Genomic DNA, 144,179 nt, shown 5'->3' with positions numbered 1-144,179 from the left:
AGAATCATAGTAAGCAGTTAGTTATAGCTATAACATTCCATTCAATCTCATATTTATTCACACATTCATTCATACAAACACACACACACAGGTTCTGCAAGGTTGTTATCACAGTTACCAGCCTTAGAGTTGCTCATGCCAAGCCACTGGGCAGGTGGCCTGGACATGAGGAGGGAGCAGGGCCTTGTCAAATGCACATCTGATGCTCCTGGAAGTTGGTTTGCAGAATCAGACCCCAAAGTTCTCACTTTCCAGAGTCCATTTTTATAGGAATTTCTTCCTATGTCAGTCTATGGGAATTGCTTCATCCTGCTGTTGCTGAATCAATCAGCAGATAGCACATTCCTGCCAGCTCCGTGCTGCCAGATGTTATCTTGTTCTTTGGTTCTCCCATTCTTGAGGCTGTTGGGTGAATTCCAGTCTGCCCTCTGGGGGTCCTCTGGTTATTTCCACTTGACGCTGTCTTCAGCCGATGGACACTGGATTCTTAGGCTGGCACCTCCCTGATCATTCAGTTATTATCCACAACAAGCATCCATCCACATACATCTTCTGTCTCTATTTTAATCACAATTGTTAACAAAGCGAGATGAATACAACAAAAGGGCGGGGAGTCTCTGGGTGCTGTTTCTGTTGTTATAGAGTATTGCTTTGAGTCTCTCTCTGTGTGAGTAGTTGTTGTTACAAAGAATTGCTTTGAGAACAGACTCTGTCTTAGAATGTACTAACACAATTAGCAGCTTGCAAGTTTCACACATAGAGGGAGAGAAACAGTACCAAAAACCAAGAGACCTCTTAATTAGTAATACACTGGAATTTAAACTATGGGGAATCAAACTCATTTGTGATTTTAATACAGAACTTCTTTAATATGATCCAACACTGTCAATGGCAGAAGAGGGTCTTCAGCACTTCTCAGCTGGTCAGAAAAATTAGAACTGGTCAGAAAAATTCCAGGGTTTTTTTTGTCAGAATTTGCCAATTTGTCAAAACCTGTCTGCTTTCCTGCCAGCTCGCCTGCCCAGCTCCTCATCAGCCTGTCTGGTGGACTAATGACGAGCCGAGAACCTGGAAGCCCTTGGAAGCTTCTGGTTTCCCCAGCAGCCCAGACATCTAGCTCCTCAGAGGCCTGGGCTTCCAGGGATCACAGCAGCTCACTATACAGACTGCCCCAGAGTCAGGGTCTCCAAGCTTCTGGGGTCCGTTGCTGAGGGCAGCCTGCCAGGTAGACTGCTGTGGAGTTGGAGCTCTGTTCCCTTTCTGAATCCCCTGTTCCAGATCAGACTAAAACAATATATCAAAATCTTCTGCAAAATGAAGTTACCATTCTCTGCCCAGCTCTAGGAAATGCAGTGGTAAATACATCACTCATGGCATATCCCTTTAGCCATGTTAATTTGCCTTCCCTCAAATGCTTATCTTCTTCAGCCTCTTCTTCTGTTTTCAGAGTTTTTATGAAAAAAATGAAAATTAAAAGCACCCCAGCTTCAACACACATTGCCAATTTCAGTTTTGGCTTAGAGACCAATTTAAGCTTTTATTATAAGTCCTTTAATATGCGGTTGTTTTTATCTTAACAGAATTGCTGATAGACCCTGAGGATCAAGTTGCAAACAGTGCTGTATAATGTTTACTACTTTGCAACTGGGTTTGACAAATGTACAAAATGTTAAAATGTTGCCATGGAATATATTTCCAAGAAGTATTGTTAGAGCCTATTGGAAAACACGTGTTGTTCTAATAGGAGGGGAAAACATGATAAAATATGGATTAACACAAGATAAAATTCCTATAATAATACACCTGACAAGAGCAATAACCATGAATTTTCTGAGAAAAAGGATACATATTGAGCCACTTCCAAGAAAGAGTTTTAATCTGTTTCCCTGGAACAGCAACTTACGCCAGAGCTGACTGTTCAAAGATTGGGCTATTTTTCCACTGACTGTGTCTGGAGAAGAAGGCTGTTTCAGTGGAATGATAACCTGTGACTCAATTAAATTCCTTGCTCCGCCCTAGACGTCTTGTGTAACATTGGGCAAGTCACAGTCTCTTTGTGGCTCAATTTTCCATCTTTAAAATGGGGATGAGTACATTCAAGATTGTGACTTGTTCAGAAATTATATTGATGGAGGCCATATAGGTAACTAGAACTGAGCAAAAAGTTTTCCACACAACAGTGCAAGGAGTGGAAGTCCATTGGCTGGGGTGTTCTCAGCTGTCTGGTATTCTCTAAAAATAACTGACATGTGCGTATATGTTCATACAGAATTCTGAGTTAAAATAATGTTAAGGTCTGTGTGCCTTAACGTTCCCTGCTAAACAACACAGGGCAGAAAATAGGTGATTTCATATACTGAACTGTATTGATGCTATGTATACACTCAAAGTTTAAATACATAAAATTGAGCTCAGATTAGGACTACTGATATTAAACCTTGTGGCCAAGATATAGTCTTACTGGAACATGATTTTATAATGTGAAGTCCGACATAACCTTAACTATTATTATGGTGTCACTGGACACAAGCATAGTCTGAAGGGAAATGATAGAACATGTCCTCTGTAACCCATGAAGGTCTGGTTCTAGATTTGGCAGGTTCAGGATCCTTTGTGAAGCATAATAGCTGGCATCCATAACTTACATTGTACATTTGGTCATGGGAGGGTTGGACAGCTCAGCGAGTCACAGACAATTGCTTAGCCCCTCAGAAGAAGAATCAAGGTGGTTTTCAATAGTGGGGAGGAGGTTTTCATTATCTAGAAGGAGGTTGAAACATTTTCAGCAACCCAGATAATAAAGCTTGGGCTCCATCGGTCCAACATACAAGGTGCACAGAGTGTGGGAGAGGAGGTAGAGTCCATTGGCTGGGGTGTACTCAGCTGCATTCTGAGAGCATGTGTTGACAAAGCAAAGTCCTGTGCAGTTGCATACTTGGCATATATTGCCCCTATCACCTGGATCGATCGGTCTTCAGCTGTCATTAAGACTGTGCCGATCACAATACGTCTGCCATTCTTCTCGCATGCTTGCCTTTCTTCTCCACGTTCGTCAGAAACATTTAACAATGTCATCTTCCCATCTTCTTGGAGGCCAACCGGGTGGTCTTTTCTGTTCTCATGGGTTCCACTCAGCAATGATTGTGGTCCACCTATTGTCCATGAGCCATGCTGTGTGGCCTGCCCATCGCATCTTGTGATGTCTGCTTTCTACGACAATATTTTTCACACTGCTGGGTTTTCTGATCATTTCATTTGGGATGCGATACAGAAGGGAAATTCCCAACATAGCTCATTCCATTGCCCTTTCAGCTACCAACAGCCGCTGTTCTTCTCTCTTCGTCAGTGCCCACGTTTCACTGCCATACAGCATGACTGGCAGCACGGTTGAATTGAAGCTATTTGTACGTGTGGTCTTGTCGATTTTTCCTTTGAGGACGTCCTTGATGGAATTAAATGCACACCATCCTGCCCGAATCCTTCACGAGAGTTCTCCATTCAGGTCTTGGTGCATATTAACTTCTTGGTCCAAATATATGTACTGTTCCACTTCTTCAATTTCTTCTCCTGTTACTGTTATTTTGTTTTGCAGCGGTTCATTTTCAGGCCGACCTGACTGCTTTTCTTGTTGAGTCTTCAGAGCATACTCTACAGTTGGTTGGTGCTTTCGGCAATTAGTACAATGTCGTCCGCGAATCTGAGATGGGATAATTGTTCTCCATTTTTGTTGACACCACTCCTCTAATTGATCTTGTTCATAACCATTTTGAGGCAGGCGGTGAATAGTTTCGGTGAAATCGTATGTCCAATAGCCATCAGTATATTGGTTCCTCTTACACATGTTCCAGACATTGTTTTATATTCATATAATAAAAATAATTTTACAAGTTAACAAGCCTTGCTAGAGCCTGACTGTGATGGCTGGCATTTGTATGGAAAGAGAGCTTGTTTAAATTTTTATCTTATAAACAAAAGTTAGCATTGGAAAAGGCCAAATATAGCATAGATAGGTGCTTTGCAAGGCACCATTAAAATATACCATTAAGCATCCAAAGGTATGTCTTCATTAGAAATGTTGTCCTGTGTGACTACTACTGTGAAAAGTTGAGTCAGCTGACACCACGGTGACCATGACTTTGTGGTCAGTGTGGACAAGTCATGCTCAGCATCACGACAATTAGTTCTGCTTACACCCTGTTCCCTAAAAAAAGAAAAGGAGTACTTGTGGCGCCTTAGAGATTTATTTGAGCATAAGCTTTCATGAGCTACAGCTCACTTCATCGGATGCATTCAGTGGAAAATACAGTGGGGAGATTTTATATACACAGAGAACATGAAACAATGGGTGTTACCATACACTCTGTAACGAGAGTGATCAGGTAAGGTGAGCTATTACCAGCAGGAGAGGTGCGGGGGGGGGGGGGGGACCATTTTGTAGTGATAATCAAGGTGGGCTATTTCCAGCAGTTGACAAGACCCTGTTCCCTGTTAGGTTAGGCCATGACTATCTGACACAATGCTGAACACAGCCAGCCCTTTTCTAAACTGACTGCAAAGTCATACTCAGCATTGTATCAGCTTATTTGACACTTCTCCCACTGAGTTCGAACAGGGTAACATTTCCTCACCTATCCAAAGACACAGTGTCAGATATAGCTGCCTTGTCTCTCATATTGCAAGGAAGTACGTATTTTAAAGTCTGGAAAACTTTTTAAGAGCGGGATAAATTGTGTCAAATGTTGTGATGTGTTCTAAAAAGTGGATTCATGTCCCACCAGGGACTAGAGTGAGGCTACCTGTCACGAAGTGTGATCCTCCAGTTACAGACCATGACAACACCAGATGACTGAGACTACCGCTGTCTTTGCAGAAAAAAACTTCCGTATCTGGCATGAATGCCTTAGGAACTGAACCTGACATGATGTGACTAAACCCATTACTCCACCTCCCAGGTTGTCAAGTCCAAGAGAGGTTCTGCCACAGCATCCCAGGCTCTATTCTTCCTGGGCCCTTCCCTGCTTAAGAAGGTAAAAGTGCCCTTCGGAGACACTGGGTACATCTACACCAGTGGTTCCCAAACTTGTTCCGCCGCTTGTTCAGCGGCGAGTCGCTGAACAAACCTGGCGAGTCGGGCCGGTTTGTTTACCTGCCGTGTCTGCAGGTTCAGCCAATCGCAACTCCCAGTGGCCACAGTTCGCTGCTCCAGGCCAATGGGAGCCGCTGGAAGCGGCAGCCAGTACATCCCTCAGCCCGCGCCGCTTCCAGCGGCTCCCATTGGCTTGGAGCAGTGAACCGCGGCCACTGGGAGCCGCGATCGGCTGAACCTGCGGACGCGGCAGGCAAACAAACCGGCTCAGCCCGGCAGGGGCTTTCCCTGCACAAGCAGCGGAACAAGTTTGGGAACCACTGATCTACACCATAAAATGATGAGTGACTGTAGCATGGGCAGGGATATATACCCACACTAGCTCTAATTGAGCTAGCATAGATAACCATAGTGAAGACATGGCAGCATGGATTTCAGCACCAGCTAGCAGCCCGAATACATACACAGGATCCCTCGCAGGCTTCTAATGGGGCACACAGCCCATGCTGAAGTGTGTGCTGCTGCACCTTCACTCCTGTTATTAGCCATACTGGCTAGATTAATGCTAGCATGGGCATGCCTCCCATGCTACAATCACACCTTAATTTGTGATGTGGATGTATCCTGTGGTGTCAGAAGCCTACAGCTAAAGAGGATATAGCTTCCTGTGGGCCTCATTCTCAATCCAGCACTCAGAGGCTAATCTGGTTTAGAATTGAGTCCAGTCTGGATGACTGGTACTTAGTAGAGAAATGCCTTGACATGGACCTGAAGTCAAAACCAGACATATCTATGTGAAAGGACAGCTATTCTAGCTGGAAGCATCCTACTCTCCTATCAGAAACCTAAGATGCTCAGCTCTTCAGCAGATCACCTGACTTTCTCAGTAGCCCCTAATTCTTCATGGATAATCACAATATTGTGCCTGATTCTCTTTTCGCTTCCAGTTGTTTCACACCGCTGTGAGTTAATGGAGTTATTCCTGACTTACACTGCTTTAAGTAGGAGCACAATCAGCCCCTGTGGAGGAAACTGAAAGTGAATCAAGCATCCAGAGATGAAAGACTAGACCGTATTATATCAAATTGCCACTTAATCAACTAAAAATCTTCCTTGACACAGCATTTAACCACTCTGCAAAGGAAATTTCTAGACTCAGGATGACAACTCAGGCAGATATTTTTGCATCAAATATTATCTTGTTTTGTATACCCCCTCTCATCTACCCCTCCTAAAAGAAAATCCAGAGAAATATTTTAAATACCTGCTTACTTACACTTATAAACAGGGGAATATTGAGTAGGATTACCAAGGTTATATATCACCTCTGGATTTGTCAATGGCGTAGCCGGTACTAGAGTACTGTGCCCTTGTTCTGGTGTCCACAATGCAAGAAGGATGTTGAAAAATTAGAGACGATTCAGAGAAGAGCCACAAAAATGATTAAATAATTGGAAAAAATATCCATTATAGTGATAGACTGAAGAAGTTCAATCTGTTTAAGGTTATCAAAGAGATGGTTAAGTCGTGGCTTCCTCAATCTATAAGAAGCTACATAGAGAACAGGAATTAGATAACAGAGGGCTCTTCAATCTAGCAGACAAAGACATAGCAACATTCAGTGTCTCGAATTTGGAGCTGGACAATTTTAGTCTAGACATAAGCTACAAATGTTTAACAGTGAGGGCAGAGGCAGATTGAGATTATTGTGGCCCTGGGCACAAAGAACTGTGGGGGGAGGCAAAGAGGGGCCATGCCCTCCCAGTTTTTAACATGGGCAGAGTAGCCTTGAGCAGGCACAGAGCAGCAGTGATAGGTGTTGTGCTTCATGGTGGTGGAACTGATACGGTGATCAGATCCCACACCGCAAAGCACAGCCCCTGCTAGAGGTGCTTGCCGCTTCCAAGTAGAGGGCTCAGGGGGCCCTGAGCCCACCTTGCAATGGGGCTCTGTCCCCTGTTCTTCCCCTTCCCTCCAGGCCCCCACTTGCTGGCCAGGCCAGAAGCCGGAGCTGGGCCATGATAAGAGCCGCTCAGGGAGACTGGGCTGCTGTGGGAAGCCCAGTTCCTCCACTCACTCTGGCTGGTGCACCCCAGGGGGCAGGGAAATGGGCTGGCGGCTGCCTGTGGGCACCCTGCCAAGGGCAGGTGGAGGGTACGGGGCTCCCCACAGCAACCTGGGCTTCTTGGGCGGCTCTTACCACTGCCTAGTTATGGCTTCTGGCTTCGCCAGGGGGGCGGGGCCTTGGGGGTATAAGAGGAGGACGGGTGGGGTCCGGGGGGGAAGAGGAAGAGCACCAGTCCCCCCCACACTTCTACACAAGTTTTGGTGCCCCTGTGGGGGCCCCCAAATTGGCCAGGGCCCCTGGGCATGGGTTCTGTGGCCCCATGCATTAATCCACCACTGAGTGGGGGTAAATAATCTTTGGAACAATTTACCAAGGACTGTGGTGGATTTTCCATCTGGCAATTTGAAAATCAAGATTGGATGTTTTTCTAAAAGATATAGTCTAGTTTAACAGAAAATGATTCAAGGAATTGCTATGGCCTGTGTTATGCTAGAGGTCAGACTAGATGATCACATTGTACAACTGTCTGCCCTCCGCAGAAAGATCTGGCAGCTGCTGATCTTACAGCTGACTTGAGATTGCTGTTGCCTTGGCACTTCACCTCAGCCTTCTGCCATGGTCAGGACACAAGGGTGGGGCTTAGGGACACAAAAGATCCTGTAGGACTGAGTGTAGGTGGCACATTGGAAATATGTGTGGATGTACGTTTTGAATGTTGCTTTATTCTTTCCAGTCTTCTTTCCACAAGCAAAACTTGCCGAAGATGGATGCTATAGTATCTTCCAATGAAGTTTTGACTGAGCAGTGTTACAAAATTTAGAACTAAAAGGAGCATTTTGCAAACCAATCTGTGGAACATTCTTGAGGGCATAAAGTTTCATGTCAAGCAAAATTCAGAGGGCTCAAAAGTGGGTGGGATTTTTCAAGTTTTTCCCACCATCTCACTCAGTCCTAATATTATTATCCCCCTTGCGGAAACCAAGCCAGAGAGGTTAAAGCTACCATTTTAAAAAATGATCTCTGAGTTTGGGTGCCTAAAGACACCTTGGCCCAGAGCCTCAAATGTATTTAGGCACCTAACTCCCAGTGGGCTTTATTTTCTGAAGTATCACAACTCCAACTGAAGTCAAGGGGAGCTCCAGGTGCTCAACATCTCTGAAAATCAGGCCCTTGAGATGTTTCAAGTTGTGCACCCAAAAGCAGGCTATCAAAAGATAGAAAATCAGACACAAATCCCTTATTTATTGCAAGTTAAAGAATATCTAAACTGCAATAGCGTAAAGTTTAAATGATTCTAAGCAGTGTGATTTGCTACCGATGGCCAAATCGCTGACAGCAGTTCTTAACTTATACATTATGTTTTACATAGGAAAATTACCGTTAACAAACCCATACACATACTCATACTATACTAAAACTGTACTATGCTATAATATAACTATACAGTACGTATAATTTAACATTATTTGATAAACTCACTCTTTCCACTGGCTATGTTAGTGATACTGTCTCTTTCTGTGTTTGCTCCTTCTGCTGTGTCTGCTGCTGCTTTTTCATTCTGTTACTGTTGTAGCTTTGGGTCTGTTCTCTTTTCTCCAGCAGCTCTTCCTGCTGGCTCCTAACCGTCTAACTGCCTGTCAGCACACTGCCTTTTATACTGTCAGACCTTCATTGAGCATTTTCACTATTAAACATTACCTCATCCCTGTTTACTGGGCATGCTTACTACTACCAAAAAAAGCAGCCCCAAACCAGCCCAGGCTGGAACTGTCTGACCTATCCCTACCCTTCTAAGCATTATCTCAATTCTGCACATGCTCACATATACCTAGGACCAACATTCAATTTGGGCATCCCTGGATATGTCCAGACATGCTCAGACTTATTCAATACTAATAACCCAGAAACACTCTGTGGCCCTTCCTTATGTTACTCTACATTCTACTGGGCATGCTCAGTCCAGAAATCTCTCAGCTCTGGTTATGTGACCCACGTTGTCCAATGGTAAGCGACCTGCAGTTTTCTGTTGTTGCAGTGACTTGTGCTTATTCAAAAGGGAAGTCAGAGCAGTGGCGGATTAGCCACTGGGTTGAGATGGCCCTTGTTCAGGGGCCCCAACCAATTGGGGGCCCCCAGAAAAATGGGCACTCCCATGCCCCAACCCCGCTCCCCAACAGAAGTGCCAGGCAGCAGGGGAAGCCCCTGGGCCCAAGACTGGAGGAGGTCTAGCACCCTGACACAGCCTCAGGGCTGGGGGAGCTCTCACTCCCTGCTGCGGCCATGGGGCTATGGTGGGGAGGGGGCACAGAGCTTCTCCAGACTTGGGGCCACAGTGGGGGAAGCAGAAAGGAGCAAATAGGGTGCAGGCCGCAGTGGGGGTGGGGAGAGGTGTCAGAATGGGGCAAAAGCATGGGTGGAATGGGGTGGGGCTATGGGGGAAGGGGCAGAATGGGGTTGGATTGTGGGTGGGGCCACAGGCGGAAGGGGTTGAGAGGGGGCCCCCCTTGCTCTGACCCAGGGCCTCACAAAACCTTAATCTGCCTCTGAGCCAAAATGGAGGTTATGAACACAAAATGGAATTAGAGTAATTTCTTCCGTTTCGCAGAGATTTTTCCTCACTAAGTATGCAATGGCACTTCTAACAGAACCATTCACTGTTCTCTTAAGTCCATTCATGCTGATGAAGCAGCAAACTCATAGTCAGAATGGAATAAGCTTTCATGTGGAAACCAGTTGAAGGAAACGTCATTTTAGGGGATGAGCCCTCTGCAGCCTTCTCAGCATAGGCTGATCTCAAGGGATAGTGACCTCACATAAGCACTGACACTATTATCTTCAGAGTCACTTCTCAGGTCTATTGCTATAGTTCATCTTCCCTCTTCATCAAACTTGCAAACAGTCATATGTCTAGAGCAGCACAGCCTAATCAGGAAGTGCCACTGACTCTTACTGGCTCTTCCGTGGAAGTTATAAATCATAAAAATGTAGAGCTAGAAGGGACCTCAAGAGGTCACTTAGTCCAGCTGCCTGAGCTGAGGTAGATCCAAGTATATTTAGACCTTCCCTGACTGGTGTTTGTTTAACCTGTTCTTAAAAACCTCCAATGATGGGAATTCCACAACCTCCCTTGGAAACCTATTCCAGTGCTTAACTATCCTTATAGTTAGAAATCTTTTCCTAATAACCTCTCTGCAGATTATCAGACATAGTATAGTGAAACATACTACTGCAGTGTAATATTTCAGCACTGATCATAGGGCGACTTAAAGGTTGCATTCCTTTAGTTATTCCATAATTTTTTTTTTGTACAGCTCTGTTAGCGAATGTAAAATGAAGTAGGGTAATTTACTTCTGTGCTGTGGAGTGAAATTTATAGAGATCCAAATGTTAACAGCATTGTCTAATGACTATACCTTTTGGTCTGTCTTTTGAACAGTGTTAAAATACAGAAGTAGTGTTAATTATTTGATAGTGGTGTCTCCCACTGTAAATGCTATTGAATGTTTCATTTCAAATGCAAACATACTTTTACAAAATTAACCCATTTCTAATCAACTTTCTTTGAAAATCTGAGATTATGAAAGACTTTATAATTTTTGGTTCAAACAAGCAGAAAATTAATCTGCAGCCACATCATCTTTTCAATCTTGGCTTGTAGCTTAAAGGGAAACACACATGAGGGGTTGGGATCAGGTTTGCAGGTCAAGTATGAGCATTCCCAGGGACATATATTCAACTGATCTTTGTCTTCTAGACCATAGCTAAATATTTATTTTCTTCTTGTGAATTTGTATTTACTGATTTTCACTGAGGTCTACGGTTAACTACAATACAACCATTAAAAGAGAAGGTTATGAACAATCTCTCCTTTGACCTGATCCAACCATAGGCTAAACATGCCCAACTCCCATGAAAGTCATGGGAGTTGTGTGTCTTCCCTGGAATAGCCTCCCTCTCTTGTACATTAAAAACAACCCCTTTCTCTTCCTTTATAGCCATACCCTTATGCAGTAGCACTTTACTCCTGGTGTAGGCCCACTGACCTATGCTATCATAGGGGTTGACAGGGCTGTAAGGGAGAGTAAGGTCTCCCAAGTTCTGGCTGCAGTGGGGATAGCTGTCCAATTCCTTCCTGCATGCAAATTGAAGGAAGTAGAGAGAAGTGGGACTACCACAGACTCTGTCCCTTGCCCCTGATAGCCAGAATAGCTGGCCAGCTGCACAACGAGACGTAAGTTTTTCCATGAAAAGGAAGAATTATCTTACTCCCTCCTTAGAGCGACAGTGAGCAGTAAAGGAATAGCACGTGATTCACAGTCTGATTTATTTTGGGGGCAGTGCGACCCCCTATTCCAGGCAGATTGTAAAGTTACAACCTCCAACCCAGCTGAATGGGACTATTCATGGAGTATGGTACTATTCAAGGTAAGTAATGGCAACAAAGTCTGGCCCTTAATTATTACTATTCAACCTTTATATTATGGCAGTGCCCAAATGCCCCAAATCAATATCGAGGCCACCAAGCCTTCCTGCGATCATCAGCACCTCGCTAACAGCAACTCCACACTTCCACCGTTGTCCCATGGGTTGTATTTGCCCAGTTTTCTCTACATGCTCTTCAGGATAGGGACTTTGCCTTATAAAAGCTCAATTACAGCCCTACTGTCTGTAAGCAATTAAATTAGAGTAAAACCACTCATGACAAAAAGACCAGAAGATATTGGGGAAAGAAATTCAGATTAATTATTTACGAGTAACATTACAGTTATATTGCATTTAGTCAGTTGTCAGTTCAGTCCATTTACAGTACTTAGTTCAAACTGTCCTCAATAATGATGTCTTTCCTCTTAGCTGATACAGAACATGCTTTGGTGGGATGCAAATTGTGTTTCTCCTCTACTCCCGGTGTGTTTTATTATTTAAACTTAGCGGGAACTCTGACACACAGTTTCTTTCCCCAGATTTTAGAGCATTAACATAACATTTTATATGGTCTTGCCTCTAGGGAAAGGTCTTTGTCCTGGAGTGTTTGTATTCAAACAAATAGTTAACAAAGAGCAAAACTAATTTATTTTGAGAACCAAGTCTAATTGCAAACAAGTTAATTCTACAAAATTGGGACTCAAAACACATTACCATCACTGAGCAGGACTAAGTGATCTAGCCAGTCTAGGAAATAGGACAGACTATTTGGAAGTATTTAATCAAATGTGTCTAAAGAGTAAATGAGACTTTGTTTGATAAAACCATAGTTTGCTGATTCCGTTTCTCTCGACTCTAAACGTGTGTTGCATACACACACATACACCCTACATAGACACATATATGCTGTCCCAGTTGTTCTGTCATGTTCTTTCCTGTGTGTCACTCAGCCTTATTAAAAAAAAAAAATCACTTGGGGCCAAATTTTGCCAGCCTTACTCATGTTGAGCTGTATCTTACTCCATGATTAGTTTAGTTAAAATCAATGAATGTTCATAAAGCATTTTGAGATCAAAGGCTCTATTTAAATACAACGCATTGGGTATGTTTTCACTTCACAATTAATCTGGGTGATTGGCACCTACCTCTGAGCACCTGGATTAGTCTAGCCTAGGTGTGAGAGTCCCCACAGCAAAGCCCTCCTTGCATTACTATGTTCTCTCTGTTTCTTCACTCACCTGTAGTGTAGACATGGCCTATGCTATGCTGGTATAAGAACATTCATACCAGGATAGCTGCATCCACACTAAGGGGTTGTACTTCTTTAACTATACTGGTGTATTTAAAGCTGTACAGCTCTTGCATGTAGACAAGCCCTTCCAAATGTGTTTGATCAATATTTTACCCTAATTTATGTCCCTCTCTCCATCTTCCTGTGGAATAATGGGTATGTCTTCACTGCAGAGATAACCCCACTTTACCCAGATTTTAGCCTAACCCCCCCACCACCATCTGATCTGGATTTGGAGGTGCTTTAAGCCTGGGCTAGCTGGGAGCATGGGTTTAAGTCCAGGCTCCATTTTAATTTAGGTTGGAACACACCCACTTTGCAGTGAGGAGGCAGGTAAAATCACTTGAGTGCTGATAGTCCTCTAATGCCTTTCCCACAAGTCCCCCTGAAGGACAGACAAGTTCTCCCTCAGCTTACTGGGAAAGAATCCTAAAGTGTCTCAGCATGAAGAATCATGGGCTATGCCCCCAGACACGCACAGGTGAGCATTTTTGCCAGCGTAGCTGATTCCATCCTTGCCCCCAGGCAAAATAAGCTATACCAGCAAAGGCACAGTTTTGCCAGTATAACTGCATCTACACTAGGGACTTTTCCTAGCACATCAGCCATCAGTGCTGTCCCTTATTAGTGGTTTTCAAAAGTCTTTTAAAACTTTGGCCCAGATTCAATATATGAATTTAGAAAGGTCTATTCAAGTAAAACTTGTGCAACTCATTGCAATATATATTTCAATTTTCTAGAGGTAATCAAAAGCAGAAATAACCAGCACTTTAAGTAAAAATTCACAGAACATGGTTCAAAGGAAGTCCCATCTAAAGTGAATCCTCTCTTTTCTCTCTTAGGAATACTGACCGTGTTAAATGAAAATAGGTGTGTACGGAGAATATGCATCTGGATTCAAAAAGAAACACTGCCTACATTCTTCACATGGGTATGCAATATGTATATAGTTAACTATTTTAGGTATTTAAAAGTTATGTATTTTCTTCAACTCTATTAAAAACAATAAAGAATGGGGCAGCGTGGTCCAATGGATTGGGAACTAGAGTGGGAGTCAGGGGACCTAGGTTGTATTCCTAGCTCTGCCAGTGATTCATTTTTACCTTAGGCACCTTTGTCACCTCTGTTTCCCCATCTGTGAAGCAAGGAGAATGATAATTACCTTGAAAAACCATTTTGATGTCTACAGATTATCATTGCTTAATTATGTATAGATTGCTGTTGGAAATATAAGTGTCTGATATGAGACTCGATTCATAAAAAATTAAAGAAGGAAAATACAATTAATGCCACTCCACATGGGTCTATGGCAAATATAACCTATCGGACTAATTGGATATCTTTTTTTTTTAAATGAGATTACACATTTTTTGATACAAGTAATCATGTTGAGTAATATACTTACACTTTCCTAAGGTGTTTGACTTGGTACCACATGACATTTTGATTAAAAAATCTAGAAAGATATAAAATTAACATGCCACACATTATGTGGATTAAAAGTTGGCTAACTGATAGGTCTAAAAATGTAATTGTAAACAGGGAATGATTACTGAGCAGGTGTATTTCTAGTAGAATCCCAGAGGGATTGGTTCTTGGCTCTACAATTCAACATTTTTATCGGTGACTAGGAATAAAACACAGAATTATCACTGAAAAAGTTTGCAGATGACACAATAATTGGAGGAGTGATAAATAATTTGGAGGACAGGTCACTGGTACAGAGCAATCAGGATCTCTCGGTAAGATGGGCTCAAGAAAACAATGTGTGTTTTAATACAGCTAAATGTAAATGTACACATCTGGGACAAAGAATGTAGGCCATACTTACATAATGGGGGACTCTACCCGGCAAGCAGTGACTTAAAAAAAGATATGGGGGTTGTGGTGAATATTCAGCTGAACATGAGCTCCCAGTGTGATGCTGTGGCCAAAAGGACTAATGCTATCCTTGGATGCATGAACTGGGGAATCTCAAGTAAGAGTAGGGAGGTTATTTTACCTCTGTATTTGGCATTGGTGCAACTACGGCTGGAATATTGGGTCCAGTACTCCTGCCCACAATTCAAGAAGGTTGTTGATAAATTGGAGATGGTTCAGAGAAGAGCCACAAGGTTGCCGTTTTAGTCTGTATCCACAAAAACAACGAGGAGTCTGGTGGCACCTTCAAGACTAACAGATTTATTTGGGCATAAGCTTTTGTGGGTGAAAAACCCACTTCTTCAGATGCATGGAGTGAAAATTACAGAGGCAGGCATAAATATATATTGGCACAAGAAGAGAAGGGAGTTACCTTATAAGTGGAGAATCAATGTTGAAGGCCAGTTTAGTCAGGGTGGATGTAGTTCACTCACAATAATTGATGAGGAAGTGTCAATACCAAGAGGGAGAATTGCTTTTGTAGTGAGCCAAGCACTCCCAGTCCCTATTCAAGCCCAAACTGATGGTGTTAAGTTTGCAAATGAATTGTAGCTCAGCAGTTTCTCTTTGAAGTCTGTTTTTGAAGTTTTTTTGTTGAAAGATGGCTACTTTTAAATCTGTTATTGAGTGTCCAGGGAGATTGAAGTGTTCTCCTGCTGGCTTTTGTATGTTACCATTCCTGATGTCTGATTTGTGTCCATTTATCCTTTTACGTAGAGACTGTCCAGTTTGGCCAGTGAACATGGCAGAGGGCATTGCTGGCACATGATGGCATATATTACACTGTTAAGCTTATAAGCACACAGGATATTTATAGGGAAGAAGGCAGCACGCCGCATTTATTGAGGATACAACAGTTAGCATATGTTTTTCAATCTCTCTCTCTCTCTCTCACACACACACACACACACACACACACACACACACACACACAGAGTCCTGCCAGTTGATATTTATAGTTACCGGTCCAGAGTCTGGATCAATCTAGTGGCCAGCCAGATTGGTCGCAGAGGGGAGCAGGGCTCTGTCGGTCGCGATCCGATGCTCCTGGAGTGTGGCAAGACGAACCCAAAGTCCCATGGCCAAGCACCCTGTTCTTATAGTCTTTTTTCTCTGTTGAAGTCTATGGATTTTGCGGTGTCAGTTTGTGACCGGTTACTTCTTAATTGGTGTATCTTTTGATGTAAACATTCCAGTACACCTCTGAGAGGGTTATCCTGTCCTGGTTCCGATTTAACCAATCGTCCTGTCTTTAGGGGTGCCAGCCTTCACCTCAGGGTCGTCAGTTTGCCCTTCCTTCATTATTGATGCGCATGGATGATTTTCTGATGTCGTTAAGTCTCTTTACTCCTTTTTCCTTGACCATCTGGCTATAACAATGGCCTTCACACCTTATCTTTTCCTGATGCATAAATTCCTCATTCACACAGTCTTTTTACAGAGATCTTTGAGAATACAAACAGTGTCCGTTTATTTTGAATCTCCTTAACATAGACACAATACAAGATCCTGTCTTTTACTTACTAAACCTTAAAACAAAGAAATTTATAATTAACTAGAGTGCCTAATTTGTAATACATATAGGAAATCATACTAGACGTTATAATTTATCCTAAAACAAAAGGGTGACCATAATCAGCTATAATGATTGTTCTGGTCTGTCCCTGCCTTAAAATCAGTCCAGACACGGGCAGCCTGTCAGATGCATTCCTACCAATGTCCCAGAGGGTCATTCCTTTCTGCTGTTCAAAAAGGGTGGCTGGTAAAATGAAATCAAGACTTACATTAATACCTCTATTATTATAGTACAATTATAAAATCCTGCTCCTACAACATTAGTAGATGTGCAAGTGAATGAGCCTCTGATTATGTGGCTGGATCCTATGATGGTGTTGCTAGAGTAGATATGGGGACAGAGAAGGCAACGGGGTTTGTTACAGGGATTGGTTCCTGGGTTAGTGTTTCTGTGGTGTGGTGTGTAGTTGCTGGTGAGTATTTGCTTCAGGTTAGGAGGCTGTCTGTAAGCGAGGACTGGCCTGTCTCCCAAGGCTTGTGAGAGTGGGGGATTGTTTTCCAGGATAGCTTGTAGATCATTGATGATGCGCTGGAGAGGTTTTAGCCGGGGACTGTATGTGGTGGCCAGTGGTGTTCTGTTATTTTCCTTGTTGGTCCTGTCCTGTAGTAGGTGACTTCTGGGTACCCATCTTGCTCTGTCAATTTGTTTCCTCACTTCCCCAGCTAGGTATTATAGTTTTAAGAATGCTTACTAGAGATCTTGTAGGTGTTTGTCTCTGTCTGAGGGATTGGAGCAAAAGGATAAATGGACACAAATCAGACATCAGGAATGGTAACATACAAAAGCCAGTAGGAGAACACTTCAAACTCCCTGGACACTAAACAACAAATTTAAAAGTAGCCATACTTCAACACAAAATCCTTCAAAAACAGACTTCAAAGAGAAACTGCCGAGCTACAATTCATTTGCAAACTTAACACCATCAATTTGGGCTTGAATAGGGACTGGGAGTGGCTGGCTCACTACAAAAGCAATTTTCCCTCTCTTGGTATTGACACCTCCTCATCAATTATTGGGAGTGAACTACATCCACCATGACTAAATTGGCCTTCAACATTGGTTCTCCACTTGTAAGGTAACTCCATTCACTTCTTGTGCCAATATATATTTGTGCCTGCCTCTGTAATTTTCACTCCATGCATCTGAAGAAATGTTTTTTTTACCCATGAAAGCTTATGCCCAAATAAGAATGATCAAAGGATTAGAAAGCATGCCTCATGGTGATATGTTCAAGGAGCTTTGTTCTAGTTAGGTTAAAGAAAAGATTAAGGGGTGGCTTGATTACAGTCTGTAAGTACCTTTATGGGGAACAAATGTTTAATAATGGACTCTTTAGTCTAGCAGAGAAAGGAATAATACTATCCAATGGCTGGAAGTTGAAGCTAGACAAATTCAAACTGGAAATTGAGGCAAAAACTTTTAATGGAGAGAATAATTAAGCATTGGAACAATTTACCAAGGGTTATAGTAGATTCGCCAACAGTGACAATTTTTAAATCAAGAAGGGAAGTTTTTTTTCTAAAAGATCTGCTCTCAGAATTATTTTGGGGAAGTTCTATGGCTTGTGTTATACAGGAGGTCAGACAAGATAATCACAATGGTCCCCTCTGCCCTTAGAGTCTATACTACTATTATTACCTATGCCAGGTAGATTAAAATTAGCAGGGGTATGCCAACCTGTCCTACAAGCACACCTTTACTTGAGTGTAGACATACCCTGACAGCTTCAGGCAACCATGGTGTTTGCCAACACACACATGCGCACATTACTGATTGTGGGTTTAGTGACCCTGCAGGTAATGGGAAGTGACATGGCTTTTTCCTCATCATGTGAATATGGTAAAGTCTCACAAAAACTTGAGACTTCTAACATTGGACAAGAAACACCATTAGGATAATCAACCAGTATTTTTTCTAAAGCTTCTCTCTCTCTCTGCTTCATTAGAATCTCTCCTCATTTGCGTCACCGGCACAAATCATCCTGGATTTTGTCCCTTTTGCCCCTCTAAATGAAGGCAAGTGACATCAAATGTGAGGAGCCAGAAAAGTGCAATAACTAGAAGAACTGTAAGAGCCACTAACACAGAATCTAGAAAATAATATTATCCTGTTAATGATTAAAAGCCGTGTACTTTTATTTAGGACTGTAATAAGCTGGGGAGATTTTCAGTGGGAGTTGGGTGCCTAACTAGCTGTGGTGCCTTTACAAATCTGTCCCGTGGAGATATTAAATATAGAGCAACAATAATTTATCACAAGATCTGTCTTGCAATAAATATGTTCTTTCATATGTAAATTATTGAACAAGATTTGTAAAATCTAGTTATTGCTGTTTATCAACCTTGCACACACTTTAAATGTTATACATTAAATTCATTTTAAAATAAATCCGGCGCTGAATATAAATTGAAATCACCTTCTAACTTTATTTCCACAAATTGAAAATTAATAGTGTATTTTCTTTAATTGAAAAATCATCCTGGATAATACTTTTTATTTAATCACAAAGCCCTTAAATGTTAGATGCGAGCATTCTCTTGTTTCAATTCGGTAGCAGCCACACATTTTAATTAGAATAGCTGTACTTTCATTTTAATCTATATAGAATATCCTGCAATACATTTTACTGGGTTGTTTCCTATTAAACTTTTATGCAATGTAATACAATATTTATCGGTCCAAATTGCTGAGTAAATTTTGGCTTGTGTTTTTATGATTATGTTTTCCTGGGTAGAGGCACCATAAAATCCCAAAATACTTTTCACTTTTGTTCTGTTTTTAATCTATTGCTTTACAAAAGAATTGCCATCCTGGAACAGACTAGTGGTCACTCTGACTGTGGCCAAAGGCACATGCTTCCCTGAAAGGCACTGAAACAAATGTGTTTCTGTGAACTCATCTGTTAACCATCTTAGGACCTGAACAGGGGTATCACTGGGCGGGAGGGAGGGCTCTGGAGGCTATAGCCACCCCAAAATTTGCCTTAGACCCCTGTAGCAATGGCCGGACTCTGGCCGCCCAGATCTGAAGGCAGAGTGGAGAGCAGCAACTGCTGGTTGGGTGCCCAGTTCTAAAGGCAGCTCCACAGCAAGCAGCAATGCAGGAGTACGCTCAGGGCAGGTGGGGGGTCCCCACATCAGCCCAGACTGACCCGCTCTAAGCTGGGTTCCTGGCCCTGCCGCCCCCCGTGGTCACAGCTCCCTGAGGGCTTTGCTGGCCCAGTTCCCCCTGCCCAAGTGGCTGTTACCAGCTGTGAACAGTTGAAGGGCGGCAGGGAGTTGAGGAGGAGCCACAGCCCTGGGGCCCCAGCCCCAGCAGGAGGAGATCGGGAGCACCGCTGCTGCCTGCACCGTGGCACCAGCCAGTGCAGCAGTCACCCCTCCAACCTGGCCAGGCACTTAAGGGGGAGGAAGAGGAGGTGACAGGGCCAGCACTTACCAGAGGAGAAGCAGAGGGCAGCCCCCCAGTTTTCTGTTGAGAACATCACAGCGCCCCCCTCCCAACAAGAGGCTAGTGAAGCCGCTGATCCTGAATGTGTTCAGCATAAAGCCTATTTGTATTTATGGAACCAGACAACATTCAGTTTCTACAAAAAATGAGGATTACTCAGCTGTAACCAGAGTTTTTCCAAGTGTTTGCTGCACCTGAAAGGAATGTAAAGTTTCATCAGTCTTTTCTCAATACAAAAAGTGACAGTCAAAAGGTAAGTCCTCTGTCCTGCTGACCATCAGGGGCTATGCCAAAATTCTGCAGCCACGAGGCCCTCCTTATGGTCACAGCTGATGCCATCACTCTGGATGAAGCATCCACCATGTCCAGACTGCAATAAAGTCTTGGGTACCAGATGGCCTGCTGCAATGAAAGCTGTAAACTCCATGGAAGCTTCTGGCATCTCTTTGTGAATTTGGACACTGCATCCCAATTCACAAAGTCATATTTGGATAATAACACCTGCTGATTTGCAGTGTGCATCTGCCATGATGAAGTCAGATAAATTTTCCTCTTCATCAAGTCCAGTGCTGGACTCTTTGTCCTTAGGGGTGGACTTATATCTCCCCTGTCAAGACCTGTCATTTACTGCAGTCACCACAAGCGAGTTAGGAGCTGGATGGGAGTAAAAACACTCCAAGTCCTGCATGGGGACATACTATGGCTTTTCAGAACACTTATCTGTAGGCGGTAATGAATTTGGAGTATTGCAAAGAGATTCAAGCAGGCTCCAAAAGGGATTCATTTATCAGGGGAGCTGCTCTCCCTGGAGGTCAGGACAGGAGGCTATCCAGCAACTTATGAACGTTCTCCTTCACGATTTCAGCCTGAATTCCCAAGGAGGAAGGTATATGCCTAAGATCCCAGTATAACCTAAAGTCCTCAGGCACTGGAGAGGAAGAGTCTGCTATAGCACAGTCATCTGGAGAGGAAGAATAAGGGTGAGGGGCCAATGGAGGCTGCTGGGAGGGAAGGCGGGGGGAACATGTTCTTGTAGGAGACAGTCTGTCTGGACTGGCTCAGGAAGAATAACCTCAGACCACACCTGTAATAGAGGTGGCTCAGGAATAGAGACCACATTGGGAATCTGTGATTTTGCCCCAGACTGCATCAAAGAATGGGATTTCCAAGACTGAGGCACATCCCAAGGATTCAAGGAAGCCACTGCAAATAGGAGTAAGGCATTTGTGGCCAGAGGCCCCTATCCCTACTGCAGGAATGGTGCTAATCCCAGTACCAATGGTAACCTGAGGATCAATAATAGTACTTCAAAGGCCAGGGGAAAAAGGGGAAATCCCTGAACCAGATCTCCAGGAGCCCTAGAAGTCATCTAGTGGGAATGGAGGAGTCACCCCAAAGGAGCAAACAAATGGTCAGCCTCATCCAGAACCCAATATGAAGAAGGCATCAGTGCTGAGGCTGAATGGGAGGTCAACACCACCCGTACCAGAAGATGCATCGCACGTCTAATCGTCATCTAAGCAAATGACTGAGGCAAGACTGATGTCGGTGCCTGTCAAGGTTCCTCCCCCACTTTGAACTCTAGGGTACAGACGTGGGGACCTGCATGAAAACCTTCTAAGCTTACTTTTACCAGCTTAGGTTAAAACTTCCCCAAGGTACAAATTAATTTTATCTTTCGTCCTTGGAATAACCACTGCCACCACCAAACTCTAACTGGGTTTACTGGGAAACATAGTTTGGACACGTCTTTCCCCCCAAAATCCTCCCAACCCTTGCACCCCACTTCCTGGGAAAGGTTTGGTAAAAATCCTCACCAATTTGCATAGGTGACCACAGACCCAAACCCTTGGATCTGAGAACAATGAAAAAGCATTCAGTTTTCTTACAAGAAGACTTTTAATAGAAATAGAAGTAAACAGGAGTAAAGGAATCACCCCTGTAAAATCAGGATGGTAGGTACCTTACAGAGTAATTAGATTCAAAACATAGAGAACCCCTCTAGGCAAAACCTTAAGTTACAAAAAAAGACACACAGACAGAAATAGTCATTCTATTCAGCACAATTCTTTTCTCAGCCATTTAAAGAAATCATAATCTAACACATATCTAGCTAGATTACTTACTAAAAGTTCTAAGACTCCATTCCTGTTCTATCCCCGGCAAAGCAGCATATAGACAGACACACAGACCCTTTGTTTCTCTCCCTCCTCCCAGCTTTTGAAAGTATCTTGTCTCCTCATTGGTCATTTTGGTCACGTGCCAGCAAGGTTACTTTTAGCTTCTTAACCCTTTACAGGTGAGAGGAGTTTTCCTCTGGCCAGGAGGGATTTTAAAGGGGTTTCCCTTCCCTTTATATTTATGACAGTGCCAAACCTGATGAATGTGTCTATAGTAAGGACATAGTGACAAAGATTGCAGTACCAAGGAGTTCACTGACACAGATGCTAAGGAGGTCGACTGTGACTCTGCCCAAGATGGTGAGGAATGTAGTGCCGACAAGCGAGACAGCTCAGCAACCCAGTCAGACAGCACCAGTGCCACAGCAGAAGAAGATGAGGTAGAAGCCACAGCAGCTGACAGCCCCTGAACTACCAGGGAATCTTGATCAGAATGGCAAAGCAGGTCTGACATCATCCTAGTGGTGTGGAGAGAATCCATGCCAATGCTATAGTCATTGGTACTGGACTCTACGGACAGCCCATGGCCAGTACTGGAGTTGACAATAGAGTCCAATTGATCTCAGCATAGTACCGTGGAGTGATTAGATGGGCCTGCTCCATCGTCTATACTGAAGGACTCAGTGCCACTCAGCAGTCCTCTTAGAGGATGAAGAAAAGTCCCTCTGAGTCCTGGAACAGTCCCAGTGGGTCTTATAGGAGGCTCTTCCTTGGAGGACCTCTAAGGATGAAGATTCCACCACTTCCCTAGGTAACCCTTCCAGTGCTTCACCACCCTCCTAGTGAAATAGTTTTTCCTAATATCCAACCTAGACCTCCTGCACTGCAACTTAAGACCATTGCTCCCTGTTCAGTCATCTGCCACCACTGAGAACAGCCGAGCTCCATCCTCTTTGGAACCCCCCTTGAGATAGTTGAAGATTGCTATCAAATCCCCCCCTCACTCTTCTCTTCTGCAGACTAAATAAACACAGTTCCCTCAGCCTCTCCTCATAAGTCATGTGCCCCAGCCCTCTAATCATTTCCTTTGCCCTCCGCTGGACTCTCCAATTTGTCCCCATCCTTTCTGTAGTGGGGGGCCTAAAACTGGATGCAGTACTCCAGATGTGGCCTCACCAGTGCCAAATAGAGGGGAATAATCACTTCCCTCAATCTGCTGGCAATGCTCCTACTAATGCAACCCAATATGCCATTAGCCTTCTTGGCAACAAGGGCACACTGTTGACTCATATCCAGCTTCTCGTCCACTGTAATCCCCAGGTCCTTTTCTGCAGAACTGCCACTTAGCCAGTCGGTCCCCAGCCTGTAGCAGAGCATGGGATTCTTCCGTCTTAAGTGCAGGACTCTGCATTTGTCCTATTGAACCTGATCAGGTTTCTTTTGGCCCAATCCTCCAATTTGTCTTGGTCACTCTGGACCCTATCCCTACCCTCCAGTGTTTCTACCTCTCCCCCCATGTTAGTGTCATCCACAAACTTGCTGAGGGTGCAATTAATCCCATCATCCAGATCATTAATGAAGATGTTGAACAAAACTGGCCCCGGACAGCCCCCTGGGACACTCCACTTGATACTGGCTGCCAACTTGACATCGAGCCATTGATCACTACCCGTTGAGTCCGACAATCTAGCTAGCTTTCTATCCACTTTATAATCCATTCATCCAATCTATACTTGTTTAACTTGTTGGCAAAAATACTGTGGGAGACCATATCAAAAGCTATGCTAAAGTCAAGATATGTCACATCCACTGCTTTCCCCTATCCCAGGGCCAGTTATCTCATCATAGAAGGCAACCAAGTTGGTCACGCATTACTTGCCCTTGGTGAATCCATGTTGACTGTTCCTGATCACATTCCTCTCCTCCAAGTTCCTCAAAATGGATTCCTTGAGAACCTGCTACATGATTTTTCCAGGGACTGAGGTGAGGCTGACTGGTCTGTAGCTCCCCAGATTCTCCTTCTTCCCTTTTTTTAAAGATGGGCACTATATTTGCCTTTTTCCAATCATCTGGGACCTCTCCTGATCACCACGAGTTTTCAAAGATAATGGCCAATGGCTCTACAATCACATCAGCCAACTCCCTCAGCACCCTCAGATTCATTAGATCTGGCCCCGTGGGCTCGTGCATGTCCAGCTTTTCTAAATAGTCCTTAAGCTGTTCTTTCACCACTGAGGGCTACTCACTTTCTCCCCATACTGTGCTGACTAGTGCAGCAGTCTGGGAGCTGACCTTGTCTGTGAAGACTGAGGCAAAAGAAGCATTGAGTACTTCGGCTTTTTCCACATCATCTGTCCCTAGGTTGCCTTTCCCATTCAGTAAGGGTCCCACACTTTTGCTGACCTTCTTGTTGCTAACATACCTCTAGAAACCCTTCTTCTTACCCTTTATATCCCTTGCTAGCTGCAACTCAGGTCTTCCTGATTACACCCCTGCATGCTTGAGCAATATTTTTATACTCCTCCCTAGTCATCTGTCCAAGTTTCCACTTCTTGTAAGCTTCCTTTTTGTGTTTAAGCTCACCGAAGATTTCTCTGTTAAGCCAAGCTGGTCGCCTGCCGTATTTGCTATTCTTTCTTCACGTTGGGATGGTTTGTTCCTGCACCCTCAATGAGGCTTCTTTAAAATACAGCCAGCTCTCCTGGACTCCTTTGCCCCTCATATTAGCCTCCCAGGGGATCCTGCCTATCACTTCCCTGAAGGAGTCAAAGTCTGCTTTTCTGAAGTCCAGGGTCCATATTCTGCTGCTCTCCTTTCTTCCTTTTGCCAGGATCCTGAACTTGACCCATAGGCGCCGATTCTGTGGGTGCTCCAGGGCTGGAGCACCCACAGGGAAAAATTAGTGGATGCTCTGCACCCACCGGCAGCCAAGCTCCTCTCCCTGCCCCACCTCACCTCCACCTCCTCTCCTGACTGCGCCGTGGCCCCGCTCCTCTGCCTACCTCCCAGCACTTGCTGCTGCCAAACAGCTCTTTGGCTTCATAGCAAGCTCCGTGAGGGAGGTGGGAGGAGCAGGAACGAGGCACGCTGAGGGGAGGCAGTAGGGCTGGAGTGGGGATTTGGGGAAGGAGTCGGAATAGGGGCAGGGCAGTGATGGGAGGGGCAGGGCCAGGGCCAGAAGGGGGTCGATCACCCACCGGCACGAGTAGAAGTCAGCGCCTATGACTCAACCATCTCATGGTCACTGCTTCCCAGGTTGCCACCCACTTCTACTTCCCCTACCAATTCTTCCCTGTTTGTGAGCAGCAGGTCAAGAGGAGCATGGTCCCTAGTTGGTTCCTCCAGCACTTGCACTAGGAAGTTGTCCCCAACACTCTCCAAAAACTTCCTGGATTGTCTGTGCACCGCTGTATTGCTCTCCCAGCAGATGTCAGGGTGATTGAAGTCCCCCATGAGAACCAGGGCCTGTGATCTGGAAATTTCTGTTAGTTGTCCAAAGAAAGCCTCGTCTACCTCATCCTCCTGGTCTGGTGGTCTATAGCAGAAGCCCACCAGGACATCGCCCTTGTTGCTCTGACCTCTAAACTTAACCCAAAGACTCTCAACAACTTTTCTCCAGATCCATACTGGAGCTCTGAGCAGTCATACTGCTCCCTGACACACAGTGCAACTCCTCCACTTTTCTCCCCCGCGTGTCCTTCCTGAACAGTTTATACCCATACATGACAGCGCTCCAGTCATGTGAGTTACCCCACCAAGTCTGTTATTCCAGTCACATCATAGTTCCTTGACTGTGCCAGAGCTTCTAATTCTTCCTGCTTGTTTCCCAGGCTTCTTAAGTTCGTGTAAGATAATTAGCCGATTGCCCTACTTTCTCAGGCCTCCCCTGTTGCACCTCCTCCTTGTGTTTCCTTCCTGTATCCCTCTTCCTGTTAGGGAAAGCACTGGATATCGAGCCAGGAGCCACACTGTGTTAGCTCCAAAAGACAGCGCAGGACTAGACAACCTGAAGAGGTCTCCAGTGCTGAAATAGGCTTTGTGACCTGCTCGAAGAGGTGCTGTTTCAGACACAAAAATCTCTCACCACCTGTATCCTCCTCTTAAATGACTTTTTTTAATGTGCCCTTCTTCCAGGTACAACAAACACTGTGTATGGGTCACTACTGGGTTTAGCCACCCCACACAACAGACAATATTTAAACCCTAATGAGGGCGTCACCCAGGCCAACTAACTATCCATCCTAACTACTGTAACTAAACTAAGGGTTCTACTAAGCTACACTAACCATGAACTATATACAACAAATTTCCAGAGAAATTGAGAAAAACAGCATGAGGTAAATCATCACACAAAGAAAGCTCCAACTCTAGCCACGGGCAGTGAGGAGAGTCGGGGTGGCACTGCCTTTAAATAGCCAGGGAAGGGGCTAGAGCCACGGGATGCGAGTGCTGCCCCTATGGTACTACCAGGCAAAAGTCTCCAGTTTTGATGCACAGGATGTGCACACACAGGACTGTAACACACATCTGCACCCACTCAAAGAACACGACATACAGGATTCCTAAAGTTATGGGATTGCAACTTGGTTTTTTGCAGTGTAAATTTTGCAGTGCAAAAGCCTGTCTAAACTTGAAGCAATATAAATCAAAGAAACCATCGAGTGATAAGATGTCCACAATGCAAGGTGCACTCCTTTTTGCAAGTCATCTTAATTAGCTAATCACTTCCAGATGAAGACCTCTTCCAGAAAGCACTATTTCTGAAAGTGATATTTTAGCATAGGTGAATCGAAGTAGCTGTCTTGAAACAGCATTGCTACTTTAGTGGGAGTACTGCCCTTTCAAATTGCCAGCACTATACTTTTAAAGTCACAGGTGATGGAAAATGCTGGCTATGTTCTATCTACATAGTAACTGCCTGCACTAGAAACACTGTATCAAAGAAATCAGTGTCATCACTACAACAGAAAGACTTTGGGTGTGTCTACACAGCAGCTGGGAGGTGTGATTCTCAGCTCAAGTAGAGATACACACACTAGATCTGCTTCCGCTAGTGTGTTAAAAATAGCAGTGTGGCTGCAGTGGCATGGGTGCAGCACAGGCTAGACATCCCAAAATTGTATTCGAGCGGCTGGCCTGAGCCACTGCCACCACACTGATATCTCTAACACTAGCTCATGCAGAGCTAGTACATACATGTCTGCACATGCTGGCAAGCACAACTCCCAGCTGCTCTGCAGACATACCCTTAATATTCAGCCTCTTAGAAGAAGAGTTGTTGAGACATACAAGCAAATATAAGTGGCAACATGCATTTAAAAGTCCAAAACAATCTAGCAAGGTACAGTCTTCGTTCAAGATGAAGGGATGATGTGGATGAAGGGAAAGCGGCGGACGTGTTATTCCTTGACTTTAGCAAAGCTTTTGACACGGTCTCCCATAGTATTCGTGTCAGCAAGTTAAAGAAGTATGGGCGGGATGGGTGCACTACAAAGGTGGGTAGAAAGTTGGCTAGATTGTCGGGCTCAACAGGTAGTGATCAATGGCTCCATGTCTAGTTGGCAGCTGATATCTAGCGGAGTGCCCCAAGGGTCGGTCCTGGGGCCAGTTTTGTTCAATATCTTCATAAATGATCTGGAGGATGGTGTGGATTGCACCCTCAGCAAGTTTGCAGATGACACTAAACTGGGAGGAGTGGTAGATACGCTAGAGGATAGGGATAGGATACAGAGGGACCTAGACAAATTGGAGGATTGGGCCAAAAGAAATCTGATGAGGTTCAACAAGGACAAGTGCAGAATCCTGCACTTAGGACGGAAGAATCCAATGCATCGCTACAGACTAGGGACTGAATGGCTAGGCAGCAGTTCTGCAGAGAAGGACCTAGGGGTGACAGTGGACGAGAAGCTGGATATGAGTCAACAGTGTGCCGTTGTTGCCAAGAAGGCCAAAGACATTTTGGGGTGTATAAGTAGGGGCATTGCCAGCAGATCTCGAGGGATGTGATCGTTCCCCTCTATTCGACATTGGTGAGGCCTCATCTGGAGTACTGTGTCCAGTTTTGGGCCCCACACTACAAGAAGGATGTGGAGAAATTGGAGAGAGTCCAGCGAAGGGCAACAAAAATGATTAGGGGTCTGGAACACATGACTTATGAGGAGAGGCTGAGGGAACTGGGATTGTTTAGTCTACGGAAGAGGAGAATGAGGGGGGATTTGATAGCTCCTTTTAACTACCTGAAAGGTGGATCCAAAGAGGATGGATCTAGACTATTCTCAGTGATAGCAGATGACAGGACAAGGAGTAATGGTCTCAAGTTACAGTGGGGGAGATTTAGGTTGGATATTAGGAAAAACTTTTTCACTAGGAGGGTGGTGAAACACTGGAATGTGTTACCTAGGGAGGTGGTGGAATCCCCTTCCTTAGAAGTTTTTAAGGTCAGGCTTGACAAAGCCCTGGCTAGGATGATTTAGTTGGGGATTGGTCCTGCTCTGGGCAGGGGGTTGGACTAGATGACCTCCAGAGGTCCTTCCAACTCTGATATTCTATGATTCTAAGATGGTTTCTCACAGTCTCCTTGCGAGCCTTTTACTGGCTGGTCTGGCCAGGACCCATCACAGAGATCAAATCGCTTGGTTTCTTTGTCTCCTGAGGTGAAGGCTGAAAACAGAGCCCCTCTCTGTTCCTTATATTCCCAAAAAGGTTGTTTTTTTCTTACAAGTCTCCTTTGTCTCTCTGGGGTGAAGGAGCCTTGTTAATTCACTGTTTCTCAAGTTAAGGATCAGGATAACCCCCACTGGTTTAGCTTGATGGCTTTGTTTACCGCTAATATGTAAAATGGGGAAAACCCACATTCCTTTGTCCAGCACAGACCTGTTTCTTACTTTTACCTGGACAAGTCTGTCTTGTCTTAAACATGTTCTAGTAACATCATGCAAAGGGAAGTCGTAACTTCACATACAAGGTCAATACATGCATTTTACAATATTAATAACCAGTGTGTTTTTAGCTTTCACATGATACCTCATAAGGCATATTTGATACAAATCTTATTACAGTAATATGTAGGGTGTGAATACAGAGGTGCCTAGGGTCACAACAACATTAAAGGTTTTGTTCAGAGGGGGATGCAGATTGAAAAAAGAAGGCCCAGCCCATAGATTATGGATAAAAAAGGCACATTCAACTTTCACTTTCAATTTTGTCTCAACTTTATTTAATACCACCTGTTCCCACACTTCGTTCTAGTTGTGTCACTGTATTTGGACTAACGCATTTGTTCTCCATACTTCAGTGTATTGGTCTGAATTCATATTTTTCAACTTAGTGTGAAGCTTTACAGTCCTGTTACAATATCTAGGGGGAGGGAGAAAATGGGCTGATATAATACAACAAATGAATGTTTTAATGCAAGCTATTTTAATAAGGAAAAGATTAAATATTTAAATCATACTACTGGCATGCACTGTGCTTCACAGGGAAAAATGGATTCCTATTCCACACTGTTTACAATCTAAGGGTTGAATTTTATTTTTATCATACATCCTAAGTATGGGTCAGGACATAATTGCTCTGCCGCAAGAGTGGACCAGGCAACAAGACTCATCTACATGGGAAAACTGACCAGAATTGTTATTGCGGAATAAGCTATTCTGGAATAGTTCCCTGTATGGACACACTAAAGGCTTGTCTACACTGGCACTTTACAGTACTGCAACTTTCTCGCTCAGGGGTGTGAAAAACACCCCCCTGAGTGCAGCAAGTTTCAGCGCTGTAAAGCGCCAGTGTAGACAGTGCCCCAGCGCCAGGAGCCGTGCTCCCAGCGCCAGTAGCTATGCCCCTCGTGGAGGTGGGTTTTTTAGAGCGCTGGGAGAGCTCTCTCCCAGAGCTCTGCTGAGGCTACACAGGCCATGTTAAAGCGCTGCCATGGCAGCGCTTTAACATTGCCAATGTAGACAAGCCCTGATTCTGGAAAAAGAATATCCACAGAGAGCTATTGCAGAATAACTTATCCCGCAATAGCTATTCCAGTCAATTTCCCTATGTAGAACAAGCCCTAAATCACAATCTGGTGTCTGGTCACTTTTTGCATTTGGGAAAATAACTTATACCAGTCCTACACCTTGTGCAGATTACTTTCCTCTCTGCATTGGTTCAAATGTGCTGACCGCCACATCTTTGTAGGGAAGGTAGGGCAGAAGCCCTTTACAGGCTGCTCTCCACCCTGAACCGTGACATGGGTATAGACCACACAGAGAATTAAATTAGTGACTTACACATTTTTACTCCTCTGTGTTGGCACATCATGTGGGCCACAACTGTGCCCTAAATTAGGTAGATACACTTATGTGTCTGGTACAAGAGTGCATACTAAATGTTGTACATTTAAAATTAAGTTTCTAGTAAAAAAGAAATATGGTGGGAGAATGGAAGGGGGAAACAGGTAAACATTTGTGGTCCAAAGTCTGTGATCCAAATTTGTCTTCTCAAAAAACTTGATCCATTTCTACTCCTGGGACAAATTCTCTGTACCATCCATCTCAAAGGCAAGAGTACATTCCCAGCATGAACAAATATTAGAGGCCAATTCAAGACACTGCAGAAACAAATTCAGCAACTGAGTTGAATCTTAATCTACTGCAGGTTATCAGTGCACAGCTATTAACTTTTTTTTGTTTTCTGAATGATCTCAACATGACACCAAATTCTTGCAACATTTATACTGTGGGTACAAGTAAACAACCTGCAGAATGTGCTCCCATGATAACTTGAAAAGTGTCATGGCACTCAGTGGGTTTAAAGAAATAAACAAACCTGTACAGACATAGTTCAAGAACAATAATGCACAGAAGTGATTCTAAAATACTACTGTGTCAGAACAGGAAGAGAGAAGTATGTGGAACATTAGGAAAATGGTTCATGTCATTACACACATCAGGAATTCAGAATACACAGATTGTCAAGGAAGTTTTTCTGCTTAATTTGTTGACCTTTTCTATAGTTACAGATACAAATAATCCATATTAAATATCCATATTGAAAGACGGCAGGTCAATCTCTCTAATGAGCAAAGATATGTGGTTTGGTCTGTTCCAACCTGACAGATTACTTAATTTACAGGAACATTCTTTGAGATACGATCTTAACCTGGGTCCCACTGTAGAAGTGTGCACACCATGCACATAAGACCAAAATATTTTAACCAGCAGGGTCCTTTGGGGCTATGCATGTGCTCTTCACATCCTTGTGCCCCGGTCCTCAGTGAAGTTATAAAGGGCAGAGCAGCCCCACTGCCCCTCAGTTTCTTTACTAACATATAATCCAAGTAAAGGGCTCCATATCAGTAGAGGAGGAGCACAGGTTGTGGGATTGGTGCGATTTCAAAAGAATCTTGAAGAATTCCAGTTACTATAAGGTAAGTAACCTCACTTTCTTCTTTGAGCATTTGTCCACATCGATCCCACTATAAGTGACTAGCAGTTACTACTTTAGGTGAGTGATAGGAGTCCTATCTAAATGACTTTAGGACAGCCCTTCCAAACTGGGTATCTGATCTAAAAGCTGCCACAATGGAGTAGAGATTTATAAATGTATGAACTGAACTGCAAGTAGCTGTCCTGCAGATCTCAGAAATAGGGACTCTCCTAATGCAAGCTAATGATGTCATCTGACTGCTCTAACTCAAAAGAGAAGAGGTAGTTTACTAAGTAGAAAATTTTAATGCAGTCTAACTCATTTAGAGAGTGAGAGGAAACAGTCTGCCCATCAGACTTATCACCAAAACCCACAAAGACTGGATGATTTATGAAATGGTTTTGTTCTGGTATGATAAACAGATGTAACCATGAGACATATAGTGTGTGGAATTTAGCCTCTACAGGAGAGTTGAGCTTTAGGGGGGAAAAAAAGATACCTGTAAGTGGATAAGTTGATTTATATGAAAATCCCAAACCATTTTTGGTAAATACTTCAGATGTGGCCTGAGAGTAATCCTGTCTTTATGGGGTGAGGGGGGAACAAAACAAAACATTGTTTAGAGTGGCTGCCATCAAACCCTAAAAACAGTGCTGGGTGGGACAAAATTGAATGATTTTTTCACAGGTGGGTAATATGCAGATATAGCAGCAACATGAAGTCTAGCACAGCTAAACAGATCCCTGAGTGTTTCAAAGACAAATATTCCAAAACACTCCAAGAGCTGAATAGTATCAGGGGGCAGCCATGTTAGTCTGTATCCACGAAAAGAACAAGAAGTCTTGTGGCACCTTAAAGACTAACAGATTTATTTGGGCATAAGCTTTCGTGGGTAAAACACCACTTTTTTCTTCAGATGCGTGGAGTGAAAATTACAGATGCAGGCATTATATAATGACACCACGCATCTGAAGAAGTGGTGGTTTACCCACAAAAGCTTATGCCCAAATAAATCTGTTAGCCTTTAAGGTGCCACCAGACTCCTTGTTGTTTTCAAGAGCTGAATGTGTCTCTAAATGAACAAAAGATATTCCACTTAGCATGGTATGCCCTTATAGTAGAGCCTTTTCTGCTCTGGGCCAAAACATCCTGAAAGCTTCTGTCCACAGAACTAAGACAATGAGCCTCCAAGCTGTCAGATGTAGTCATGCTGGGTCCAGGTGGAGACCCAATGGTCGATGGTAATCGCAGCCCATGCAGCCATAAAATAAGGAGACTACCAGAGAAAGGAAAGAAGGCGTAAAGATTCTCTACAACAAATCCAAGTTTCTTTGAACTCAGCATAAAACATGCCACCTCTGGTCTTATAAAAAGCATGCTGTCCTAGTAGTAGAGTCTCTTCCCTTTCAGAAGAGAGGCCTTTTTCTAGAAAAATTAGGATCCTTTTGTTGGTACTGAAATAAGAAAGACGGAGGCCTCTACCTGGAGAATAAGAGAGATCTGCTTTGCTTCCTCTTCTGCAATTGTAAAGACCAAGAGACTCAAAATCCTTCAGAAAGTGAAGCACTTTGTCAGTTCTTGACTTAAAAAAACCCTCAAAAGGAAGATCCACAATTGTGGCTTAAACCTCTTTTGGAATGCCTGACAACCGCAGCCATGGTGTTCTCTGCATAGAATGGTCTGCAGTGACCATTGACCATGCTCTAGCACCAGAGGCAACCAGGGAGACCTGCAAATCTATCTTCGTCACTAACTGGCCTTCCATAGCCACTGCCTTTAGTTAGTCTCTGGTCTCTTGAGGAAGCTTACCCATTTACTGTAACACTTTGTCTCACTGCAGGAAGTTGTACTTCACCCACATGACTTGATAGTTAGCTATAGAATCTGAAAACTTGCAGAGGAGTAAACTCTTCTCCCCAGAATCTCCATCTTCTTGGGCTCTTCAGAGCACACTGAAGCACGGGATCTGTGATGAGATGGGCTCCTTCCAAGGCTACACTCAGGCATCAACCTAGGCAAAGGAGATCTCATAGGTGAAGGGCTCCTGCTGCCATGTGAAGATGATGCAGTTTAACAGAATCCTTCTAGAGAAGGAACTAGTCCCTGAGGCGTAGGAACAGAAAGAGACTCATAGCATGAGAAAGAGGCATTGGTATTTGTCACGAGGCAAGTCTACCCAGTCACCCTCGGGGTGGGGCAAGGGCGATAGCCCCACGGTTAAGTCAATATGGCTGCGCTCAGCCTCAGGGCTCCATGGCCCAATGACGGGCACCAATAGGGCTCGCCTTGGTGGCAGGTAAAGAGCAGCCCTATGGCCAGTCAATGGGACTCCCCTTGGCTGCAAGGAAGCACGGCTTAATGGCCAGAGTCAATATAAGGGGGTTTGGTGGGCCGCCCCCCAAAGGGGGGGGTGGCCGGTTAGGGGGACCCAGACCCTCCCATCTCCATCAGGTACCAGCCCAGGGCCCTGGTAGAGGCAAAGAGGTTCGTCACAAAGTTGGTGGGGAATCCGCCTGCAACCCGCTGACTGCTGCACGGACACTGGCTAATCCCTCCTTGGGCTACTTTCTACCTTGACTCCTGCAGTTGAAGTCTGGGTGTGGTCAGAGTCTCCAAGCCACTTGGGCAGCACGGCCCTCGGCAGCTGCAATCTCCCTGGGACATCTGCCAGTACCTGGGTACCTGTCCAGGTCTCAGCACTCTTGTGGCCTGGACTTCCAGCTGCTCCTCGGCTGGAGCCGAAGAGGTGCATCCTTCCTCCTCAGCAGTCAGCCCAGACTGTGCTGAGTTGTTCCCTTTTATACTGCAGCAGTTGGAGCATGCCCAGCAGGGGTGAGGGAGTGTGGCTTCCGCTGCCAAGTACTGGTTTAACCCCTTCGTCTCCCATGTAGGGCAAGTATACCCCCTCACAGTACTGTAGAGGTTGGATGCAGAGAAATTTTCATCTCTGGTACTCAGGGCTCTGGTATCAGTACACATACAGGAGAGACATCCATAAAAGTGGATTCTGGTTCCAGAGTGATGGTATATAAAAGGAGCTATGGTGGACATAGGAAGCAGTACTGATGGTGATGGAATTGTGACAGATGGTACCAATGCTGAGGTCTCAGAATTCTTATCAGGATGCGGTACCAATGCCAATGATGCCAAGGGAGTAATGTCAGTCACCGAAGATAGAAGACACTTTGAACCGTTTTTTGAAGCAGGAGCAGACTGCTTTTGAGGGGGAGCCTCAGAATCTATACTACAAAATGTACTTTCCATTAGAAACAGTTAATTGGCATGAGGAGCCCTTTGTGGGAGCTCAGAAAAAATTACAAATGGCACACTCAGAGATATGAGACTCACCTAAACAAAACATTTTCTATGTGCATCATTGGGAAGCATAGGGATCCTGCAAGCAGGGCATATTTTAAAGCCCTGAAACCTATTTTCAGCCATCAGACCTACTCTCCAGTACCAAGGTGATACTCAAAAGAAAAATAAAAGAAAAAACTTATCAAAACTAATTCTAAATGTAAGAACTATGGGGAAGCTGGGGGACAACATGGGCTCTGACTCACTACCATGGGCAATGAAAAGGACCTGTGTGGTGGTTGAGGCTGCTCTCTCCTTTTTACCCTTGCTGTAGGGCGTGTGAAGGTAAGCAGGATGCATGCGTAGCCCCAATAGACACTTCTGGCTAAAAGATTCTTGGCTAACACACCTACAGTGATAGCTGTGTGGACAAACGCTCAAAAAGATACTTCCAAGTCATATACAATAGGTTTTTACCTGGCTGTGGAGCCTAACAGATTCACACCTTGCAAGTTTCTCCATGATAGTTTGTACTCTTATCAAAAGACTCTGAACATTTCAAAAATACAAAGATCTTATTTTAGTATTCTTGTAGATTTTAAATTGGCTAGATTAATTCATTTCTAGGCGCTATAGCCATAACTGATAAATCATACACAGGCAAACTCTGAACATGCTCACATAAGAGGTAGTTAATGTTGGGATAGAGTACCCCAAAGTATCACTAGGTTTAAGCATGTCTCTGGTTCCATTAAAAATCTTAATAAATTGGTCATTTATGGTGAAATGTAAAACACACACAAGATGGAGGGAAGGTGTGCTGTTTCTTTAAAACTGTTGCAGGGAGCTGGACAAGAGGTGGACTGAGGAAGATTCTAGACTGTAGCGTTACAGTGAAGCAGAGAGAAAAAGGAAGACAGATCCAGTAACTTCAGGGGTACCACTTTTCTGATCTAATCAAGTTCTTTGTTCCATGTTAGAGGGAAACTACAATTTCAGTTGTCAAAGGTGTTGGCGTCACAAGCTGATGTCATTTTGGTGGCTCACACACATTTTGGTATCGTTTTGACTCTATTCTGGAAAGCAGCAACTCTGAAAGTGTCCCTAGCCTCTGTTTGCCAGAAGCTAGGAATGGGCCACTTGATGATTACCTGTTCTGTTCATTCCCTCTGGGGTACCTGGCATTGGCCACTGTTGGAAGACAGGATACTGGGCTAGATGGACTTTTGATCTGACCCAGTATGGCTGTTTTTATGTTCTTATAAAGTGACAGATGTCACGATAGTTATCTGCATACACGCTTCCTGCAGGATGCTATTGCTACGAGGGCTAACACTGTCTTTGGATGCATGAGTAGGGAAATACCAAGAAGTGAGGTGACATTACCTGTGTATACAGCATTAACGAGATTATTATTGGAATACTATGCCCAGTTATGGTATCTACAATTCAGAATGGATGTTGGAAAACTGGAAGAGGACTCAGAAGAGCTGTAAGAGTGATTTCAAGATCTGGAAAACCTGTCTTACAGTGAGAACCCTTAGACATGCATTTAGCGTATGGAAGAGAAGGTTAAGAGATAATTTGATTATGGTCCATCAGTATCTACATACAGGGAGACAATTTGTTAGCAGATATGTCTTTGTCAGATATAAAGAACTAACACCCTCCAATAGGCTGAAGATAAAGCTCAAGGGATGGTGGGATTCTCCATCATTTGAAGTCTTTCCGATTGGATGACTTTCTAAAAGATATGCTCTAGATCAACCAGAAGTTATGGACTTGATGCAGTAATTAGTGGGTGAAATACCATGGCTTGTGTTATACAGATCAGGCTAGATCGTCATAATAGCCCCTTTAGGCCTTAAGATGCATGAAAAAGAACAGCTTATTTTGTATACACCATTCCATAAATGTAAGACACAGACTTGTGAGATTCCCACCACAGAACCAGTATCAGTTCCGTGGGGGAGATGGGGGGGGCGCGGAGAGGAGGAGAAGTCTTCATGGAAATTTGTCCAGCTGCCAACCCAGCAAGTCAAAAGAGGAAAGTCCATCTGTCTGGAGTTGAAAAACTCATGAGGAGATATATTTTCAATGCACTTGTTTAGTATAGGACAAAAAATTGTGTACATATTTCAGGAAAGAATTATACTTTTTTTTTTTTAAAAAAAATCTCAATTTTATTAGGATGTTAGTAAATTATACAGGATAAAGTTCAGGTCATCAATGTGTGCTCATTTTTATTTTACTTACATACACTGTGATGTGAATTTACTCACAATTTCATTTCTTTTCATTTGTATTCACTATCTTCACAAAGTGGATGCAGCAGGTCTTCCATCAGTAAATTTAATGAAAAACATTTCTCTTAGGCAAGGCACAAAGAATTTAGACAAATTTTCAGTAATTTTTGATTAATCCAATTTTTTTTTTACATTAAGTACAAAGACAACAAGTTAAATAGTCACAAAATATTTCAGTGATACAGAAAATCAGTTGTGAATGCAGCATGATAATGCACAATTCAAAGCAGTCCAAGATGTAAACCGTTTACCATAATTACTTACTAAAAGAGCTTGTTCTGTGTGAACATTTTCAACACCTCCATTAATAAATTAACATTACTGCTCCTTTGTTTTACTCTCATTTGAAAACATTTAGAAATTCCATAGCAAATAATGAAAAATTACAAGAATGAAAAGAGCTGAGATAAGAACTATTTCAAGGCCATTTCACAGCCTTAAAGAATACACAATAAAAAATGAGTTAATGCTTTAAATAACTCTAGTTAGACATTTAGAATGAACACTTCTAAGCATATGCATCTGTAAGAAAAAATGGAAAACTAGCAACAGTTTCAGAGGTGTTCTTGTCTTGGACAAAGTAATATGGTATATGGTAGTTACATACAATGTTCTAACAAGTGTAGAAAGTAATATTTCTAAATTTGTTGTGATTACAATTCTTAGGTGACCAAAATGCTCAGGACAACCATCTAAGAACTTATTTACAAAATAAAAGCTTATTTCAGTTTCAAATGTATAAAAATCAGTTTTGGCACTACCCATAAGGCAATGCATAATATACCCCTTACATAGTAAATGATACAATGAAAAGTAAAGTTAACTGAAAAGAAATTCTATGTAATATTATTTAAAGGGACACTGTCAGTTTAAAAATCACACAAGTGCACATCATTAAAAGTCAACATTAGCAAATAATTACCTCATATGGATATCGGAGATACTGAAGATTTTCTTTATATTTGAAACAGAAAATATCTGTACTATATTTGATACCACTGTGCATTGTTTTTGGTAGTGTCTGATATTTTCATGACTACCAATAATTTGTAGAACTAGTTTCCTTACCTACAATTAATAGCAACACCTTAGGAGCCTGATTCTAATTCCACGGAATGAAAAGAAAAAAAGGCTTCTTCCTCTCAAGTTTTGCCACTGGCTTTTACGAGAGCAAGGAAAGTTTTGCCACTCACAGGAGAAAGAAGATAAATAGACAAGATACATTTTAAAAAATGTAATCTCTGTTACTGATCCTAATAATTTCTTTTTACATTTCCATCAGCTTGGGCAATGAAAATTAACTAATCCGGTTTCAGTTTCTCAGTGTTGTAATGTTTGTGCTGAAAAGACTGCAAGAAAAGTTTATTTGTAATCAGTTGTTTCCACTAGAATTTTAATAAATCAAAGAAACCTTTCATTAGCCTTGAAATTTTTAAGAGCTTTTTCAAAACCTAAGGTTAGGGACAAATTTGAATTCACAGTGTCCCTTTAAATCTGAGCAAGTGTAAGATTATTTTAGACTACCAAGAAACCTGTAACACTTGGTTTTGCAAACAAAACCTAGTAAGTCAGCATGCATATTTAAGATGAAACAAAAATTAACTTTTACAAGATGTTTAAATAATCCAAAGGCGGGGGAAAAAGAAAAAGAAAAAAAAAGAAGGTTTACCCACCTTAAGAGCATTCTCATAAAACGTGGAAACTTTGGAACGCAAATCAAGTTATTAAAATATTCTGTTCAATGGTCATACAAATAACATTCCTACAATTACAAGTATACATACAATTCAGATACTTTTCATTGTTACCTAATATTTAATTAATTAAATTTACAAGACAAACATAAATAAAGCTGTTAAAACAGGCAAGTACAGTACTGGTCTGTCATTCAGCACAAATTGTTTTATATTTCTTTCTTCTTAAAACCCCATCAGGTTAGAAGTTTGTGAAGTCATTCTTCAAATCTAAAAATAAAGATCAAAAGAATTAGATTCCTATGTACATGTACAAATGCTCTATATTGCTGAGGCATATACAAATTGATGAAAAGTCCTATTACTCATTCTGGTCAAGGAACACAATTACCATTGAATGCAAAGTCTTAGAAGAGGCCACAGTCTTTTAGATTATTTTTTATGATGACGTCAGTTACAGCATCAAAAACAAACTGCACATTCTTGGTATCTGTGGCACATGTGAAGTGAGTATAGATTTCCTTTGTGTCCTTTCTCTTGTTCAGATCTTCAAATTGACACTGGATGTATGCAGCTGCCTCTTCATAAGTGTTGGATCCTGAAGGAAGGGAAAAAGTTGTTCAATAAACACTAAATTTCAGGCTAAGTGTCTACACTTACCGGGGATTCAACGCACGGCGATCAACGCATCGGCAATCAATTTAGCAGGTCTAATGAAGAGCCACTAAATCGACTGTCGATTGCTCTCCCATCAACTCCTGTACTCCACCAGAACAAGACGTGTAAGGGGAGTCGACAGGAAAGTGTCTCCAGTCGACATGGCGTAGTGTGGACCCCATGGTAACTACATTATTCACATAGCTGAAGTTGCGTAACTTAGATCGATCTCCCCCCGTAGCGTAGATAAGGCCTAAGCAGCAATGAATATTATACACTTTGAAGGAAGTCATGAACTGTTTTTTAAAAACTGCTGGACAGTTTCTTTAAAAATGGAAGAATGGTGTGCAGTTTTAAGTAACTTCACAACTACTGTTTTAAGTTACAGTATAAAACTCTTGCTGGTGGTAAAACATACTGGATTATTAATGTTTTAAGTTATATATACAGACGGCTAAGGACTCAAATGAACTCCCACTTACATGGGAGTTTTACCCTGGACTTCAATGGGAAGTTGATCAGGTTATTAAAGAGCTCTAACTGCTCTGCAAATAGAAGTGATGTTTTGTTTCCATGGAACTGTTTGTTCATGTTTTCAGATTAAACACTAAGGAAATTAAATACTGAGGGAACAAAAACAAAAAAAACTTCCCTCATTCCATTTATTTTTGTTTCCACTCACTTTTCTTTTTCATGTAGCTTTCTTCCATCCCCACCTGCCCAAATTTGTATTTGGCCTATTCCCTCTTTTCTCCCAGTTTTAATTATATTTTTTCAAGTAAGTATTCTCTGCACAAGAGAATGATAGAATTTTATATAATTATGAAAATAAAATAAATCTACCAATAGGTAGTAGAAAACTAAATGCAGACCACTGCTGAATTACATCATCGTCTCTTCCTAAAGAATTCTTGCATACCATATTTTCCCTTCCAATGTGTTTAAAAAAAACCTAAATGCCCTAAACCTATTTAGGAGAAAATCCTATGATTGTAAGGGTTTTGGAGCAAAATGGAGTACAGGAAGAGCCTAATCAGAATAAATTGGAAAGAATCTCATCACGAAGAATGTTTAAACACTTTAAATACTGAACGAACCAAATATTTGTGTGGATTCTCCCCCAATGTTTCCAAATATTCCATGTATTTGAAAAGATGTTTGACATCAGCTTTCAATAAACTATGAAAGTAACAATACTTCTGATTACAGTTAAATATTTTAAATTGTTGTTTAAAGTTAGTAATGATCCTACTATGCTCTCAAACCACCACCTTAGAATACATCTCTGTTGGGAAGACTATCATCATTGGCATCGAGAGTTGCCATTTTGTAAGCTGTTACAAGTTTGGGACAGTTTTCTCACCTTATATGTACAGTTTTTCATATCTCTGAGCTGCAGTTAACTGTATTTTGGGATACTTTTAGACCTGGTTGTGGCTTTTCAGGCGGTCAATGCTCGCAGCCCAGAGATAGTGAATACTGGTCTATCAGGAACATTCCTGCTCTACAATGAGCAGTTATAAGGCTAAATTCTCTTAGCCTTACCCATATTCATAGTTCTATTGACTCTGCTGGGACTACTCATGTAAGTAAGAAGAGCAGGATTTGGCACATACTTTAAAGTGACTAAAAGTGGCACAGTGAAGTTTCATGTTTATGTTACTCAACTTTCATATCAAATTGGCTCAGTTTACAACTAAAGAACCGTCTCCCCTAACTACTAGCGGAGGACACAACTTTGATTCCAGATTAAACTGTTTCTTACTGGTGGTTCATGCATCATAAAACCAGGAATAAGATTCCATAACTGGAAGTGACTTGACTTCTCACACAAGTAGCAGAATACCTGCATATTCAGGGTAGCAAATAGTGAGGGGACTCCTTTTGATTTTTTCTTCAAAGAGATCCTTCTTGTTTAGGAAAAGAATAATAGAAGTGTCTGTAAACCATTTATTGTTGCAGATGCTGTCAAACAATTTCATGCTTTCATGCATCCGATTCTGCAATTGAAAAGAAGATATTTCAGCCTACCCTCCATTATCCTTTTCAATAGCAATGAAATCAGGAAATGTATACCTGTTTGATACAGTGAAACTCTACCAATGGAGTAATAAAATCTCCTTTAAAAGTGTTTTTGTATACTGAATCCCAGAATCCTACCCCATGATGTATAAAACGGAGAACAAGATCATCAAAGCACGATTTCCTGTAATAATTTTGGTGGCGTTCAGGTGAGTAAATTCTTTATTTTTGTTTTATTTTTCATTTACTTATGACTGTAGTTTTGAATGTCTAACAATTGCTCAGTTTAGTGTCTCTTTTCCGTACATAACTGCAAATGTTATAAAGAAAAAAGAGTCCAGGGAAGACAGCGACCTTTACGTGGAAATTGATTACTGCACAAATCCTCTAAAAGAAGTTAGAAAATCAAATATGGCAGCCCTGCCTGATAGTCAACTACTCCAGTGTTACCAGGAGACCAAATGAATAGTGTTTTTCCCCAAAAGCGATTTACTCAAACATTTTCCAGTCATGCGAATAGCCTCTGCCATGCTTCTAACTGTTTATGCCAGTAGACTACTACCCACCCGGGACACAATTTGCCTAAGCTTGATTTGAAGGCTACTTCCTTACTCCTCAAATTACAGTCTACAGGAAAGTCAGCACACAGAAAGTTCTTCACTTATTAAGCCAGCTAGAGAGCAACACAGACTAGGATCACTCTTGTCAGCTCCATGAATAAAGAGTGGTGCTAGTTTGTGTCTGTTTCCGTTAGGGGAGTCTGATCCTGAAAGAAGAGAAAAGAAGAGTAGCCGGAAAGAAAAACCAAAGAAACGAAGAAATAGCTAGAGAAGACCAGCAAATGCAGGGAAAATGATCAGAGAAAGAGACATATAGAAAGGAAGACTGAAGGACTGGAAACTAGGTAAAAAAAAAAAAAAAAAAAGAAAAAGAAAACACACGCAGGGAAAAGAAAGTTGTGGCTAAATAAGCCATATGGTTTTCCACTAAAAATTGTTTGAACCACCAAAATTTGTCATCGTAACCCCCTACTATGCAATTAAAAAAAAGTGTTCACCCCATTACCTAATTTAAAAATAGAACGTCTTTTGGAACATGGAAAAGAGCTACCTGTAAACAAAAGTATCTAGTAAAAATTTCTTTCTAGATATTTTCTTATGCCAGTAATATTCAAAGAGATGGCATTTTCTTCACCATTTCTACTGTCCACTGGGACATTTGTAAGTGGAAATTATTTTCTTGTGAAAACAGAAGACACTTTTCATAAAGGGTTTAACTTCCTTCAAGATCATTTAGTTTCTACTTTCTCTTCTCCCCCTTCCTTCAAGATTAGTTTACTTGCCATTTCCTCATCTTCTGCTAGGACCAAATCATAATCACTGAGCGCTACACAAAAGATTATTGCTGTAACTCCCTCAAAGCAATGAATCCACTTCTTCCGTTCTGATCTCTGGCCTCCCACATCAAACATTCTGCAAAACAGAAAAATAAGGTAGTGTTGAAATTCCAGCCTTCTGAATACTATACAAAAATTTGGGAGCAGACTGTACTAGTCTGATCACACAATTTTATGGCAAAAGAGTATTCAAGTTTTAGAGTAACACCCTAGTGTTGAAAATTAATTTTAATAAAGCCTTAAAAATCTCTTCAATACAATAATTTGCATTACTTCCTAGCAAAAATTACTTTGAAACTAAAGCAAATAAAATGCCCTGCAGAAGTAAATGTGATCTGTACTACACAGTTTATCTGCAACTGTTTATGGCTGCAAGATATCAAAACCCACTGCAAAATATGTACCTGGATTTAGTTTTACTACACACGTACTTGAATAAAGAGCTTTTCAACTTCTTTGGCTTATTGAAAAAAAAATGCTAGCACTAAAAATACAATGGACCATGAAAACATTTCTTTTCTTACACAAATGCTCTGAGCTAGGGTGCAAAATCCTGTACATTCAGAAGCACAGAATAATTATGTGTTTCACTGCTTTGGGGGAAGTTTTGTAAAAACACTTGGATTAGACTCTGAAAATTGAGTAAAAGTTACATTTCCAGTTTTTATTTTCACTGTTTCAACATTTCTAAATCAAATTTACACTGTCTATCACTCAAACTATAATTTTTCTAACTTTCAGCTTTTCAAATTCAGCCTAGAAGTTAAGTTGGGTTTTGACTGGTGTACAGACATACAGCTGGGGTTTGGTAAACACATCTGTTGCTAATGTTTAAAACAGAAAAATCCAGTTCGCTTTCCTATAGCTGATCAGGTTTATCTTTAAAGACCTCTAGTATATAAGCTGAAGTAAGCAGTTCAGTACCCAAGAGATGTTCTTCAAGATGTTTTAGTCAACATGGATCCCTCTGTTGGTGCGCATGCTCGTTATGGGTGTGAGATCTGAGTCTTTTGAATAGCACTGTCCTTTGAGGTCATGAATTGAGGCCTAGTGCCTCCTGATACCACTGTACAAGGCATAAAGGGCAAAGTGGTCACAACTCTCCCTCAGTTTTCTCACAATTCAAAGCTTGTGTTAGCTGAGGACTCCTAAAAGCAATTGAAGTTGCAGCTCAGGCTGGAGCTTGGGCTCTGAAGCCTAGTGAGTGGAGTGGACTTCAAAGCCCAAGCTGCAACTTCAAAGCGCTATCTACATAGCTATTTTTAGACCACTAGTGCAAGCCCCATTACCTAAGTCTATTGACCTAGTATGGAAGGCTCTCTACGCTGCGGGCTGTGTAAACATGCTCTAAAGCAGAGGTTCTCAACCTTTTTCTTTCCGAGGCCCACCAACATGCTATAAAAACTCCACGGCCCACCTTTCCCACAATATCTGGTTTTTTGCATATAAAAGCCAGGGCAGGAATTAGGGGGTAGCAAGCAGGGCAATTGCCTGGGGCTCCATGCCACAGGGGGCCCACAAAGCTACATTGCTCAGGCTTCAGCTTCAGCCCTGGGTGGCAGGGCTCAGGGACTTGGGCTTCAGCCCCATGCAGTGGGGCTTTGGCTTTTTGCCCTGGGCCCCAGCGAGTCTAATGCTGGCCCTTCTTAGAGGCCCCCCTGAAACTGGCTTGTGGGCCCCTACGGGGCCCCGGTCCCGTGGTCAAGAACCACTGCTCTAAAGGTCCTGAAAGTATTCAACACTGCAATTTAAATATTTATCATCACAATTTAATCCTTACTTTGAAAATTGTCTTTGCCATGTTTGATATACATGGAGTTATTTGCACCAAAAACAAAGCTTTACAATCAAGTTTGTTGATAAATTATAAAAGACCTATCAAAAACTCCATAGAAAGAAAATTGCTTTGATGTATTTCTGCAAAACTAAAAGGTAAGGTTTTAAACAGATAGGATAAGTAATAACCAAAAAGGACCATCTTAACTTCTGAGATACAGCTTATCAAAATGGGATAAAAAACTTGCTGCTATTACTTTAGATTTATTCAGTGCTCAGAAGCATGTTAGGTACTTTACAGACAACAAAGAAATGTTGCCTTATCTCAGAGAACTTTTTTTTAAATGTAGACATGACAAAACCAGGATGGATGGAAGGATAGATAAAGTTTACGATAAGCTAGAAGTCTACAATGTTATGTGGTTATTTAAATTACTTATGTATCCTGATATATTAAAATTTGTCTCTTCAAAACTTGTCCCTGTCCATTTGCATCTAAAAAGATTCTGCTCAGAAGCGAGTTATTTTTAGTACTGATTCAACAAATCTATAAAACCGCTACTGCTTCCTTTAAAACAAAACTAAACAAAAAAAACTAAAATCCTCATGACTTTCCACACTCCTGTTTAACTACTACTGTTTAACCCTTGTGATGCTCCACCCAAAAACTCTAAATTTTATAAAAACAACAAGGAGTCTGGTGGTACCCTAAAGACTAACAGATTTATTTGGGCATAAGCTTTCGTGGGTAAAACACCACTTTTTCAGATGTATCTTATGGAGTTCTGCTTCCTTTTTAAAAAAAGGCTAATCAGGCAACCAATTAGGCACAGCCTAGCTGCATGAGACATTTACATCCAAAGTAAAGGTCAAGAAGAGGAAAAACAAGTTAAAAAAAATCTACAAAAAGTATGAATAAGTAATCTAACAAGATGTCAGAAATTTGATAGCCAGATCTTCAGCCTCCTGAGGAACAAACAAAACTGATAATTAGGGGTCAATAACTCACAATTTGTACTACTGTCACTCCCAGAGGTTTCAAATTCCCTGGCTTTGCTAATCAGTTTGCAGATCACTCTACACCTGAGGCTAGATATTCAATAGTGTGGCTTTTTAAATGTTACTGCTGGAAATGTAATTTTCACAGAGTTCGGAAGACAGAGTGGGGAGGATTCATTTCCACCTGCCACAACAGCTACATTTTTTCATGGTTGAACAAAAACAATTCAGTATACTTATAACCTTCTAAAGTATAGAAATTAAATACATTTCCAATGTAGTAAAAGTCTTAAAACTTGGATTTGTCAAATCATACCATGCATTTCCATCAATACAAATACTGAAGGTTTTTTTAAAATGTGGGAACAGACACAATGGACTAGATATTTAGAACAGAAGTGCAGCTGCTGCACAAGAATCACAATTATCCAGTAAATATATTTATGTAACGAATGCTACTTTATAGTGAATTAATACTAAGTTTGTTGCTCTTCTCATTACAAGCCATTTCAGTGTACATAAAGCAAGAAAAACACTTATCACCAGTTCCAAAACAACTTATAAGCTTTAAAGCAAACTTAAAGAACTAATCTATGATTTCTTTTTCAAAGTTCAAAAAAATGGAAACTAAATAGAACATATTATTTTAAGAGGAAAGTCAACTTAGAAACAAAACTCCCACACTTCTGCCAACATATTGTATCTACGATTGCTTCAATTAACACCTAAGATCACATAGCAGATTTATTTATTTCATTACACTTTATTGTGTGCTTTTGACAGTAGTCTAGTTAGTTTGTTTCCTCTGCAGAGTCAGTTAGCTAGTCATATTTCCCCCTTGTTTGTGTGAGCCTTTAATATAGCAACAGAGGAGAAAAACACTTTAAAAAAAGGGTGACTGTAAAACCACAAGAGTTTACAGGCTGGAATTAGGGGCAAGGTTAGTAATCTACTTGTAAAACACATTTTAAAAATAGTTTAGATTTTAAGTTAAAATTGATCTAAGAACTCTCCCACGGACTTTAAATGAAAAGTTACAATGCTTTGGTAAGCCATCCAATGAATAAGATTTGCATGTGACCTTAGCAAAGTCACAATCATCCAGACCAATTAAAAATTGATGTTCAAGGTCTATTTCTATGTTCAGATACACATAGAATAACTTCACTGAATTCAATGGAGGTTGCAATCATTTATCCAAGGGCAAATGTGGTCCATAATTGTTAGTGATCCTCATTTTCAAAAGATTGGCCGGCCTAGCAGGGATTAAAAAAATGTTGGTTAAGGTATTAAGTTAAAGTACAGCTGGACTCCATTCTTTTAAAAATATTTTTTACTAACTCATCAAGAGTGAATAAGAGCCCAATTTTGGTCTTTAAAACTGTAATTCTGGATGGCTAAAGGCCTCTGATTTGACCATTTCTTTCCCCCTGCATTTATACTGGAAGGAAGCCACATATTCCTACTAAGGTATATTTGTATGTCATCAGGGAATGAAGCAGATGGAGCGGCCAAAGTGCCTATTTATTTGTATTACCATAGGAGCCTTAGCGCAGCAAAAGCAGCAGCTATTTCTTCAAAGAGCAGCAGAAGCTTCACGAGACCTAGGATTGGGAAGAGAGAAAGTAGGCAGGGAGAAGGGAGGGGGAAGAAAAAAAAAAGTGCATGTGGCCCTTCCCTCAATCCACCTAAAGAATATAGGAGGGAAAAGGAAAGAAGGGAAAGAGAAACCACATAAAGCACCTCAAAGCCAGGTGAGAAAACTGAAGAAGCAACTGTGTCCCCTCATAAGAACAGATTCATTAAAACAAGAAGCAACCATTATAACCATCTAATCTGACCAAGCCAAGAATTTCATCCAGAAATTCCTCCACGTTAATACCCTGTGCTTGAGCTGAAGTATATTATTTTACAAAGACATCTAGTCCTGATTTAAGACTTCAGGTGATGGAAAAGCCACAACCCTTGATAAGCTGTTCCAATTGTTAAGTACCCAAAGTTAAAAATGTGTGGTTTATCTCCAGCCTGAATTAATCTATTTTAGGATTCTTAGGAAGCCTCTGGTCTTGTCTGCTAGAATAAATAGCCCTTTACAGGTATTAACAAGTGATCAAGTCACCTCTTAACCTTCCCTTTGATAAATTAAATAGATTGAGCTTCCTAAATCTTTCACTGTAAGGTGAGTTTTCCAGACCTTGACTCATTTTTGCAGCTCTCTTCTGAACCCTTTCCAATTTTTCAACATCCTTTTTGAAGTGTGGACACCAGAACTGGACAGACATTCCAATAATGATTTCACCGGTGCTGTTTAGAGGTAATATTAGCTCTCTATTCCTGCTCAATGTTTCCCGGCTTATACATCCAGGTACCCACCAGTGCCCTTAAATCCTCTTCAGAATCACTGCTTTTGAGGATACAGTTTGCCAGTATGCAACAGTCTGGGTTGCAAATTCACCAAGCAATGGGAGAGGAAGCAAGGGAATAAAGCAGGGGTAGCAGACACCCTTACCCAAGAAATGGCAGTCCGGAAAGAAGTGCCAGAGAATTGCAAGGAAAAACGGCCCGAGTAAAATTCTCTGCTCCATTCATTGGTGACTGAAATTCTGCCAACAAGCCCAGCTGGTACTTCCTTCCCACTGGCACCTTTTATCTGCTGCTTCAGTGCAGGGTGCACAAAAGGCCCATTTCAGAGAAGGCAAGGGGGACACAGGTCACTTGTCTTGTCCTTCCTCCAAACAGACTAAGGCCATGTCTACACTAGAGAGCCTACAGCAGCACAAATGTACCGTTGCAGCTGTGCTGCTGTAAGATCTCCCATGTAACTGCTCTATGCCAACGGGAGAGAGCTCTCCCGTCAACATAAACAAACCACACCCAACGAGTGACAGTCTCCCACTGACAAAGCACTGTCCACATCAGCACTTCTGTCGGTGCAACTTATGTCATTCAGAGGTATGCTTTTTTCACACCCCTGAGAAACATAAGTTATACCAACAAAAGTGCTAGTGTAGACATAGCCTAAAAAGACACCAAGAGGAAAATACCAAGACTTTTACTGAGAGAGATAAGGTGGGTAAGGTAATATCTTTTATTGGACCTACTTCTGTTGGTGAAAGAGAAGCTTTAAAGCTACACAGAGCTCTTCTTCAGGTCTGGGAAAGGTAATCAGAGTATCTCAGCTAAATACAAGGTGGAACAAATTGCTAAGCAAAAAGAGCTAACACATGTTGCAAAGGATCATTCAAGTTAAGTAGGCAATTAACACCTCTGCAGTCATAAGACAAAGGAGGGTTAGTAGGTTAGACTGTTGTAATGAGATCTAAAACCAGTGTCCCTACTGAATCCATGATTTACTGTCTAGCAAAGTTATGAATTTAAGCTGTGAGGCTTTGCAAGAAGCCTAGTGGCAGATCTCCAGACAACAGTGGGCAGAACTGAAGATCAGGGCTGAATTTCTCAGCAATGGGTCTGCTGAAACCTTGTCTAATACATCCCATATCACTTCTACCCGCAAAGTTCAGTGCTAACTCAGAGCAGGCGGTTCCATCTTGCCATCCCTTGCCTGCCATATTCTTGTGTGAATAAGGGTGCTTCTTCCCTCAAAAAATTGGAGAGGTAGCAAGGTGGGAAAGAGTGGATGGTTCTCTCACTCCACTCTGCCACATAATCTTGTGAGAACTTGAGATCAGTCTTCTCAATCTTAGAACTTTTTTTTTTTTTGTTAAACACACACGCCCACCAGCTGCCACCTCCTATACAAACAATTCTGAAGTGTGGTTCAGGTGGTCTTTTCTCCTTACTCTCACCTCAGAGTCTCTTTGACTGCTGCTCATTGAAGTAACAGCTGCAGCATCTCCTGCCACAAAAGCTGCTGCTGCAGCTGGCTCCTGTCTAATGGGAATGTATGAACTTACATATCCAAAAAACCTTTCATGTCAAAGATATATGCTGGCCATATGTTCACAATGATCTTCACTGTTATAAGTGATATCTGTGAACAGATTTATGATTAAAAAATTAAATTACTTGTGGAATTTCCTGTAAAGATTGCATCCTAGTCACACTTCATTCTGGTGGACTCTTGAGTAGCATAAGGAATGCTCAGAATATTTTAAAATTTCTGCAACTCTGTTGGGAGTTACTCATACAAGTACCAAGAGAAGCAAGAATGTTACAGCCTTCCATTCACCAAACCCTCTAAAGTACAGTTCTATTTTAAAAGATAACTATAAGTAAATAAAGTTGCACTTACTCAACAAACCTGATCTGTGTGCACATGCATGCGCAATCATAACTGCTGAGTGACAAAAAATAAGATTTTACTACTATTTATTCCTGCTTTGTTTTGCAGAACAAGCCCAGGTCTTGGAGAGCTAACTAGAGTTTTTTCCAGCTCATGTGTCAACAGCATGTGTAACCAAGATCCCTTTGCAGCGCCATCAGAGCCTCCCCATTGACTTCAAATTATGTGCTCAGTTACATTGGTGAAAGTCATTGATAGCCCCCAAATATATAAACAACTGACTGAATTATCATATTCCTTTCCTGCATGGGTGCAGAAGAGAAATTTGGGGATGGGGGTCCAAAAGTGGCAATAATAAAGGAAGGTTACTTACCCTTAACTGGAGCTGTTTCAGATATGTGGTCGCTATGGGCATTCACTGTGAGTGCCCACATGTGCCAGGGAGCAAAAAATTTTCAATAGTCTGCATTGGTCTGTGCCTGTACCCGTGCCCTTCGTCTCCTCATGCTCTCAACTGACGGCATAAGGGGCAGTGTCGACTGATTGCCTCTGTAGCGTCTACTCTACTTCAAATCAGAAGATAATGCAAACTAAGGGGAAGAAGGGAGGACATGAATACCCATAGGGACCATACATCTCAAAGAAGAAACAGTTACTAACCTTTCGGTAACTACTGTTCTTCGATATGTGTTGCTCATGTCCATTCCAATGTAGATATGTACATGCGCCATGTGCAGTGTTGCTGGAAGTTTTCCCCCAGTGTTATCTGTCGGGTCAACTCTGGCGCCATCAGGGTGCGGTATATAGGCACTCAACAACATGCTGCCCCTTCAGTTTCTTCTTGCTGGCAATTCCGACAGAGGGATAGGTGGGCAGGTTTTGGAATGGACACGAGTAATACATCGCGAAGAACAACAGACACAGAAAGGTTAGTAACAGTTTTTTCTTCAAGTGCTTGCTCATGTTTATTCCCATATAGGTGATTCCCAATCAATCAATTAGGTGCTGGGATCGGAGTTTTGCTGAGACAGACTGGAGGACCACTTGACCGAAGGCTGCATCATCTCTGGATTGTTGAGTGATAGAAGAGTGCGTGATGAATGTGTGAATGTATGAGATCGCTGCCTTGCAAGCATCCAGGATTGGGACCTGTGCCACAAATACCGCTGAAGCAGCTTGCGATCTTGTGGAGTATGCTGTCAAGCAAGGAGGTGGCACCTCTGCCAAGTCGTAGTGTGTGTGGATGCAGGATGTGATCCCCAGGATAGATTCAGCCGATGGCAACATGCCCCTTGCTCTAATGGGGCCCCCCCGTCTTGACAACAGCAGATTGAGGTCCCAAAACTTTAAGCAGTTCCTTGATGTGTTGATGGGGAAGTCTTTCAGAACGTTTATGATTGACATGATGACTCTGAAATGGTCTTCCAGAAGGGAGGTTCTGGCCTAGTTCAAGTTGAGAACTGCTCCTATGAATTCTATCTTCTGAACCAGCAAGAGAGTTGACCTTTTTGCATTTATCAGAAGACCCAGATCCTGGAAGGTGGACAGTATGAGTTCTGTGTGTGCTTTAACCAGGTCCCTGGACCAGCCTTTGCCCAGCCAGCCGTCCAGGTATGGGTAAACCTGCACACCTCCTCCGGAGGAAGGCCACCACGACTACCAGGCACTTCTTGAATACTCGTGGGTTTTAGACAGTCCAACAAGTAACACCATGAACTGATAATCATAGTTATTTACCATGAATCGGAGGTAAGCCCTTTTTCAAGGAAACAGGAAAATGTGGAAATATGCGTCCTTCAAGTCGAGGGCAGCATACCAATCCCCTGGATCTAGAGAGTGGATGATAAAGACCAGGGAGACCACGCGGAACTTCAGCTTCTTCATAAACTTGTTCAGGCTTCCGAGATCCCCATTGGCCTTCGGGATCAGGAAGTGATGTGAGTAAAACCCTTTGCCTCTTAATTTCATAGGAACCTCCTCCATGGCTCCTGTCCTGAGGAGCGATTGCACCTCCTGGGCCAGAAGTCTCTTGTGAGAAGGGTCCCTGAAGGTTGGGGAGGGAGGGTGGGACGGAGTGGAAAAAATTAATTGCAGGGTGTATCCCACTTCCACTGGGCAAACGGTTCACAAACATAGGGGCAAGATCCAGACTTTGGTCTGGTACGCCGTCCTCTGGTGTACCCTCAAAAGATCTGCTTAGAACCCGTCAATTGTTTCCCAGGCGCAGACGTAGAGGCTGCTGAGGTGTGCGGCGTATGCCTCCTCCGGAAGCCCTTGCTCCTCCACTGGCTGATGTCCTGCCTCTGCTGGTGTTGCAGCGGGTAAAATTGGACCACAGGTTGGGACTTGTACTGTTTGCGCATTGGGGCTGAGGTGTGAAGGCCCAACAACTCTAGAGCGGCCCTTGAATTTTTTAGACAGTGAAGCCAAGTGTCTGTCTGTTTGGAAAAGAGGGAATTCCCCTCGAATGGAAGGTCCTGAATTGTTTGTTGTACCTCGTGGGGCAGTGCAGAGAACTGAAGCCAAGAGCTCCACCTCATGACCATCTGTGTGGCCCTGGTTCTAGCTGCAGCATCCTAGGCCTCCTGAAGGGATGCTTTGGCCACAGTCTTACTCTCCTCTACTAGGGCCACAAATTCAGATAAGAGTTCCTTAAATGTTATCGCTAACCAGGAATTAAAATCATAGCAGCCTAGGCCCTGGTGGTTTGATATCCTAAGCTGGAGGCCCCCTGTCAAGAAGGCTCCTCACCACCTCATTTGCCTCTGGTGTCGATGGCAGGGCCAGGGCTGTATCCCCTCTGTGGCTCACCCTAGGCTGGTACTCCATGAGCACCAGACTTGAAGACCCCTCTCTGGGGCCAGAGTCACTGGTACCGATTGTTCTGTAGATGTTTGGAGAGTGGCCCAGCACAGGTCTCAGTCGCTCCATGGCCCCCTGTCGAGTATAACTTCCTGCCCAATAAATCCAGTTTCCTGGCCTCTCGCTTTCAGCGATGGGCCTTGCTGCCCTGGTCTCTCCCATTCGTTCGCAGCAGCAACGACTAGAGATCCTGGAGGGGGATGAGTGTATAGATACTCACCCCTTGGAGGATTACAAAGTACTTTCTTTCCACATACTTTGCTGTGAGCTGGAGGGCTGCGGGGGGTTGCCACAGAGCCCTCATAGATTGCAAGATGGCTTCATTTGAGGGCAGGGCCACTCTTGCCGGTCACAACAGTGCTAATATGTCCACCAGGGCAGGAGCTGACTCTGCGATCTCTACCTGTATGTCCAGGTTCTGGGCCACATGATGCAAAAGCTCTTGGTGAGCCTTATAATCATCTTGAATGGGTGCTATGGTCATCCCTGCCACTGCCTTATCCAGGGAAGACGACAATGAGGCTTGGACTGACACCAGGTCTTGCATGTCCTCTGTTGTTGGTGAGTCCCCCACAGGGTATACTGTGCTTCAGCCACCTCGGCACCCAGAACCGAACCCCTTTCTGAAGGGAATAGCAGGGGAGCTCTCACTTTTGGGGGCACTGAGTGAGAACCTTGGAATGGTTGAACCGTCCAAGGGGTCCACATCAGCCACAGGAGTGGCATTTGCCATTGGGTCGGTGGCCATGCTGATGGGATGAGCCCTTGTGCCATGGCTGTGGAATGCCCATAGTCGACTCAATGTGTGCTCCCTCAGGAGGCGTACAATTCAGCCTCTGACTTGGAGCTAGAGGACCCACTCCTGGGTGACTATGGCAGCGCGGTGCCCATCAGTGCCAGGTAGCGGTGCTGCAATGTGAGCAGTCGAGCCCTGCGAGGAGGGACGTGATGGCAGGGTGTCGCGCCATCATTGCTGGCTTGCCCAGTACTAGCACTTGTCTCTGAGGCACTGGGTCCTGCAGTGCTAGGACTGTTCCTGGTAGTGCCTGACTAGGGGGAGATGGCAGTGCTGGGAGGGCAAGAAGGCTCCTCACCACCTCACTTGAAGACCCCTCTCTGGGGCCAGAGTCATTGGTACCGATTGTTCTGTAGAGAGTGCCCCAGCACCGGTCTCAGTCGCTCCATGGCCTTAAGGCTTTGTTGAGAGCGCCCCCAGTCCGACTTATTCAGCTTCTTTTTAGGCACCAGTGATGGGGAGCAGTACTGCACAGCTGGTGCTGCCTTCTTACTAGCCAGAGAGGTATGTCAGTACCAGGTAGTAGAAGGTGACAGGGAACCCATACCATGCTGAGTCCTCTTAAAGAGGTCAGGGCACTCCCAACCGAGGAAGTACTCGCTGTCAAATTGGGCTGCCCTAACCCTCCCTCTTAAGTCACGAAGAACCTCCTCCCTGGCTTCCACTCAGAGAAAGGCTTGCATCTCCTGAGCCAGAAGTTGCTCATGAGAAGGAAAGCATGGGGGAGGGGGGTGGAAATAAACAGAAGCATATAACCCCTTTCCACAGAGTTCATCACAAAGTGGTCTGTGGTGATAAGAGACCATGCCATGTTAATGAGGGGCAAGTGGCCCAAAAACTAAAGAGGGACATGATCTAATGACATGGGAATTGGTATAATGCCCAAGGAATCCCATCGAAAGATCTGTTTGGCTGGCCCCGACCTGGGCAGCCCCCGTAGGGATAATGAGGCAGATGGGGGCAGCTGCCTACATCTAAAATCCGTTTCATTTCTTTTGCAGTGACGGAGTGATGTTTCTGGAGTGACGGAACTAAGAAACAGGTGGAGTGCTGGGGCCTGAAGTGTTTCCTCAAAGACCCAGGGACTTGAGGGTGGCTGTGGAGTCTTTCAGACCATGGAGCTTTGCATTTGTTTGCTCTGAGAAGTGCCAAGTGCCTTCGAACAGAAGGTCCTGAATGGACTGCTGGACCTCCACTGGCACTCCTGAAGAGTGGAGCCAAGAACATTTGCGCATGACCACCGCAGAAGCCACAGATCTAGTCGCCAAGTCTTTTGCGTCCAGGGCAACCTGCAGGGAAGTCCTTGCGACAGACTTACACTCTTCTACCAGAGCAGAGAACTCCTGCCTGGACTCCTGGGGAATTGAGTCCTTGAATTTTAACATCGAGTCCCAGACGTTAAAGTCACACCTCCCCAGCAACACCTGCTGGTTGGAACTGCGGAGCTGCAGACCCTATAGAATAAACACCTTTGTCCTGAAAAGGTCTAGTCTCTGAGTCTTTCACTTTGGGGGTTGTTGCTTGTTGCCCTTGTCTCTCTCTCTCGTTGGCCGCCGAGACCACCAGAGGCCTGAGAGAGGAATGGGAGTACAAATAATCATACCCTGGAGTGGGAACAAAATACTTCTTTTCAGCTCTGAGGTGGGAGGCAGGGAGGATGGGGTTTGCCACGGGGCTTTAAAACCGTCTCTGATGGCCTCACTGAGAGAAAGAGCCTCCTTCGATGGGGCTGCTGCGCTCAAAATATCAGCCAGGTTGTGGGAGGACCTCTAGCTATCTGCACTTTCAGTGCAAGATCCAAGGCCACTCTTTTCAACAGCTCCTGGTGAGCTTTGAAGTCATCGTGGGGAGGTGACACGCTCACCCGACACTACCTCATCCAGGGAGGACGATGAGGACGCCTGCACTGGCAGGTGGTCCTCCTCTTCTCCTTCTGCACCGATCCAATCCTGAGGGTCTAGGTTCTGAGGATCGGTACTAAACTTGATATCAGAGTCCAGATTGGGTGTTGCTCGATGGGATGGAAATGCTTTCTCTCTCAGACCACCGAGCATGAGCGCCTGGAATCAGGGGAAAATCCCCTGGGTTCGAAAATGGCCATTGCATCTGCATAGGCCAGTGCCCACTGCGCCAAGGACTTCGGGGTAGCCCTACATCTGGATCCACAACCTGATAAGCTGACTGGGGTGGTACTGGGAACAGTTCCTTGGCTGGGAATACAATTCCACTCTGAGTCAAATGACTAGCCTTCCTTCAGGGCCCACGGAGGGGCAGTACTATTTGGTGCCTGGGAACGGTGCTGAGGCGAGGAGACCTGCGCTGATACCAGCAGGGACGGTTTCCCTCTTGATGGTACCAAACGGGAGCTTGGGGCAACTTGCTGCCTTCTGCTCACTGGCACCAACGTCACCAATTCTTGTACTGCCAGCGACAGTGGTACCGAAAGTACCAACAAGTCCCTGGCTGCAACAAATGCCTCCGGGGTTGACAGCAACACGACCCTGCTGGTGCCACAATGTCCCTCTGGTGCAGAAGGTTGATCCGGGACTGGACTCAACAGAGAGGACTGGCCAGACTCAAGTCACACTCCACTGTGCTCCCCGTGGTTGGCTTTCTTCAGAGTCGGGGAACACCCCCTCTCAGCCACCTGCTTATGTTTTTTCTTCAGCATCGGCGATGGGAAATGGTGTCGAGAGACTCCCACAGTGGGAGAAGCACTCCACACCAACACCGAAATACTCAGTGCTGAGTCGACTAGCTCGGCTCCAATGAGGGTCGGCACACCGCCTCCACCAAGATCTTTTGGCCACAGCATCACACTGGGAGCTCATGTTCAGCTGATTGTCCATCACCAGCAACAAATCTTTTTCAGAGAGTCTCTGCTTTCCAGGAAAGAGTCCTCCATCCTGTAATTGAGGCCTTTATTCTGTGTTTACATTCAACCACATTAAAATGCATATTGTTTGCTTATGCCCAGTTTACCAAATGATTCCAATTGCTCTGAGTGACATGTCTTCTTCATTATTTAACACTCCTCCTATTTTTGTGTCATCTGCAAGCTTCATCAGTTATGAGTTTATGTTTTCTTCCAGGTCATTGATAAAAATGGTAAATAGTGTAGGAACAAGAACCGATTCCTGTAGGACCCCATTAGAGAGACCCACTCGAGGCAATTCCCCATTTACAACTACAGTTTGAGACCTATCAGTTAGCCCATTTTAAATCCATTTAATGTGTGCCATGTTAATTTGACATTGCTCTAGTTTTTAAATCAAAATATAGCGCGGTACCAAATTAAACACTTCACAAAGCCTAAGCATATTACATCAACACTATTCCTTTCATCAACCAAACTTATAATCGCATCGAAAAATAAAGATCTATTTTCCATAAACCCATGTTGATTTACATACTACACAGACAGTACATGTAACTCTTCCCCGGTATCCTTTTCATGCATTTGCTTGCTGAGAGAAGTAGAAGAGATTCCAAAATGTTTAGTTGCAAAACACCTAATGCACAGAGAGATAACATCTCTTAATAAGACGATGCAGAAACGTCTGCTCCTTAGAAGTTTCCTGAACTCTCTTTACAAAGTCTCATTTTTAATTCATGAAGAAAAAAAATAGATTTGCAAAATTAGTCAGTAAACAAAGCATCATGTTGCAAACTGGGATAGAAATCAGCATTTAGATGTACTATAAAAGATATTTTGGTGGTTTCACTTCACAAATAGTGAATGTTCATAGTCCGTCAGCTCTTCAACTGATTTTCAAGTAGAAGAAAAGCTGATTTTTCAATCACTAGTTCTTCAACATTACACAAAAAGGATTATTTGAAACAAGTTTATATATGCACATTATTCATGTAAACATGTAAGTTTACATGGGAATTAAATAGGCTTTTCTGGTGCTACATTTTCAATGCTAAATATGCCTCCAAGTAGTTTGTGTTATTTCATTGTACTTGGTCTCTCACTATGAAAGTCATTCCCCCAAGCCCTTCCCTCCGCGTGGACACCCCATCTTCTCTGAAAATAGTTCCAAATGCCAAGAAATAAGTTGTGATCAAAGTAAGTCACAGTTGTTAACGAATATTTAAAACTTTGAATAAAACATATCACAGGGTTATGTGTACAGCTTGAATACTCACTTAAAATGAAGATCTTTGAAAGTAAAATGAGTTTCCACTATTCCTGTAGTTTTCACTCTAGTCCTGAGAACATCCTGTTGAGTCGGGATGTAACTGGTTTGTGCTATCCTGTCCAGATCATTCAAGTAACTAAAGATAAAATAAACCGCTTTTAATTATTTTAAAAAAGATAAGAGATTTGCACAGATAACTTTTATAACAGATAAAATATCTTTAACATATCTAAAAATCCTCACAACTATTCAGCACACTCAGTTTAGCTTTCATCATAGACATACGCACGGACAGTATTCTTTGGAGTAAAACAGAGAACCTGCACACTACATTTAAGTCTTACAGGTTATTTACTTCTTTCCTGGATATCTGGCTGGTGAATCTTGCCCATATGCTCAGGGTTTAGCTGATCGCCATATTTGGGGTTTGGAAGGAATTTTCCTCCAGGGCAGATTGGAAGAGGCCCTGGAGGTTTTTCGCCTTCCTCTGTAGCATGGGGCACGGGTCACTTGCTGGAGGATTCTCTGCTCCTTGAAGTCTTTAAACCATGGTTTGCGGACTTCAATAGCTCAGACATAGGTGAAAGGTTTATCGCAGGAGTAGGTGGGTGAGATTCTGTGGCCTGCGTTGTGCAGGAGGTCAGACTAGATGATCATGATGGTCCCTTCTGACCTTAATATCTATGAATCTATGAATTTACAAGTTTAAAAATAGAATTTTAAAAAAGTTTGGCAAGCCTTTGCTAGTTAAAAAAATGCATACTGGAAAATATTATTCTAGAAAGAAGAAAATTTAAGCAATTCATTCCATCTTAAATAATTCTTCCTTCTAAGTCTCAGAACGCATATGTGGTTTTCTTCCAATTGGTGCAAGCAATTATAAAGTAGGAAAACATGTAAACAGATAATACATTTCATTATCTTTACACCTGTCTACAGAATTAAAATATTTTAATATGCTGTCCCTTAATGGGAATTAATAAATGTATGAAGAATGTTCCAGCCAAAATACTGAATCAACAGATGTTCATGTGACTTAATGCTCTGTGATTCTGTTTATTGACTAGGTGGCTGGTTTGGCGCACTGTACCACAGTAACTCTCTTTCTAGTCAGATAGTCTTGAAAATAAAGCCTTGTGTTTTACTTTGTGAAATTCTTGAGATGCATGCCATCAATTCAGTGCTTTTAATATAGTACATATGGGATTTTTATTCACATTCACTTTGAAAAGGAACAGAAAAAAGGAACGGCTGCCTATGTGATCAGAAATTATCAACTTCAGGGATATAATTAGGGGTGTTAAGTAAACTGTGCTGTCATTATGAAATTGCAGGAAAGAGAAGAGGAAGTTACTTACCCGTAACTGGAGGTTCTTCGAGATGTGTGCTCCCTATATGTATTCCACTGAGGGTTATGTACATGCGCCAGAGCTTTTCAAAGTAATATTGCTTGGTGGTCCGCACAGGCACCTTTGTATTGCCTTGTGGTTTCGCCCGATTGTGTTCCACTGAGGGTGATTGACAAGAGGGTGCAAGGAAGATGGTGGAACCATAGAACAGAGGACTACTGCACCGAATGAGGCATCTGGCACCAAATGCACATACTAGAGCATAGTGAGAGGAAAAGGTGTGTACTGAACTCCACGTGGCTGCTACATATACCTGCAAGGGATCTATCATACAGCATGGCTGTGGTTGATGCCTGTGCTCTCGTGGAATGGGCTTGTATGCCATCTGGTGGGGAGTTCCCTGACAATTGATAGCAACAGTTAATGCACCCTGAGACCCACAGACATTTTCTGGGTGGAAATGGCATGTCATCCTTTAATTCTCTCAGCTATGTAGACAAATGGGAATGGCTTCATCCTTTGTAGGTAAAAGGCCAGGGCCCTACACACATGGAGGGAATGAAGTCACTGTTGCTCATTAGAGGCATGTGGTTTTGGAAAGGGGGTAGGCGGAGTATGGCTTGGTTGAGATGGAATTGGGAAACCACTTTTGGCAGAAACTTGGGAAGCAGTCACAGTGAGACCTTGTCCTTATCTAATGTGGTGAAAGCAGGGTTTGCCAGCACGGCTCCCAGTTCACCAACCCTCCTCGCTGAGGTAATGCCAACAAGGAACATGACCTTTGTGGAGAGGAGAGAGAAAGAGAGCGAGGGCAGGAGGCCAGCGGTTCAAAGGAGAGTTCATTAAAGAGGTAAAGACTAGGTTGAGGTCCAATCAGGGAGTGATAGGCTGAATTGGCAGATATTTACATAAAAGGCCCTTCCAGAATCGCACGGTCTAGGGGTGGGTAAAAATCAAATACCCTTCTACTGGAGGGTGGAAAGCACTAATGGTGACTGCATGCACTCTGACAGAGCTGAGATCGAGTCCTGAGGTTTTCAGGTAGAGGAAATAGTCAAAGCATAGGGATGTCCACAGCTTTGGGGGTAAGATCTTGCTGTTGGGCCCTGGAGGTGAAGCATGTCCATTTGGCCTAGCAGGATTGCCTTGTGGAGTCCTTCTGGCTATTGGAGAAGAGGTCTTGCACTGCCAATGAGCATTCTTGTGCTAATGGAGGTGTCCATTCAAAATCTATGCTGTCAAGTGTAGCTTCCGTGGATCTGGATGCCTGAGTCTGCCATTGTGTTGCCAGCAGTTCAGGAAATGTCTGGAGTTGGAGTGGAGGTTGTTTCGACATGTGGAGAAAAAGAAGGAACCAGAACTGACGACACCAGAATGGAGAGATCAGAATGGCTGTCCTGCTGGAGTTTATGGAGGACGCGGGGGAGGGAGGGGTCATAGTTTGTCCGGTCTGATCAGTCGACGACCGGAGCGTTGCTCAGTGAGCGAACACAGGGTCCTTTCCTAGAGGAATACTGGGTGCACTTGGTGTTGGTGTGTTATGCAAAAAGATCTCTGATTTGTGTGCCCCAGCGACCAAGGTTGTCTGTGATTATCGTTTTGTGCAACTCCCATTTGTGGTCGGTTGCAAAGGTCTTGCTGAGAGAATCTATGATCGCATTCTGGGTACCAGGCAGGTAGGCTGCTGACAAAAGGATATGATGTGCAATGCACCATTCCCAGAGGAATTGCCTTCATACACAGCGCTGGGGACCTTGTGCCACTTTGTTTATGTAGTATACTGTTGTGGTGTTGTCTGACATGACGAGGATGTGGCAATAACAGATAACTGGTAAGAACACGTGACATGCTTTGTGTACTGCTCAAAGTTTGAGTATGTTTATGTGCATTCTGGACTCTCGCATGGATCCAGGTGCCTTGTGATCTCCAATGTAAGTGCCCCAGCCCAGCAGTTCTCAACCAGGGATACAAGTACCTCTGGGGGTATGCAGAGGTCTTACAGGGGGTACATCAACTCCTCTAGGTATTTGCCTATTTTTACAACAGGCTACATAGAAAGCACTAGCGAAGTCAGTACAAACTAAAATTTCATACAATGACTTGTTTATACTGCTCTATATACAAAACACTGAAATGTAAGTACAATATTTATATTCCAGTAGATTTATTTTATAATTATATGGTAAAAATGAGAAAGTAAGCAATTTTTCAGTAACAGTGTGCTGCCACACTTGTATTTTTATGTCTGACTTTGCAAGCAAGTAGTTTTTAAGTGAGGTGAAACCTGGGGTACATAAGACAAATCAGACTCCTGAAAAGGATACAGTAGTCTGGAAAGGTTGAGACACTCTACCCCAGCCTGTGAGCAACGCGCCCATTATGAATATCACAGTTGGCAAGGATGGGAGGAAGGCATCCCGGAGCAGACTTGTAGCGAGTCTGTCCACCACCGAAGAGAAGAGATGACATTGGGTGGAACATTAAATAGGGTGTGCATAGATTGGTGCATAGGAGAATAGATTCTTTGCAGCCATAGCTGTAGACAGTGAAGATGCAGGCGGGTGAAGGGTGTGATGTATGTGCACACCGCCATGTGCCCTAGAATGGAAAGGCAGGTCTTGGCAGAGACCAGGCCGTTGAAGGTTATCAGGACTATTTGGTTCAGTAGGCTCTGGAATCTGTCCTGTGGTATATAAGCTCGTGCAGACATCACATCAATGTGAGATCCTACGAATTCCAGGGACTAAGGGTGGCACAAAGTTGATTTTTCGACGTTGATGCTCTCTCTTAGGGAGGAGAGAAGTAGAAGAAGCTGGGACATCAATGCTTGAGCTTCCTCTTTGGACCACACTGCCAAAAGACAGTTATCGAGGTTGGGGAAGACAAGGATTCCCTGACATCATAGGTGAGAAGCTACAACAGAGAAAACCTTTGTAAAAACTTGTGGGGCAGCAGCAAATCTGCATGGGACCCTGTATTGGAAGTGTCGATGCCCCACTTTGAACCTTAGGAACCTTCTGTAGGTCATATGTATGTTGAGAGCCACATGCCTTTTTCCAGTGAGGGAATGATGGCCACAAGTGTGACCATATGGAATTTCGACTTGCAAATCGAATGGTTGAAGGGTCGGAGATCAAAGATTGGTCTCCATCCCGCTATCTTCTTAGTTACCAGGAAATAGTTGGAATAGAACCCTGTGCCACAAAAGGCTGCCGAGACTGGCTCTCCTGCTCCTCTCTGCAGGAGGAAGTCCATCTGTAGGGTAAGAATACTGTCATGAAAGGGATCTCTGGGGCGGGAGGGGGATGTGGAGGAGGCCTCATCATAAACTCTGTGCTGTAGTCATGTCGAATGATGTCCAAGACCCACTTGCCCATTGTTATATAACTCTCAAGCTGGTAGAAAGAGTTTGAGATGACCCTCGAAAGGGGTGGAGGGTAAGAGCACTGGTGTGCAGAGTGACTGATGGCTCTCCAGGTGCACTAAAAGACCACTTTTGTGATGACAGTGTGTTGTGCAGAGGTCTGCATTACTGGAACAGGCAGACATGCTTGGAGTACCTTAGGGCAGTTCTGATGAGCAGTTCGTATGTCCACTGGTGGCAGAAGTGTGGAGTTCTATATTATTGCGCTGATGGTGGGCGATAAAATTTTCTCTTTGGTTCCAGTGTATATATGCCCAAGGATCATAAGGTGACTCTAGAGCAGTGGTGGGCCACCTGCGGCCCGTGGACTGCATACGGCCCATCAGTATAATCTGATTGCGGGCCGCGAGACATTTTGCTGACATTGATTGTCCGCAGGCACGGCCCCCCACAGCTCACAGTGGCTGCAGTTCACCACTCCGAGACAATGGGAGCTGCAAGAAGCGGTGGCCCGTCCCACCAGGCCACACATTGCCCACCACTGCCCTAGAGTCTTTTAGTCAGTGTAAGGAATCATCAGTTTTCTGATAGAAGAGGTGTGATTCATTGAAGGAAAGGTCCCCAATAGTGTTTAGCACCTCTCTAGGGAAACCTAAGGATTGTAACCAGGATTCCTTCCTCATGACAATTCCAGTCACCAATACATGCAAGGACGAGTCCGCTGAACCAACTGCAGCCTGAAGTATGGACTTGGTGACAAACTTGTCTTCCTGTACAATTGCTTGGAATCAAGTACAATCCTGATGAGGTAACCTATCTGCAAATTCCTCCATCCAGTCATAGTTTATAAAGCCATTCTTGGCCATCAGTGCCAAGTAGTTAGAGATCTGGAACTGCAGTATAGTTGAGGAGAAGACCGTTCGACCCATGAGGTCAGGTCTCTTACCCTCCCTGTCTGCCGTGATGGAGTGTGGGTATTGTTGTTTGGTCTGCTCCAATACAGCCTGTATTACCAAGAAGTTACGTGGAGGGTGTGAAAATAAAAGTTCTGGTTGGGGGTGGGGGAGAAGAGGTGTAGTACCTTTTTGCAGCTCCCTTTGGGGTTGGTGCACAAGTGTCCAGGATGTGCCACACAGTGTGTGCTGGTTGAAGAACAGCATCGATTGGTAAGACCACCCTTACCAGTACCAATCTGTGCAGAATGTCTAGTAACCAGTGCTGACAGTCCCATACCTCTTCCAGTTGATCTCAAAGACAATGGCTATCTCCATAGCAGTTCTTGAAACTGACGATAGTCATCTGGTGGAGAGGAAGGTGTTGATGACACAGCTGCGCCTGGAGATGACGAAAGGAATCTCTTCCGATCCGCCAGTACCGTTGGAGCCGGCCTGATCGGTGCCTCGTCTAACCTCATTTCTGAACCTCTGCCGGACAAGGTGGGACGGTGAAACAGGGGAGTTCTCCTGAGCCAAATGAGACTATTCTGGAGGCATATAATGGGGCCATGAGCTCCAATATGGCCAACCCGGTTGATCCTGCTGCTGTTATACTTGTGCCCAAGGAGACAGATACCAGCTTCTTGGGTAAGGCAAAGGGGTAAACTGCCATGGAGCTGTTGGAACCCTCTGGTAGTTCTGTTTCCTGAATGGAAGCAGCAGACCATGCTGAACATCCAGATTGTCAGATTCAGGAGTCATAGTCTTGCATGAATGCCAGTGTCAATAGAACAGGATGTGTTAGAGGGGTACGGCTAGCAGGTGGTAGATGTAACGCATGAGATGGAGCCCTCTACAGAGGTGAGTGCATCAAAACACGTGGTGACCTCGCTCCCTCCAGGGTGAACAGTTCTTGAGGACTGAGAGTGCTTCCGAGTTTCCCCAGAGTCAATAGCATCTGGTCCATTGATGGGACCAGAACCAGTAAAAGCATCTGGGACGCCACCGACAAAAGCAGGAGGGGTATGCAAATCTGGCGCTGGGACCGGCAGATCCGGCAAGTGGTGCAGCCTTTTATCAGTCAGGCGAAACCACAAGGCAATACAAGGGCACATACGCGGACCACTGAGCAAAACCACTCTGAAAAGCTTTGGCTTAGGGCACATGTGGAATATAATAGGGACCATCACTCGAAAAGGAATGACTACTTCCCCAATAAAGCTAGTTACCTAAAATACTGAAGGCATAGAGACTTTGAGGGATCTTATTAAAAGTAAGAAAATGACCCACAAAAGTGACTTTCCAGTTCTTTTTGTCATGGATGTGCTTTCTTCAGACTTATTTGCTACCTTAAGTTCATCCTGTTTGTCCCTATTCTCGATGACTTGAAGACTCTAGAAAGTTCAAGCTGTCCTCCAGGTTCAGAGCAGATAAAAGCAGGCTGGAGATATGTACAGCAGTGTTTTTCAACAACTGATCCGTAGACCAATGCCGGTCCCCAAGATCTCCCTGACACAGTTTAGGAAGGCAGCAAGCCAGTCCCTGGTATCAAAAAGTTTGAGAAATACTGATCTATAGTATCTCAATGCACTAACGGCATCATGTTTTAGTTCATTATATATGGATTTGAATCGGTCATTTTGTTATATTTTTTAAATTTAAACCAATCATTTAGCCTGTTGTCAAGGTTCCTTCCCCACTCTGAACTCTAGGGTACAGATGTGGGGACCTGCATAAAAGACCTCCTAAGCTTATTTTTACCAGCTTAGGTTAAAAACTTCCCCAAGGTATAAACTTTGCCTTGTCCTTGAAACGTATATTGCCACCACCAAGCGTGTTAAACAAAGAACAGGGAAAGAGCCCACTTGGAGACGTCTTCCCGCAAAATAAACCCCCAAGCCCTACACCCCCTTTCCTGGGGAAGGCTTGATAAAAATCCTCACCAATTTGTACAGGTGAACACAGACCCAAATCCTTGGATCTTAAGAACAATGAAAAATCAATCAGGTTCTGAAAAGAAGAATTTTTAATTAAAGAAAAGATAAAAGAATCACCTCTGTAAAATCAGGATGGTAAATACCTTACAGGGTAATCAGAGTCAAAACATAGAGAATCCCTCTAGGCAAAACCCTAAGTTACAAAGAGACACAAAAACAGGAATATACATTCCATTCAGCACAGCGTATTTTACCAGCCATTAAACAAAAGGAAATCTAACACATTTCTAGCTAGATTACTTACTAACTTAACAGAAGTTTCTAAGGCTGCATTCCTGATCTGTTCCCGGCAAAAGCATCACAGACAGACAGACCGACCGACCCTTTGTTCCCCCCCCCGACTCCAGCTTTGAAAGTATCTTGTCTCCTCATTGGTCATTTTGGTCAGGTGCCAGCAAGGTTATCTTAGCTTCTTAACCCTTTACAGGTGAAAGGGTTCTGCCTCTGGCCAGGAGGGATTTTATAGCACTGTATACAGAAAGGTGGTTACCCTTCCCTTTATTTTTATGACACTTGTGTACTGCTCAGTGTTGGTAATTCATGCTTTAGATATGCTAAAGCCACTCTGCGCCGATCCCTTTCCTTTGTACTGCAAAAAAACTAGTAGCAGCATATTTGAAGATCAATCAGGAACAGAAGATTTATTAAACTTAGAATACGTTCAGATGATTCAGAATCATGATTTACACATCACAAGCCTATAATTACATGATCTTATTACTATTATCCTCCTTCTACCCTATTTTCCATCTGTTTATCCTCTGTTGCTGCATCTAGTCTTAATTAGTTTTAAACTCATTAGGGCAAGAATTATCTCTATCTATGCATCTGTACAGTGCCTAGCACAACAAAGACAAATCCTGATTGGTATTTTTGGGTGCTACCACAATATTAATGTAATGGAACAGAAGCAAAATTCAATCGACAATGCTGATTCAGGGCCAACGGTCATGGAAGGTTTCAATGTACAGAACAAGTAGCTTTGAGACCACAACTCCTCCCTCAACCCCACCCCCCAATATATGGGCAGAAATATAACAACTGGCCAAATAAAGCAATTGAGAGTACCTGTTAGTTTTTATTTCTCCCATTAACTGCTCTGGGCACTGCTCACAGATTTGACCTGTTAATTCCAGCACAACATTTGGGTTCCCCACCCAATTCCTTTTCTTCGAGTTCAGACTTCTACTTCAGGACTGCTGCAGCTGTCTGATCCCAGAAAAGGGCAACTCTATCTAGGTACTTCTAAGACTCCCATCAGCATAGTATCAGACTGCCTCAAAGAATTTCATCTTACAATCTTTACCATTTTACAGGAGAGGGACAGGCTTGGTTACAGTTCTACACTTACTATGCTGCAGAGTCATTAAGCTGGTATTCTCTGGATCTATTGAAACAGGCTTGAACTCCACTATCTTTCCACAATCTCTTGATAACTCCTGCTAGTTCCGTGGTCATAAATCCTTCCTCTGCTGCTCCAGCTAGTACAAAGAGTTGTCGGGCATCATCCTGTAAGAAACAGGGAAACAGAAAATTTTAAAGGGAAAAAACTAGAGCAGAAATCCATACCATTCCTTTAAGTCAACAGAAGGACGTAAAAGCAACAGCCCAGTCCACAGCAAATGTATGAATTAGTGGAGTAAGGAAATGAGTATGTCTACACCGCCCATCACAGTGACCTCCTGACCCAGGCTGGCAGACTATGTCTCACGGAACTCATGCTACGGTAACCCTCGTGCCTAATAGGGAGATCTCTTTAAAGAGGTCTATGGGGGTGGGGTAGGAATAAGTTGTGTCTGGGTCCTTTTTATTTATTTATTTGTTTTGTAAAGTTGAATTTTCATTTATTAGGCAGACAATACAAAGAGATTCACTTAGATTTCTGACTCTGTTGTGGAGGTGTTGAAGACACAAAGCACAATATTCTGCTCCTCAATAAGGAAAGCTCATTTGATTCTCTCACGGACACATGTAGCACACGTGGAACTGCCATAGGCTCTACTAACATGCTTCTTTGTTTTTGACAACCTCATAAGGACTTTAGGGTGCATAGCACGAACACCACAAAGTCTTCCTGGACACATACTACATGCAGACTTTGGTGCCTTGCCAACTTTCTTAGTGTAAAGGTAAACAATCCTGTTACCTAGTGTCCAGGACATCCTGGTCTTGTTAGAGGCTGTGTTGTAGGACAACCTAAGACGGTATGTCAGATGCTGAACCATTTTTTATATCTGGTCTGGGCAGATGCAGTCAGATCTCCACACTCAGAAGTTTCTGGAATAGGGTGTGGCAGTTTTGGGAATGCTAAATAGGTTCCCTGTTGCTGAACTCAGACTTCATAAGGGCAAGTAGTCAGGGCAGCTATTTTGCAAAAGGCCATGCGCACTGTATGGTTTGGGAGAAGCTGAGCTCCTGGAGCAGAAAGCAGACTGTTTTCCCTAATTCTAAAGCATTTTGCCGCAGTTTTTTTTTTTTTTTTTTTAATTCTATATACTGAACTAAGTGGTTGATTAATTGTGTAGCTAACTAGTTAACTGAGTTGATTTCAGCAGAGCAGGAGGAAGAGTCTTCATGGATTCCAACTAAAGATTTCTACAAGCAAGTGGTGGGAAGATGTTGCTTTTAACTCAGCAGACTATATAAATTTCGTGATCAAAGACTAATAGAGACTCAAATAAACTAAACCTAAGCATTTGGGAGCTCAGTTTCTTTTAACTGGGTTTCTGTGGGGACTGACCTGTTTAGATTTAATTTGTTTTCTTTATTTATGCTTATGAATAAACTGTGAAGATAATGTATGTGGATTATAAAGTAGCCATGTTATGCTATAAATATAAATTTTAACTATGTTTCTTTATCATAAGATTTTATAAAATTGGTACTTAATTAAGTTCATTCCTTTTGTTCTTTTTGAGACTTGAATGTGTGGAGGTTGACCCCGTGCAATCCTTGCTGAAAATCTTTAGAGACTGAATTCTGAGTCTCTTGCTGCTTTTCTATGGGAGCTCGGTTTTTTTAAGGCACTGGTAAAGGGCAATGAAGTGAACTCTAGCCCACCCACAGGTTACACTTCCACACTAAAAATAGCAGTGTAGACAGCACTTTGAAGTTGCAACTTAGGCTGGAGCTTGGGCTCTAAACCCCACCCCCGTGCCTAGGCTTCAAAGCCCAAGCTGCAACAGCTACACATCTATTTTTAGTGCAGTAGCACAAGTCTGAGTCTGTCCATCCGACTGTAGAAAATAAAAGCCTATTGTTAATTTAAGTTTTTATATATTGACACACTGGTAGTAAACCAAATATTTGCATGAAGACACTAAATTTTATTGATAAAGAAATTTTATTTCTCCTTCCATTTCTAGATATGGTGATAATGAAGAGCAGTTCTTGTTTTGAGGGGGTTAACCATTACTTTATCATATTAGAACACCGTGGAATTCATAAGTCATATCATAGTATCACCGGTTAAAAATTTCTTATCTTACACTTATACGGCTCTGACCTTCAATGCACAAAAGTTTAATCGCAAGAAAAAAAACAAAACCCCTCCTTACATCTTAATTTTCAGATCTGTTTGAAATGACAGTACAGGAATGGCATGTCCCAACATCACAAGAATTGTATGTCCTTGTCTTTTTGCTCTGATTCTCTCACAGGCAAGGCTTGCTTGTTTGCCAGAAACTCAAATATGGGTCCCAGTTCTCCAGGAAACAGGTTGCAGTTCAAATTTTGCCTTCATTTACAAGAGCGAAACTTTCACCAAAGGACAATTAGACTGACAGGTGTAACTGAGGGCAGAATTTGACCACAGCTGTTCTACATTTACCAGTAAATACCAAGATGAAAAAACCCTGCCCCAAGGAGCAGACAATTTCAACAGTGGATTACATAAACAACTGAAATAGTAACAGACACCAAGAAAAGGGAGAAGCAAGAAAGGACATTTGTTAAATACACAGATATTCTCTTCTTTATGAATATATACATCTGAGTAGTTGAAATATTTGTTTTGTTTTGAAGTATAAGCACATTTTTTTAAGAGTGGCAGAGGTGATTTCTCTGGAATGATCTGAATAAAACAGTGGAGCCTTGACAACAGAACTGAGAAAGGTACTATAAGCAAAGGGGAGCATGGCAAGAGACAAAGAGACTGCTTCTGCAACAGAAGATGGAAAGTAGGTCTCAATTAGACTGGTATCTTTGATGGAATAGAAAGGGATAGGAGACCTTGGATTCAAAAGGTGACCAGGTTAGAAACAAGAAAAGGAGTACTTGTGGCGCCTTAGAGGCTAACCAATTTATTTGAGCATGAGCTTTCGTGAGCTCATGCTCAAATAAACTGGTTAATCTCTAAGGTGCCACAAGTACTCCTTTTCTTTTTGCGAATACAGACTAACACGGCTGTTACTCTGAAACCAGGTTAGAAACGTAGGCAGGGGCTGCATGATGCAGGGAACAATTTATGGAGCACGGAACTATTTATGAAGGTAGCAATCACATGCATCTCTTCATCCCACCTCCAATTCCATCAACAAATCTACTTTTTGTTTTATGACTTACCATGACTTATCCTTCAGTGCCACGTTTCCCTTTAGAGAACAGTAGACACACCAAGTGTGGCTTTATTATGGGACATTAGGATCAACTCTTCTTTTTATGAAGTTAGGTAATGTGGGGTATCTTCCCTCCCATCCTTAAACAGTCTGAAATAGAGGGGCTTCCCTTCAGGAAAAAAAAGTGGTTACTAACTTTTCCATAAATACTGTTCTTTGTGATGTGTTGCTCATGTCCATTCCACATTAGGTGTGCGTGCACCATCACAGGAAATTTTTCCCTCAGTCGTACCAAAGGGCGCTAGAGCCAGCCTGACAGATACCGTGCGCTCACGTGCTGGTATAAAGAGTCTGGCTGGCCCCTAACCCTCTCAGTTCCTTCTTGCTGACTAACTCTGACAGAGGGGTAGGAGGGCGGGTCGTGGAATGGACATGAACCACACATTTTGGAGAACAATAGTTACAGAAACGTTAATAACTATTTTATCTTCTTCAAGAACTTGGTCATGTCCATTCCACTTTAGGTGACTTACAAGCGGTACCCAAGGAAGTGGGTTTGGAGTTCATAGACATGCAGATTGCAACAGTATTCTTCCGAACTTGGCATCATCTCTGGCCTGCTGGGTGATGGTGCAGTGGGGTGAGAGGGTATGTACTGACAACCAGATTGCAGCTCTGCAGATGTCTTGCATCAGGACCTGAGCCAGAAATGCCATTGATAAAGCCTGAGCTCTCGTTGAATGAGCAGTCAAGATGGCAGGAGGTGCAACACCTGCCTGCTTGTAACACATACGAATGCAGGAGGTGATCTAGGATGAAATTATCTGGGCTGAAACCGGGAGGCCTTTCATCTTGTCTGCAACTGCGACAAAGAGCTCTGTAAATTTACGGATCGGCTTGGTCTTCTAAATATAGACGGCCAGGGCGCATCTAACATCCAGGGAGTGGAGACACTGCTCCTCTGAATTCCTGCATGGCTTGAGAAAGAAAACAGTCAGGAAAATAGCCTGGTTACTATGAAACTGCGAGACCACCTTTGGAAGGAACACTAGGTGGGGGTTCAGTTGTACCTTGTCCTTAAAGAACATCAGATATGGGGGTTCTGATATAAGAGCCATAATTGCTGAGACCCTCCTGGCCGAGGTAATTGCTACCAGGAAGGTGACCTTCCAGGAAAGATATGACAGACAGCATGATGCCAGCGGCTCAAAGGGAGGGCCCATGAGTCTTGACAAGAACAGGTTTAAGTCCCACAGTGGAATCATTTTGAAAATTTGAGGGTAAAGTCTCTCTAATCCCTTGAGGAAGTGGATGGATAATTCATGAGACAAGACCGACTTACTGTCCACCACAGGGTGGAAGGCTGATTGCCACAAATTGCAGATTAATTGATGAAAAGGCCAGACCCTTTGTTTCAGGTGAAGCAGGTATTCCAGCACAGACTGGAGGGGTGACGGAGTCGGAGAGAGACATCATAGGGAAGACCACACCAAGAAACTCTTTCATGTGGCTAGGTAACTTGCTCTAGTACACGGTTTCCTACTACCTAGCAAGACCTGGCAGACTTGTTCAACCATGGAGCTTCCCTGATGGTCAGGTGGAGGACCCTGAGGTTCAGGTAGAGTAAACAGACATGATTTTGTGAGATCAGGTCTGGGCGGGGCAGAAGCAGTAATACTATTGACAGGTCCAGCAGTGTGCTGAACCAGCATTGTCGCGGCCATGCAGGGGCTACAAGGATAACCCTTGTCTTTTCTCACTTGACTTTCAGAAGGACCTTGTGTATCACAGGAACAGGAGGTAATGCATAGAATAGGAGCTCTGTCTGTGGAAGTAGGAAGGCGCCAGCAAGAGCCTGGGCTGTGACTGCATAGCAAGCAGAACTGCTGACATTTCCTTTTCAACCTGGTTGCAAACAGGTCTATCTGGGGAGATCCCCATCTCCAGAAGATGGATCTGATCACCTCTGGGTGAAGGGACCACTTACGGTGAGAAGAAGAGAAAGACCTGCTGAGGTGATCTACCACAGCGTTCCAGGCTCCCAGAAGATGGGAAACTTCAAGGTGGATGCAGCGTTTCACACAGAAGTCCCACATGCAGATGGCCTCCTGGCACAGGGTAGAGGAACACACTCGTCCTGGTCTATTGATGTAAAACATGGCTGCTGTGTTGTCCATAAGCACTTGTACAACTTTGCCCATGATCTGGGGAAGGAACACTTGGCAAGTTAAGCAGACTGCTCTGAGCTCTCTGACATTTATATGCAGGGAAAGCTCTTCCTGGGACCACAGGCTGAGTTCTGAGGTGCTCGAGACGAGCCCCCCAACCTAGATAAGATGCATCCAAAATTAGGGATACTAAAGACTGGTAGTGACAAAGGGAACATGCTCATGACCACTAATCGGGGAATCCTTCTACCAGTCGAGGGAGGCAAGGACTGGGGCAGGAACTGTAATCACCGAGTCCAAAGGGTGTGGTTCAGTGAATACACAGAGGCCAGCCAAACTTGTAAGTGCACACAGCCATGTGGCTCAAAAGTCTGAGGCTGTCATGGTGGGGTGGGCATTGACCTTGGATATCAGAGCTGACGTTGTCTGGAATCAAGCCCCTGGGAGGAAGGCTCTGGCCCAGGTCAAGTCAAGCACTGCCCTGATACACGCTATTTGCTGGACAGGAACGAGAGTCAACTTTTGCTCATTTATCAACTGACCCAGAGCATGGAAGGTGGCTTGGACCAGGTGCAGTTTTTCACTTGAGCCTCTGGATTGGCCACTGATCACCCAGTTGTTCTAGGTACAGACAGACTTGAACGCCTCGCCTTCTGAGGAAAGCAGCTACCACCGCCAAGCATTTTGTGAAGTTCTGTTTGGGGCCTCGCAGTACCTGTGTGACCCTGGTAGCGAAGCTGAGATGGAGGGGGGCAGTTGCCTGTGCTTGTAACCCCTGCTCCATTTTTTAAACAGGTCCTGGTAAGGCAGCAGAGCTGAGAAGCGGGCCTGCGCCTGAGGCTTGAAATGCTTCCTTGAAGGTTCCAAAGAGTAGAGATCCAGAGATCTGAGGGTAGTCCTGGAGTCATTCAGACCATGGAGCTTTGAGTTGATCTATTCTGTACCTTCAAAGGGAATATCCTGGACTGACTAGTGGCCTCAGGTGGTAGCCCTGAGGATTGGAGCCAGGAGCACCTTCTCATGAGAACAGCCGAAGCCATTGTTCTGGCCACTGCATCAGCTGTGTCTAGGGCTGCTTGGAGGAAGGCTCTGACTATGGTCTTCCATTCCTCCGTCAGCGTGGAAAACTCTTGCCTGCAGTCATGTGGCATCAAGCCTTCAAAATTTGCCATAGAGTCCCAAATACTGTAATTGTACTTCCCAAGCAAAGGTTTGTTGGTTGGAAATGCAAAGCTGTAACCCACCCATCAAATAAATCTTCTTATGAAACAACACTAGCTTCTTTAAGTCCTTTTGCTTGGGATTTGCACCTAACTGTTCTTGTCTGTCCCTCTCATTGGGCACATAGTACCTTTTCTCTGCCCAAATTGAGGTGGGGGAGAGAGAGAGAGGATAGGGGTCTGCCACAGGGACCTGACTGGACCCATAACAGCCTCATTGAGGGGTAGAGCCACCTTTGATGGGACTGCCGTGGCCAAAATATCAATGAGGCTATGTGAGGACTCTAAGAACCTCCATCTCTAGCCCCAGGTTAGAAGCCTTTTTAGAAGCTCCTGGTGAGGTCCAAAGTCATCCTGTGGCATCAAGCCACTTGGTCCTCAGACAGCTTTGTCTGGGGAGGAGGAAGAGGCCTGTACAGGTGTGTGTGTGGGGTCTTCCTCCTCTTCTTCAACCCCAACCACATCATCCAGGCCTAAGTCCTGCGTGTTGGTCCTGGGCTTGGTACTGGATTCCAACTTGGGTGCTGGATGGTGCAGTGGAGGAGCCCTCCTCTCAGACACCAGCAAGTAGGAATGGCTGGGCAGAGGCCCCGATACCAGGAGAAAACTGCAGGGATTCTAGAATGGCCACTAGACTTGCTTCAGAGTAACAGCCGTGTTAGTCTGTATTCGCAAAAAGAAAAGGAGTACTTGTGGCACCTTAGAGACTAACCAATTTATTTGAGCATAAGCTTTCGTGAGCTACAGCTCACTTCATCGGATGCATACTATGGAAAGTGTAGAAGATCTTTTTATACACACAAAGCATGAAAAAAATACTTCCCCCTACCCCACTCTCCTGCTGGTAATAGCTTATCTAAAGTGATCACTCTCCTCACAATGTGTATGATAATCAAGTTGGGCCATTTCCAGCACAAATCCAGGTTTTCTCACCCCCCCCCCCCACAAACCTGTAAAAAAAACTTCTACACTTTCCACAGTATGCATCCGATGAAGTGAGCTGTAGCTCACGAAAGCTTATGCTCAAATAAATTGGTTAGTCTCTAAGGTGCCACAAGTACTCCTTTTCTTTTCACTAGACTTGCATTATCCATTGTCCTTTGGGCCAGGTGCTGAGGACTGGGGAAGGAGGGAGCGCACCGAGATTTGGTGGAACGTAGGACTAGTATTGGTGGCAGCTCCTTGGTTGAGTGCAAGGCTTCACCTCAACTCTGAGGAAGAGTCCTCTTGAGACCATGTGGGAGCGGTACCCTTCTTTTCTGTTGACCGGTGCCAAGGGTCTGGGGATCGGTGCTGGCGCGGAGAAGTCTTCGCCAATGACAGAAAGGCCAGTTTTCCTCTGGTCGGTACTGAAGAACCCAGCACTGGGTACGAGTTCAGAGCAACATGCTCCCTTCTTCTCGACACACTCGCCAGAGCCAACAATTGTCCCATTGGGCTCAACAGAACCGGGAGTGTCATCAGGTCCCTGGCCGCTGCAAAGACCTCCAGGGTGGAAGACATTGAAATCCCGCTGGTGCCACAATGTCCCTCCGGTGTTGGTGAATGGTCCCGTACCAGGCTCAACAGCACCTGCAAGCAGGGCAGAGTCAACGCTATGGTAAAACAGGGGTGAAGAAGAGACATGACACAGGTCGCGCTCCGCTGCACACTCCTTGTTTGTCTTTTCTTTGTACCAGGGAGCGTCCCCTCTTGGACCATTGTTTCTTCTGCCTCTTTCTTGGTACCAGAGAGGGGGAATGGTGCCAAGAAACATGCAGTGCCAGAGGAGCGCTTTGCACTGAAGCCGAGGTGCTCGGTGCTGAGTCAGACTGGCTTGCCTCCAACGCCAGTCTAAGCGTGGCTTCCATTAGGATAGTTTAGCCTCCCTATTCTTTTTTGTACAAGGCTTGAAGTTGCAGCAGATTTGACAACACTCGTCAGTGAGCTTCTCCCAGACACTTCAGACAGCTAGAGTGTGGGTCGCTCATTGGCATAGCACCTAGAGTGTGGGTCGCTCATAGGCTTGTCACAGGACGTGCAAGGTTTGAAGCCCAGAGACCAGGGCATGCCAGGCCCCAGAGACAAAAGAAGCCTCTTTAAACTAAGAGAGGGGAGTCTAACTATCTATACAATAATACTATTTACACTACTATTAGAAATTAAAATGAAGATAACTAGAGAATAACATGAAAAAACCCCAACCCTGAATGCAAGAGAAGCTGTTCCAGTGACTGTCACGGGAGGTAAGAGGGAACTGAGAGGGTGCGGGGCCAACTGAGCCCCTTATATCAGTGCATGAGTGCATGGCACCAAAGGATTCTAGAGCCGGCCTGGCGGGCACCACCGAGGGAAAAAATCTCCGGTGACAGTGCACGCAGCACTCACGTACCTAACGTGGAATGGACCTGAGCAAGCACTTGAAGAAGAACGTGCCATTTCTATCTCAGATTTCCTGAATAAGATGGCGTGCAAGAAGTATTTCAGCCATCCTTATTGAACTGGTTACAACGAATCTCGTATCTTGGAGCCAGTCTAAAACCTTTTAACTTAAATGAAAAGGCCATTTGCCAGGTTACAGCCCCTCTCTTAAAAAGTGTTCTATCCAGTCTAGTATCACTTTGTCCTCCACGGATGATCAATAAAATCGAATAGATATTTAAATATATGCCAGTCTCCAAACTGAAGAATTTTAAGGCAAGATCACCTGATCGTCAGCTGCTCACACATTGAGTCAAATTAACACAGTTCTACTATAATCACTTCAAAGGGCTTATTCCAGTTAATGACTAGCCCTTGGTCTAGTCCCAGAAGTGACTGCATAGGACACATGCCCAAGTTCCATTTAAAATAAGTTTCTTTAAAATACCTTTCAGACCCATAGGGAAGAATGTCTGTGAATGAAGCTGCTTTCCCCCAGAGACCATTAGGATTCTACTCCACTTCTAAATTTTCTGAATTTTCCTTCATACACTTAAGAAGAAAGGTCTGAAAAAAGTCAATAAAGCAGAAAGAAAAAGCCTCAAAACACACTTCCCCCGATTTCTTATTTTCCATACCATGACTACACTGACCAATTTAGCTGGACCAAAGTCAAGTCATTTTCAGGAAATTATATATCTATATACAAAAATAAAAACACACACAGTCCTTCTCTGCTTTCTGAAGGGTTTAAACAAAGTGAATGTTGATACTACAGAGCTATATATGCTGAAGGTTTTGTCCTCCATCAAGCACGCCAATTAGTGAGAAGTCAAGTCCACAGAACTACTTAAATGACCTATTTTCTCAGAGAGTCAAAATACCAAAATGTAAATTTACACTGCAGCAAGAATTCAGAGCAATAGTATCAACTTAATTTCCATATATATAATTATATAGTGAAATTGTATATATTCACCCAGAACTCTGTACTTTTTTGTAATTTTTTACAAAACAAACAGCATTGGGTTTGTCCTGTTCCTACAGACAGGAAACAAGTGACCTGACTGTAAATTTATGCATTACACAAAGAAAAAAATGTCACAAAACTTAATCATCTCCTCCTGATGAGTCACAAATTTATCTCTTCATCGCCTTCTTGTTACCGATATTAATATAGTAATTACTTTTGAATGTCATCACAATAGAGAGTCTCCACAACTCAAAAGCTGGCAGTTCAATATTTACACCTGGGGGAATTCTCCGCCACTGCAAAATTCATGTCTGGAGCATAGTTTTTTTTCCCTCTGCAGGAAATACATTCTTCTCAAGAATTGCTGCAGTTACACCTTTCACCCACCAGAGGACGCTGTGGTGCCAGAACAGCCAGCAACATGAACACAGCCTGCTGTTCTGGTGCCACGGAGGCCTCTGTTGGGCAAAAGGCAGAACTGCAGGATTACTGGGGCAGAATGGTTTTCGTTTGGGAAAAAAAAATTCTGTGCAGAATTCCCCCAGGAGTAGAAGTTAATCACAGCACCCTGCCCACGGAGCCAGGTTAACTCAGAGTGGGGCACATGGTGTTGCTGGGGGGGTGGGGGGTCACAGACTGGAGTTCAGAATGGCTAGTGGGAGGTATGGGGGGTAGAGTGGGGCGTGGGCTCAGGAGCTAGTGGGGTGACAGCATTGAGCCAGGGACTGAATGGGAGTGGGGGGTTGCAAGGCCACATGGGGATGGGGGGTGCCTGGACAGAGGCAGATGTGTGACTGAATGGGAGAGGCTTCAGGTCAGCCAGGGTCTCCATGGGGGAGGCTCCCCAACTGCCTAACAATCCCGCCCCCGAGACCCAGTTCCATACTTCTCCCACCCACACCCAACAACTCTCCAGGTTCACGCCAGGCTCTTTCCCTCTCCCTCAGCTCCTCCGTTACCCCTGACTCCTCCAAGCCTTTGCCCTGCTTCAGATGGGTGCAGGAAATACAGTTCTGTAGTGTAATTTAAATGAATTACTCAAAGTTCTGTATTAATATGCCTAGTAAGGAATCTATTTATCAAAAAAATTACCAGAAATTTTTTTTTGGGGAGGGAGGGTGTCTATATTGTTAGATACATACTTTCTGACAGGTATTTTGAAATAAAATACCAAAATAATTGAAACTGGCACGATTATATTTTGTTATTTTGACATATAAAATATGCAGAATATTAAAATATTGTGCCCAGAATTTTTAATTTTTTGGTGCAGAATTCCCCCAGGATTAAACACTGGTCTCTCTCTAATATTACCGAATTATTCTTTTTACTATATTACCACCTAGAAGCTCCAATCAAGCACACAATATGAGACAATCCCTGTCCTAGAGAGATTACAAAAAGGTAAGCCACAACCAGTTGGAGAACAAACTAAGCAACAGGTGAGGTAAATGAGGGTAACAGTGAGAGAAACAAGGCCATATAGATTAGTTGTGTGCATAATTAGCAGTTCTGAGCACATTATAATATATACACATTTTCTCGTTTCATATATAACAAGAAAATTAGTGATCTAGTAACCCCTATTAGCCAAATCATTATAATTTCTGTCTTACCCATCACCATAAACTCAATGTCAAAAGCAAAGCAGCATAATCTAGTAATCTGAACATAGGCCTGGAATCTGAAGATCTGGGTTTTACTCCCAGCTTTGCCACTGACTTGGTGGCCTTAGACAGCTGAAAATCTCTGTTCACACTCTTCCCTGAAAAATGATAATGGCTACTTCATAGGGTCATTGTGGCTATAGTCATTAATGTTAGTAAAAAGTGTTTTTGAGAAGTTCATATAAAAGAGGTATGCAAGTGCAAAGCGTCAACATATAAAATGGAGCTCCTTTCCTGATAAAACCATTTTTCTTCCCCTTGTTCTTTGTTCCCACCCACCCCCTTTCTGTCATTCAAGCTTGTAATCTTGACGTGTGAGGAAAAAGTAAATATGGCACAAGACCCTAAAGTACAAAATAATAAATGTCTGAATACTTGACAAATTTCTTTCAGTACATGATCTACAGAATCTCTCCCCTTCCTCTATGTGCTTCTGAGAAGACTAGCCCGTACTGGGACTATTTCCTGCTTCAGCTCTTGCAACCAATGAATACTCCACACACTGACCTTGACCTCCATTGAGTGCAATAACTTTTTATGCATTCCAGGGTAGGGACTGCCACTTTAGGTGCTAAATCCAACATCTGAGTGTTACTGAGATCCTCAAAACCCCTTCTCTAGTGTCTACAGAATTAGACAGGTGAAATCCCTGGGTGCTCAAGTATCCTCTGTTAAAAGTCTCTAGACGCCCACATTTCTTCAAGTATGTATGTACACAGATGCCTCAGATGCATGGGTACCTCTTTTATGCCTTAGTCTTCAAACTAGGCATTTCCCCACCAAACTCACCTGCAGGGCCTGATTGGGCAGGTGTGCTATGCCTAAACACACGCAAAAGGGCTGGGGAGGCCCGCCTTATAAGCTGTAGCCCAGTGGTCAGAGCACTCACCTAAGATGTGGGAGATGTGGGTACAATTCTGATGTGTAGAAGCAATCTGAACACAAACTTCCCATCTCTCAGGTGAGTGCCCAAAGCACTGTGGTATGGGATATCCTGGTGCAGAGTCTCAATTTTTCCTGTCGAAACTGTTCCTGTCAAGGTTCCTTCCCCACTCTGAACTCTAGGGTACAGATGTGGGGGCCTGCATGAAAAATCCCCTAAGCTTATTTTTACCAGCTTAGGTTAAAATTTCCCCAAGGTACAAACTATTTTACCTTTTGCCCTTGGACTTTATTGCTGCCACCACCAAGCGTTTAACAAATATAACGGGGAAAGAGCCCACTTGGAAACGTCTTTCCCCCAATAATCCCCCCAAGCCCTACACCCCCTTTCCTGGGGAAGGCTTGATAAAAATCCTCACCAATTTGCATAGGTGAACACAGACCCAAACTCTTGGATCTTAAGAACAATGAAAAATCAATCAGGTTCTTAAAAGAAGAATTTTAATTAAAGAAAAGTAAAAGAATCACTTCTGTAAAATCAGGGTGGTAAATACCTTACAGGGTAATCAGATATAAAACATAGAGAATCCCTCTAGGCTAAACCTTAAGTTACAAAAATACACAAAAAACAGTAATATACATTCCATTCGGCACAACTTATTTTATCAGCCATTTAAACAAAACAGAATCTAACGCATATCTAACTAGATTGCTTATTAACCCTTTACAGGAGTTCTGACCTGCATTCCTGCTCTGGTCCCGGCAAAAGCAGCACACAGACCGAGAGAACCCTTTGTTTCTCCCCCCTCCAGCTTTGAAAGTATCTTGTCTCCTCATTGGTCATTTTGGTCAGGTGCCAGCAAGGTTATCTTTAGCTTCTTAACCCTTTACAGGTGAAAGGGTTTTTCCTCTGGCCAGGAGGGATTTAAAGGTGGTTAGCCTTCCCTTTATATTTATGACAGTTCCAATGTCTATAAATGAATAAATAATTATGCATGCGGACAGAGGAGCAGAATGACTGCAGAGTAGCAGTTAGAGCATTCACTTGGAAGGTAGGAAATAAGTTCAAATCCCTTCTCCACATGAAGCAGAAGGCAGCCATATACCATGTAAAGTGCAAATGCCATTTATGGTGCTCTATAAATCAAGCCTCCTGCAAAGGAAAATTGTCAGTCATTTATTTGAAATGTTAAAAGTGAACTATTAATATTTTTGTTTGTCTGCACCCATTAGGTAAGACAAGGTAGGTTTGTATAAATGTTGCCAAAGTTCTTTAGATTCTGTATTATTCTGAAAAGTATTTTTCTCACTCTAAGGAGTTTTGTTTTTTTATTCTCTTCTTTCTTGGAGTGTGGATGGGGGAAAAAGTTCTATTACCTTTACCATGCAACAACAATGGACAGGAAAAAATTTTTATTATCTTTACCATGCAACAACAATGGACAGGAAATTATGCTTGAACGACATATGGCATGTTAGCTGCACATCTACATTTGTATGTACTTCAATACTCACAGCCCTGGTTGGGTCACAAAAGTCTATCTTCAATCTCCCCATTGCTCTAATGATAGCAATAATGGATTGAATGGTATTACTGTAGACAACAGCTTTGTACTGTTTACATTCTTCTTCTGAATAACCAGCTTCATGGATAATCCTATGGAGGAAAATAATATTAAGTCTTCTATTCAAACGCAAGCAAGTAAATAATTTCAGTTATATCTTTTAACCATACTTACTTCATTTGTTTTACAATTGTGCTTTTCCCTGATTCACCAGCTCCTGAAAAATAGAAGTGTAAAGATTATTAAAATACATCCTTCTTGAGTTCCCTTCGTTTCCAAAGCTAACAGTTAAAAAGTCAGTTTTCACATTTCAAGAATTCCTTAACTGATATATTACTGAAGGATTTTAAAACACAATTGTTACAAGTTACCTTTTAACATCAGGCAGAATTCTTGCTTTTGACACTTACAACAGGAGGAGATTTAACTCTGAAATGCCTTTATATTCATAGCTATACTCCTTCAATCCACACAATCTTCTCATTTAAAAAAACTGCAGGAATGTCTAATGCAAACAAATGGTCAAATACATACCTGCAGAATCAACTAACTAAACCAGGGATGGGCAAACTATTGCCCGGGGGCCACCTCCGGCCCTCCAGACATTTTAATCCAGCCCTCGAGGTCCCATCAGGGAGCAGGGTCCGGGGCTTGCCCCGCTGTAGCCAGGGAGCGGGGTCGGGGGCTTGTCCCATTCCGTGTGGCTCCCAGAAGCAGCAGCATGTCCCTTATCCGGCTCCCACGAATATGGGAAGCCAGGGAGCTCCACATGATGCTCCCGCCCCAAGCGCTGCCCCCGCAGCTCCCATTGGCTGGGAACCACGGCCAATGAGAGCGGCAGTGGTGGTGCCTGTGGATGGGGCAGTGCACTGAGCTGCCTGGCTCTGCCTCTGCGTAGAAGCCAGAGGGGGAACATACCGCTGTTTCTAGGAGCTGCTTGAGGTAAGCGCCCCCTTGAGCCTGCACCCTTGACCTCCTCCCATGCCCCAACCCCCTGCCCCACCCCTGATCCCCCTACCACCCTCCGAACCTCTTGGTCCCAGCCCCACCCCAGAGCCTGCAACCCCAGCCGGAGCCCTCACTCCTCACCCCCTGCACCCTAACCCATTGCCCCAGCCTGGAGACCCCTCCCACACCCTGAACTCCTCATTTCTGGCCCCAGCCGGAGCCCTCACCCCCTCCTACACCCCAACCCCCAATTTCGTGAGCATTCACGGCCCGCCATACAATTTCCATACCCAGATGTGGCTCTCAGACCAAAAAGTTTGCCCACCCCTAAACTAAACCAACAAGTTGACAACCTTTTCCCTCACATGTTTTCACAATACCTCCCCTGAAAGACAGTGTAATCGAACAGTCATTCCTGCGACATCTAAAGGCTTGTCTTCAGGGCCCCGCAACGCAGGCTATGGGTGTGTGAGTTGCAAAGCACACTAAAGTGTTTACTGGAGCTGCCCCACATCAACACTGCTAGCATGAACTAAAAGGCACAATGGGACCACATTAACACAAACTAGGTACACCTTTTATTACACTATGTCAATCATTTCATTAGTCAGCTTTTGGCACTTAACACATCTTTCAGTTTGACTTGGGCTAAAAGTTGTATGAGATTCAGTCTAAGAACAATTTATACTTTTTTTAAAGGCTATGAAAATTGTGTGTGTAAGTAAGTTGTAATTCATATGAAATATACAGCAATGAATGATTCCCTCTCCTCCATATGTAAGTAGTTTTGGGGTTTTTATTAATCACTTCATCATAGTAAAAAATGGACATAAATTGTGTGCCTGGGATGGTACATTTTACCACAATCTGAAGAGTGTGTGTACACATACACATTCGTGCGCACACACACTCACTCTCTCAGAGGTTCTTCTCAAGACTCATACAGGATGACCTTCATAACTCCTTGTAGCTTCACTACTCATGAATAATACAGCCATCCCAAACTCCCATTGATAGAACCCTGATATGGTACCACATAATCACATTCCGTACAGCCACAGATAGACATGATAGGTACTAGAGGAGGGTTCCCCAACACCACCGATGAGCTCTAGGAACAAATATTTCCCCATCTCAACTGCTAGGAAGGGAGAAAGGATTGACTAATGAGTCCTCCAACTTTAGTATCAACCTCTAGAAAGTATGTCTAAAAGTTGGTGCCTCCTGCCTACCGTACGTTGGAAAGGAGAAGTACCTTTCTCCCCCTTCCCATGATTCCATCCTACCATCAGGGCTTGTCTACACCAGCATAGCTGCACTTGTGCAATCCTCCCCTGTACTCATGTAAAAAGTGACAACTTTCCCCAGTATCAAATTGTGGCAAGTTGTACTAATGCAAGTAACACTAGAGGTCTGCATGCGTACAGCTACATCACTAAAAATAAATTAAAAAAAAAACAACCAAACAAAAAATAAACCCACTATGGCAGAACCAAGTGTGCCATGGAAACAGAGCTATGGAGGACTTGAAACCTTGCTTGAGGGAATTTTCAATCTACAAAATCATTCAGGCCACCAGCTCTATCTACTGAGATCAGGGTCTCCCTGTACCAAGAATGGATGAGGGGGAGAAGTTTTAGATACTGAATAGCAGCTTTGTCTTGTGGGGTTACTATATTTTAAAGGCAGCCTTGTTAATCCACCTCTCTCCCCCCAAATTAAACAATCCCCAAACCACAATTTTTTCCAGGGATTCCAGATTGAGAATAAGATATTTGCCCTTTTTGCATCTGATTGTTAGCTTTTTTAAGGTGGTGAGCAAGAGCTTATTGTTGGCATGTGCTATATTCCAAGGTGGAAGGAACAATTTCTACCTAACATTCCATATCATCTGAATCATATTGATCTGAGACTGGGACGGGTTCTCCATCCTTACAAGGAGAAAGGGAGGTGGGCACTTAGCAATCCCCACAGGACTGCAGAGCTTCAGTGAACAATACTCTGATATCCATTTGGGATAGAAGGGGGTCACAAGACACCATGCCCCAGCTTCTCTCTTTCTGCTTGCTCTCACTTTGGAAGGCACAGTTCAAGAACTCCATTTACTGACTATATAGTTTCTGTAACTATCTACAGAGGGCACATACCTGCAAGAACAGGAGAAGCCCTGCCACTAGTGGCTGCTGGTTTGGTTTCTCCACTACTGTACTTTTTGCTACAAGAATAAGAAGAGGGGTCCAATGGAGCTTGAGCTAGTCTTTTATCAGTGGAGAAGGAAACCTTTCCTTTATTCTCCCTGTCCAGGATCTTTTCCCCCAATCGCCTTTCTGCCCCTCATCAAAACTAAGAGCTCTGTGTTGACAGCTTGGAGTGCATCTGCAGGCAGTAGAACTACAGCTTATAAGTTACTGCCCAAGTCCCTGGCAGTTTCCCCCAGACCACTTTCCTAGGACTGAGGTATGTGAAGGAGCCAATTTCTAAGGTTGCTAATGCTTGACCAGTTACTGTGTTTGATTCCTGCTCTCTGATGAGAAGGGTGAATCTTTCTGCAGGAGCCTCTACTGTTAGAGCTGCTCCTGCCTCCGGGGAAGCAGGAAGCGTGGCCCTCCTTGGCCTTGAGAGAGAGATTATACCAGAGGTATTTCCAGAAGCTTATAGCTGGCTTCTCCAGACCTCCCTGGGTTCTTTGCTAAAACCACTGTCCTTTCTCAGCATGGGAGCTCAGACTTTTTCCAAGTAAAGGCAGAACCCTTACTTTTCCTCCCAAACACAGGCCCATCTTTTTTCCTGGAGAAGTCTAAGGCCTGGTCTACATTAGGAAATTAGGTCAGTATAATGACATTGGAAAGGGATATGAAAAATCCACACCCCTGAGCAACACCATTAAATCAACCTAACCCCAGGGGTAGACAGCACTAGGTCGAAGGGAAACTTCTCACACTGACTTAGCTACTGCCTCTCAGGGAGGGGAGTACCTACGCCAATGAGGGAATCTCTCCCGTTGGTGTAGGCAGAGTGTTCACTGAAACGCTGCTGCTGTGCCGCTGCAGCATTTTAAGTGTAGTCAAGCCCTTAGACAGGGGCAGCACTAAGGCTAAGCATACACTGGACGTCTACCCTCTGTTCCTCAACTCTTCCTTACCCTGGGTGGCATAGCTGGTGTTGTGAAAGGGACTGCCTGAGTAAACGGTAGGCAGCTGGCTGAAGGGGTATCTGAGCACACCTTGCCGCCTTAAAGGGACCAAGTCCTAAAGTATCGGGGTATTCTTAATAGGCCTTCCTAATTTCCTCCCCTCTTCATGAGGAGGGACGCTTCCCTGCTTAAACTAAATCTGAGCCATCTCTGCACTTCAGTCAGGTAAGGCATGCTAGGCTTAGCTGGTGCCTGGCACTGGACCTGGTTATAGTCAGTTACACTGGCCACCTATTAAGGGAAAGTTCAGTGTACATGAACTGTGGGCCACAGCCTGTCATAGAATCATAGAATATCAGGGTTGGAAGAGACCTCACAAGGTCATCTAGTCCAACCCCCTACTCAAAGCAGGACCAATCCCCAACTAAATCATCCCAGCCAGGGCTTTGTCAAGCCTGACCTTAAAAATATCTAAGGAAGGAGATTCCACCACCTCCCTAGGTAACGCATTCCAGTGTTTCACCACCCTGCTAGTGAAAAAGTTTTTCCTAATATCCAACCTAAACCTCCCCCACTGCAACTTGATACCATTACTCCTCGTTCTGTCATCTGCTACCACTGAGAACAGTCGAGATCCATCCTCTTTGGAACCCCCTTTCAGGTAGTTGAAAGCAGCTATCAAATCCCCCCTCATTCTTCTCTTCCGCAGACTAAACAATCCCAGTTCCCTTAGCCTCTCCTCAGAAGGCATGTGTTCCAGTCCCCTAATCATTTTTGTTGCCCTCCGCTGGACGTTTTCCAATTTTTCCACATCCTTCTTGTAAGTGTGTCAGTGTGTCAAGTGTGCTGTCAGTGTGTCAAGTGTGCTGCTAGGACATGGACACCGAAGTGGGTCACAGGAGCTGCTTAAGTCTTCAAAGGCCTATTTCTTACTTCCAGTAGGAACCTAGTAGGGACAATGTTCTCCACCTGCTCAACACACACAAACAACACTACCAGTCAAGTAAGCGATACTAGCAGTAGATTGACTGTACCTAATCAGGTGAGGAATCTGTACGAAGCCAAGCAGAAACAACTAAGATGTTTGTACACCAAATGCAAAGAGCCGGGATAACAAAATGGAGGTACTAGAATAACTGGTGCAAGGGGAAACAGATATTATAGGTTTCAGAGTAGCAGCCATGTTAGTCTGTATTTGCAAAAAGAAAAGGAGTACTAGTGGCACCTTTATGCTCAAATAAATTGGTTAGTCTCTAAGGTGCCACTAGTACTCCTTTTCTTTTTAGTTATTATAGGGATAACAGAAACATGGTGGAACAGTAGTCATGACTGGAGTACAGGTATTGAAGGGTATGTGCTCTTCAGGAAAGACAGAAATAAAGGTAAAGATGATGGAGTAGCATTGCACATTAATGATGAGGTAGACTGTAAAGAAGTTAGAGATGATGCAATGGATAAAAACAGTCTGTTTGGGTCAAAATCCCAAACTACACAAGATTAGAGGGCTCTATTTTTATATCTTTCTATCTTCAGTTGCACTAATTTCTTCAAATTCAGTCGTTCACAAGTTAAAATAACTACATACATAACTGACATAGCTAACTAGGACTGGTAAAGCCTGATGAATAGTATTTCAGAATGATCAAATAAAATCATTCAAGAAGCAGATATAATTATCACCATAGTATCAAAGTATAGTATAATGGAGAAGTTGGTCATGATTTCATAGCTCATATTGGATTTAAACTTCCATTTTCAGACCCATTTTCAATATCCCTCTAACTTGACTGGAGAAATTAGTTTATATGCTTAAATTAGGTTTGAAGTAGAATTCTTCTACACATTTAGAAGTCTACAATTAAAAACTGAAATGGTAAGAGAGCAAAAGTTAAGACAGTTTCATGACTGTAGACACATACCACATTACTTAGAAATTGAGAATGCTAGAAAAAACACATTTGTTTGCAGCGTGGTTGTAGCCATGTTAGTCCCAGGATAGGAGAGAGAGATGTGGATGGAACCACTGTGGAATGGGCCACCTGAATATCCTGAGAAACTCTGCTTCCCCACACACACCTATGCACATGCCTAGCTATCACCTACCACCCCACATTAGAGCCCATATGGGGTTTCATGAAACAATTACCACCCATACTTCATGGAGACCACATCCTGAAACAAATTTTTCCTGAATGCCCTCTTCTGGCCTTCAAACAACGCCCCAACCTTGTCATCATCAGAAACAAGTTCCCCACAGAATAGAACAGTCCAACTCAAATTGGCACCAGACCCTGGCAAAACAGACACAAAACATGCAGACAGATCTCCACTGGTATGATGATCAACACCCCCCACAACACACCCGTCAAGATCCCTGGGTCTTATACATGTCAAAACATGCATCAAATACCCCAAAAACAAATATGTGGGTGAAACCAGACAATCACTACACTCTTGAATAAACTATCACAGACAAAAACACCCTATCACCCAAGGGCAAATACTTTTCACAAAATGACCATTCCATATCTGACCGCTCTGTCCTCATCCTCAAAGGAAACCTGCATAACACCTTCAAAAGATGTGCCTGGGAACTTAAATTCATAACTTTGCTAAACACTACAAATCATGGACTCAACAGACACTGGTTTTATGTCTCATTGCAACAGTCTAAGGGCATAGCTACATTAGAGAGTTTACAGTGGTGCAGCTTCACCGATGACGCTGCGCCGCTGTAAGAGCAGCTATGTTAGAAAGCTAAGCTGATGGGAGAGAGCTCTCCCATCAGCTTAGCTACTCTAGCCCTCGCGAGCGGCAGTAACTATGTCAATGGGAGAAGCTCTCCCACCAACATAGTGCTGTCCATACTGGTGCTTATGTCGGTGTATCTTATGTAGTTCAGGCGAGTCGTTTACAGGACACATCTACACTAGCACCTATGTCGGCAAAATTTTTGTTGCTCAAGGATGTGAAAAAAATACATCCCAAGCAGCATACGTTTTGCTGGCATAAGCACTTGTGTGCACATTGCTATATCAGTGGGAGATGCTCTCCCAGCAACATAACGCAGCTACACGAGTGATTTTATAGCGGCTTGCCGTTCTAAGCTTGTAAGTGTAGACATGGCCACAGCCTAACCCACTAACCCTCATTTGTCCTACGACAGCAGAGGTGTTAATTGCCCACCTTATAGCGAATAGTTTCTTGCAGTATGTGTTAACTCATGATGTTTAACAGTCTGTTCCACCTTGTATTTACTAGCTGTGACAGTGACTACCTTTCCCAGACCTGAAGAAGAGCTCTGTGTAGCTCAAAAGCTTGTCTTTCACCAATAGAAGTTGGTCCAATAAAAGATATTACCTCACCCACCATGTGTCTCAGGAACAAAAATTAACATTTGTCATTACGAAATAGATCTTCGTCAGTTACTTATCAATTAAAGTTTCGAGTGCTAAGAACTTAACTGCATTCCAATCTGCCATGAGTTGGAGGGTGATAGATTTGAGTGGGTCATAAGGGAGCACAGAAGGGAAGCCCCAAACTATATTACGCTGGCACCTTAGGGATATGATTGGGATATACAAAGGTCTAAGCACAAAGATTTCCTTTTGCAAACATTAAAAGAGGAATGATTGTGAATTGAGGGTGCGGTAAAGAAGAAGCCAAGGAGACAGCTTGGCTGGAAGCTGGAGCTGCGAAACAGAGGTGGTTCTGGGCTTCCAATTCAATCTGGCTCAGGAATAGGGCCAGGGAGTTAATAAAACAATCGTATTTGCACCAGGAAAACGGGCTGCAAGTAGGGCAGAAAAAATTTTAACTGACACAAACTTTCAGACAGCGCTCAGCTTTTTGGGTGAAACAGTAATAGTCTATCACTGTATTAAATCTGAAACAAACAGACAGAAAGTTCCAAAACAAAACTAAGTTACAGTTAAGGTTGCAAAGCACCGTTGTGAAGTATCAATGAACACATCTGTGTTAAAAGCCAAACACATTAAAAATTATGGAAATAGGCTAAATGCACATACAGACACATTCTCAATCACCAGCATCTAAATCACCTTAATTCTTCCCTTGCAAGTGTTGTTTGTTTGGTTTTTTTAAACAGGGGCAGGGTTAAGGTTATGTAGATGTTGATGACTAAGCCCTGGTCTACACAAGGAAATTTGGTCAGCATAACTACATCGCTTGGGGTGTAAAAAATCCACACTCCTGAATGCCACAATTAAACCCACCTAACTCTTGGTGTAGATAGCATCAGGGCAAAGGGAGAATTCTACTGTCAACCTAGTGACCACCTCTTGGAGAGGTGGATTACCTATGCTGACAGGAGAAGCCCTCTCATCAGCATAGGTAGAATCTTTGCTGCAGCATCTTAAGCGCAGACAAGGCCTGAGGGTTTTTTTGTTTTGTTTTATTTTAACATCAGAGTGGATAAAAATCAAGGATTTTTTTTTTTTAAAAAAGTTTATTTAAATTGGATTTTTTTTATAAAATGCTTTTTGAGGAAAAAACCTATCTAAAGTTTTAATTAGATACATTATAGATCAAAGATATCTCATCATGGAATAGGGATTATAAATTCTAATTCTATAGTATGAGACAATATATTAATGTAATGTTTCAGAAAAGTTTTGTAAATGAGTTCCAATAGTTCATGGATTAGGGACCCAATCTTATGGGGTTCCAGGGGGTTCTGTATAGATTATTTAGATTAATCTTTCTATCTACCCAATGGAACTCAGTGCTCAGTCTAGACAATACCATCAGAGATGCTTAGTTTTGCAGTTCTCAAACTGTGGATTTGTGTCTCCAGAGATAGCTTGCTTGTTAACAGCAAAAATGTTTTTAAATAAATATATATAGGTGAGAAATAACAGACCACAACCCTATTTCCCTCTGCAAATTTGTGTACACAGTCAGTCCCTTACCCCTCTCTAAAAGTGAAAAGTTTCAAAAAGTTCAATGAATAGAAGATTGTTGGGGCCGGAATAGATCTGGACACGGAGAAGTCTGGAGATAAATGTGAGAAGGGAGGGACAAGAACTAGAAACAAAAGTGAAATTGCTTGAGCAGCATATCCAAAAGTCTTGAGGTCTTTCTGAGTGTAGCCTTCATTGATTTGAGATCTACCATACCATTCTCTCACTACAAGGGAAAACCTATAATGGCAGCAGGCCATAAAAGAGACACAGTTTGGGAATATTTTAATGAAGTTCCTCTACCTATTGGTAAGACAGGCATGCATGCAAAATGCAAACAGTGCAACAAAGAAATGCAAGGCCTGGTTGCCCAAATGAAACAACATCATGAGAAGAGTTCCTTCTCAGGAGGAAGCTGCATTGAAGATGATGAAAGGAACATGTCTGAACATGCAGGATCTTCAGGTTGGTAAAGTTTTTTAATTCATACTTCTTTCTCAAGGACTGCCTGTCTTCTTTCTGGGTTATTCCTGAATTCTCACGTTTGAGCAAAAAATATAGTTGTTACTCTATGGTACTATCATTTTAGATGCAGTTTTGATAAAAAATAAATAGCTGAAATAAGCAGATCTTCCTTTTACAATTTCATCTTTAAAGTAGTATTGAGTGTCAGTGAATGCAATGAGTAATACTAAATGAGCAGTAAAGTAATAGTAATTAAATAACTACATAAATAAATAAAATAAGGACTTATTTTGTTTAGGAGAATCCATCCTCAACATACAGCATTCTGAAGACTATACACCTTCAAGATCACCATCATTTTCTATCGTTTCAGAGTTATCTGCCAATGATAGTGTTTCAGTCACATCATGTATGTCATATAGCCACAGAGTATCACCTGTAGCAAAAAGAAAAAAAAAACTCCATCATCCAGAAACAACCACAGAGAAGTTTGTGATAAGAACCACCATATTACAAAAAGGTAATTGATGAAAAATCTGCCTGGTTTGTTTATGCAACAAACTCTCCTTTCCGTATGATTGACTGAACCATGTTAATGAAGTGTGGGTTCTCATTAAGACCAGGATACAGTCCACCCAACAGAGCAGATGTTGCAGGCAAATTGCTGGATAAAGTGTATGAAATAGAAATTGAGCAGTGTGCAAAAGGTCTAGAGGGTGAAATTGTTAACCTGAGTCTTGATGGGTGGAGCAATGTCCACAATGATCCTGTTGTATGTGCTTGTGTGACAACAGAAGAAGAGAATGTCTTCCTTACAGAAACAATTGATACACCAGGAAATGCACACACAGCAGAATATTTACAAGAAGCAGCAATAAAAGCTATAACAAACTGAAAAAAAATTCAAATGTCTGGTACACAGCTTGGTCACAGACAATGCTGCAAATGTATCTAAGAGGAGAAGAAGAAAGTGAAGTAAGTCCCAAGCTAATAACATACGGTTGCACTCATTTGATGCACTTCCTAGCCAAAGATTTCAGGCTAATGTTGAAATTGCAAAATTCTTCCATAACAATCACTTTGCAGCAGCTGCTCTGAAAAAAGTGGGAGGAACCAAGATAACTCTCCCACAAGACGTGCGATGGAACTCAGTAATGGACTCTTTTGAGCACTATGTCAAGAACTGACCTAATCTGATGACAGTTTGTGAACAAAATGGTGAAAAAATATTTAGATGGCACTGTCACAGCCAAAATTCTCACACTATGCTTACAAGAAATGTTGAACACATGCTGAGTACCCTGAAGCCTATTTCTGTAGCTTTGAACAAAACGCAGGGAAATAGCCCTTTTATTGCTGATGCTGTTGAAATTTGGAAGGAACTGAGTGACATCTTAAAAAGAGAAATATGCAATGATGAAGTTAAATTACAATAATTAAAAAAATGAATGGGACAAGCACTATCTCCAGCTCATTTTCTTGCAAATATTCTCAATACTCAGTACCAGGGTCAAACCTTAACCGCTGAAGAGGAGGAGTTGGCTATGACATGGACATCCAGCAATCATCCCTCCAAAATGCCAACTATAATAAACTTCAGAGCTAAGGGTGAACCATTCAAGAAATATATGTTTGCTGATGACGTTTTAAAGAAAGTCACACCAGTGAACTGGTGGAAGTCACTTAAACACTTGAATTCAGAGACTGTTGAAGGGATAATCTCACTTTTAACAGCAGTAGCTTCTTCTGCCGCTATAAAAAGAATATTTTCTTCCTTTGGAAGAAGTCATTCCACATTGAGAAATCGTTTGGCACCTGAAAAAGGAGGAAAGCTTGTTTTTCTTTTCCAGATTATGAACAAACAGGAAAATGAAGGTGAAGATGACTCAGTTAGCTGCAGAAGCTGTAGCTCACGAAAGCTCATGCTCAAATAAATTGGTTAGTCTCTAAGGTGCCACAAGTACTCCTTTTCTTTTTGCCAATATTTTAAGTTTCTCATGTTGATCTGGCTGACATAGTTATTTAATTTTTTTTTTGTTTTTAATATTTTATTTAACTATTTTAGTTAAAAATAATTTTAACAAAAACAAACCTGATTTTAAAAAACTTGAATGTTTAACTAAATTCAAAAATTCATATGCTTGTTGTGTTAAAACATTATGCATTTGCTGTTGAAGAAAAAGAACCAGAATACATAACGTTGTTGTTTTAGTTAAATAAAACAATTTAAATGTCTGTCTGGTGATGTTCTCCTCCTAATACAGCATGGCAAGAAAATCCTACAAATATTAATGATTAACCTGTTGAACTGGAGATAGTTCACCTACCAAGGACTTCATAAATATCTGAGCTTCAATTATCTTTGGTAAATGAAATAACCAAACAATCATTCATTTTCTGATATAGCTGTAAAACTAATCTGAAAAGTTTTCAAAATAAATCATTTAAAAAAATATATCGGGAGTACCTTCTAAAAATGAAACCTACATCTATCTCTGAGTTGTGAAGAATATGTATTAAGGTTATAACAACCAACAAGAATGCACTTTTATGTAGAAATCCATGATTAAATCGAGTCTTCCCAACTAGTGATTTAAATCAATTTGATTTAAATCAAATCTACCCTGTTTAACACACTGATGTTTTTAATGTTATGTCTTCTCTTGAACTGCTCTTATCTTTTTTTGTTTTGGAATTTACAAGTTACTTGAAATGTAAACATTTGAGAGAAGCTTGAAGGACTTAAGAAGAAAGTTGTCTACATAGTACCTACAGACTACAGAAAATAAAATATTACAGTAACTCACCCAGGAAGTAATGAAGCATGAAATAAAGATCAGAACATCACTGTTAGAAGCCATAAAAATAACATGACAGACTTTGAAGTGATAATGACACTGATTTGTTGGACAGAAGATTTGAGATAATTCAAGATCTAGAAATCAGCCAGTGTTTAGATATTAGGTAGAAACAGAAACCACGTGTATGGCAAACTTTCAATGCTCTCACTGTGGGTAAGCACTCTGGAAAACTAAGATGAAAGGGGAATTGCTGCTGCTTCATTTCTTCTTCGATAGGTCTTTATTGCTCTAGACAAATCCTGAGAGTCAGTCTCTCAACAATAACTCATTTAGCTGATTACATAGAATATGTACTACTTAAGGTTACTTCTTTTTTATTTACACCCCTATCACCTAGGGTAATTATGCAACAACTCATTTAAGTATATAGAATATAATGATTTACCACACATAGGCCACTGTTTGTTTAAAGTAATCAAATTACTTGAATACCTACATTATTATTATTATACCTAGATTCATCAGGCCTGAAGCAAGGAACAAAAAGTAAGAGAAGGTAATTTAGGATTTTTCATTTACACCATTATTTCTACAAGAGTATGTTATAAGTAGTCCAATGTTTCACAAGAAAATTAGAATTTAAAAATAACCCTAAAAATAGTACAGTCTTCACCCTCCATAATTTCCACTTTTATCAAATTTTAAAAGACAAACCTTTAAAACCGTATTTATCTCTGGATTCCTGACCCAAAATTTAAGTTACATTTAACAGGATATCTTCAGATAATCCCCAATTCTTTCCATATTAAACACATTCACACATCACTAAGGCAAATAAAGTGCTTACCCATCAGTTTCCAAAGAACATTCCAAATATAAAATGATGCATTTTGTCTTCCTACATCTACTGACACCCTAAAACCAGAATGTAGCAAATTACCCAAGAGCCAAATCCTGGACCCAAAACACAGCCCAAACAAACAGATCATGCACTGAGGATAAGTATTTTCCCAGGTTTGAAGGTTTTTCCAATATGTGCACCATATCTTAACAGTCACAGTCATATCTTAACAGGCCACCTTCCCTCCGATTTGCAAGTGCAAAGATCACCTCGTTTCCCCTTTGGCACCTCCACCAAATAAAATCTCTGAACACAGTAACTGTTTATATATGAAATATTAGTATTAACATTGTAATAGCATTCACCAGACCCATTATGTTGGGTGCTGTGCAAATACATATTAAAAACAAACACTCCAGCCCTGAAGAACATATCGTTCTATGGTCTGATCTTGCTCAGTTTCACGTTACCGACTTTGCTCATATAAGCAGTCCCGCTGAAGCAGACTACGACAAACACACAAGTGACTTTAAGAAATTAAAGGAAATGGAAGGGAAGACAAGGATAGGAATGCACAACTATAGCCAGCCATATGACAAACCAAAATCCAAGACAGAAGTAATCTTTTTGTTTTAAACCAGCAATATTCATGATAACAGTATTTCCTATTGATCACCATTCCAGCTACTGTCTGTCAGAAAGCATAATGTTCTGTGTCTGCAAGTCTGCCTCTGTTCCAGAATCTCACTGTTCAACAGCTGACCTCCGCTGAATATGAGTGCCTAGACTTCTGCTGTGATAAATCCAGAACAAATTTACTCCATAGCTCTTCACTTCCCTGGGGAAGAGAATATGAAGGAAGACTCAGTAAGCAGGAGGTCTCAGGATCAACACCAGTGGTCCATGAAACCAGTACTATTTTACAGAGGGGGCCACCCGCTAACAAGTCTGTGACTGAGCAAAAACACCAAATGTCAAGTGCATTGCATAAAGGGGCATAGAAACAAAACCTCTTTCAGATTAACTTTCTGCTGGACTGGAGTCATCATCTCCTATAGGACTTCCCTTCCATTCCTGTGACTCAAGGTATGTCTACACAGCAATTAAACACCTGTGATTGGCCTGGGTCAGATGACTGGCTCCTGGGGTTTAAGCTGTGGGACTAAAAATTGCTGTGCAGATGTTTCGGCTTGAACTAGAGCCCAAGCTCTCGGACCCCACGAGATTGGGTCAGCTGACCCAGGCAAGCCACAGCCATGTCATAGATCTTATATTCCAGGTAAATGTATGGTCAGAGTCGTAAGAATGGCAGGGTGGACAGGACAATCTCATACTAACAGCTCCACTGTGGCCTCATCTGCACTGGTATCCAGATCTCCTGCAGGTAGCCAGAGAGCCACCATATCCACCGTTTTTGTTCCCAGATCTCCTGTCTCAACAGAAAACGAGGATCCAGGATTCCAACCTAGACACACTCCAGTTCGCAGTGTTGAGGATAACATGCCGACTAATGTTGACAATTTCCATTCTCAGAGGCAGAAACCTCTCACACCATCCTCTTACAATCCAGGAACGATTCCACCCTAAAATGTTGTCCATTCCCCTCCCCCCACCCCTCAAAAAGGAAACCGTTTACTATCTGTGCCACTGGTAAAGAACCTGCTCCATCTCGAGGTGGGGTCTCTGCAGTCCTAGAGTACTTTCTACAACTTTAGTCTGAAGGCATAACCTTCCAAAAGGTCTACATAGCAGCAATATCTGCTCATGACAATTATGTTAAGGACAAACCCATCTTGTCTCATCCTACAATCTTCAAGATCCTTTATGGCCTAGTGAAAATGTTTACCTCCATTAGGAAGCCCCTGGTTTCACGGGTCCTAAATACTGTCCTATCAAAGCTGATGGGCCTCTCATTATAAGCCTCTGGCACAAACCTTTCTAACATCAAAATGGCATCCTCATACCAATTACATTTTCTAGGAGTGTGAGTGAGCTAGTACTTTGTAGCCCATTCCACTTTATACTGTGGTTCGTATGAGACCGCATCCATGCTTCACACCTCAAATGGATTCAGATTTCCACCTCTCTCAATATATTTCCCTCCCCATGTTCTTACCCAGATTCCATTCCCACTCAGGAAGCTCAACTCCATTTCTAGATGTAAAGAGGTTCCCTGTTTTAACTGGGAAAAAAAATCTTTAAAAAAATCGAATAGATTGTTTATAGCATATGGGGAGAGATGTCTGGGATAATCCATTATGAAACAGACTCTCACTGGATTAAATGTATAGAACATTATATTTTAGTATTGAAACCAGTAATCCATGGTTTAAACCTCGATGAGAACTCCCACATTATCAGTGGCATCTCTTAGGCAGGTTCATCTGGTGGAGATAAGCAAAGCAGAAACTTGGAGTTCAGTTCACCCTTTCACCAGATGCTTGCTATTCCTTGCATTTAGTAAGGCACTACAATGACCAGTTTAGGAGAGTGGTGCTATAGTCCATATTTAGCTAAGAACTCCTTGCCCACCATCATCCTGGTGAGGTACTGCTTATGGGAGGCCCTCAAAGAAGAAAAGTCACTTATTAGTAACAGTTGCTCAGAGAAGGGCTGTGTGTATTCACCATATTGTCCCACCTTCACCTCTACTTCAAAGTTCTACATATCACCACAATTTGGCAATCAGGGAGAAGGAACTCTAAGATGATTGCAGGTGCACTCCCTTAGACAGAAAGCAATAACATCACCCTGACAAAAGATCCCTCAAGAACTCTTCAACTGATATGGCTTTTCAAGGCTGGTATCTGAGGAGCCATATCCTACAAGTGGAACTACACTGAGGCCCTGGAAGAAGAAAGCTGTGCTTGCCCTAGTGCTCTGCTTTACACTGAGCAGTGCATCAGCACTGGAAGTGTTGCATTGGCATAGTACCAGCAGTGCAAAAATCCCTAATGTAGCCAAAGCTTTAATCTTTAACCTTTCTGAATGAGGAGCCTAGGTAAGGGCCTAAAGTTCTAACCAATGTTCCAAAGCAAACCTTTAAGGAACTCGGATATAGGGCCCCATTTTCAAAACTCAGGTTCTAAGTTATATATGCAAAATGTATTTGCGCATGCAAATGCATGTTTCACATATATATTACCTACAAGAATGTTTGTGATAAATTATACACATATCACAAAAAACACTGATTGTAATTATTTTCCCAACTTATTTTTAAACAGGTTAAATATAAAATATTTAATATCAACGTCTTGATAACTAGTCCCAAACTATTTCTGCTTGACAGAGCTTTGAAATACAGCAAAGATTCAAATTACCCAAGCAGAGGTTCATGTCCTCCAACAGGTTCAAATAATTTGCTCTATCAGTCTCCCCAGCTTGAGCAGAGGAATGGTTCTCCTTTAAAACCAGGGCCAATCCTCCCCCACTCCCCACACCCTCCACTATGTCTTCATTAGGTCTTCAAAACATTAAAATTTACGTTTGTAGTGTGCAAAAATCAGCAGGCACCCATAAGTGTGAAAATGTTCGTTTAAATCCATAAAGGTAGATGCCTAAATAGAAGTGACTTGCTGGTTTTCTGAGGATATTATTAAGGCTAAAATCTAGTCTGATACAGCAACAAAAACAAAAAAGCCACTGAACAGCACAGAAAGACAAAATTATCTATTGTAGAATCCAGGGCAGAGGCAAAACACCAACCGCTACTAGCAAGGTCTGAGGTGTTAAATCATGTTAGTTGGGAATCCCACGCAATGACATTAAGAGCTTTAGCAGCAAATAACGGTTTTGCTATGAGTTTACTGGATTTGTCAGGGATCAGTAACTGAACTACAATATAGATGAGAAATCCATTTCCAAGACAAATATATAACGTCAGGGAATAAAGAGGACATTGGTCCAAGCTTTGGGACTTTATATTCAGTCCATCACTAGTTGCAAGAAAGCAATGATGGATTCATCAGTGACTCTTTCAACATCAAACATCTCATTAACCATTAAAGCTGCATATGCCTAATCCTACTGACTTGTTTATATCCAGCTTCTCACTACTGTGGGGCGTTTCTAGTCCTAGCAGATCCTAAGTTCGGACCTCAAACTGGCAAAGAGTCCTGAGTCCTCCTTGATTGAACTAGCCTCGTTATCCATAGCCTGATTCTTGCTTGAATAGTTATACCTGCCTCTGGAAATTTCCACTACATGCATCTGAATAAATGGGTATTCACCCACGAAAGCTTATGCTCCAATACATCTTTTAGTCTATAAGGTGCCACAGGACTCTGCTGCTTTTACAGATCCAGACTAACATGGCTACCCCCCCGATACTTGACCTCAAAACTGTACATCATTCAGTTACTATCTTGTTATCGGTCACAGAAATTTATATATAATTTTAATAGCTGCTATCTAAAAAGTGGCAGAGCTATCTAGACTGTAAAGTAAGAAAGACTCTCTTTAGTGCATGTTTATGCAGAAATTCACAATAAGACTCTATGTTAACATAAACAATAATGTAGAGATTGAAAACCAGAATGAAGCATTCATCATCAGCAGTTCACAAACTATTTGCTGCTAAAGTCTTGTCATAACTGACATTTGGGGAAATTTAAGATAGTCATTTGCATGATCAGCAAGATTCAGAAGACCAGTTTCTCAACTTTCTAGTGCTAGATGTTTCTGGGTTCCAATTTTTCTAATGTGGATGCAGACTGAGATGTAGAAATGGGGGGGCGGGGGAGGGAATGTGGATCATTCAAATGCTTTCAAAATGGCTCGCTTCCTCAACACAAGCCCTGCTTTTTGACCAGAGATCAGAAATGTTTCATTCCATGTGTTAATACCCATTTTATTTCCTGTTCTATAAGACAGCACAACATTTCTACATAAAACTCCTCCATCCTACGACTCAGACCACTTCTGGTGAAAGTATTGCAACATACAGGGATAGGAAGACTTTTACCACAAACAAGTTTATATAACAAACTAAGGCCTCGTCGACACAAGAAAAGTTAAGACCAGTTATTTATCGTGTGTACAGCTCCACCAGTAGTAACAAAAGTGGTTTATGGGTCCCATTTTGCCTAATGCAGGAATCCTAGAAAGTTATTTCAATTTCAAAACTGGATGCTCAGATACGAACCGTCTCAGAACTGTTACATTTATGAGATGCATCTCATTTGAAATAAGAGTTTGTAAAGCTCATTCTCATTAAAGGAACAAGTAATAGTTTATTAACAAGGAAGAAAAAGTAGTGAACAGTTCAGAAAGCTCCTGCAAGCTCTTATGTAAGTACTTAACTTTACTCATGTGAGCAGTCCCAATGACTCCAATGGAGTCACGCATCTGAAAAAAAAGTTAAGCACGTGCTAAGTGTATATAGGGCAAGGGCCTAAGAATATTCAATTTTAAGTCTACATTTAGCCATTAGATTTCCAATAGCTACATCACACACAACCCCATGGAGGTTTAAAACAAAAACAAAAAATAGACAAACTTTTCTTAATCATTGTTTCACCAATAATAAGCACATTTCAACAGTTCCATCATGTAATATCTTCATTACAACGTACTGTGTGCTTCTGTAAAGGCAGCCCATTTAGACCTGATTGCAGAGATTTTTTTCCACTGTTTTTCTGTTGCCTAGTTACTGTAAGCTCCTACTAAATATTTTATTGGGTGCCTTTGCTAGATAGATTGATGTCAAGTACAATACATTTTATGTAATGTCAAGTACATTACATAAAAATTATATAAAACAGGATTATTACACACTACCATTTTACTTCAAAAATCCATCTCTTATTCCAGTGAACTGCAATATTTGCTAGTAAAATTCTTTGAAAATATCAACTTTATAAAAAGTAGGTAGCTCGCATTTTCCCCATTACCACATTATTTTAATATCCCTTTTTTAAGGAAAAAGATTGTACTTGTATAACAATGTCAGCACAGACAAACTAGAAATTTCAGTTATTCGGAAGCTGCAATGTCCTGTCAGTTACCCCTGAATCTAGGGGAGAAAAGCAATCTGTTTTCCCACCACAGTTAATACTGTGGTTCTGAGAAGCATCTTCTGATCATTCTTAAGCCTGATAAGCCAATCAACTGATTAGATGGGAGAACTGTAAGGAACAGTATTAAGTTCTAAGAGGATGAGTACTTTAAACCATAACAGCTAAACTAAAATAAATGCAATAGACATGTGAAAATGTGCTTTTCCTATCAGAAGCAGTATCAGTATCGGCTATTTAACAGACCTGACTTTATAAAAGTATGGTAAAAATAGCACTGCAATGTTGAGTCAATGATTCTCAATTATACTGGGTCTATGTCCCACAGAAATGGCCAAAATTGACCTCACAACTGACTATACCCATAATCCTTTGTGATTACAGAGATGTGGAAGCGGGATCACAGGATGGTTTTTAAGACCATTTTGTGTGTTGGGAGAGACAGCATGCTGGCTGAGATGCTTCTCTCCACCACTTACCCAGCACTCAACCTCAGGGAAGCAGTACCTCCAGAGATTTTGCAGATAAATCCACCACCTCCGGCATCCCACTTTCCATGCCCAGAGCTACATAGCAATGGGTTTGGGGCAGGAGACAGCAAGCTTAGGAAGGAGAAAACATGGAAATAAGCTGCTTCTTCCTTTTCCTCCCCAGGCTGTTACTAAGTCCTAGGAACAAAATGATTTTAACTTCACACAGGTTTCAGAGCCGTGTTAGTCTGTATTCGTAAAAAGAAAAGGAGTACTTGTGGCACCTTAGAGACTAACCAATTTATCTGAGCATAAGCTTTCGTGAGCTACAGCTCACTTCATCTGATGCACTTCACACACCATCCCAACCCCAATCAATGGGTGAGATGCATAAGACATCTCTTTGCAACTCAGAGACAAAGAACTGAGCCCAAATCTTCTTGTGTCAAGAGCACAGATTCCTGAGGCACAAGACTGGCTCAGCATGAAAAAAAAATATTTTCTCTGTCCCACTAGTCAATTTGCTTGTCCATGCCCTAATTATATTTCAGCTCAACCATGTCACCCTTATTTTGAGTCATTTCACTGACTTCCCATTTGCCTGTGTAATAAATTCAAAATTCTTGTCCTCACTGTCAAGACCTTACATTATTCAACACTTGCTTACATTTCTGACAATCTCATCTACTGTTCCCCACCACCACAAGTGCTTATTCCTGGTCACAGTTCAACATAGGGTCAACTGCTATCTTCGATCATGTTGTAACAAGGTTAGTTTAAACAAAGCCTGACAATAAATACTGAAAAGTCCAGGGACAAAGCTTTCTTGATGACAACTTCAGGTCTCCAAGCTATCAATTAAGTTCTCTACTCCCTTCTGATGGGAACACATTACACCACTGTGTGCTAAACACTAAGATCGTATATAGTGTTGCCCCAGCTGTGTTGGTCCCAAGAGATTAGAGAGACAAAGTGGATGAGGTAACATTAACATCAAACCAAGACCTGAAGAACAGTTCTGTGTAAGCTTGAAGTCTGTCTCTCACCAACAGAAGTTGGTTCAATAAAAGATTCTCACACACCTTGTCTCTCCAACAGTAAGATAAAGAAACTTAAATTAAGGTTAAAAGAAAGTTAGAAGTGTACTACAGTTAACATCCAACCCAGCTAAACAACAAATTCATACGCTGCAGTCACATATTTAAAAAAAAAAATCCTATAAAGTTCTGAATATTAGAAAGTTTGGGAAAAAAAACACCTTAGGTTATGTCTACACTAGAGACCTAAGTTGCGCCATTGTAAGGTATCCCATGCAACCGCTCTGTGTTGATTCACTCGGCTTTTTTGTTGGAAAAAGTTTTTTGATCAAAATGAATGTCTGTTTTTTCAACCAAAAAGTAGATAACAAAAAAACTTTGTTAGAAGTTTTCAATTGTCAGAAACTGAATGTTTTTCACCTCTTGCATGAAAAACAAAAAATTTCATAGTAATTTTTTTTTAATTTTCAAGTTTCCTCAAGAAAACTATGGGCATTTGCCAGCTTTATTTACTAAAATTCAGTAATAAATTTTACAAAATGTACATCAGAGAGATTGTATACCCTAAAGATCTCTAATTGTTGGAAGATCACCCCTAAGACGGTGGGACAACAACACTATATAGGATACAAAATTATCCAAGTAAAACAATACTTTAAGACGAATATATTTTGACTCGAGAAGATAAAAAAATCAAGAATAAATTACCACAACCTACAGTCTCTAAGGCACACCCTTAAGGGGGTGTGCCCCGAACGTTCCTCTGCACAGCAAAGCCCGGAGCACCACCACAAACCCAACTCCGTTCCCAGACCCTCCCCCAACCATAGCACGGTCCTGCACCCAGTCCCAGCTCTGCTCCCAGACACAGTCCTAGCCTCAGCTCCGGCCCTGGCCAAGCAGCAGCTTCTCTCCCAGCCCCCTGGCGTGGACAGATTCCATTACAGATAAGGGGTGGGGCACAACATAAAAGTTTGGGGACCACTTTCTAAGGCCTAGCTTAGTTGTACTGGCTTGACTAAAAGGTGTGATGTTAAACTGATTTAGCTAAACCAGTGCAACTTTGTGTTTAGACAACATTTAAACTCAGCTGTTACTTAACATTGGGAAGATAAATCAGGTTCAAACCCAATGAGAGACAGTCCACACAAAAAGTTACCTTAAATCAGTTTAACATCACACTTTTAGTTTAACCGGTGCAATTTCTGCTCTTATATAATGAAAAAAAAGATGGAAATACTACTATTTTCAATATGTATAACACCTAGCATTTGAATATGTGTTAGCACAAGACCCAACAAGAAACACTCAAGTCACGGTACTAAAACAAAAATAGTTTTTGTAGACTCTAGTCATTTTGTCTTAACAACTAATCATTTGGGGTAGACAGATAGGTCTAGATAGTAGCAAAGTACCGCACATTGGAAAACATAGTCCCAACTATACATATAAAATGATGACATCTAAATTAGCTGTTATCACTCAAGAAAGAAATCTTGGAGTCATTGTGGATTGTTCTCTGTAAACATCCACTCAGTGTGCAGCGGCAGTCAAAAAAGTGAACAGAATGTTGGGAATCATTAAGAAGGGGATAGATAAGAAAACAAAATATTATATTGCTTCTATATAAATCCATGGTACACCCACATCTTGAATACTGTATGCAGATGTGGTCATCCCATCTCTAAAAACGTATACTGGAATGGCAGAAGGTTCAGAAAAGGAAAACAAAAATGATTAGAGGTATGGAATGGCTTCCTTATGAGGAGAGATTAATAAGACTGGGACTTTTCAGCTTGGAAAAGAGATGACTAAGGGGGGGGGGAAATCTGATAGAGGTCTATAAAATCATGACTGGTATAGAGAAAGTAAATAAGGAAGCACTATTTACTCCTTCTCATTACATAAGAACTAGGGGTCACTGAATGAAATTAATAGGCAGCAGGTTTAAAACAAACAAAAGGAAGTATTTCTTCACCCAACGCACAGTCAACCTGTGGAACTCCTTGCCAGAGGATGCTGTGAAGGCCAAGACTATAACATGGTTCAAAAAAGAACTAGATAAGTTCATGGATGAGCCATCAATAGCTATTAGGCAGGATCGGCAGGGATGGTGTCCCTAACCTCTGTTTGCCAGAACCTGAGAATGCATGACAGGAGATAGATCACTCGATCATTACCTGATCTGTTCATTCCCTTTGGGGCACCTAACATTAGCCACTGTCAGAAGACAGGATACTGGGCTAGATGGACCTTTGGTCTAACCCAGTATGGCCATTCTTATGTAGCAAGAAAAAACACCAGGAGAAACAAACCAACTTTGGTGCAGTATGAGCCACACAAATAGGTCAAGAGGTATTCTCCGAATTATGGGCCTGTTCATGCTGTCCTTAATTATGTAAAATCTTAGTCCAATTATTTTCAATGGGTTCTTCCTGCACAACTACTTTAGGATCCAGCCCCAATAAAAATTCTCTCTCTGATTTTCACAGCCCATTTTAACTGAAGCAAGCTTTCAACTCCTGGGTTATGCTATTCTCAAAATGTATTGGTATGAGCAGATAAGCTATATACACTGGCACTGCATGAAAACTGTACAGAAGTCTATGTATTTTCCTATATTACAAACCCTGAATTTGTGAAACTTTTAATTAAGGAGAAACAGTTGCGGAGAGGACTTTATTAATTGTGAAATACAAAAGTGAAAATACAATTATCTAAAAATCATGCTTTTAAAAGGGTATGTTCAAAGTGTGCGTCTATGGATGTCATGCAAATATTTGTGCATACTAGAACTGCACAAATTAAAACTTCACAGAAAATAGTAAAATGCTTAAAAAAATTATTTCGGTTGGAGTTTGTAGGCACTACCGTAATAATAAAATGAGCAGTTTCTATCACCTTCAGGAACAGAAACACTAGAATGTCTACACTTTTAACACTGACATACTTTTAACCTTTCATGCTACAATCAATCAATGGCCGAGGAAGCATTGCACTAACCAAACAGGCCTGATATTCTGAAAAAAAATCTGTTGACATTTTTCTTATGAAGGAAACAAGTGCATGAATGCAGTGTAGGACTACATTTGTTTTTCTCCATACAAAGCTTGTTTCACCTCTACACCTATCCAGGAGAGAACTTAAGTTTCCTGTGCAATAGATATCCAATGTGCCATTTTAGACATTAGAATAGAAAAGAAGAAGAATTGTTTCCTGTGCAAAAATATATATCAGAGTATTATTCTGGCAGTTAACATTTCCTGGGAAAAATCAGAAAACTTTTCCTTTTGAAATTACCATCAACTACTAGTGCAGCTTCTAAAAGGCAGAAAAACCATGCAGTTCACTGAGTTTGCATATGTGGGTTAATATATCCCTGTTCAGTTTGTACTTTTAAAATATATAATACAAGATACCTCACAATAATAGTATGGTGCAAATCTCACTTCCCTCATTAATTTTAAAAGTATCTTCTGCTTGTAACTAAGGATTATGTAACATTTACTTAAGTGAAGGATTTTAAATGTTCACTTCCGATTTTTTAAAACCTCTTAAACTTCCTGGTTTATACATCCCCACGTTCCCCAAACACTGTTAAAAATATGTCAAAAAAAACCCAACCCCAAATCATCATGGAAAGGACTAACAAACTACTGTCACAACTGTATGAATGCAGAAGACAAATATATAGTGATTCATTTAATTACGTATTGCAAAAAAACCCAATCACAAAAGGTGATTTTAAGATAGATATTTAAAGTATAGTCAAAATAAGTGTTCCTCGTGGAAGCAGAACATAGGGAGAGTAAAAGTAGTACCCTTTTGTGTGTTCCTTTAACGTGTGCTGTTTCAAAAGGCGAGTGTGAAACGTGTGGGCATGTCTACAGGGGGCAAGCGTTAAAGTAAAAATCGTCCAACCCAAGGGTGCTGGCTACATTACAACACTGATCATTCCAATTTCCGTAAATTCTTCCACTAGCCAGTAGAGGCCAAGCGCGCCGCTCTTCGGGAGAGGCTGCCTTCCCTATCCCCACTCCCCGAGAACTTATGAGGCATGGCGACCACAAGAACATCCACAGTCCGTTCGTGAGGGATCACCACACGGGGCAGTAACATCTCCAAGGTGCCACACGCCACGTCTCGCCCTCGGCAGCGGGCGCTCAGGAGTGTTACCCGGAACCGTGCCAGGCCCCGGGGAGGGAGTCACCGGCTGCCACCAGCGCACAGGCGAAGCAGGATCCCTGCCCCGAGGAGCCCAGGGCGGGCAGGCACAGAGCAGCGGACCGGGGACACCGGGCCCACGGGCCGGGAAGTGCAGCAGCCCCGTCCCTTACCTAGGAGGAGCAGCTTGACCTCCCTGGCCGCCTTCTCGCCATCCTCCCGCAGGTTCCTGTCGATCATCTTGCTCCGCTCCACCGCCGCCTTGTCCTCCGCGCTCAGCGTGCAGCCCATCTTGGGGGGCGGTAGGTGCTTAACGATCCCCGCCCAGAAGCCCCCCTGTGGAGGCGCTCAGGTGACAGAGTTCACCCCCACACGCGCGCACCGGGATGTGGGGGGGACGACGCTGACCAGACAAGGCTCAGAGCCGTTTCTGTCCGGGCGTGAGTTGAGCCAACGGTCCCGAGAGCAGGGACCCGCTTCCCTCTCCCCGAGCTCCCTCAGCCCAGTGATGCTGCTCAGCTCCCGAGGCGCCGCCTGTCTCTCGCGCGCCCCACCAGCGCGCGCGCGCGCGCGCCAAACACCTCGCGTGAGGGAGCGCGAGCCGCTCGCTCTAGGGGAAGGCAGTGCGCGTGCGCACGGCTGCTCGGGTTAAAGAAAGCTTGTGGCGAAACGGGGGTGGGGGGATGGAAAAGAAGGGGGGTAAGAAACCCAGATGAAAAATGGGGAGGGGGTGGAAAAGGGCAAACCACCTCTCCCAGTCCACGCTGCGTCTGCGTGACGTCACCGGGCTGACCGTTTTTAATAAAAATTCTGTTAACGGGGAAACCAGAGACCAGAGTTGAGGGAGTTTTGAATTTCAACGGTTGTAGTACCAGACTGTACCAGTCTTACTGAAGGGAGGAGTCACCCATTCAAGACTGTACCAACAGGAGCGGGTGAGTCCGCCCGTTGACTGGGGAAAGTAAGCCCGGCCCACCCGTTCCGTGCGGCTAGGCCGGTCAGGGGAGTGCATCAGCCAACCGCGACCGAGCGCCTTGCGGGGGGCGCGCAGGAGTTCTACAGTAATCCCCAGGGGCTCAAAAGTCATGAAACTCGTTTAAAAGGGAGCGAGGAGGCGCCAGGAACCGCCCTGTCGCCCCCTTGCTAAGAGAAGGAGAGGAGGGCGGGCCCCGTAGCTGCCGCTCCTCTCCTGTGACAAGAGGGGACAGGGAGCTCTGGCTGCAGCAGCTCTAATTGGTTAGTCTGCCCCAGAAACGGGGGCGTTAGCCAATCAGAGGGCTCAAATTCGCTAGGGGGTGGAACTTCTCACATGATGAGGCTGGCTCCCGTGTTTGCAGCGCCATGGCAGGAGTTGGCACGGGGGGTGACTGGGCGCAGGACTGACCTACCCGGCATGCGGCTGCCGCGCAGCCCGCCTGGGTTTTACCCAGACAATTCGTTTTGGGGGCTCTGGCTGCCATTTAAGGTTGCCTGGTGCCCAGTTTTGGAACGGAAAGTCCGGTCAAAAAGGGGACTTGGCCGTCTCTGGTCACATGTGCTGAAGGGCACCACAAGTCCAGTTACCACAGGGCATGGGGAGGTGCTGGGTCATTAACCCTTTCCAGCCCCTGCTCAGCCAGGGCTGCCTCCTACCAGCAGGCAGGCTCCTTGTCAAGCTGCAGCAGCTCCAGTCCCAGCCCTGGAGCAGAGGGTCCCCGGGGAGTCCAAGGGGTGAAGGGATATCTAGATGATTCAGAGAGCGGAGGGGGAAGAGGCATGAGCAACAGGGACAGGCCTCGGCGGAAAGACGCGGAGCAGAGGTGGGGCCTTGGGAATCCAGTTACTAGCCATTAGAAAGGTGGCAACCCTAACCAGTAACTGTGGTTCACGGTGCCTGGACTGCACTCCCCCTGCTTCCTTGCCACCACGGCACCCTCTCCCAGTTGCAGCCATTCTGGGGCCCCTGCTATTTAGGCCCTGGGGTGCAGGGGAGGGCAGATGGGGTGCAAGGGCATGGGCCCAGTTGAGCTTGCCCAAAAGAACCTGGGCTCCTGTATGCGGGGTGCACATGCACCAGAAACAGAACTGATTTGGACAACACAGCTCAAAGAACCACTGTTACTGAAGAAGATGTCACGTTCTCTCTTGGGAACAGTGAACACTATTGTATAGTTAAAGATGAGAAACTTGCAGTGCCTTCCGATATTCACAGACTAAAAAAATCCCCTCTGTGAAAATGTCCACAACTGACTTCAATTGAAGGGTATTTGTTTTGTTTTGTTTTTTAAGTTTAGCTGGTATCAAATTATGGTTGAAAAAATTTCATTTTTCAATGAAGAAATTATTCCCCATTAAAATACCTTAAACTCTCAAACTGAACGTAACATTTCAAATTTGGCATGATTTAAGTCATCACTCAGCAAAGAAAATGAAGCCAAATTTGAAGAAAAATGGTTCGGTTAACCAGCAGCAGGAAACAGCTTCCTGGGCCAGAAGTCATAAATCTCAAGTGTATAATTAGCAGCATAAAGGGAAGATGCAGCTCTCCTCATCCTCCTTCATCACAAGAATCTGCTTCCTGCCCTGCTCCTCCCACCCCAATCAGTTGCCACCTCTTCCAGCCACATGTGCGTTCCGTGCTCAGTTTTGGTTCACTTCTGGCACCTTCCCCCAACCACCATCTCCCCAAAGCTATTTTTCATTTAAAAAATGAACAACTTTTTACTAGCTCTGCTATTTATTAGTGTTATTACGTATCAAAATAAACAATGGTCTACTGTGGCTTCTGCTCTGCCATCTGGGAGACCTAGTGTCAGTCTCATTTCTCAAACCAGAGAGTTTTGGGAGCAGCTGCATAATTTACTCATTTCCAAGAATGAAGCGGGTGAATTATGCTACAACAGTGATCCTTAAAGTAGATTAAAATAGATGGAGGAATGGTGGCCATGAAATAAAATCAGGGGGATTTGGGTCACTAGGTTGGCTATTTGAGGGATTGCAAAAATGATGTGTATGAAATCCCAGATGAGCTTTTGTAAAATAACCCAGTTCCTTTGTACATATCTACTAATTTAAGAAAAGTAATTCTGAATTCAATCACTTTTAACTTACTCCTTTTGAGCTGAGAATCGCAGCATGTTTGTAGTGTTCTTCATCGCAGTGGTTCAAATTTTGACAGTAGGACAGGTCATTCCCCTTGGGACAGGGATTTGTTATAAAATTTAGAGTATACAGAAATGAAGAATTTCATCTCCACAGCATCATCCCCCCCCTTTTCCCACATGTGCAAAAGCCTGGGTTTTGCAAGTGAGATGGAGCAAAGGACTGGAGGAAGCAGATAGTGGACAGCTACTCTCTTTGGTATGTGGAGCTATTTTACCACTTTCTCCTCTCCCTGAGGGAGGGACTGGGGCAGCAGACAATAGGGAATAAGATGGAATCATGGAAGCCAGTGGGCCTGAGGTACATAGGATGTAGTACAGGAATTCTGTGGCTTTCAGAGGTTTAACCCCCTTCCTTGGGGCCCAGGGAGGATGGAGCTGAGTGAACTCCAATATGGCCCCTCCTATCAAGCTACTGAATAAAGCTGAAACTACTATAGCTGGGTTAGATGATGGAATTGCAGGACACAACCAGGCAGACCTGAGGGATTTGGGACAGGCCTGATCAAGTGCATCTCAGGACTCTGGAGCCATGCTACCCACTTACACCGAACAGAAAGTGGGGTTCAGTGATGGGAAAGTGAGAAGTGATGTGGTAAAGGGACATTTGCCTCTTGGATGTTGACACCAGCAGGCAGGGAACAGAATTAATGGACTACTGCCATGGGAAAGTGTTTTATTATTGATATAGTGTAGTTGTGTTTTCCTTAGTTGATGCTGTTTCCTTTTCCCCAACTAAGCTTTTAAATGTTTATTACATAGATTCACTGCCTGTGAGTGGAGGATTATTGCCTATTAAGAACCCCCAAGGAAAGTATGTAGTGACCCCAGAAATTCTGGTTGAGGGTTTGAGCTGGTGGGGTTTGTTAGTTGTAAGAGACATCCCTAGCTATTTGAATCCAGACATTGTTGCTGTCGATGACACATAGGAGAAGGGTCACATTATGATCCATTTATCTTATATATAGGGCTAAACTGTGCAACCCTTGTTGGTGACCACTCAGCCAAATAGTCTCATTGAATTTCATGGGAAAACCCACGGAAGTGTTTCCAACATGCGTAATGGTTGCAGTATCTAACCTTTGGGTGAGCGGGGAAATGGTCCCGCTATTGTGGGGAACTTTCCTGGCTTATACAGTACGGCGGTGAAGTGGGCTAGCAAAAGGATCTGAGTCCTCACTCCCACTTCCTTTACCCAGAGCCCTGCCTGACCTCAAGGGCTCCCCTTCCACTCTCCTGTGTGGCAGAGTCCTCGTAATCCAAACAAGACTGGACCCGGATTCCCGGAGAGCTCGACCCCCAACCTTGTTGTGGTCACTTAGGGCAGGGGCTAGGGAGTTCCCACTCCGGGGTGCTCTCTCCACACTGGACACTTCCCTGATCCACTGATCATTACATACAGTTCAAAGCAAATACAATTTATTAAACAGCAATCGATTTAAAAAAATAAGGAAAAAATGGAAAAGGTTAAAGGAAAACACATAATCCCGCTCTGTGGCACAGGGACATCAACAGCATCTCTGGAATGCAAAGAAAGTTCAGTCTGTTCCTCACAAGTTTCAGGCCCCTTCTCAGGGCCTGGCTGTGCTGCAGGGATGCTGCAGGTCAGACACTTGCTCTGGCGATAACCACACACCCTCAGGCTCTAGGTGGCAGGACCCTTCTTCCCAGCGTTGACCCTGCCCTGTCAGGCTTATGATCCCCCTTCAAGTCTGGCCTGCAGGGCCTCATGGCTGGGGGCATCTCCCTGCGCTGGGCCCACTGCCCCGGGTCCCCCTTGCTCTCCCCAGCTGCTCACTGCACTCAGCTCTGGACTGCTCCAGCTCCATCTCTAGCTCTACTCTGCCTCAGCATGGCTGCTGCTGCTGCTCCCTGGGCTGCTTCTCTGGCCCCTCTGGCTCTGGTTGCTGCAGCTCTGCTCCCAGGACAGGTCTGGTCTGTGGGCTGCTTCTGTGACTCTGCTCCCAGTTTGGACCTGCTTCCTGGGCTTCTTTTCTGGCCCCTCTGGATCTGGCACGGCTCTTCTCCCCAGCTCAGCTTGGGCCCTTGCTTTCTCCTTAGCTCGGCCCCACTCTGTCTGACCCAGGCAATTCCAGCTCACAGGGAGGACGGGAACCCCCCAACCTCCTGACTCTCTGATCAGCCTGATTGACAGGGAGGCCAGGCTAACCTGGAGCATTGGCTTCTCCCCATTGTTCCTGGGGTTTGTCAGCCTCAGGGTCCTGATTTCCCGCTGACCCTTCCCCTTTCTTTTGGTACTGGGAGCTAACCAACCAAAACACCCCCACCGAGTTTTAGTAAGGGGACAATAGTCCCCTTATGTAATGATGCTGGCTTTCATGGGACCCAACTGAGAATACCAGTTCAGGACAAATTGCTTATAGCTGGGCAGTTACAGCCCAAGGCTGAGGTTCCTTTGCACCCCGACGCAAACCAAACCAGCGAAACAGAGAAGACTTTGGTTTTACCCTGCTGGCTAACCATAAGTCACACAAGCAATTCCCTTAGACACTCCAGTTTCCCAGTATCACCACCAGTGCCACTCATTATGGGGATGAATGGTTATGAAAACGAATATGCCAGTAAAAGAAAAAAGGTTCTCTCGATCCGAAAGGACCAAGTCCCAGACTCAGGTCAATATACAAGTTAGATTTTACCCACTAATCACACAGTTGCCAATTCTTTAGAATCTAAAAATCTAAGGGTTTAATCATAGAAGGAAAAAGATATAGATGAGAGCTAGAATTGGTTAAATGGAATTAATTACATACAGTAATGGCAAAGTTCTTGGTTTAGGCTTGTAGCAGTGGTTAGAATAAACTGCAGGTTCAAATCAAGTCTCTGGAGTACATCCACAGCTGGGAAGGGTCATTCAGTCCTTTGTTCAGAGCTTCAGTTTGTAGCAAAGTCCCTCCAGAGGCAAGAAGTAGGATTGAAGACAAGGTGGAGGAGATGCATCAGCCTTTTATAGTCTTTTGCCATGTGGTCTCTGCTTTCTTTGTTCCAAAGACATGCTATCCTGCACATGGCACAGAAAAACCTTAGAGTTCTATCTATAGGCAGGTCCCTGCATACCTTGCTGAGTCACAAGGTGTATCTACCTTCGCTCAGTGGGTCAGTTGTGTAGCTGATGGTCCTTAGTGGGCCATCAAGCAGGCTAGATAGTGCTGATGCCAAATTGTCTGGGTTGTCACCCAGAAGCACAGCACAGGTTTGAAATACAGACAGTATAGAGCTGATACTTATCACTTTAAATACAAAAATGATACATGCATACCGATAGAATAATCATAACCAGCAAACCATAACTTTGTTCTAGACACCTTATTTGACCCCCTTTATACAAGATTTGGTGCCACTAAAGGACCTTGGTTCCACCAATGATCTATACAGTCACAGGTTATGTTAGTAACGTCACACTTTACACTTAGCAAGTATGCAATTAGTTTGATTGGATGAGACTTTTGGTCCCAGTTCTCCATTGCCTGGCATTTTTGTAGCTGTAACACTCCATTATTATTTATCATTTGAACCACAGTGCCTAGGGATCCGAATCGTAGGCTAGAACCACATACTGCTATGCCCTGTACAAACACCTAACACAAAGATAATCCCTGCCTGGAGAACTGAGGCCCCAGTTCAGTTTCCATTGACTCCAATGGATGCATAATTGGGCCTCATTCTAGACCCCAAACTAGCACATATAAATGATGGATTTTGTTTTTCTTTAATTGGCATTTTCCATATTGACTTTAACTCACTTTTAGGTAGACTTGTGGCATTTGTTATATATAACAGATGTACCAGGCCTGACAGAATGAGTTGTCCTCAGTTCTCAATAGCTTATATGGGTGGGAAGTACAAGGTACGTAGGGGCCTAAGTCCCATTTTTAGGCACGACTGCAATCCATAAAATTGCTGCTCGGCTGCCGCCTAACCCCATAGGTGCTTAAAGTCGCTCAGCTCCTATCTTTGCAGTAAAAATTCCTTGGCACCTGTGTTTCTACCTCTGAGCGTGTGCACTGCTATCTCCCACTAGGTGCCCAGACCCCTGTCTCCCACCTAGGCCTTAGAGTAATTCATGAACCAGGGGAAAGACCAGTGTTCATCTGCTTAACTTGTGTGTGGGATCCTCTCCAATAGGCATGCACTGAGGCCACTTAACTCTACCCAAGACGGGGGAGAAGAGAGGAAGGGAGTCATTCCTTCTAACCTTTAGCCCAGTAGTTAGGTTAATCACCTGGGAAGTGGGAGACCCCTGATGCAAATCCCTCTGCCTGATGCGAAGGGATTTGAACAACAGTTTGCCATGTCTAAGGTAAGTTCCCTAACCCCGGGGCTACAGAGTAATTCTAACTCTCTCTGACCCAATTAATGTTTAGTCATTCAATTATTTAATTAAACTGGAAAAAACTTCAATAGGAGAGACTGAGGGAGACCCACATTAGTATATTTCATAGGGTAGTCAGTAGCAGCAGCAGCATGTGAAGTTAGACAGCCTCTGATTGGGCCCCAGACAAAATTTAGGCAGCCAAATGCTTATCTTTCCCTGGTTCATGAATCACACGCAGAGATAGATGCCTCCCTGCAACCCAGACTTAGGCACCAAACTCCATGAGAAGGATGTGGCTTATCATCCCCCTCTCACCAGCATCCCCTACTGACTAGTTTAGGTGGCTCCCTGCCTAGTGTGCTGGCTTAGTGCATGGCATTCTAAGGTGCCTATCTCTCCCCTTTCATTGTATAGGTGCATGGGTTCCTAACTCAGGCTTTGTGGATAGCCGTGCTCTTCCTGTGATTGTATAGGTGCCTAAAAGTTAGGTATTGTGACACTTGTCCAACACCTAGCTCCCATTTGTGGATCTGGGCCCAAGAAGCCACTATTTAACTGTGAGCACACCACCTAGTAATATATTTGTAGTTGGACTCCCACCAAGAGATGGTAAATTAAAATGGTCTTGAAGGTCTTCGTAAATAATTTACTCTCCTATTTAAGTAGACACAATAAGTCATTGCATGCCTTAGAAAATTATACTACTGTTGGAAATTAAAATTCATGCCAACATTTGTAACATAACCAGTGCAGGAATGTAGCTAATAAAAACCTAAAATAGTCAGGAGTTGCTTCATATGATAATAAACCAGTTGAGAGTCCTGTCCCAGTACATTAATTTCATTGGTGAAAAAAAGCATCCAGATGTTAAATGTAACACTTCTGTAGGGATGGCTTTTCCACTACAGACTTCATCAAATCGATATCATCAACTTGCCCGTCTACATTTAATGCAAACCAGAATTTTTGTTGCAGCCAAAAGCACTAAACAACATGTGGTTTGTAAATTTTATAGTATCATAGCTAGATAATGTTAGGTAGACTGAGCAGGCAACTGGACAGTATAATAATTTGAATATACTGATAAGAATGCAATGGATGCAAGTAATTACTATCAGTGCCGTGGAGATTTCAGTGAAAATAAAATGTAATGTGTTGCAGAAGAGTAACAGTGTTAGATAGAAGAGCTGGGTGAATGCCTTATAATGTAGGGCTTGATTCTGCCCTCAGATACATAGTGCAGCTTCTGTTTACTTCCGTGGAATTAATTCTAATTACACTAATGGAGAGGAGAATCAGTTTTGTGTGAGCATACTATGCAATCCAGTAATCCTTACAGATAATTTCTGGCAAAATATTTGCAGTTAAAGTATTTTTAAATGCCAGAAATAAGAGATAGAGGGGCAATTTGATGCTTAACTTATTTTAAATTAACCTTTCAGAAAAAACGTCCGGTTCCCCACAAGTCACACTGGTCATCTCTCAGTTATTGAGACTCCAGGGAGCAATGGTCTGAGATGTCATAGATATGAGGACTCTAGAAGAGTTATGGTATCAGGCCATAGCTGCTCCAGTAAATGGATTTCTTGTAGTATAATGCATATGTTTTGAAAAGGCTTTTTATTATGATATAATATGAAAAATCATACCAAAGAAGGCCCCATTCCCCAACATTCCCATACAACCTGAACTGAAAATGAAATAATCATGATTTGGTGTGCTGAATGCCCCAAGTAAGCAAGAGGGATAAGATATTTCTTAGCCCCTACAAAATAAATAATTATTAAATTAATAAGTATGCTTCTCAAAAACTTGTAATTATCTAAAAATACTAACCTGAGTTTCTGCAGGGCTATAATGGCAGTCTTGATGTCACATAATTATGCGTTCAGGTTTGTCACAGCAGAACAGGAATGAGATGCCACAGCTAGGAGAATTAGACATTTTTTTAAAAAGTTTATAGTTAAGTGTTAAGTCAAATCATGATTATTTCACTTTTAGTCACATTTGAATTTCTCCTTTGGGCATGGTCCTTCACAGTAAACATCACATTCACAAATGTCACTAGATTTGAATACCTAGTAGACACACATCTGATGTGAATTTGACAACTCATGAACAATTTTTCTTGTTAGCAAAAACGTTGCCAAAGTTGAGTAAAACATTCTTTTCTGTGTCTGAAATTTTCAGTGCAACTTTTTGGTGGTGCACTTTCAGATATTGAATTACAATGACATTTTTTCAGGTTTCCTGATTGGCAGAGTCTGCTCAATATGTTCAGGATGGTCCACAGAAACCATTTTGCCTTGTTTCTCCAGGCATATGTAGAGTGAAGGGGATATTCCCCACAAAAGACATTAGAAGGGAGAGAAATCCTGAAATCCAAAAAGACACAATGGGTGAGCCTCTCACACCCTGCTCTGGCCTATTTACACATGGTAAAAGGGCCAGAGCTGTATAAAGGGCCCTAAATGTGCCAGTTCTAGCTGGGGGAGGATTCCTGCGACATAGGCACTGCAGAAGACAGCAAAAAGACTTCCCTTTGAGACCCCCTTTTAAGCCCTGGCGTAGGAGGGGTGAGTTGGGAGCATGTTGCAGAGATTCCAGGCATATTACAGATCATAAGACAATCAAGGGAGGCTGCCATAACTCAGGCAGACCCCTGGGGCAGTCCAAGTTACACTTGGGGTCACTTCAGTCCCCAACACAGCCCAGGATCAAGAGGATACAAAGGTATCTTAAGAGTAGCTTGGAATCTCTCCCTGCTCTCTGCAAGTTCTGTGCTACAGCTGTAAGAGGTGCAGCACAGAATCCCATCTCAGATGGAAAACAGTGGTGACTTGTTAACCTCACCAAAGATAATACAAGGATGGGAGAATGTCCAAGGGAGGATGCACTAAACTGTGCATATTCTGTTTATTAATCTTAAAATTATAGAAATGTAGGGCTGGAAGGGACCTTGAGAGGTCATCTAAGCCAGTGGTTCTCAAAGCTCGTCTGCCGCTTGTTCAGGGAAAGCCCCTGGTGGGCCAGACCGGTTTGTTTACCTGCCACGTCCGCAGGTTCGGCTAATTGCGGCTCCCACTGACTGAGGTTCGCTGCTCCAAGCCAATGGGGGCTGCGGGAAGCGGTGCAGGCCAAGGGGCGCGGTCCAGCCCGCCAGGGGCTTTCCCTGAACAAGCAGTGGACTGGCTTTGAGAACCACTGATCTAAACTAATCCCCCCATGCTGAGGCAGGACAAAGTATACCTAGGCCATCCCTATTAAGTGGTTATTTAATCTGTCCATAAAAATCTCCAGTGATGGGGATTGCACAACCTCCCTTGGTAACCATTTCTAGTCCCTAAGTATCCTTATAGTTAGAAAGTTCGTCCTAATACCTAAGTCTCCTGTGCTGCAGATTAAGTCTATTACTTCTTGTACTGCCTTCAGTGCACATGGAGAACAGTTGATCACAATCTTCTTTATAACAGCCCTTAACATATTAGAAGCCTGTTACTAGGTCCCCCCTCAGTCTTCTTTTCTCAAGACTAAAAATGCCCAGTTTGTATAACCTTTACTCAGAGGTCAGGTTTTCTATTGAAATTTTAAAACACTGAAATGTGCATATTATGTTTATTAATATTAAATATAGATTGTGCCATTTGAACCTGTTGGTGACACTGGGCACTACACTAGGTAACTCGGGAGAGTGGAAGACCACGAGTGTTGATGAAGCCTTCTTGCTCTAGGTCCAGATAAACTAAGGCCCCTTCGCTCCTTGAACTTTCTGTGACCCTGCATAACTCTAAGGAAGCTAGCACACAAACAGACAGGTTTGCACACGGCTCGCCAGCCAAGGCCAGCTTCGGCCTGGGAAACAGATAGATAAGGCAGAAATGTTTAGCAAAAACCAGTAACAAATAGGACCAAATAAGGTAAGGCTCGGGCAATGCTACTCAGGAAAAACAAAACTGGCTGCTTTAACTGATTGGCTACGGTATTGTACGGGGCAACAGGTAATTGGTTGCATAAGCTTGTGTAGTGAAGTAGGCAAAGGTATAAAATGTATACTGGAATTTTCTGCGCAGCTGCAGGATTTGAGACAGCTTAGTCTCCCTGCGCCCTATTTGAAGCTTCAAATAATTCTCTCTGCTTCTCCACCCTGTTGTGGTCATTGGCGCGACGCACACTGGGCAACGAACCCAGCTGTTGCTTGCCTCGGGCACTCTGTGCTGGCAACAGTTCTTGGCATCCCTGGGTGGGCTCAAGGCTGCTATTTAGCCTTGCTCGGACCCCTCCTGGCGGCCGACGGATTGTGGCGACGACGCCTAGCACGCACCTGTGAGTTTATCGGGAGGCCTCGGAGGAGACGCGATTTGCTCGACCGCGAAGTGCACAACGGTGCAACGCGCCCCTATAGTGGAGAAGCAACTGCAGGCGATGGTGAGGAACCGGTCCCTTGGAAAAGGTAGGAACAGTCCAGTGGTCTGGACTTTCTCTGTTAAGACCTGGGGACGCCCAGAGTCGTCCGGGAATATGGGACAGGGACAGAGTACTACAGGCAGGGCACAGTGCACGCTCCTAGAATGCATTCTAGCAAACTGGAAAGCGTTTGGATCAGATCCAATAACTAAAAGCAAATTGAAAAGGTTTTGTACAGTAGACTGGCCTCAATATCGGCTAGAGGATCAGGAATGGTGGCCACCAGGAGGGTCAATCAATTATAATATGATCCTCCAATTAGTTTTGTTTTGTCAGTGAACGGGTAAATGGAATGAACATCTGTATGCACAAGCGTTTATGGCTTTAAGAGATAGGACATTCTACAGAGCTGTAATTTGACTCCAACAGGACAGGTAGTAGCTAATGTTAGCCCCCAGAACCTCCCCAATGTTGTAATGGCAGATTCAGTGTCCCCTTCGGCCCCCACACCCCCACCTTATAAGGGTAGGACACCTCGGGTTACAGAGATTGCCCCCTCGGTGGGACTCTATCCTTTGATTACTGAGACTGTTGTGGCTCGCCCAGGGGCAGATGGACACCAGGCCACCACCATGCAAGTTTACACCCGTGTACCATTCAATCCAATAGACCTAGCAGCTTTTAAAACACAGGCTGGGGAATTCTCCTCGAACCCAAGCTGGTTTATTTCAGTCTTTGAGGGGTGCCTCAGTAGTCACAAGCCGGACTGAGACAACTGTAATATCCTCCTGAGAACCCTGTTGTCTGAGGTGGAGCGGAATCAGGTTACAGTTAATGCAAGGGGAGCGTCAGCTTTCAAGCGAAAGAAAGGAAGCTATCTGTCAAGTCTCTACCCCAAGCACTTGTAAACGGCTCAGGGCTTTTCTGGGTATGGCGGGCTTCTGCAGGATCTGGATCCCAGAGTTTGGACTATGGTCTAAACCGTTATATGACTGTGTCAAGGGAACAGATCACAACCCCTTTCACTGGTCCCCAGAAGCCGACAGGGCATTTAAAATCCTAAAAAGGAAGCTGACGGAAGCTCTAGCCCTGGGTTTGCCGGATCTCTCAAAGCCATTTCAATTGTATATACATGAACGAAAAGGGGTGGCCCTGGGAGTGCTAACCCGGGAAACGTCCCGTGGCTTATTTTTCTAAGTAACTGGATCAGGTTGCAAAGGGTTGGCCAGCATGTTTACGGGCGCTCGCAGCTACTGCCTTAGTACTTGAGGAAGCCGAGAAGCTAACATTGGGAGGGGTTATGCAAATCTATACTCCCCATATGGTCCGAGCCCTGCTAGACACCAAGGATGGGCTCTGGCTCACCCAGGCTCGGATTGCTCGGTATCAGGCTAAGCTGTTAGAGAACCCCGAGGTCACCCTGCAGTCTTGCCCCACCCTTAACCCAGCCACCCTCTTGCCAGAAACAGAGGAACAGGAACACGACTGTTTAGAGATCATAGATGCCCAGTGCTCCAGCCGCCAGGACTTAAAGGATCAGCCGCTCCCAAATGCAGATTATGAGTGTTACACTGATGGTAGCAGCATTGTCATGGAGGGGCAAAGGAGGGCGGGTTATGCTGTCGTGACCTTCCATGATACCGTAGAGGCCGAGAGGTTGCCCACCGGGACCTCTGCCCAGCTGGCTGAGCTAGTAGCCCTGACCCGTGCACTCGAATTGTCAAAGGGAAAGCGGGTCAACATTTTCACTTATTCAAAGTATGGTTTTGGGGTGCTGCATGCTCATGCTGGCCTGTGGAAGCAAAGGGGAATGCTAACAGCCCAAGGCTCCCCAGTCAAGTATGGGCCCCAAATTCTCCGGCTCCTAGAAGCTGTACAACTCCCCTCAGAACTAGCTGTGGTGCACTGTAGAGCCCATCAAAGGGAAAATCAAGACGTGGCCAGGGGCAATGCCAGGGCAAACAGATAAGCCAAGCATGCCGCCACCTCGACTCCACCGGCAGCTGAGGATGCCCACATGCATACCCTTATCCCATCAATGGGGGAGCTTCCAACCCCTCAGTACTCTGGGGAAGAGAGGAAACTAGCTGACAAACTCAGTCTTCAGGACAAAGAGGGATGGCTTCATTCCCCGGAAGGGAAGATCCTCTGACCGAAGGGCCTGATCCGGCCAGTACTGCAGCAGCTACACCAAACCACTCACGCCGGCAGAGAGGTCCTTATCCAGCTAATGGGAAAATACTTCTTAACTTCTGGACTCCGACCCCTGGCTACCCAGATACAAGCTGACTGTTTAGTCTGCCAAAAGAATAACCCTTGGCCAGTACATCCAGTAACACCAGCTACCCTGGAACCCACTCCAGGCCCCGGACTGGTGTGGCAAATAGATTTCACTGAGTTTCCCCGAACTCAAGGGTTCAGATATCTCCTCGTCTTGGTGGACCAATTCAGCGGATGGCCTGAAGCCTTCCCGTGCCGTAATTGCACTGCCAAAACAGTGGCCCTCAAGCTCGTTAGGGAAATTATTCACCGCTTCGGACTCCCCCAGTGGATGGAATCTGACAATGAGACGCACATCACATCAAAGATAGTTCAAAACATCTCAGATGCCTTACAGATCCCTTGGAAACTCCATATGCCATGGAGACCGCAGGCCAGTGGTGTAGTGGAACGCACCAATCAAACCCTTAAGCGACACCTCTCAAAAGTGTGCCAAGAAGCCTCCCTGCGATGGCCCAATGCTCTACCCCTTGTCCTGTTCCGCGTCCGCACTCTCCCGAAGGGTAGATTAGGGCTTAGTCCCTTTGAAATTTATGTTTGGAAGGGCATGGCCTATGAATGGGACACCGGTTCTGGCAGGGGAGTGGGAAATAGGATGTGGTTTTTTATCTCAGTTTATGTGCTCTCTGTCTCCTGTTCTCTCTTCTCTCCACAGGTATACCAAAGACTTCCAGCCTCTTCCATTGGATTCCCCTGTCCACTCCTTGCAGCTAGGTGACTCCGTGCTGGTTCGTACCTGGAAGGACGAGCCTCTCCAAGAGAAGTGGAAGGGACCCCAAACCGTCCTGCTGGTTTCCCACACGGCGGCAAAGGTCGAGGGACACAAAAACTGGATCCATCACTCTCGCCTGCTCCTCCACCAGCGGAACAGTGGACCGTCCAGCCCATCACCACGTCACCCTCCGACAATCTTGGACTCAAATTATTGTTTAAAAAGACATAAGCACGGGGGGGAGGGCTACAAGGGCATATATATCATGAGGTCCCTCATAGTGGGTGTCATTTGCCTGGTATTCCCCATCTCTCTCTCTAAAGAAGGGATGGATGGGAACCGTTAATTTGAATGTAAATACCTATGAGGCCCTCAAAATCGCCTTTTCCCGGGAATTTAATCTTTCCAACTGCTGGATATGTTCCCAGATCCCCTATCATGCAGCCAGCTTCCCTTGGAGGGCAACCCCACAACTGGTCAGACCTCTGTGATGGGTGGATAAAAGCAAACGCCACTCCCTTCGGGTCATGGCCCACCTCCCATCGGGCCGGCGCTGGCACCAGCAGTCCCTGTATGCCCCCGAACCCATTAGAAAGATAGATTCGGTATGATCCTTCTCCCAGCATATGGTGTGGGTAGATTGGCCAAGCTCTGTCACCAGCTCTCTGTATTCCTCACCAAGTTCACCAATGATACCTTGGCCATAGAGAGGAGCCTCAACACGGAACTTTATCAACTCCGGTTGTTGTCCCTGCAAAACCGCCAAGCCCTAGATTATCTTTTGGCTGCACAGGGCTGGGTGTGTGCCCTGATTGGGAATGAATGCTGTACGTATGTCCCAGAAAATTCACAGGATATTAACAAGCACATCCTGTCAGCCGAACAGGCCCTTAACCAGTGGAAAGCCCAGGAAAGAGAGCCCACTATCTTTGACTCACTCTGGGGATGGCTGCCCGACTTGGGGGGAGGCATTGTTCGTCTTCTGGTCACAGGTGCCGTGTTGTGTATTATCATTCTCCTCTTTCTTGCCTGTTGTAAAGCACTCATATACAAGATATGTGCCTCCCGCTCCACAGAAACCCCATTATATCCTCTTGTTGAGGATTCTAACTCCTCAGCACTTAATCACTTATTGTCCAGGGAATATGAGAAAACTCAGTTGCAAGCTTGTTGAGTAGTCTCAAAGGAGGGAGTTGTTGGTGACAGTGAGCTCTACACTAGGTAACTCGGGAGGGTGGAAGACCACGAATGTCAATGAAGCCCTCTTGCTCTAGGCCAGATAAACTAAGGCCCTTTTGCTCCTTGAACTTTCTGTGACCCTGCATAACTCTAAGGAAGCTAGCACGCAAACAGACAGGTTTGCACACGGCTCACCAGCCAAGACCAGCTTTGGCCTGGGAAACGGATAGATAAGGCAGAAATGTTTAGCAAAAACCAGTAACAAATAGGACCAAATAAGGCAAGACTCGGGCAATGCTACTGAGGAAAAACACAACTGGCTGCTTTAACTGATTGGCTACGGTATTGTACGGGGCAACAGGTAATTGGTTGCATAAGCTTGTGTAGTGAAGTAGGCAAAGGTATAAAATGTATACTGGAATTTTCTGCACGGCTGCAGGATTTGAGACAGCTTAGTCTCCCTGCGCCCTCTTTGACGCTTCAAATAAATCACTCTGCGTCTCCACTCCATTGTGGTCATTGGCGCGACGCATACCGGGCAACGAACCCAGCTGTTGCTTGCCTCGGGCACTCTGTGCCGGCAACAAACCTTTTCATTCAATTATGTTAGTAATTAATCAGTAAGGGCCAGATTGTGCAAGCTTTACTCATGTTGGATAACACTTATTCATGCAAGCAGTTTAATTTAACTGGTGTAAGTAAATGTTCATCAACCTAAGGGTTGCACAGTTGGACCTTAAGGTAAGGTATGTTTGAGAGTAAAAACCTGAATTCAGCCTTGGTTAGCAGTCTTGGTCTGGTAAAAGGGTGAAGTGTTGAAAAGATGAGGAAGAAAAAAAGTTCAGAAGAGGAAAAGAAAATGAAAAAGAATGATCAAGGGTCTATATAAACAAAAAGAGTATGAATCATATTCTTTGCTGGGTATCTGGCTGGTGAATCTTGCCCATATGCTCAGGGTTCAGCTGATCGCCATATTTGGGGTCGGGAAGGAATTTTCCTCCAGGGCAGATTGGAAGAGGCCCTGGAGGTTTTTCGCCTTCCCCTGTGGCATGGGGCACAGGTCACTTGCTGGAGGATTCTCTGCTCCTTGAAGTCTTTAAACCACAATTTGAGAACTTAATAGCTCAGACATAGGTGAGAGGTTTTTTGCAGGAGTGGGTGGGTGAGATTCTGTGGCCTGCATTGTGCAGGAGGTTGGACTAGATGATCATAATGGTCCCTTCTGACCTTAGTATCTATGAATCTATATTTCATACAGATCTCGTCTTTATTTCTACATAGTCTTCAGAATATATGGAAGGCAAAGACTGCTCTGAATCAGAATTACAGAATCATAGGACTGGAAGGAACTTTAAGAGGTCATCTAGTCCAGTTCCCTGCACTCATGGCAGGACTAAGTATTATCTAGATCAGTGTTCCCAAACTTGTTCAGCCGCTTGTGCAGGGAAAGCCCCTCGCGGGCCAGGCCAGGCCGGTTTGTTTACCTGCTGCATCCGCAGGTTCGGCCGATCGCGGCTCCCAGTGGCCGCGGTTCGCTGCTCCAGGCCAATGGGAGCTGCTGGAAGCGGAACAAGTTTGGGAACCATTGATCTAGATGATCCCTGACAGGTGTTTGTCTAACCTGCTCTTAAAAATCTCCAATGATGTAGATTCTACAACCTCTCTAGGTCATTTATTCCAGTGCTTAACCACCCTGACAGGAAGTTTTTCCTAATGTCCAACCTAAACTGCCCTTGCCACAATTTAAGCCCATTCCTTCTTGTCCTATCCTCACAGGTTAAGGAGAACATTTTTTCTCCCTCCTCCTTGTAACAACCTTTTATGTACTGGAAAACTGTTGTGATGTCCCCTCTCAGTCGTCTCTTCCCCAGATTAAACAAACCCAATTTTTTCAGGCTTCCCTTATGCATAATGTTTTCTAGACCTTTAATCATTTTTGTTGCTCTTCTTTGAGCTTTCTCCCATTTGTCCAGATCTTTCCTGAAATGTGGCGCCCTGAACTGGACATAATACTCCAGTTGAGGCCTAATCAGTATGGAGTAGAGCAGAAGAATTATCTTGTGTTTTGCTTACAACACTCTTGATAATACATCCCACAATGATATTTGCTTTTTTTGCAACAGAGTTACACTGTTGTAGGTTTCCAGCCCTCCAGGATTGTCCTGGAGTCTCCAGGAATTAAAGATTAATCTTTAATTAAAGATTGTGTCCTATGATGAAATCTCCAGGTATACATCCAAGCAAAATTGGCAACCCTACACTGTTGACTCATATTTAGCTTGTGATCCACTATGACCCTCAGATCTCTTTCTGCAGTACTCCTTAGTCAGTCATTTCCAATTGTGTAGGTGTGCAACTGATTATTCCTTCCTAATTGAACTACTTTGCATTTGTCCTTATTGAATTTCATCCTATTTACTTCAGACCATTTCTCCAGTTTGTCCAGATCATTTTGAATTTTAATCCTATCCTCCAAAGCACTTGCAACCGCTCCCAGCTTGGTATCGTTCACAAACTTTATACGTGTATTTTCTAAGCCATTATCTAAATCATTGATGAAGATATTGAACAGAACCAGAACCAGAGTTGATCCCTGTGGGACCCCACTTGATATGCCCTTCCAGCTTGACTTTGAACCACTGATAAGTACTCTCTGGGAATGGTTTTCCAACCAGTTATGCACCCACCTTATAATAGCTCCCTCTAGGTAGTATTTCCCTAGTTTGTTTTTGAGACAGTCATGCAAGACTGTATCAAAAGCCTTACTAAGATCAAGATATACCACATCTATTGCTTCCCCCATTCACAAGGCTTGTAACCCTGTCAAAGAAGTTATCAAAAGTTATCAAAAGTTAAATTGTCATAAAATTATTACAAGTGATGTCCCCTATTAGTTAACAAACATTGACACTACGCACATATAATTCATAAAAAAATCATTCAAATATCATATCTAAAATATCTGAAAATATAAAATTAAAAATTACATACTACTATTAATACACAAGAATACCAGAAAGATTCTTGGAGTTAAATTTTCTGCTCTTGAATCTTTGCAAATTTAAGAACTTCAGGCTTTTTAAACAAAGGTTTCTGTTCCTTTAAAAATCTTAATTATTGCTGGGTGAATGGTAAAGTATATGTTATACCCTGATCTCTCAATAGTTTTCTTGCAAGATTGAATGCAGTTTTCTGCTACAATAAATGGAGAGAAAAATCTTGGAAAATGACAGATTTTCCTGTTTGAGTCAGTAAAGATCTCTCTACCATAGCAACCTGTAAAATTCTGTCTTTAAAGTTATGAAGGCAGATAACTACAGTTAAGGGTGAAAGCTGTCTCTTACAGCCATGTTTTGTACTCCTGGAGACTTTAGGTAAAATCCTGGCCCACTTAACTTGTACAGGTTTCAGTGGGGCCAGGACTTCACTCTTTTCCAGGTGTTGCATAATGGTGTCTATTGTTTGAGTTCATTCAGACAATGTTATCACTTTGTTGCACTGCTGTTAGTTGATTTTAAAATTTGTCTTTCCTTCCAGGTGATCAGTCTAAAGAGCATTGCAGAGTCATTTGGATTTTTGAAGACTTACAGTCCATTATTATGGTCACCTCTAAGGTAGTTTTTTTGTTAGTTGCCAAAAAGCTATATTTTTCAGTGTGAATGGATCCACCATCTCAAACGTCTTCCTGATCCATTCCAATTTCTTCTAAGCCTGCAAGTTGTGATATCAATGCAACTTTAACGCCTTCGTGGCCAAGATGGAGTCTGCTCTGCAGGCAGCTCTGGCCAAGAGATGGCGTGCTCAGGAATGCAGCAGGAAATTTTTTTCCACCCCAGGGGCACCTGTTTCAAACCCTTCCAGAGTGAACACCCACACCCACAGGAAAAGTACAATGGATATAACAAAGGGAGATATTTATTTATAGAGGAATGAGAGGAGAAAAAAAGGGGAAATGTAGAGGGAGCAGTAGAACAGGGTTGCATTCAACCAAGGCCCCACAGGCCCAGTGGTAACACAGTCTGAAAGGGCAGGCACTGAGCAATGTGTCTGCACACAGAGTTCAGGAATCCTGAGCAGAGTTCCAGTTTAAGGGTGAGTCTTGGGTGCTCCTGGTCATCTTCAGTGCCAGTGAACTTTTCCCAACAAATCCCTCTGGTGCCCTCTTCTGCCGCTCTCTGCAAAGCCACACAGAGAGACAACCGCCCCACTTAACTAGCTACAGCCTCCCTCCTTATTCTCAATGCAAAGTCACAAGCCCCGGTACTAACAGGCCCATCCAGCTTTGGGCAGCAGTGATACTGGTTCCAGCTTCGGCCTGTCCTTCTCGGGCAATTTCTCCCTAGCACAGTGTTCCTCCTGGCTCCTGTCCTGGGGTGTTTCCGATCGGCTGCCCTGTCCTTCCCAGGCTTCAGGAAGGTTTTTTCTCCTTTACTTTGTTCAGGGTCTCCCAGCTGCAGCCCTTCTCTCCCTGGGCTCCAGAGCCATACCCCCAAGTTTCCCTCCTTTTTCTCACTGCTCCCCCTCCCCAATAGGAAAAAGATTTACAGGGGCCATGCTCTCTAAACCCCAAGGGATTACATCAAGTTGAGCAGGTTAATCTTTGAGTAGTTTCCACAGATGTTTAGAAAGTTATTTCTGTGGTTTGATCAGCTGGGGAGCCAAAAATTAGAGTTTTGGAAGAGGACCTTAAAAGAATTCAACCAGGAGCTCTTAGGGACACAGCTTAGCTGTTGTACTGTATCATGTCATACAATTTAAGGCCAGAATGGACCATCAGATCATCCTATCTAGGCCTCCACATCACAGGCCACTAAACTCCACGCTGCTACCCCCCACATCGAGGGCAATAACCTGGATTAATCTAAAGTTTTAGTGCCCTCAGGAGTCTAAACTATTGTGTGCCACAGGCAGAGAATAGGAGGGACTGAGATGTACCAATGCCCACGACCCTAGCAAGTAGCCCATGCTGTAGAGGAAGGAAAAAACCCCTAAGGTCCCTGCTAATTGTCCTAGGGGGAAATTCCTTCCAGATCCTGAAAATGGCAATCTATTTGACCTTGAGCCTGTGAGCAAGATCCACCAGCCAAGCATCTGAGAAGGAATTCTCTGTACTGCTCCCGAGCACCAGCTACCACCATCCAGTGTCTTATCTCCAGCCAGCTCCATCTCTGCTTCAGAGGAAGGATAAAAAACAGCCCAGAATACATTGGGGAGAAAAAAAAATCCCTCCTGATCCTTCCAGGAGATCAGTTGAAATAGCCATTACAGAATAATTTTTGTTATTTTTAAGTCGGAAGGGATAATCTGAATGCTATTGATATTGACACATAAATACTAACACTCTGAAATAGCAAGATAATAAAGGTACATCATCAACTCGAATCTTTTTTAACTAACTTAAAAACATACAATTTTCAGACAAAGTCCCCTTTTAAATAAATAGTGTGTGACCTTTCCTTGCCTTTAGTTCATGCAAATAATTTTTGGAATCATCTCTCCAGTTATAGGTGTAAAAGGAAATGCACATGAAGCTTTGAGTCTTTAAAGAGACATTAAAATTAACATACTATCATGGCAAGTCTGCAATAAACCACAATGAAGAGCGTGCTGCCAAATAAATCTAAAAACTGAATCTGTATAATAACAGTATAGAAAAATGGAGGCTTGAGCGATTTAAATGGCAGAGAGATAGGAAAACAAATTAATTAAGCCAATAAGGGACCATTTCATTAATCTGATAAATTTTTGCGCTGTCGATTAATCACAATTAACTGACGTAATTAACTCAAAAAAATTAATTGCGATTACAAAAATTAATCATGATTAATTGCAGTTTTAATCGCACTGTTAAACAATAGAATACCAGTTAAAAGTTGTTAAATATTTTTGGATATTTTTCTATATTTTCAAATATATTGATTTCAATTACAACATAGAATACAAGGTGTACAGTGCTCACTTTATATTATTATTTTTATTACAAATATTTGCACTATAAATAAATACAAAGAAATAGTATTTTTCAGTTCACCTCATGCAAGTACTGTATTGCAATCTCTTTATCGTGAAAGTGCAACTTACAAATGTAGATTTTTTTGTTACATAAGTGCACTCAAAAACAAACCAATGCAAAACTTTAGAGTCTAAAAGTCCACTCAGTCCTACTTCTTGTTCAACCAATGTAAACAAGTTTGTTTACATTTATGGGAGATAATGCTGCCCACTTCTTATTTACAGTGTCAGCAGAAAGTGAGAACAGGCATTCGCATAGGACTTTTATAGCTGGCATTGCAAGGTATTTACATGCCAGATAGGCTACCATTCTTATGCCCCTTCATGCTTCAGCCACAATTCCAGAAGACATGCTTCCATTCTGATGACACTCATTAAAAAAATAATGTGTTAATTAAATTTGTGACTGAACTCCTTGGGGGAGAATTGTATGTCTCCGGCTCTGTTTCACCTGGATTCTGCCATATATTTCATGTTATAGTAGTCTTGGATGATGACTCAGCACATGTTGTTCATTTTAAGAACACTTACTCTGCAGATTTGACAAAAGGCAAAGAAGGTACTTGTGACGTTCCCCTCTGGTGTTATCTGGACCAGTGATCTGCTAGGTCTCTCCAATCGTTGACTCTGGGAGCCAGCCTTACCCTGCTCTGCTGTGAGAACCCCCACTCATGGGCTGTTCACGCACAGCCTCTAGTATGTAAACTGTTCCCAACTATGTGAGGGAGCACTTTTGGCCAGCCACTGCTTGGATTGTGCAACCGAATGACACTAGCCAATATTTCTGGTCCCGGACACAACCCTAAGAACCTCCATCTTGCAGTGTCCAGCTATACCTACTGGACGCTGCAAACTTATATGAGTTCGTCAATTTTACAAATAAATTGATATGTACCAGGCTTGATATCCCAAGGGGAGTCTCTGACATGCTTCAAACCAAATGCGCTGCTTCAGATAGAATAAACAAACAAATTGATTAACTACAGAATATAGATTTAAAGTGATTGTAAGTCAAAGCACAACAAGTCAGATTTGGTCAAATGAATAAAAGCAAAATGCATTCTAAGGTGATCTTAACACTTTCAGTGCCCCTACAAACTTAAATGCTTCTCACCACAGGCTGGCAGATTGCTCTTCAGCCAGGCTCTCCCCTTTGATCAGCGCTTCAGTCGCTTGGTGGTGGTGTCTGTAGATGGAGGTGGAAGAAAGAGAGAGCATGGCAAACTTCTCTCCCTTTTATCGTGTCCTTTCTTCCCTCTTGGCTTTGCCCTGCACCCCCACCCCTTCAGAGTCAGGTGAGCATTACCTTATTGTTGTCCCAAACTGATCAAGGGAAGGGGGGGTGACCCTGATGAGGTGTGAACTGCCCCTCTGCTCCTGCAGAGTTTTGCCTGGGCCTCTGCTCCTCGAGAGTTTTTGCCTGAACTTGTTTTAATCCATGAGGACATATTTTCAGCCTCATAACTATATACATGAAATTACAACCTATAACAGTACTATAACAACAATGCTCAGTGCATTATGAGCCTTCCGAAGACATGAGAAACTTTGCATTGGATACCACACAATCATATTATAAGGATGAACATGGGAATGCAGGGTGTTCCCCCGAGGTACAGAGTGTCACAGTACTAAATTGAGATAGCTGCAGCACTTGATCCAAGGTTTAACTATCTGAAGTGCCTTCCAAAATCTGAGAGGGATGAGGTGTGGAGCATGCTTTCCGAAGTCTTAAAAGAGCAACACTCTGATGCAGAAACTACAAAACTCGAATCACCAAAAAAGAAAATCAACCATTTGCTGTGGCAGCCGACTCAGATGATAAAAATGAACATGCGTCAGTCCACATGGCTTTGGATTGTTATTGAGCAGAACCTATCATCAGCATGGACGCATGTCCTCTGGAATGGTGGATGAAGCATGAAGGCACATAGGAATCTTTAGCACATTTGGCATGTAAATATCTTGCAACACCGGCTACAAGAGTGCCATGCGAACTCCTGTTCTCACTTTCAGGAGACATTGTAAACAGGAAGCAGGCAGCATTATCTCCTGCAAATGTAAACAAGCTTGTTTGTCTGAGTCATTGGCTGAACAAGAAATAGGACTGAGTGGACTTGTAGGCTCTAAAGTTTTACATTATTTTATTTTTGAATGCAGTTATTTTTTGTACATAATTCTACATTTGTAAGTACAACTTTCATCATAAAGAGATTGCACTACAGTACTTGTATTAGGTGAACTGAAAATACTATTTCTTTTGTTTTTTACAGCGCAAATATTTGTAATCAAAACTAAATATAAAGTGAGCACTGTACACTCTGTATTCTGTGTTGTAATTGAAATCATTATATTTGAAAATGTAGAAAACATCCAAAATATTTAAATAAATGGTATTCTATTATTCTTTAATGGGGCGAGTAATCAAAATTAATTTTTTTAATCGCTTAACAGCTCTAATAAATTTATAATCCAACCAATAAGGGATTTTATTTAATGGATTAGATTGTGAATTGCATATCCAGTAAAAGACTATGGATTTCATGTATACCTGCAAGCTAGAAAATAATACAATTTCCGAAATATATATTATTTATTTTTACAAAGATTTTAAATGTGGTTGAAGATGACCAAAATTCTCACAGTAGCACTCATCTTCTAGGTGCAGTTATTCATTGCTTCACAACAGTTTGCTACTGTTTGGTGTTTGGTGCACAATGCAGAATGATTTGTGCCCTGATCTAATATGCATATATTGTTTTGAAACCTGATCCTGCACCACTGAATTAAATAGGCATTGTGTCATTGGCTTCACTCCAACTAGGATCAAACCCATAGTTCTGTGTGTCTCTTGTAAATAAATACCGGCGAGTGAGTAAGCATACAGCAGACCTAAGGAAGGCTTTTGCCATAGTTATAATGCTTACTCACATTCTCATATTGCTAATATATTCCCTCATCATAGGCTTGATTCTGCAAGGTGCTCAACACTGTGGCCCTAATCCAGTAAAGCACTTAGGGCTACATTTACAAAGGAGACTTACACATTAACTAATAGTTGCTCTGCCACCCAGTGGGATTCACTGCCTCAAGTTAGGTGCCCAGATTCTCCACATCATGCACAGGGAGAGTGAGGCACCTAAGAAAGGAATTTGCAGAAGCCAGGAAGCTGAGCAGGGAGTTGCCTGAACTAGTCAGTAGGAAATGCCAAGGAGAGGGATGGGGCCTAAGTACTGCCCCTCAATGGTAATTAGGTGCCTTACTCCAGTGCCAGAGGAAGGTTCTACCCTCCACTTGGGATTCTCAACAGTCAACCCTCTCCTGGAGGTCGGCATCTAAGCCAGGTCAGCCCTTTCTCATTAAAAAAGAGAGACTCCCCTGCTCTATTATACACAATAGCCCATTAGTTAGGGCCTCACCTGGGATACAGGAGACCTGTTTTCAAATCCCGGCTCTGCCTGATTTGAAGTAGAAATGTGATCTTCCGCTCACTAGGAGAGTGCCCTGACCACTAGGCAATGGGTGTATTCTTATGGGGTCTCTCAGTCTTTCCTGTTGAAATTTGTATAAATAAATACTCATTGGGCCAGAGAGAGAGAGAGACTACAGACCCGTGGTTAGGACACCCACCAGGGATGTGGGGGAGTGAGGTTTAAGTCCCTGCTCCAATGAATATTATACACAGTAGAATATCTTCAACAGGAGAAGTTGAGATAGTCCCACCCCACCATGCACAACAGGCAGGTGGCCAGGGCAGCTGGGATGTCAGAGACCTGGGTTCAAGCCTCTGCTCCAAATCTGGCAGAGCACAGATTTGAAAACAGTTCTCATCTATCCCAGGTGAGTGTCCTAACCACTGAGCATAACAAGACATGAAGAGCCAGCTAAATTCTTGCTCTCACCTGCATTTTGTGAGGGCCAGATGTGCTCCGAGCATGCCTACTGGATCAGGCCCTACAGGTGAGGGAATGCAAAGGTAGAGAATCCCACCAGCCTCTGAGGGCCAAGCAGCTTGGCATCAACAGCAGAACTTAAGTGGTTTTGCGCATGCCTGCCAGAGGCATCTACATGTTGGATTCAAGCAACTAAAGAGGCAGTTAGGAACATACATCCTTTTGCAAATCTCACCCTTAAACTCATGCTTCATTTTAAGCATTTGAATCATCCCACTGAAGTCAATGGAAATTTTGCATTGATTTAATGGGGCCAGGATTTGACTGAATGAGAGCTGTTAAGCATGTGGTGGGTTGGGTGCTATTCTGGACTGGGGTCAGGGTGCTCAGCACCTTTCATAATCAAGCCTCATGTCACTAACAAATTGTTGAGTAATCTGACACTTGTATATATTGCACAGTTGTTATTGTTACTGCTCAGCTGATACTTCTTAAGTCATGATGGTGATCCTGTATCCACAGTCTGACACCAAAATACTTGGGAAGAAGGATATTCTTTTGGTTTAGGTGCTGAAATCTAAGGATATGGATTCAATTCTCATGCTCAGTGTAACTTTTGACTAACCGATTAGTCTCTATGTTCCTCAATTCACCTCTGTAAAATGGGGGAATAATATTTCCCTACCTCAGAGGGATGAGGATATATAGGAGGAATTTTCTCAGATACTCGCTGATAAGAGCTATCGTAGTAGATAAATACTGTTTTATTTATTTATTTATTTATTTATTATTTTTTAATTTATTAAGGAAAACAAAAAATATTAGACTCATTAAAGGAAATATGGGTTACTTTTAATACATTAATTTTCAACTTACAAACAGGAATGACAGGTTTCAGAGTAACAGCCTGTCAAGGTTCCTCCCCCACTCTGAACTCTAGGGTACAGATGTGGGGACCTGCATGAAAAACCTCCTAAGCTTATCTTTACCAGCTTAGGTCAAAACTTCCCCAAGGTACAAAGTATTCCACCCGTGGTCCTTGGAATGGCCGCTACCACCACCAAACTAATACTGGTTACTGGGGAAGAGCTGTTTGGACGCGTCTTTCCCCCCAAAATACTTCCCAAAACCCTGCACCCCACTTCCTGGACAAGGTTTGGTAAAAAGCCTCACCAATTTGCCTAGGTGACTACAGACCCAGACCCTTGGATCTTAAGAACAATGAACAATCCTCCCAACACTTGCACCCCCCCTTTCCTGGGAAATGTTGGATAAAAAGCCTCACCAATTTGCATAGGTGACCACAGACCCAAACCCTTGGATCTGAGAACAATGAAAAAGCATTCAGTCTTTTACAAGAAGACTTTTAATAGAAAATAGAAGTAAATAGAAATGAAGAAATCCCCCCTGTAAAATCAGGATGGTAGATATCTTACAGGGTAATTAGATTAGAAAACATAGAGAACCCCTCTAGGCAAAACCTTAAGTTACAAAAAAGATACACAGACAGAAATAGTTATTCTATTCAGCACAATTCTTTTCTCAGCCATTTAAAGAAATCATAATCTAACACATACCTAGCTAGATTACTTACTAAAAGTTCTAAGACTCCATTCCTGGTCTATCCCTGGCCAAGCACAGCATACAGACAGACACAGACCCTTTGTTTCTCTCCCTCCTCCCAGCTTTTGAAAGTATCTTGTCTCCTCATTGGTCATTTTGGTCAGGTGTCAGCGAGGTTACCTTTAGCTTCTTAACCCTTTACAGGTGAGAGGAGCTTTCCCCTGGCCAGGAGGAATTTCAAAGGTGTTTACCCTTCCCCTTATATTTATGACACGCCCCCCAAATCTCAGCTAGGGTGAAACACTGGCTGGGATTTCTTCCTGGAGCTCTAGGAAAAACAGAGTTAATAAGACACATGCATCTCTAAATATACTACCAAGTACATAAAGACTAACAATATTTTCCACATCTTAAGGACGATTTTAACCAGTTGATTCTGGGAAACTTTCACGGGAGAGTGCATCAGCCACTTTGTTAGAAGCTCCTGAGATGTGTTGGATGTCGAAATCAAAATCTTGGAGAGCTAAACTCCACCGAAGAAGTTTTTTGTTAGTTTCTTTGACGGTGTGAAGCCACTTCAGTGCAGCATGGTCGGTTTGCAGGTGGAAACGCCGTCCCCAAACATATGGGCGTAGCTTTTCCAGAGCGTAGACAATGGCATAACATTCTTTTTCAGTGACTGACCAGTTGCTTTCCCTCTCAGACAGTTTTTTGCTGAGAAACACTACAGGGTGGAATTCTTGATCAGGTCCTTTCTGCATTAAAACTGCTCCCACACCACGCTCGGATGCATCTGTGGTTACTAGGAACGGTTTGTCAAAGTCTGGGGCCCTTAGTACAGGGTCAGACATGAGTGTCGCTTTAAGCTTGTTAAAGGCCTTCTGACACTTTCCGGTCCACTGAACAGCATTTGGCTGTTTCTTTTTGGTTAGGTCTGTCAGTGGGGCAGCGATTTGGCTGTAGTGCGGTACAAATCGTCTGTAATAACCAGCCAAGCCTAAGAAGGATTGAACCTGTTTCTTTGACTTTGGGACAGGCCACTTTTGGATAGCATCCACTTTGGCCTGTAGGGGGCTGATAGTTCCTTGACCCACCTGGTGTCCAAGGTAAGTCACTCTGTTTAGGCCTATTTGGCACTTCTTAGCCTTAACAGTTAGTCCTGCCTCCCTTATGCGCTCAAGGACTTTTTGTAGATGTTCCAGGTGGTCTGCCCAGGAATCCGAAAATATGGCCACATCGTCAAGGTAGGCGACTGCATATTCTCCTAATCCCGCTAGGAGACCATCTACAAGTCTTTGGAAAGTGGCGGGTGCATTTCGCAGCCCGAAAGGGAGTACATTAAATTCATACAGCCCGAGATGTGTGATGCAGGCTGACCTTTCCTTGGCAGATTCATCTAGCGGTACCTGCCAGTACCCCTTTGTTAAGTCCAAGGTAGAGATGAACTGGGCCCGTCCCAGTTTCTCTAACAGTTCATCTGTGCGTGGCATTGGATAGTTGTCTGGGCGAGTTACAGCATTTAGCTTACGGTAGTCCACGCAAAAACGTATTTCCCCATCTGGTTTGGGAACTAGAACCACTGGAGATGCCCATGCACTTTCAGAGGGGCGGATTACACCCATCTGTAACATATCCTGGATCTCCCGTTCTATAGCAGTTTTAGCTTGAGGAGACACCCGGTAAGGTTGGACCCTAATTGGGTGAGCATTACCTGTGTCAATGGAGTGGTATGCCCGTTCAGTCAGTCCTGGGGTGGCTGAGAACGTTGGCGCGTAGCTAGTGCACAGCTCCTGGATCTGCTGTCGCTGCATACGCCCAAGGGTCATGGAGAGGTTCACCTCTTCCACACCACCAGCACATTTCCCTTCGTAGTAGACACCTTCAGGCCACTCAGCATCATCTTCTCCCTGGGCTGTAAACTGACAAACCTTTAATTCTCTGGAATAAAAGGGCTTTAGAGAATTAATATGGTACACCTTAGGCTTTCGGTTGGAGGTGGGGAATGCTATGAGATAATTAACAGCTCCCAGGCGCTCCTGGACCGTGAATGGCCCTTCCCACGATGCTTCCATTTTATGGGCCTGGAGCGCCCTTAAGACCATGACCTGGTCTCCTACTTTGAAGGAACGCTCTCTGGCATGTTTATCATACCAGGCTTTTTGCTCTTTTTGAGCATCCTGTAAGTTTTCTTTAGCAAGGGCTAAAGAGGTTCGGAGGGTGTTTTGTAGGTTGGTTACAAAGTCCAGAATGTTAGTTCCTGGAGAAGGTGTAAATCCCTCCCATTGCTGCTTCACCAACTGCAATGGCCCCTTAACCTCACGGCCATATACAAGTTCAAATGGGGAAAACCCTAAACTGGGATGTGGTACAGCTCTGTAGGCAAAGAGCAACTGCTGCAACACTAGGTCCCAATCATTGGAGTGCTCATTTACGAATTTACGTATCATGGCCCCCAAAGTTCCATTAAACTTCTCCACCATGCCATTTGTTTGATGGTGGTAAGGAGTGGCAACCAAGTGATTTACCCCATGAGCTTCCCAAAGGTTTTTCATAGTTCCTGCCAGGAAATTAGTCCCTGCATCTGTGAGGATGTCGGAGGGCCAACCTACCCTGGCAAAAATGTCTGCTAGTGCCTGGCATACACTTTTAGCCCTGGTGTTGCTTAGAGCTACTGCTTCCGGCCATCGGGTGGCAAAATCCATGAAAGTCAGTATGTACTGCTTTCCTCTGGCTGTCTTTTTCGGAAAAGGACCCAGAATATCCACAGCTACTCGCTGAAATGGAACTTCAATGATGGGGAGTGGTTGTAGAGGGGCTTTGACCTGGTCTTGGGGTTTTCCCACTCTTTGGCACACCTCACAAGACTGGACATAGGTAGAAACATCCTTGCCCATTCCCTCCCAGTGGAATGACCCCCCCAAACGGTCTTTGGTCCTGTTCACCCCAGCATGGCCACTAGGGTGATCGTGGGCTAAGCTCAAGAGCTTGGCCCGGTATTTAGTTGGAACTACCAACTGTCTCTGAGGATGCCAGTCTTCCTGGTGTCCACCAGAAAGAGTTTCCTTGTATAAAAGTCCTCTTTCTACAACAAACCTGGATCGATTAGAAGAGCTGAGAGGCGGTGGGTTGCTCCGTGCCGCTGTCCAAGCTCTCTGGAGGCTTTCATCTGCTTCCTGTTCGGTCTGGAACTGTTCCCTTGATGCTGGAGACATCAGTCCCTCATTGGATTGTGGACCTAGGCTTGGTCCCTCTGGAAGCAATATAGGGGATGGAGCTGTTTCTGTTGACTGTGAACTGCTCTCCGCTGGTGCACTATGTTGGGATTCAGGCTCCGGCTGAGCCTCTTGTGTAGGGTTATCGGCTGCTGCCAGTTCAGGTTCAGTGGGGCCCTCTGGTGTTGAGGTTGCAAGTACTGGATTCAGTGCTGACACGGGGTCTGGTGTTGGTTGTTCGGCTGGTTCTGGTTCTGGGACTGGTTCCGTCTGGGTCTCTGGGACTGGATCCACTACTGCTGTTGCAGACATTGGCCTGGGGTCTGGGTCCATCACCTCTGACCGGGCCCTGATAGAAGTTTCCGGAACAGAGCTAGGCCTCACGGCTTGTTTAGCCTGGCTGCGGGTGACCGTTCCCACCCTCTTGGCCTGCTTCACATGATTGGCCAAGTCTTCCCCCAACAGCATGGGGATGGGATAATCATCATAGACTGCAAAAGTCCACATTCCTGACCAGCCCTTGTACTGGACAGGCAACTTGGCTGTAGGCAAATTGAAAGAGTTGGACTTGAAGGGTTGAATCGTCACTTGGATCTCTGGGTTGATTAAATTGGGGTCCACTAAGGAAGCATGGATAGCTGACACTTGTGCTCCGGTGTCCCTCCACGCGGTGACCTTCTTCCCGCCCACACTCACAGTTTCCCTCCGCTCTAAGGGTATCTGGGAAGTATCTGGGCCTGTGGACCTCTGGTGTGATTCCGGTGCAATGAACTGTAATCTGTTGGGGTTCTTGGGGCAGTTGGCCTTTACATGCCCCAGCTCGTTACATTTAAAACATCGTCCAGCTGACGGGTCACTGGGGTGAGGAGGGTTGCTGGAGAACGGGGTGGCAGGACGATAAGGGGTCTGGAGGGTTCTTTGGGAGGTAGGTGGGGCCTTGGGCGGCCCCCGGTAATAGGGTGTGGTCTGGGGTGGTCCCTTCTGGTCTCCGCTCCAACTGCGACCAGTTTTCTTCTTCTCTGCCACCTCCACCCATCTGGCTCCAATCTCTCCTGCCTCGATTACAGTTTTGGGTTTCCCATCTAGGATGTATCTTTCTATTTCCTCAGGAACACCCTCTAAGAACTGTTCCATTTGCATTAGGAAGGGCAAATTTACTGGAGATTCAACACTTGCTCCTGATATCCAGGCATCCCAATGTTTCACAATGTGGTAGGCATGTCGGGTAAATGACATGTCTGGTTTCCACCTTAGGGCTCTGAACCTCCGACGAGACTGCTCGGGTGTTATCCCCATTCTGACTCTCGCCTTGGATTTAAACAGTTCATACTTGTTCATGTGTTCTTTAGGCATTTCAGCTGCCACCTCAGCTAAGGGTCCACTGAGCTGCGGCCTCAGCTCTACCATGTACTGGTCAGTAGAGAGGTTGTATCCAAGGCAGGCCCTTTCGAAGTTTTCTAGGAAGGCCTCAGTATCATCGCCTGCCTTGTAGGTGGGGAACTTTCTGGGATGGGAAGTGGTACTTGGAGAAGGATTACTAGGGTTTGTTGGGATATTCTGCTGAGCCTTTATCTTCTCCATCTCCTCCACATACTTCCTCTCTTTTTCCTTCTCCTCCAGTTCTTTGTCCCTCGCTTCCATAGCTCTCCTGTGAGCAGCCGCTTGGTGTTGTTCTGCCTCCCTTTCTTGTTCCTTCTTCAGCCGCATGAGTTCTATCTGTCTTTCATGTTCCCTTTGTCTTTCCTCAGCCTGAAATTTGGCTAATTCCAGCTGTAGTCGAGCTGAGGATTTGGTCATTCTAACCTCTCTGTTTTTAACTAACTTTACACCCGAGGTTTAGAAATAAACAAACAAAACTTGGCTGTAAAATTTTGCTGTGCTGGAATAGAATACCTATTCTCTGATAGTGATTGTCAGCCTACAGAAAAAGACAATTCCCTTGTCTCTGTTCTGGGCCCAACTTAAAGCAAAAAACCTCCAAACTACTTGGAAACCTGCTTACCCAGCCCAAAGAAAAAGCAAATGGGTAGAACACACACCCCCTATTTACTTTTAGGAAGAAAAGAAAAAAAAAAAACCTCTGGGTTGGAAGACTGTGAATTTCCCTGCAGGAGTTAAGTACCCTGCCTCCAGGCAAAGAAAACCTGCAATTCACAAGATAATCCCCTTTTGTCTCTGCTTGGCCACAAAGCAGGGAAAACCCAAGATGCTTTCAGTTTCAAAGCTGCTTCAAAGCCACAGGAAAAAAAAATTCCTTTTTAAAATCTGTATTTCTAGTTCAAAAAATCTCAACTGGATCTCAAAATGATTTCAGGTTAATCCCACCACTATGCCACCATGTCAAGGTTCCTCCCCCACTCTGAACTCTAGGGTACAGATGTGGGGACCTGCATGAAAAACCTCCTAAGCTTATCTTTACCAGCTTAGGTCAAAACTTCCCCAAGGTACAAAGTATTCCACCCGTGGTCCTTGGAATGGCCGCTACCACCACCAAACTAATACTGGTTACTGGGGAAGAGCTGTTTGGACGCGTCTTTCCCCCCAAAATACTTCCCAAAACCCTGCACCCCACTTCCTGGACAAGGTTTGGTAAAAAGCCTCACCAATTTGCCTAGGTGACTACAGACCCAGACCCTTGGATCTTAAGAACAATGAACAATCCTCCCAACACTTGCACCCCCCCTTTCCTGGGAAATGTTGGATAAAAAGCCTCACCAATTTGCATAGGTGACCACAGACCCAAACCCTTGGATCTGAGAACAATGAAAAAGCATTCAGTCTTTTACAAGAAGACTTTTAATAGAAAATAGAAGTAAATAGAAATGAAGAAATCCCCCCTGTAAAATCAGGATGGTAGATATCTTACAGGGTAATTAGATTAGAAAACATAGAGAACCCCTCTAGGCAAAACCTTAAGTTACAAAAAAGATACACAGACAGAAATAGTTATTCTATTCAGCACAATTCTTTTCTCAGCCATTTAAAGAAATCATAATCTAACACATACCTAGCTAGATTACTTACTAAAAGTTCTAAGACTCCATTCCTGGTCTATCCCTGGCCAAGCACAGCATACAGACAGACACAGACCCTTTGTTTCTCTCCCTCCTCCCAGCTTTTGAAAGTATCTTGTCTCCTCATTGGTCATTTTGGTCAGGTGTCAGCGAGGTTACCTTTAGCTTCTTAACCCTTTACAGGTGAGAGGAGCTTTCCCCTGGCCAGGAGGAATTTCAAAGGTGTTTACCCTTCCCCTTATATTTATGACACAGCCGTGTTAGTCTGTATTCGCAAAAAGAAAAGGAGTACTTATGGCACCTTAGAGACTAACCAATTTATTTGAGCATAAGCTTTCGTGAGCTACTTCAGTCAGTTTAACTTGAGTGTTCCTTGTTTGAGCAGGCAGTCCTTTCCCTTCTATATTGAAATAAAACTGCCCCAGGTTGATAGGGTAATGCTATCTGTACTATTTTAATGCTTATATGTTAAATATACATAGTGTGTGTACTAGGTTGTATTTTGAGTATAGAGACTTATTTTTCTTATACAGTACATTGTTCTCCATAACTGCTACAGAAAGTCAAAATGGTTTGCAAAGTTCATAATTTTTAGTTTCCACAATAAATTGAATACCATTAGGGTGTTTAGCTAAATAATAAATGTATATTTAATGGGGTCAGGGAATTATAAATTACCTTTCTAAGGATAATCTTTTCTTTCATAGCTAGAAAGTTCCACCTTAGTGTACTCAATTGATTTGTTTAGGCCTCATAGAAAAATTAACCCATAACTAGGGAGTTTTTCTTGCTCTTTTACTAATGCAATGTAGTTGTAAAACGACTACCAAGACTGTCAGTACTCCTGGACAGGAGACCTTCTTTGTTATTACTAATACACAGTTGGGTCTGCTCTTTCAACCTTAACTGTCAGAAGCCCTGTTGAAGTCAATTAAACCCACTGCATATGAGTGTAATATGAGTAAGGGTTGCAGGATTAAGTTAAGTCCTTTAAGATATTAAAACTCCAACTAATGAAAATTTAGTGTATTCCTAAAAATGCAACTACTTAGAAAAAAGCTTTCACTAATAATCTATAGATGTTGTGGTTAGCAACAGAATTAATGCTTATTAGACAAAATAGTCTCAAAAACTTAGAGGGTAGGAATCTAATTAATGCCGGTCAACATGGTTTTATGGAAAATAGATCATGTCAAACAAACCTGATTTTATTCTTTGAGATTATAAGATTGGTTGATGAAAGTAACTACATAGATGTAATATATTTAGGCTATGTCTGCACTACAAAGTTAAGTCGACTTAAGTTATATCAAAGTACAGCCACTGCTGTAATTAAACCACTGTTGCATGTCCACACTACGCTTCATGTGTCAGCAGAGCGCATCCACTGTAGCAGCTTTGCATCAACACAGAGAGCCATGCACTGTGGGGTAGCTATTCCACTGTGCAACTGGCTGCAGAGTGTTTTGGGAAGGATTTACAATGTCTCAAGGGGGCAGGTTCCACATGATGCAGGTTTCTCAATTCCATCATTCCATGGGCATCCTACTAGCTTTCCAGTCACTTTTCAACTGCCCTGGTAACCTGCGAGCCAGCCATCTGTGTCAGAAAGCAGGATCCTGCACTGCTCTTCAGTATTGTGTTGTGCATTATGAACACAAAACTATCAGAGGAGCTCAATGGGGGAGGGTATTCACCACCACATTGACCCCAGCCGCTTTCTTGTAGAAACAGCATGTCTCTGGCTCCATACCAGAGGCAACTATTTGCATCCCTTGCCTTCTCCTATGCCTGCCACAGCTCTTGGAGTTTTACACAGCACTGCTGCATGTCCCTATCCCTTCCATGACCCAAGCAAGTTCCTGTACAGCCTCTCCTTCCGGGAGACTGAGGAGATCCATCATCTCTCATGTACTCCAGGCAGTAGCGCATTTATTGTGTGGAGCCGGCATGCTTAGCTGGGCAGTTGCTATGTGACCACTCCAGACTGGGTAAACAGGAAGAGCAAATTCAAAATTTTCCTGAGGTTTAACAGTGGACAGCTGTTCATCTATGTACCTGGCTGTAGGGAAGCGGAGTTCAAAACGGTGACCAGAGCGGTCATGGTGGGCATTGTGGGATATCTCCTGAAGGCCACTTAGTGCAATGTAAACAATATAGTGTTTACACTGACACTGCATTGGTCTAACTACATCACCCTAAGCTCTACTCCTCTTGTCGAAGTGGTTTTATTATGTTGGTGTAGAAGGTGAGTTAAAGCGGTGTGAGGAGCATTGCAGTGTGTACATCTGCAGAGTTAAGTCAAAATAAGGTATAAACTGTGTAGTGTCAACATGGCCTTAGACTTCTGAATAACAAATTAGAACTATACAATATCAACAAATCTCATGTTAAATGGATTAAGAACTGGAAAACGGACAGATCTCCAAAAAATATTCCTCAAAGGGGAATCATCATGGAATAAGGGTGTTTCTTGTGGGATTCTACAGGGATTGGTACTATGCCTGATGTTGTTCAATATTTTCGTCTGATCTAGAAGTAAACATAAAATCACTACTGATCAAATTTGTGGCTGTCACAAAGATTGGTGGAATGGTAAGGGCAGTCATTCAGGGCAACCTGGAACACTTGATAAACTGGGCCTGTTCCAACCAAATGCATTTTAATAAAACCAAATGCATAGTTATGCATGTATGAACAAGGAACGTAGGCCATACATGCAGACTGTGTCCTGGACAGCCGAGACTCTAAAAGGATTTAGGAACCCTAGTTGATAAGCAACTCTGAGCTCTCAGTGTGCTGCTGTGGCAAAAACAGCTAGTAGGATCCTTAGAGGCAGGGGAGTAATGAGTAGCAGGGGAGGTGATTTTACCTCTGAAAAATACATTGGTGAGAATGATACTGGAATTCTATGTACAGTTCTGGTGCCCACATTTTAAAAACAATGTTGAAAAATTGGAGATGGTGCAGAAAAGAGCCACAAAAATTATTTGTGGGCTGGAGAAAATACCTTACAATGAGAGACTTGAAGAGCCAATCTTATTTAGTTTTATCAAAAAGGAGACTGAAGGGTGACTTGATCACAATATATTATTATTACCTTCAAAGGGAGAAAAGACTGGGTACTAGAGGGATCTTTAATCTAGCAGAGAAAGGCATAACAAGAAACAATGGCTGGAAGCTGAAGCCAGACAAATTAAATAAAATATATTAAATTAATAACACATTAAATAAAAAAGGCACCCACTTAGAAGTGAGGGCAATTAACCATTGGCACAAACTACCAAGGGAAGTGATGGATTCTTCATCTCTTGAACTCTTCAAATCAAGACTGGCTACCTTTCTGGGAGATATGTTATAGCTGAAACACAAGTTATGCTTTAATCAAACACAAGTGATTGGGCTCAATATAAGGGTAAATGAGTGAAATTTAATAGCCTGTGTTATACAGGGGAGTCAGACTAGAAAGTCTAATGTAGCTCAATCTATGAATTGTATACTGATTACTTAAGAATTCCCAGTTATCACTCTGAAGTTTGACAGGTTCTTGTCTCAAGATCAGGCCCAGTATTATTAAAATTACTGTTTAGTTGGGAAGCACGATGTGCACAGTTGCAACACTCACACTTTAGGAACCCTTCTATATTTGTAATAATTTATTAATACATTTAGCAAAGTTACAAACACTTTAACCCAGCAAGGTAGATCTAGATCATACAGAATGTACATCTGAAGTCACACCTTCCCTTGCAGAACAACCTGAAACGTTAGCATTTTCCTCCTCGTCATCATCATCTTCCTCATCATCACCAGTGGCCATCATCCTGGCACCTCCTAAGGGCTACATCTCACTTTCCTCCTGCCCACAGGCTGGGATACAACTTTTATATGTTATGCTGATGCCACCATGTCTAATGCATATTCAATAGGAGTTTCTCCCCTCTTCCTTAGTTGTATTTCCTCACCATACTAATGTTGGGTTGCCCTTCTCCTATAGGTTAGTATATTAATGATCTCAATTTATTATCATATACATCAATTTGCTGCCAGGGAACTCCTGTGGTCAGATACCTAGAGATGTTCCCATCCTAAAATATCCAAAAGCTGGGGTTAGCTCATTTTCCTGTGGTTGGCTGGTGTTGTTATGGACAAACTTCACCCTTAAACACGCTATTCCCAATTCTCCAAAACTTAGGGGTGACCATTAGGGCATTTCTATGAACTTTGGTTCAGATGCCTCAAGCCTTATGCTAACTGCTGAAGCCAGTGTGTTACAGGATACAGGCCTGTAGGTTCCTTGCATTACGGCTGAATAAAATAAATGCTAAAGCTAGCTCTATTGGCTACACTGTCCCTTCTGGCCTTAAATTCTATGAATCTATGAAAAAATAAGTAATGAATACTCATTTATAAATTTCTTCTGTTTAGTTTAGACATGATACTGGGAGATATCCCATCATTTAATTTCTCTTTGTAAAATAGTTGGCTTTCAATAAAGCATGATGATCTAGTGGTTATCTGACTTTTGTTCATCATTTAACAATGAGCTTGGGAAATTATCATTTGTTGGAGACATATTTGTAAATCAATGTGTTTTCACTTTTCCACATTTACCATTTTCTCCACTGATGATCAAATCAATAACTGGCATGTACATATATTTTTCTGCATATCTTACAGTATATAAAAACATTATTAACTGATTACAAACTACTTATGACAGAAATCACTTCACCCACAACTAAAATGCATCCACCTTTCAGATGAAATGTGAGAATTCTTTGACATTACATATAATCATGTCTGGACAGACAGTGAACAATAGTTTTACCCAACTGAAACTAGATGGAACATTTTACGTAATCACAATATAATATCCAACTGAAATTTAGCCATGACACTTATGCTAGCACCCTTATTCTTGTGCAAAGTACTTTGGGAGTTTTAATGATCACAAATGGTCAGAGCTTCAATATTACATCTCACCTGAAAGGTGTGTATTCTCATTCAGTTCATATAATGG

General features: G+C 43.3%; 2 protein-coding genes across 2 annotated transcripts; one reads left to right on the top strand and one right to left on the bottom strand.

The window, feature by feature from the left end:
* Window positions 1-36,826: 36,826 nt before the first annotated feature.
* GNAI1 (G protein subunit alpha i1) lies at window positions 36,827-106,019 on the bottom strand. The gene is made up of 9 exons (XM_077836129.1): window positions 105,588-106,019; window positions 80,791-80,833; window positions 80,567-80,708; window positions 66,537-66,694; window positions 57,548-57,676; window positions 42,666-42,795; window positions 41,148-41,301; window positions 39,036-39,242; window positions 36,827-38,914 (listed from the first exon to the last, which is right to left on the bottom strand). The coding sequence occupies exons 1-8, from the start codon at window positions 105,703-105,705 to the stop codon at window positions 39,052-39,054; spliced, it is 1,065 nt and encodes a 354-aa protein (XP_077692255.1). The 5' UTR covers window positions 105,706-106,019; the 3' UTR covers window positions 36,827-38,914; window positions 39,036-39,051.
* Window positions 106,020-112,815: 6,796 nt separating this feature from the next.
* Window positions 112,816-121,935, top strand: LOC144258926 (uncharacterized). Its single transcript, XM_077807069.1, has 3 exons — window positions 112,816-112,872; window positions 116,805-117,337; window positions 120,227-121,935. Exons 1-3 carry the CDS (start codon window positions 112,816-112,818, stop codon window positions 120,627-120,629), a joined length of 993 nt encoding a protein of 330 aa, XP_077663195.1. The 3' UTR covers window positions 120,630-121,935.
* Window positions 121,936-144,179: the final 22,244 nt, after the last annotated feature.

Source organism: Eretmochelys imbricata, chromosome 1 (assembly GCF_965152235.1).
Source record: "Eretmochelys imbricata isolate rEreImb1 chromosome 1, rEreImb1.hap1, whole genome shotgun sequence".
Classification (NCBI taxonomy): Eukaryota; Metazoa; Chordata; order Testudines; family Cheloniidae; genus Eretmochelys; species Eretmochelys imbricata.
Note: the sequence above shows the minus strand (reverse complement) of the source record. Positions and strands in the feature narration are given on the sequence as shown.

Bases quoted from the DNA above. Each gene is read 5' to 3' on its own strand.
- LOC144258926 (XM_077807069.1), top strand. From the start codon at position 112,816: ATGCAAATCCCTCTGCCTGATGCGAAGGGATTTGAACAACAGTTTGCC. The intron at 112,873-116,804 runs GTAAGTTCCCTA...GGACCAAATAAG, and splicing joins AACAGTTTGCCATGTCTAAG to GTAAGGCTCGGGCAATGCTA. The intron at 117,338-120,226 runs GTAGGAACAGTC...TTCTCTCCACAG, and splicing joins GAACCGGTCCCTTGGAAAAG to GTATACCAAAGACTTCCAGC.
- GNAI1 (XM_077836129.1), bottom strand. From the start codon at position 105,705: ATGGGCTGCACGCTGAGCGCGGAGGACAAGGCGGCGGTGGAGCGGAGC. The intron at 57,677-66,536 runs GTAAGTGTAGAA...TTTTATCTTTAG, and splicing joins CTTAATGACTCTGCAGCATA to TTACTTGAATGATCTGGACA. The intron at 39,243-41,147 runs GTATTCTGCTAC...CCCTTCCTTCAG, and splicing joins TTGCTACCCTGAATATGCAG to GATCCAACACTTATGAAGAG.